This window comes from Thunnus maccoyii, chromosome 22, assembly GCF_910596095.1.
Source record: "Thunnus maccoyii chromosome 22, fThuMac1.1, whole genome shotgun sequence".
In the NCBI taxonomy this organism is placed as follows: Eukaryota; Metazoa; Chordata; class Actinopteri; order Scombriformes; family Scombridae; genus Thunnus; species Thunnus maccoyii.
The window spans coordinates 22614225-22758403 of record NC_056554.1 but is presented as its reverse complement, the minus strand read 5'-3'; the positions used below and the strand labels follow the sequence as shown (position 1 = coordinate 22758403).

The 144179-nt window shown below is 38.1% G+C and overlaps 7 protein-coding genes across 10 annotated transcripts in view; 6 read left to right on the top strand and 1 right to left on the bottom strand.

Annotated features, from left to right (window-relative positions):
* Positions 1–4377: 4377 nt before the first annotated feature.
* Positions 4378–17200, top strand: LOC121889684 (arfaptin-1-like). The gene is made up of 7 exons (XM_042401847.1): positions 4378–4442; positions 9839–9935; positions 11450–11568; positions 11681–11902; positions 12555–12712; positions 14392–14566; positions 15574–17200. Exons 1-7 carry the CDS (start codon positions 4389–4391, stop codon positions 15727–15729), a joined length of 981 nt encoding a protein of 326 aa, XP_042257781.1. The 5' UTR covers positions 4378–4388; the 3' UTR covers positions 15730–17200.
* An 8022-nt stretch (positions 17201–25222) lies between these two features.
* On the top strand, positions 25223–58127 carry LOC121889571 (FH2 domain-containing protein 1-like). Of its 2 annotated transcripts, none has more exons than XM_042401615.1 (14): positions 25223–25394; positions 41757–42244; positions 42329–42499; positions 42647–42708; positions 45606–45708; positions 45807–45892; positions 47548–47648; positions 48443–48513; positions 49494–49601; positions 50316–50386; positions 50603–50720; positions 51609–51773; positions 53380–53475; positions 53565–58127. In XM_042401615.1, the coding sequence occupies exons 2-14, from the start codon at positions 41867–41869 to the stop codon at positions 56097–56099; spliced, it is 4065 nt and encodes a 1354-aa protein (XP_042257549.1). In that variant the 5' UTR covers positions 25223–25394; positions 41757–41866; the 3' UTR covers positions 56100–58127. The 2 variants fall into 2 exon arrangements, with proteins under 2 accessions (XP_042257549.1, XP_042257550.1); XM_042401616.1 differs by lacking the exon at positions 25223–25394 and adding an exon at positions 40680–40741.
* Positions 58128–60049: 1922 nt separating this feature from the next.
* LOC121889983 (NACHT, LRR and PYD domains-containing protein 12-like) lies at positions 60050–77372 on the top strand. Its single transcript, XM_042402231.1, has 15 exons — positions 60050–60244; positions 60882–61023; positions 61999–62137; positions 62468–62747; positions 63966–65811; positions 67307–67480; positions 68368–68541; positions 69632–69805; positions 70486–70659; positions 72335–72508; positions 72933–73106; positions 74529–74705; positions 75319–75492; positions 76290–76463; positions 77186–77372. Exons 4-15 carry the CDS (start codon positions 62477–62479, stop codon positions 77370–77372), a joined length of 3873 nt encoding a protein of 1290 aa, XP_042258165.1. The 5' UTR covers positions 60050–60244; positions 60882–61023; positions 61999–62137; positions 62468–62476.
* Positions 77373–78010: 638 nt separating this feature from the next.
* LOC121889785 (ribonuclease inhibitor-like) lies at positions 78011–83191 on the top strand. Its single transcript, XM_042402025.1, has 5 exons — positions 78011–78176; positions 79009–79185; positions 79448–79621; positions 81261–81434; positions 82898–83191. Exons 2-5 carry the CDS (start codon positions 79064–79066, stop codon positions 82914–82916), a joined length of 489 nt encoding a protein of 162 aa, XP_042257959.1. The 5' UTR covers positions 78011–78176; positions 79009–79063; the 3' UTR covers positions 82917–83191.
* Positions 83192–85921: 2730 nt separating this feature from the next.
* LOC121889601 (F-box/WD repeat-containing protein 7-like) lies at positions 85922–125729 on the top strand. Of its 3 annotated transcripts, none has more exons than XM_042401682.1 (14): positions 85922–86147; positions 86842–87398; positions 107444–107526; positions 108139–108274; positions 109484–109618; positions 109742–109865; positions 113314–113450; positions 113577–113690; positions 117384–117565; positions 118233–118458; positions 118557–118623; positions 120298–120441; positions 121659–121808; positions 122900–125729. In XM_042401682.1, the coding sequence occupies exons 2-14, from the start codon at positions 86910–86912 to the stop codon at positions 123031–123033; spliced, it is 2121 nt and encodes a 706-aa protein (XP_042257616.1). In that variant the 5' UTR covers positions 85922–86147; positions 86842–86909; the 3' UTR covers positions 123034–125729. The 3 variants fall into 3 exon arrangements, with proteins under 3 accessions (XP_042257616.1, XP_042257618.1, XP_042257617.1); XM_042401684.1 differs by lacking the exon at positions 85922–86147 and adding an exon at positions 94129–94315 and having other exon boundaries at positions 87312–87398; XM_042401683.1 differs by lacking the exons at positions 85922–86147; positions 86842–87398 and adding an exon at positions 103496–103854.
* A 7099-nt stretch (positions 125730–132828) lies between these two features.
* anapc10 (anaphase promoting complex subunit 10) lies at positions 132829–137750 on the bottom strand. The gene is made up of 6 exons (XM_042402006.1): positions 137626–137750; positions 136401–136516; positions 136215–136305; positions 135626–135746; positions 135477–135530; positions 132829–134804 (listed from the first exon to the last, which is right to left on the bottom strand). The coding sequence occupies exons 2-6, from the start codon at positions 136513–136515 to the stop codon at positions 134625–134627; spliced, it is 561 nt and encodes a 186-aa protein (XP_042257940.1). The 5' UTR covers position 136516; positions 137626–137750; the 3' UTR covers positions 132829–134624.
* An 88-nt stretch (positions 137751–137838) lies between these two features.
* The window catches only part of abce1 (ATP-binding cassette, sub-family E (OABP), member 1), a 14797-nt gene continuing 8456 nt past the window's right edge, over positions 137839–144179 (top strand). Inside the window, exons 1-8 of the mRNA XM_042401709.1 lie at positions 137839–137964; positions 140087–140228; positions 140326–140411; positions 140589–140686; positions 141755–141872; positions 142855–142992; positions 143141–143210; positions 144126–144179. The exon at positions 144126–144179 is cut by the window's right edge and continues 43 nt beyond it. Of these exons, the coding sequence (XP_042257643.1) occupies positions 140126–140228; positions 140326–140411; positions 140589–140686; positions 141755–141872; positions 142855–142992; positions 143141–143210; positions 144126–144179 (667 nt within the window). The 5' untranslated portion in view covers positions 137839–137964; positions 140087–140125. The remainder of the gene's footprint in view (positions 137965–140086; positions 140229–140325; positions 140412–140588; positions 140687–141754; positions 141873–142854; positions 142993–143140; positions 143211–144125) is intronic.

Sequence of the window (144179 nt, the reverse complement as noted above, 5' to 3'; positions counted from 1 at the left end):
TAATAGACTGCACACTACCTGCTCAGCACCAAACAGCAGACCCAATTAGCGACAAGGTAGTGAAGAAAGTGACACATCTAGAAGCTGGAATCGGTGGAGACCAAAAACAAAGCTAAAAGACAGCAAATATTACATTCACCATGTGGGCACAAGTACAACTCTAATGGGATGATAATGTTGCTCCGTGTCTGCTGGATGGGTAAAAAGGCAACTGTTTCCTTACTTAATGTAGTGGCTGCAGCTGGTTCTGCTGCCCCCTTGTGGCCAAAAAAGTCAAACAATGTAGTTTTAAGTAACACAAATAAAGTCCATGGGTTGAGTTTTTAATATGAACCAAGATCTTGTCCTCGTTATTTCTGGTCAAAATGTTTCATGAGTTCAATGAATCCACTGATGTGCAGTTTACATTCAATAATCAACAGTTACACATTGAGTTTTTAAAGCAGAGCTGCAACAATTCAATTCAATTAATTGATTGGTTGCCTATTAAATTATTTGATAACTGATTGGTTTCTTTAGTCTTCTGTGAAAGTAAACTGCATATTTTTGGGTCAAGGACTGTTAGTTGGGTCAAAACAAGACATTTGAAGACGTTAGCTTGAGCTTTGGGAAACAGTGATTGACATTTTTCACTATTTTCTGACATTTTGTGGACCAGAATTTATGATTAATCAGGAAAATAATTGACAGATTAATTGATAATGAAAATAATCATTAGTTGCCACCGTATTTCAAAGCTCCTCAAAGGTCTTTGCTTTTTTTTTCGCAAGCAACTTTTCACACTACTCAAATACTTGGCACAAACGTATCTTTATACAACTTATAGACATATGAATATAAATAAGAAGTAAATGAAACAAGTAATACATTATAAATTCAACTATTTTTAGGCCAAGAAAAAAAATAGTGAAACATTCTGTGTTTCTTTTAGTTATTCTAGACAGAGGTGGTGGCACTCATGACCTCAGTATTTCTATTTTTTCATGAATCATAAAATGTTTTTAATGTTTTCGGAAATTCTGACCCTGCTGCGAACATATGACTTTGCTAATCTTTTATTTTTATTAGAATTTTTTTCTGTTTCTGTGTGAGTGAGCGAGCTTTTCAAAAATTCAGTTGACATTTTACTTTTTTGTGTGTTTTGAATTGTATTTTGTGATCCTAAATGCTGTTTTTTTAAAAAAAATATATATATATATTTACTGTACTTTTTGACCTGTAACCTTGACACTAAAATTAAGTTTGTTTTAAACTCCGACACAGCCCGTTTGTTCGGGGTCACTTTGGCTATCACCGCCCCTCCGGTAAACACTCTAACTTAAACCAAGCATCCGCTACAGAAGAAAAAGCTGTTAGAAAACAGTTCCGGGTGTCTTTGACTTTTACTCGCTTTAGCTTCTTAACTTTTGAATCAGAGTTAAGTTTTTCAGTTTGGAGCGTTTAAATGCGCGGAGTTAACGGAAGAACCGACAGACGGAAGAAACGCTGACGGTTAGAAGAAGAAGAGGACAAAAGAGGGGTTTGTTTTGAAAGCTGTGAAGGTAAAAACGTGTTTGAACTGTCACCTTTGGGCGCTGTTTTCTCTTTATGTTTGTTGTTATCCGGTTTAACCTCATTAATGTCACATTTATTCTGCCTTTAACGGACAGAAACTGCCAAAATTGATGCAGAAACAGCGTTTACTCGCTTCGTAATGTTTCTACTTCGAAATGTTTGTATACAGACATCACCTGGTTCGTAAGGGAACAAAATGTCTTCAGTACAGACCAAAAAAATCCTAAAACATGTTTAAACTCAGATAGTTTAATAAAAATAACACAACAGCCCTGCAATAAAACCTACGTTTCTTGCATGAAGGTTGTAACTCTAATTTTAGTGCAACTGAGTGTATTTTCGTAACGTGTGCTGGAAAATTCATAGTGGCCGAAACGTGTCTTTAATAAAGCAGAATTAGCTTCTAAACATCGCTTTTCTCCCCAGTTAGCCTGTAGAGTACTTATTTCTTTTGTAATATCGTATACATCTGATATATTTGTGTTATTTACAGAGTATTTGTTGGTTTTTAATTAAATTTTATTCTTATTAATATTATTATTAATATGAACGCCAATAATTGTACATTTTATAGCATTTACTATTATTTTTATTTCTGCATAATATTTTTAATTATTTTTATGTTTTATTCATTTTAGAGCTGCAGTCTTTAATTGATTAGGCAATCGACAGTAAATTCATCAAAATAAAACGATACTCGCTAAATAATCAAATAAGCAATTTTTAAAGCTAAAAATGAAAAATAAAATGGTTCTAGCTTCTCAAATGTGACTATTTTCTGGTTTCTGTAGTCTAACTAGTGCAGTGCCTGTCCAAAACGTGCCTTTCTCAATACCTAGAGAGGGTTGTACCCCTAAACGCCTCTCATGTAGACTATCGATAGACGCTGCAGGCTATTGGTAGACACTACAATTTACCTAATATCTGGAGACTACAATCTTGAGTTGAGCTGAAGTTGAACTTGAGGCCTTTTGAGGGTTCTGTGTCCATTTTGCCTCTTTGGTAATTCGGCCTTCAGTGCTCAGTTTTTGGATGGAGCTTTACTTTAGTACACTGTAGTGTTTACTGAGCTTGCTGTTGCAGAAGTGAAGTTAATCTTCCCTTTTATTAAGCAGAAGTAGAAGTTTTTTAATAATAAGTGGAAGAATTCTTACTCATTGCAACCCCTGTTGGGCTGCAACTAAAACAATTAGGCCTATCTCACTATTATTTTTTTTCAATTAACCGATTAATTGCAGTGTCCAAAAGTGGGGAAAAATTTCGAATTGCAACTTCCCAAAGCCAACGATTGACATCTTCAGCAGTGAAAACCCAAATATATTCAGTTCACAATAATATATGATGAAGAAAAGCAGTAAAATCCTCATGGAATCAGAGAAAATTTGGCATTTTTTACACTATTTTTGCTTTAACAATGACTGAATCGATGATCGTCAGTTGACTAATCGATTCATCAACTCATCTTTTCAGGTCTTCTTTTATATATTAATGATTGCCCACATTTTTGTATTCAGAAATCGAGAGTCCTCACTTTTTAAGGGTTATTTGAACCATTTTGTGTACGGAATTCACTAGAGCTGCAACAATTAACCAAATAGTCGATCGACAGAAAATTAACCAGCAGCCCATTTTGGTAATCCAATGATCATTTTCGTAAGTTTTTAAGCAAAAATTTTAAGGTTTCAGATTCTCAAATGTGGAGATTTCATGTTTTTCTTTGTCATACATGACAGTAAGCTGAATATCTTTGGGTTTTGGACTCTTTGACTCAGGCTTTTATTACTATTTACCGACATTTTGATAATCAACAAATAATTGATTAATTGAGAGAATAACTGGCAGATGAATCAAAATGAAAATAATTGTTAGTTGCACACACAAGATGACATTTATTTTATTGATTTTTAGATTGGATCTGTCAGGGCGTTTCTTGTATATGATTATATTAGCGGTTTCTGGCTTGTGATGTGACACACAAGAAGTCAAAGTTCACTTTTTATCCTGTGTTTCCAATCATACACTTAAGATGAGGTGGTTGTACTTTGTACTTACTGAAAATAAAGTTTTAGGGGAATTACTTTATTACTTATGACAGGAAAGTGGTGAAATTGCAGTAAACACTGCGTCACTGCTGCAGAGTTCTCAACATTAATCCATTTATAAACAAATTTCTACAGCAGTCATATGTTAATAATAACTGATAGTGTCTCTGTGATGTTTCCTTTGGATGTATTTTTATTTATTTCATATTGTGAAGCATAAATCTGCTGAATGAAAGCAACTGATGATGAAAGAAACCTCTGATGCAACATAACAACAAGGCTGGGACTTGTTGCTTTGGCTTCATAAAGTGCAAACATGTCCTGACTCGTAAATGATTCATCATGTTGCTGTTGGTTATGATTGTCAGTGTGTCTTACCTCCATCTTATATTTACCTCCATCTTAGCTTATTTAGTCGTTTTTGTTTCCTGCTGTATGAAATCAGACAGCGCTGCATGTGTGGACTGTAATTTTGATCCACTAGCAGTGTATGACCACTAGATGGCGATAGCAGACACTAATATGAGTGTGAGTGTTGTGTTTTGATGTAAGTGAGTAACAAAAAAAAGCCTCTGAGGTGTTTTCTGCTGCATGTGAGATCTGTTTGTAGATTTTAAAGTTCATATTTTCAGTCGGCAAAAGTTGGCATGAAATATCATATTTTCAGGACAATAATATAAAACTGACTAAACATAAAAGCAACCACAAGAAACATTGTAGATTGATGTTTTCTGTTTTGTCTAGAGGAGGGAGTCGAAGAGGAAGAAGAGGAGGAGGAGGAGGAGGAAGAGGATGGAGGGGGCGGAGCAAAAAGGAGGCATCCAGGAGGAGGAAGCTCCTTCCAGGGTGAGACAGCATGAAAACCGCTCGTTACTGACGTTTCTTCTGCTCTGTTTGACTCAATCAGAGTGTTGAAAACTGATTTTTAAAATAATTCTTACTGTCAAAACAGACTTTTAGTTTTTCACTCTCACATTGGAGCAGATCTCAAACACAGCTGGATGTGTTTTCCTCAAACATGAAGCAGCTATAATTGATATATTTTACAACAACAATGTATGAAATCATAGTGATGAATCTACAGAGAATTATCAGCAACTCTGCATCTCCCGTCGGCTTCACGGAGCTTTATAGCGAGTTTCAGATCGTTGTTTAGTCGTCTGGTACAGTTGGGCGATATATGGCCCTAAAGTAACATCACGATATTTCAGGGTATTTCTTCGATAATTATATTCTTGACGATATGACAAAATACTCCTTGTGGTGATCCGACCACAAGTGGGCAGCTCTAAGTACGTCAATTCACACCTGGCATTAAAATGCGTCTCTGAATTCATTTTGAGTGACCTCTTGTGATCAGATCCCACTTCCCCGCTCTATATGCAAATAAACATGTACATAATTTCTGTTTGCAAAGACCAAATGCGTTGTTGTTGTTTTTAACCGGCGGGAGGCAGCGGTACACATCCTGTGTCTGGTCTGCCAGAAATCAACAGAAGAAGAAGTTGCTAAGACCTTGACATGCAGGCAAAATCCAAATTATTCAGCCCAAATGGAAATCAGATAGCGTTTTACATTAATAATTTACTCTTATTGGGTGTTTACTTGCAGAGGTTTTATTGCACTTACAGTAAGGTAATGAGTGTCTGCTGCTTATTGTAGGTTCAAAGATTAAAGGTTGTCATTGTTCTGTTTTTGTGTTTTCAACGTTTACTCTGTTTTGGCCTCAGGGGGGCGCTGCAATATTTATTCAGTTGTCTACTCATCTTAACAGAAAGTTTAAAACCACAAACTGCTGTATATGTGAGATAGATGATGTGATGTGAATAAACCAAAATGCCTCCTGATGGTTGGATGCTTTTGGATAACTTTGTTTTTAATGAGTATTTTGATGATATCTAACAGGTGTGTGGTTTTGCATTATTTACATTTGCTCTCTGCTCTATAAAAACTTGGGCTTTTTGAATTGGATTGTTTCACTCTAACCGCAAAAAAAAGATAATAATAATTCTCACTTACTTCTCTTAGTATCTAGCCGTGCAGATAGTTTTTGTTTTGGAGATATCTCTCTCTGAGGTTTCTGCTTCTACTTTAGTGCAGTGGAGGTGAATTGAATTTAGTTTGTGCTGCTCAAGAACTGTGACATTATCATCTGATAATCTACAAACTTTGCTGTTGTTAACTTTTGAAGAAATAGTCCTTATAAGTGTCAGTTTTTGTTTATTTTTTCACATGAATAATAAGATACAAAAAACAAAATGCATTAAAGGAGTATAAAAGGATTGTGCTGGTGAGTTTAAAAACAAACAAACAAAAAGAGTTTATAAAAACATGAAATTAAAAAAGTACATTAGCATAACATTCAAAAAAGAAAAAATTACAAAAATAGAAAAAAAATTTAGGATAAATTATATGTCAACAATAAAATATACAACTGCTAGAAAAGATATTAGGACAAAGAAAGAAGGCCACAACATACAAAATGCAAGTATTTTGTCTCAACAAATGAGCTTTAAGCCTTAAATTAAAAGTTTGTGAGATCCTGCATATCTGAATTGAAAGAGAATTGTTCAAAATCTTGGAGAAAAAAAAGGAATTTACATGTCTGAAGTTATACGTATGAATCAATTTGTCTTAAATATTTACATTTTAACGCTATAAGTGTATATTTACACATCCTCACATCCTTGTATGTTCACATAATCGCAGGCTGCAGCTACATGAGCGACTGAGTGTGTTAACACTGTATTATACACGTGTAAAACAGACGTGATGGATTTATTTGTTCTTTGTAGATATTCCCAAACACACGTTATGTAACCTGTTAAATAAAAGAGTAAAACAACTCGCTAACAGCCTCTACAATGTTATCACCTGTTGTCACGACAACAAAAGCAAACTGTAGTGATAAATGGTGACAGTGTGGATGAAATGGATGGGAAAGTGTTTCTGTGTCTGATAAGACGGCCGTTGTTGTGGTTAACAGTTATCGTGTGACGGCAGGTAACGGGCGTGGTCCTGCTGCTGTGATGTCAGCAGGTGACTCACCTGTGTGCAGAGCAGTTAATACAAATAACAGCTGATGGAAAGTAGTTTGAGTCTTATTGTTTTATAAGTGTAGCTGCGTTATTTAAAAGCAGTTTGTTGGGTGTTTTTTTTTTTTTTAAAGCAAATGGATGTCAAGTGTTACTACTTAACGGCGCCTGATTGTATAAATGTCGCTTTAAAAAAGTGTTTTGTTTTACAGTTATAGCTTTAGATGTTGCTCTCAGGACCTCAGACTGTTGAGGTGAATGAGAAGCTGGATTTATGTGGCCAAGAAACGTTTGATAACGAACACAAAAATTCATTTTCTAACATAAAAACACAGAAACAACTATAGTTCAGTGCTATTATTTGCTCTGTTTATTTATTTTCTGAATATGAGAACCATGAGCTCAAAGTTATATAAAAAAGAAAAATACTGTACTTGAGTTACTCAACATTAGCACCAAATACAATCAGTCAATAATGCTATTAAAATCAATCCATTAACATAAAAATATAGTTTCATTTAGAAGGTGCACATTTCTATGTTTGAGGTAGATTACGTCTATCTTTGCTGTCTGAACAACGTCAACTTGTATTCTTCTGACTAACTGACTGCAAACCTCGTTTGGGAGCATTGTTTTGCTCGGTCTCTGGAATCGTTTTTGTTGGCAGGTGAGATTTGTCCGCCTAAGTCCTTGCTGATTGCACTGCGATGACGCAAGCGGTCTGTTCGTTTGGGAATGCGGAAAAGTTGCGGTAAATTTAGCAAAATTGCAAGCTTTCACAAATATTGCTGACATTTCTTGAATTAGAGTTAATTATTGCCATCACAAAATCACTGTTTCCTGGAGGGACTGGTCAGTCGTTCCTGGTCCAGTCCAGTGATCCAAACAGTCTTTTGGAGGGGGATTGTGTGAATGCTGCTTTAAAACAAGCTGTGATGTTGAAAGTGAGGATGTAAATGGAGCCACAAGTGCAAAAATAAATGTGTGTCTTTGAAGTGTTTTGGGTGGATTTTCCCTTTAAGAGCTTAATGTAGAAACCAGCAACCTTCCGGTCACACGACAACTTCTCTAACCTTTGGTAAAAGCAAAGGTGGATAAATTGTGTGTGTGTGTGTGTGTGTGTGTGTGTGTGTGTGTGTGTGTGTGTGTGTGTGTGTGGCTCGTTTTGCGTCACTACATGCCTCGCTGTCTCTTCAATGCGACACAACAACTTTGAGCCAAATTCCTCCGGCCCGGTGAGCCCTCCACAGGTGTGTGTGTGTGTGTGTGTGTGTGTGTGTGTGTGTGTGTGTGTGTGTGTGTGTGTGTGTGTGTGTGTGAAACAACATTAACTGGACAGCTGGACAACTGGACAGCAGTATAGCGTGTGTGTGTGTGTGTGTGTGTGTGTGTGTGTGTGTGTGTGTGTGTGCGCGTGTGTGCGCGTGTGTGTGTCGTTACCTCTCATCTGTGTCAGGTGACTATTTCCTGTCTTGAGTGCTCCACTAACCTCTGACCTGTTTGCCTGCCGCCAATCACAACAGGGAGCCATCATCTCCGTGGCAACCTCACAACCTTTTGATCTGGATTCTGATTGGCCCCTGTAAGCTCCAGTTCCCACGGTGATCCTTACCGTATTGTCACAGTGCACTGACATCTGACCTTTGACCTTTTTTTTTACTGTTGACTACTTCTGATGTTCGTGTTGTGTTCGAGGGCTGTAGGAAGTCCAGGAAAACTCTGCTGGTTTACTTGCTAAAGGGCTCAGAGGCAGCAGCTGATGAGAGAGGGAGATAGGGATTTGAACCTGCAACCTTTAACTCCACCTGCTACTGGTCTTCAGTCGTCCAAGATTTTGTACAAGATGAAAAAACAGACCAATAGAAAACCGACTGCAGTTTGACGTGCAAAAATGTATTTTCATATAGAGATTCCACATTGCATAAACTGTAAACAATATTTTGTACATTTCATTCTCTTCATTTTAAATCTGTTGCAGCTCTTTTCAGTTTACGATATATTCTAAATAGTTTTATTGTAAATTTCTATTTTATATTATTTCAAATGACTTAACTCTTGTTACTTGTATCTTCTCTTGTATCTTGTATTTTTTGATTGTTTACACCACAACACCGAGGCAAATTGATTGTATGTGTGAACCTACTCGGCAAATAACCTGATTCTGACTCTGATCCCAAAAGGGACCCGAGGACGTTCAAAACCGGTTCAAAACAGACAATTAACAAGCAGCCAGGGTTGAAAGAAGTTGTCTTTTTTTTTTTTTTTTTTGCACCATCATCCAAACCAAAAAGAAAACCTCATAGTTTTCTCCCGCATCATCTGATCAGAGCTGACAGAGAGTCTGTTCGGTTCAACTCGAGTATTTGACATATTTACAATGTGACAAAAAAACAGGACCAAATCCAGACCAAGTTGGACGTGGTCTGGGTCTGGGTCTGGGTTAGGGTTAGGGTTGGGTCTCAGTTACTAGAAAGCAAGAGGACACTATAAGACCTCTGGTCACAGGTCAGCCACAGTAAAACTTTCTGTCCAAAAAGTACTCAAAGTAGATACTACGTGTGGACTATTGTGTGGTCTTTGTAATCCCATGTGGGAAAACTAAATAAAACAGGTTTTTCAATGCTAAAAGTTAGAGGGTCACCAAAGGGATTTCATCATTTCAGAGTGAAATGAATGGGAATAGTTGTTTCAATATTTCTGTCCAGTGGTGACCAACCGATATTGCCATAACTAGATGAAAAATGCCTCTTCTACCTGGATGGCAATGTATGTGTTTTCTCAATATGTTTAATTTACCAATTAACCATGCTTGTTGTGGTTCTCCGTGATGCTCGTCTATACACGTCGTAATTAAATACAACAGCAGTAAAAATGTGAGGTTTTGTTTTTTCATTAATTTCCTCCCTCCTAGATGATCTGTTCTAGTTGCTTTGAGGGTCTGAACCAGAACCTCTCAGTCATATTTCTCCCCTCCAAGTGGCACCCTAAAACGTGCCGTCCTCCTTCAAGTCTGAATTTTCTTGATGTTGAACAGAAGTGTAGATTTTTCTTCTTTTCAGTCAGTTATGAAAACCAACTTGAGGAGGCTTGAAGCTGATTGGACGCCCTGTTTATTTGTGGACATACTTTGATGAAATACCCAGCACTATGTGTACCATTTACTTACTATGGTTTGTTTTGTTTTGTTGTTGTTGTTGTTTTTTATAGGAAGTGAACAGTAACAGCAACCACACTGACAACGATGTTACTTCCTGTCAAGCTGAGGACACACCAGAGATCACCATGGAAACGGAACAGAGCAAAGGCAAGTAGAGCAGAAGAAGAGTAAATGTGACTTGTGCTGGAAGAAGTATTCAGATCCTTTACTTAAGTAAAAGTACCAACACAGCAATGTAAAAATACTCCATTACAAGTGCATGCATGCATGAAAAATCCTACTTAAAGATCCCCTCCAGACATATATTTAGACATATAAGAATACTCTGCTTGGGACATAATGTGTGTCTGATTTGTTTTTTCCACAAAGAAAGTATCACCATGTTAAAATGGCATCTACTCCCTCTTCCTCATTAAAAATTCCAGAGTCTATGAATATGCAGACATATTTCATTTCATTTCAAAAGTTTAACTACTTCACAGAAGATGTCTCCTGCTTCACTGTTAAGTCAGTCCTCAGTGTTTGTGCACTGGAGGCTTCTAGTTTCCACATCACACTTGTGTAATAAGGGGAATATTGGACCAGGATTGGCTCCAAGCTATTTGTGATGTCACAAATCATGCTTGTAAATCCCCAAATTGGATTTTCAGTGAGCTCAGCGAGACTTGGCGAACTCTGCACATACATCATTCTGCAAAGTGAAGCTCAAACATCCAACTGAAGGAACAAGCAGCAAGGGGGACGTTTGTATTATGAGCTTAATGTAGTTAAAGTATTGCAGTAAAAGTACATAAGTATTATGAGCTTGATGTAGTTAAAGTATTGCAGTAAAAGTACATAAGTATTATGAGCTTGATGTAGTTAAAGTATTGCAGTAAAAGTACATAAGTATTATGAGCTTGATGTAGTTAAAGTATTGCAGTAAAAGTAGTGGTTTGGTCCCTCTGACTGATAATTATTATATATGACATCATTAGATTATTAATAGTGAAGCATCAGTGTTAGAGCAGCATGTTACTGTTGTAGCTGCTGGAGGTGGAGCTAGTTTACACTACTTTATATACAGTTAGCTAGTTTAGTCCACTGGTTCCCAACCTAGGGGTCGAGGCCCCTCCAAAGGGTCAGCAGATAAATCTGAGGGGTCGTGAGATGATTAATGGGAGAGGAAAGAAGAAAAAACAAAGTTCTGATATACACTATGGACTTTTTTCTCTAATATTTGATTTTTGGTGAAATATTGGATCATTTGAACATTTATTGAAATTAAAGCATGTTAGAAGTTTGGAAGGAAAAATCACTATTTGGTGGAGCTGTTAACAACTCATAGACATGTGAAATGTGACCCCGACTACACACTGCTTTTTGTAAGACGTCAAAAGTCAAAAAGGTTGGAAACCACTGGTTTCATCTTTAACAATGTGTTGTATTTTAAAAGCTTGTTATATTATCCATTGTGTCAAATCTTCATCTGAAAAGTAACTAAAGTTGTTAAATAAATGTAGTGGAGTAGAAAGTAGTAGTACTTAGTTACTTTCTTTACTGGCATGAATGTCACTTTAAAAAAAGATTATATAAACTAAATAATTTGTAAAAATATATTTTCAATATCAGACAATCTGTCTATTCAGCCAATTAAATAGACCTTTTGACCTAAACTACAGAGGTCCCAGAGACACCCCAGAAACAGGAGAGTGGACCTGTGGTTGTCCCAGGCAACAACAAGAGCCCGGCCAGCGAGAAGCTGCAGAGAGTCCGCAAGTGGAGCATCAACACCTATAAGGTGAGAGAAGTGAGAGATCTGTGTTTACAAAGCAGAAAATGAAACTGATATCTGGCGGAAGATGATCAATCAATCTTCAGATCAATAGTACCCTCCCTCTGTCTGTCTGCAGTGCACCCGGCAGGCTCTGTCAGAGAAGCTCGGTCGTGGATCTCGTACGGTGGATCTGGACTTGGAGCCTCGCCTGGAGTTGCTCAAAGACGACCGACAACGCTACGATCACATGACCAAGTTAGCTCAGACGCTGGCCAATCAGCTCTCTCAGTTCACAGTTACCCAGAAGACACTGGGGGATGCCTTCAACGAGCTCAGCCTCAAAACGCCAACACTGCATGTGAGTTTAAAAATATTGTCATCGCTATTACCCTTAAAACTATTAATGTACTACTGCTGCTAACGAGGATGCTCTGATGAGGTTTTTTATGGTTAATACATTTTATGTCCCCTTTTAAAAATAAAATGTCCATCATGAGTTCTAAAAGCACAAGGCGACGTCCTCAAATTGCTTGTTTTGTTTAACCAACAGAAAAAAACAACTAATCCTCAGATTTTAAGAGCTGGAACCTAACGCACTATTCGTTAAAACCAGGACACAACATCACTGTCAGTAATCAACAAAAATGTTGCCACTTACGACTTGTTGTTGTTTTTGTGGTTGCAAAACTTGTCAATATCTGAATTTGACACATTGGGCCTCAAGCAAGAAACACTCAGACAAAGTGATTCATTATTAAGTGGCACCTACAAGTGATATAAGACAATTTGTGGTATTTACCGTGTTCTTGTATGTGGAATTTTCTCTGAGGTACAAATTAAATTTACGAGATCTGTCGTACGATTAATTTCAGATGGTTCAGAGAGTTTGTTGAATCCGAACTCGTACAAACAAACAGAGAAAGAAGTTTAGGAGAAGAATACAAAAATTATTGGCTGACACTGAGGCCTTAACGAGGCTCTGATCATTGTAATACTATACTGGACATCAGGTGGAGTTTGGTGTGAATGCAGAAGCTCAGAAGTTTCTGTCTAAGAGCGGCGAGACTCTGACGGCGGCCATTAACTCCTTCACATCCGACATGAACACTTTGGTCAACAAAACCATCGAGGACACCATGATCAACGCCAAGCAGTACGAGACTGTCAGGTAGGTGGAAAACACACTTCCTGTTTCCTGTCAGCATCCAGACATGACAACAGTATGGATGTAGATGATGTCACAGCTGTCATATCCAGATATTTATGAGTTTAATAGCAAAAAATGTTTTGACATTCAACAGTCAAACAGAGAAATCCACCAAAAAAGAAAGAGAGAGACTAGTCTCTGCACGCACAGGAGATGAAAATAAACCAGAATGCAACGCAGTCACAAGGACGGGTTTTGGTAAGGGATGATAAAGAAAGGCATTCTGGGAAATGTAGGAAAACATGATAGAAGTAGAAATCACAAGATGACAGCACTTGAAGTCCAATGTGTTTAATGTCACAGACTAAACAAATTAAACTGGGGCTACAGCTAATGATTATTTTCATTATTGATTAATCTTAATTAATCTGCCAGTTATTTTCTCAATGAATCATCATTTTGTCTGAGCAGCAGTCAAAAATCCAAAGATATTCAGTTTACAATAGTATAAAACAGAAAAGCATTAAATAATCACATTTGAGAAACTGCAAATATAGGTATCTTTTCTTAAAAAATGACTGACAATTATTCAATCAATTATCAAAGTAGTTGCGGATAAATTTTCTGTCAGTCGACTAATCATTTAAACAACTAATTTTAATTAATCAAACAACTAATTGTTTGGTCCTTAAAACATCATAAAACTGGGAAAGGTGCCCATCACAATTACCTAGAGCCCAATGAACAACGCAAAAGATATCAAATTACTACTATAATGTTAGACAAGAAAAAAGCAGCAAATTTGAGAACCTAAAACCATCAAATATTTGGTATTTTTGCTTTAAAAAATGACATAAATCAAATCAAAATAGTTTCTTTCCATTGACTAAGTGACTAATTGAAAGGAATAAAGGAAGAAAATAATATTTATTTTGAAAAATGTAAACATCCAACAATGGCTCACTGACCAGAACTATTAGTGACACAGTCAGGGTCAGGACACCTGCTGACAGCTGTTTTATGATGATTTACATTCACTCAAAACTGGTTCTTACGACTCAAATGTGTTTGCAGTTGTTCTGAATACCTTCACTCAAAGGTAACCCTCACAGAGAGGCGAGGGGGACAAGGAGACATGGTATTGTTTCACAACAGGGCGTATTTTAATAATAATGATGGCAGTGACACTACATGAGCATAGGTAACCAGAGTAACTTGTCTAAGCCTACATCCATGAGTATGCTACTGGTATGCTACCGCTACTGTAGGTGATGCATTGCCAAAACATTCCGGGTGCAACTCAAGCCCTAGAATTATTGTTCCACACGTCAGAGTAAGTGGATTATTAAACTATTTTGACAGTAATTGTTTGGGTCAGGGAGCATACCAAACTGAGGGAGGTTGCATACCGAACAGTTGGGGATGAATTCACAAATGGTTACACCCCTAATTTGTGCAGTAGACAACGTCACAACTGCACATTTTTAGTTGTATACTATCAATAGCATGAACTCAGACATGTTTTTTCAGATATTATATTAGTAGAGTTGATATTTTACCTACCTAGAGCCTAACATCCATTCAGTGATATCCCACCCCAACAGGACCTCAGGACAATTATTTTAAAAAATGGTCTGTAGTGAGAAAAAATGTTGGAGACAGCCATTGTAGATGACCATGCAAATTTTTGTGACTTCCAGAATTGAGTACGATGCGTACCGAGTCGACCTGGAGGAGCTGAACCTGAAGCCCCGTGACGCCATCACCCTGCCGAAACTGGAGCAGGCCCAGAAAGACTTCCAGAGCCAGAGGGAGAAGTACCAGAAGGTCAAAGACGACCTGTCTGTCAAACTCAAGCTGCTAGAGGAGAATAAGGTGATACAGAATGAGAGACCACTCAGGGTCTTGGAAGACCAGGAAATGGTCATCTTTTGTGATGTGATTTATCTTTCCATTCGTTGCTGATGCTCCTGAACTGCCAGAAATAGATGCAGATGACAATACGATGTCAAGAATTACACCAACTTTTCTAAATCAGTCAAGTATAAATTTTTCTTTTTTTTGGCTTTTTTTTCTCCAGATTTCTGGCATTTACACTTGTGGGCAAATTGAAAGTTTGCATAAATCTCGTTAAGTAAGAAATAGATTCTCTGATAAATAACTTTTTGTTTAGAGGTAAGAAACAGTAGGAATAATATTACTTAAGTTGTGTATCGTTTTAAATGTTTCAGTGCCAAAACAATACCTGAACATCAGTACTAATAGCCAAACAACACTTTTGATAGCTTACTTTGAGAAATATAAACCTTTTTAACAAAGTTAAAAAATGTTAAATATTGTCAAGATACAAGCAGCCATACAACAACTTTACAAAACATTTCTAAAATAGGCAGTTTTAATTAAATCAGGAACTCTCTGATCAAAAACAGTAAACAAAGTTACAAATCTGTGCACACTTTCGATAGCATGCACAGATTTAGCTTTCTGTAACTCTGCAAAGGGTAGCTTTCTCTAATCTTTATATTTTTCAATACTCTGAACTATGGACACATTTCTGTTGATACCAAAAAAATATTTTATTTAGGGGTATCTAATATTAAGGGGTTGATATGCAGCCCTAAATATCTTAATTTACAATTCAGCAGACGCTCTAATGTAAAGTGACTTCCAGTTAGAGCCACAGTAATATAATGACTAGTAAGTGTGTGATTTTGGGGCAGTTAAATGCAGTCGCCACCCTGGTTTGACAAATAAGTGTTATTATGAAAATGCCAAAATTGATTCATAACTATTTATGAACAAATACACAAAAAAAGTAAAGAGTTTCACATTCTAGCGGGTTCAGACTTGACATATCCTTCATTTTTTCTCTCTGCCTCCAGGTCAAAGTCCTTCATAACCAGTTATGGCTTCTCCATAACGCTATAGCAGCTCACAGTTTATCGTGTCACAGCTTCCTGGAGCAAAACATCCAGCAGGCCGGCGAGCAACTCAACAACCCCAGCATGGATGCCCCCTCCTGGCTGGAGGACTGCTGACACAACAACAACAACAAAAATTCACCGTATGGCAGGTGGACAGATGTGGGTTTGGAAGACGTTCTGGGGTTCATGGACGCTGCTGTTAGAAAAGTTTGAGAGCAATAGTTAGTCACGTAGATAGGTAGCAATTTGATGTATACCTATTTATAATGGTGAATTTGAATTTTGGGATGAATTGAATTGGGATGGATTTCCAGCTTCTGGAAAACTCTTTATATATTGAGATTATTATGCCAGAGGGAAATTAATTGTTTTGGACATTGTATGGGGTTTCTGGGTCCTGGGGTTTCTCATACTGGTCTGGAAAGGCCTAGAAAATGTTGACTCTCCAGGTTTCAAAATGTTGTGGAACAGCATAAAAGTCAGTCAAGAAAGTTCTGAAAAGGATGTCCATCATTTTGAACTGTTGAGATTATATTTAGGACAAAAGAAATCTCTTTTTGTACCTCACATGCTCTCACAGACATACAGTACTTGTGACTTCTGACCTGTTTAACAGCGACACACACACACACATATATATATGTACCCCTCCTGGTTTTCTTTCCTCTGTCTCACTGTGTTTGGGAGTAAATCCATCTAATCCTCTGTGAGGCACTAAGCCTTTCTTTGAACTTTAAAAATCCTCAGCCACTGCAGTCAGAAACTTAGAGCCACTAAAAGTGCCTCAACACCACAGAAAACATTTTCACCAGCTAGGGTTAGGTTCTTATAGTGAGTTATATTTTGATAATATCTGGATTCACTGAGCTCTAAAGCTATCAAATCTATTTAATTTTTGTCTCATATTTTAAATAATATAGAAAACATACAGGTAACAGCTTGCCTTTTTAAGCTAGCTCTGACCGCCACTTTCGCCGGTTTTGATGTCAAACATTGCATCGGCAGCAGATTACGTCAGCTGTACCTAAATAATGTAGGGCAGCAACTATTATGCCCGTTGTAATTTCCTAGAGCCCAAGGTGACTTCTTGAAATGTATTGTTTTGTCTCATCAACAGTCAAAAATCCAAAGATATTCAGTTTACTATCATGTATGACACAGAAAAGCTTTGACAATTTGGGTTTGGATTTGAAAAAATTTTATCAAAACTCAACCCTCGCACCAGCTGATTACACATTGAGGAAAGACAGGACAGCTGATGGATGATCACTTGTTTACTTAACTTTCCAGCCACAGCTTTAGTTTCACTTGTTCTTGTCTGGTTGTCTGCTGGTCATTTCCTTCTCTGGTTTACAGATTTAAGAAGTTCAGAAACGTGTTGGGACCAAACATTTCCGCGAATCCAAAAAATGCTGCTGTATGCCGACGATGTTGTCTTGATTGTTGGTAAAGAAAGGTTGGTTATAACCAATCTTTCAGGCAATGTCTCATCAGTAGCCAAAGTGTTGGTGTTTATTTACTGTCTGTCTAATCAAATGCTATATCATCATCAGTCTGTAAGCTTATTAAAAGTGTTTAAACCTCAGCTGACTTCCTATACAGATATGATTAACCGGAACTTAAGTTGCGTCCACAACCTACAGTGGTTGTCACTTCTCAGTATACTCCAGTGTTGCACTCCAGTTACATTCCAGTTGATAGATGGCTCCATGTACACTGACTTAATATTCATTTAACTATTCTATCAGACAGCTACACAACATAAAACATCAAGAAATCAGTTGAGTTGCCTGTCTAGTGTGTTCAATCTCTACAATTTAAGAAATGTTGCCTATTGTTGTGCATGATTGTCTTTATTGTCAGTTAGGAAAGTTTGGCAGTCGCAAGCATTTTGGGCAACATATGATCCATGTTTGATCAAAAGACAACATAATAATTAGTTTCTTAGTCTTCATTAAAATTTAAAACCAAAATATTCCTTTTGCACACTTTGCAATTGTGCTGAAAAGACCAGTTTTCTGTTTTTACCCCCAAAATACTATGCTGGTAAAGATGTTCAGCTTAGTTGAAAATGCTGAGTAATTGTGCTGATTTTATATGTATTTTTCTGATCGAGATCAAAAATCCACCTGATCATCCTGATCCATTTGGTGGACAAAATAACAGAAACACCTAGACAGTTTGATGTTGTCCGATGCAACATCCTGAACATTGTGAAGCTCATACAGTTTATTTTTGTCGATCACCCTTCATTTTAGATTTTTAGGCAGTGTTGAATTAGATTGCATCATAATGTGAAACGTTCCTGTTTTTTTGTCCACCTACTGTATGTTCTTGCACTCTTTGCACTTAAAATGCCTTTCCAAAGCATTACCTGCCTTCAGTTTTTTCCATGATACTGTATGATGAAATGTTCAGTGAATTTACTCCTTTCAGACTGTTTTGTTAACATGTATGGAAGTGTTTTTGTTTGTCACTGTATCTCATAGCCTTGTTATAACTATGCAATGACTGTGGATGTTTTTGTGCAATAATAACCCCCAAAGTCCTTCTCACTTTAAAAAACTATATATACTGTACACCGCCAGTGAATTGTCTTGGCTTAGTCAGTGTGTGTTTTGAAAAACAGAACTGTCCCACCTGGATAAAATATCACCTTAAAGGGAAATCCCACTCAATTAAAAAATGTAAAACTGTAGTTCCTGTCATGTGATAAGAGGCCAAAAACAGCCACCAACCAAAGTCATAAACCACAGAATTCTTAGTTTTTGTCAAATAAGTTTGACAAAAAGAAACTGCAAACAATATGGATGTTTTGGGAGGCAAATTTTGTTTTTTAAGATTTTGTTTCCAGGTGATAATAAGACAGTAATTTTATTTTTTTCCATTGTTGTTTGTTTGTTTGTTTGTTTTTTAAACGATTATGGTGATTTTGAGTGAAAACGTATTATTTTGTCATTTAATTTTGTCAAACCAGTAGTTTGTTTAAAAAAAAAATCATAATAATAATCTTGGGGGATAAAATCTTACCTCAAGGTCCACCTACAAGCCTTTATTTTCCAGAGCTTGCACCAGCATCTCGTGGTCTTCCTCAGTGGATGCACTTTTTTCCTAGTAAAGCTCCTGAAAAAGCCAGCAAGGAAACTTTTTATTTTTTTACTCAAGGTCCAGTACTAAGTACACTGAGCAAAACTCCATTCACTGAGGATGACCATGAGATAAAAACCCTGGAAAAAAGCTAGTAAAAGGACCTTGAGTTAAGATTATTTCAAGATTATTTTTTCATGGTCATGACAAAACATGCTACCAAGACTCTTTACCTTGTGATGACAGATTATTATTCCCATTTGATCTTGTAATTATTATTTTTTGATCACTGGAAACGTGACACAATAATCATAAATAATTACCTGATAATCACTGGAAAGCAAAAACCTTTTTAGCTTGGTTTTACATTTGCCTCTTGGAAATTTCCACCTGTTATTATATATTCTACACTACAGGAAACATAATGATGAATTTTTAAATCGAGTGCCGTTTCTCTTAAATGTTTGTTTTTTCAACTCTTGAAAGACAAAATGTATAGGGAGGTTATTGGCCATCACACCTCCTGAGTAATTCATATTCTCCAATCTGATATGAGATTTACTCCAATCTCCCTTAATTATTTTCAGGGTTTTATGAAAACCAAAACGTAACTTAAATCATTTGTAACCTCTGTTCACAAACCAAGCATTCTGTGCAATTAACTATTGAGGAAAACTTTTGGATCTGCAGCAGGGGAATGAATGTTTTGGGTTTTTTCCAGCAGCAGCAGTAATAGTGCTGGTTGTCCCCTGGCTTTCTTCCAACAGACTGATCTCATAAACACAACACAGGTTTGTGAAAATCTTGAAAAATGGATCAATCTCAAATCAGCCTGCAATCCATTTGTACTAGTAAGACCACGGGTTAACAGGTAAAGTGGGATTTTCTTCTTCTTTTGCATTATAAATGACAAAATAGGACAAAATGTGCAGAAATATCAAATTGTTTTATTGTTGTTTGAAAACTGCCAAATAAAGCTATTGAAAGCAAAACAGTGACTGAACTTTTTTCTTCAAAAAAATGGTTCCTATGTAAATGTGAACCTATAAAAGGTATAACTATAACTGTCAAAGTCCTCACAGGATCAGATTATTATCATAAATAATGACTTGGATGATTACCGCACTAATTAATGGTTTCACCAGCCCTAGTTTGGTGCATCTTTCAGGTGCTTTCCACTGCCACAGTTTGAATTTCACCTTCCTCTCCATGGTGGTTTTTATTTTCTTTCACTCCAACAAGAGTCTTATTGGCAGTAATCTGAAAATATTTGAGCCATGTTTTAATGTTAAGAAGAAACATTTAAAAGAAAAAGAAATGAGGTTGTTAAGGTGATTTTTGTGATCATTTCTGAGGACGTTTCCTGGAAAGAACTGTGTAATTTGGTGCTAAATGTGGGTGAGATTGAGAAAGTGTTATATTGTTATACTTGCATTTAATTAAATGTAAACAAGTTGCTGGAGTAAACTACAGTCTTCAAGTCATCTGAAGATGCAACAATGTCATTTTTGTTTACAGACAAGAATACAATTATAAATGTATGAAACAAAGTTTTCAATAATAAATCAATAATGAATGAGTCTTTGATTGGACTTGGAATGATTGGTTGTGCTTATAAATTCAACACAACTAACTAAATTCAAATAACTTTATCTGTTATTACCACCACGTTATATAGCTCTTTCCAGGAAAGCAGAGACCCATAAAATAAATCATAACCGGATCTTTATAACAATAAAAAATGCTGCAATTATTGCTGGTAAAATATAGCAAATATTTACATTTTTCTTTGAAAATAAGATTGTGTTCATTGTAAAAATGTGTGCCGGAACATTTGAGTTTATTCAGATGTGTTTAATTTTCTTCTTTGTTGTTCAGGTCAAGCACTTTATTCTCAAATTTTAAAAAATACATTTCTGTTTGTAAATTATTTTTTTAAAAATAGTAAAAGTGCATGATTTTCTTAGTTCACCATTTGAGGTTAATCGTCTTGTCTTATCGCCTAATATCAGTATAGATTTTGATTAGAAAGCAGAAAGTTTTGAGATGAAAGATATACTTTTTCTCAATTACAGGGCATCTAATAGATGACAACATCCTTTAAGAGTAACATGATACTGCAACAAAAATCCCTGCATCTGTAAAACTCTCCTCTCTGTCATGTTTATGAAAAACTGGCTGAACCAGGATGTAAAAAAAATATAAAACATCAAGAAATGTGAACACAAAGACTCACAACACAGTTAGGATTAGTATGCAGTATGTGTGTGTTTCTGTCTAAGTGTGGGGGATTAGTGGAGTGATTTTACAATGAATCTCTGGTCTGTTTGTGGTTCTGTTGCTCTGACTGCTTTAAATAGAGGCAATTATTCACCAGGCAACATCAACACACAAACCTGAGTCCACTGTTTGTCTGTGTGACTGTTTCTTCCTTCATCCAGGCTCATTTTCACAAACATTTCAACAGCAGAACAGAGAGCAACAAGCTCTAAGTACTGTAACTAAGTACATTTACTCAGGTACTGTGCTTAAGTACAATTTTAAGGTACTTGTACTTCCCTTGAATATTTTCATTTTATGCTACTTGATACTATACAATACTCCACTACAATTATTTTACAGCCTTACTACTTTTATTTTTTTTTTTTTTTGGTCAATGTCTTTATTGAGCGTTCTGATATACAAACAACTACAAAACAGGCCAACGAGCCAAACAGTATCAAGGGGGAAGCCTGAAAGAAACAAAGGGTTAGTTTTGCACTTCCCTACATAAAGTACAGCATCAGAAACACTTTGACACAAACAAATACACAGACCAGTGTAAACAAATTCACAGATAAACCAACATATTAAACAGTAATAAAAACAGGGGGAAGGGGGAGGCCATGTCACACATCCAGAACAACCAATAAATCTTAAAATAAAATAATATAGATAGGTAAAGGGGGGGTCACCCCCATCAGAGACAACATCCAAGTCTTGCATTCTTGTACAGTACAGCGTTGTTAATTGCATATTGTAATCTGTACAATCCCATAGGAAATCAGTTGTCCATTAGTACATTGTGGGGTTTCCTATCTATGGTCCACCATACCCTTGAACACCATGTTTGCCAGTCCAGCACCAATATAGTCTAAGAATGGGGACCAAATATTTTAGAATGCCTTACCTTCCCAAACTTTTTGACTTTTGACATCTTACAAAAAATCAGTGTGTATTTGTGTCTCCTTTTCATGTTTCAGATATCTATGAGTTGTTTGCAGCTCCACTACAGAGAGAATGAGGTAAAACTCTCCAATATTTCACAAAAATGCAAATATGAAAGAAAGGTTCTGAAAAAATAACCCAAATTTACGTGGCAGAACTTTCCTACCCAACCTATCATCTGACAACCCGTCAGATTTATCTTACAAAGCAGTTCAAACTAGCTCCACCTCGAGCAGCTACAGCAATAAAATGCTGCTTACACACTGACTTATCAGTATGTACTTAGTTGAATTGAAATGTTTGTCTTAGGTAAATTTATTTATATAACAGTCACAGACTGAGTACTTTCACTTTAGTACTTAACTGGTAATACTTCTATACCTTTACTTAAGTAGGATTTTAAATGCAGGATTTTTATTTGTAATGAAGTATTTTTACATTGTGATATTGATACTTTTACTGGATCTGAGTACTTCTCCCACTGCTGGCAATAAGTTACTCAACAAAGACTCTCTCTCTTTCGAACCTCTCAACTTTTAAAAAAAAAAAGGTTCATTGTTGGACTGAAACTCAGTGAAGTTTTGAACTGTATTGAAGGTCAGAGGTCATGGAAAAAGCTGACAGGACTACAGTAGTTCACAGTTGTGGTTCTCAATCTGGAGTCAAAAGATAAAATTTAAGGGTTGTCAGATGATTACCATGAAAAGAGGAAAGCAAAAAATGTTATGCTACACACAGTTACGCTTTTTTAATCTTTGCTTTTATACATGCTAGCAGCGCAGGGATGTCGGTCAGTCCACTTTTGTCTGGACTAAAATAACACAACTATTGGATGGGTTGCGATTACATTTTGTACAAACGTCCATGGTTCCCAGAGGATGAATCCTGATGACTTTGGTGATCCCCTTAATGTCTCAACAACTGTGAAATTTGGTTCACATATTCATGTTCCCCTCAGGATAACTAACGACAGCTGTACTTTGTGTTTAGTTATGTAGCCTCAGCAGGAAGACAAAGAGACTGCACCTACTTTCACTGACAATTTACGGTCAACAGGCTATCACCAAAAATCAAAACCTGTTATCTGTGCTGTTAGCTGTGAGCCTTTCACTTAGACTCTGGCTCACTCTTGCTCCCCTAAGCAGGAAAAACATCAAACATTCACTTTTTATGCAAATCACAGGCATATTATCTGACACAAATCAATCACTGTTAGTCTGAGTGACTGACGGCTTCACAGCATCTAAGCTGACAAATTGTAACCCTGAAAGCAAATGGCCGCCCCTTCTGCTTGAGGTTTGAGGTTTCTTCCCATTAAAGGAGAGTTTTTCCTGTCATCAAGTGCTGCTCATGGAGGAATGTTGGGTCTCTGTAAATTAAAGAGTACAATCTAGACCTAATCTATGTAAAAAGTGCCCTGAGATAATTTCTGTTGTGATTTGGTGTTATATAAATAAAACTGAATTGACTTGACTTGAAAATAACTTCAACTGAACTTCATCTCTGAACACTTGTAACATAACAGTCAACATGTCATCCAGTCCATAATGTTAACATGCTAAACTAAGATGGAGAACACAAAAATTACACCTGCTAAACATCAGCATGTTAGTTTGATGACGTCAGCATTTAAAGCAACACAGTCACTAAATACAGTCTCACTGCATGGCTGTTGACGTTTGTTCAAGTATTGTTCGGTGTCTTTCTGAATCATTTGTGTTATTGTGACCTTTTATTATTGATATTTATTTGTTTATTGATCATATTTTTTTTTTAAAAAAGGAGGGAAACTGCTGATACATGATAACCGTGTATGTGTTTGTGTGTGAGGAGGAAGCCCTGATTGGATGTTGCCAAAGGCGGGGCGGCTGAAGGAGCTTATCTGGACTGCACACACACACACACACACACATACACACACACAAACACACAACTGGATGTCAGTTATTTTTTGAACAAGTGAAGTCTTTAATGTAAAATTCACTAACTCTGCGTCTGTGTTCCCTCAACCTTATTTACAACAGTCAAACTCAAAAAACTAACATATAAACAATTATGAAGAATAAAATAAAGTTTAAAAAAAAAACATTTGGTAAAGGGATTGTCCAAGAAGCTTTTTACATTCAATAAAAACAAAATAACACAGAGGAGGAAGAAAAAGCAATAAATAAATAATGATCAAGTAATAATCAAGTAACATTAGTCAATGATTCTATGTTTTAAATATTGTTTGGGTCTTTGTTGCTTTTTTATATTGCAACTTGACAAGAGAGTTGTAATAGAGCTCAATATCCATTAGAAATAAGGTAAAGTTCATTTTTTTATTGGTCCATTTCATTTTATGTATATGTTATCTGCCAAAAATTATAAATAGTTCAATTTAAAAAATTAACATTCTTGTTCATTGAGTTATTTTCAAAAGATACTTAAAATGTCACTATTATAAAGTGTGAACATGTGACCAGTTTTTCTAGATAGAAAGTTGTGCATATCAATCCAACATATTTTGGAATACATACAATGGAAAATAAGTGAAAATGTGTGTCTTTGTTTAGACCAAAGAAATCACAATAATAGTAAACATTCAGTTTAAACCTTTATAGCAGTGGTTCTCAGTTTCTCATCACATTTGAGAAGCTGAAAACAGCTACTTTTTTCCATTTTTGCTTAAAAAATGACTAAAATAATTATTCAATTATTAAAATAGTTGCTGTTTAATCTTCCATTGATTGACTAATCGATTAATCTTGCAGCTTTCGAAGAAATAAAGCAAAAAATAGAAGAAACCTTGACAAAAGATCACAATTTTGTGAGTCCATAATATGTTTGTTTGTTTGTTTTTTTCCTGTATTTGTTGGGGTCCCGACCCCAAAGTTGGGAAACAGTGAACCTAACAGGATATATTCAATGAAAAATTTTGAATTAGACCTGTTTCATTTTATTGTTAATATAATATTTGTCTGATATTCTTCATGCCTTTTCCATTTCAGGTCACCATAAATAGAAGAGCTGAACATTTGCACTGAGGGAATATTATTCTCAACAAGGATATTCCGAGTTGGTTAATTACCACATGTATTTAATTTAGGACATCTAAAGCACTAACGAAGCTATTCTTTCTCCAATCTGATGAGTGACTTGTGCGCAGGTGGGCGTGTACGAGAGAAAAACGCTTCCCCGTTCCACCTGAGTGATCACGCATGCGCTGGATGGCTGGGGTTCCCACCTCTCTCTCTCTCTCTCTCTCTCTCTCTCTCTCTCTCTCTCTCTCTCTCTCTCTCTCTCTCTCTCTCACTCACTCTCTCTCCCGCACCTCACGCACACACAGTGTCAGTGTGTCGGTCTGCTGCACAGCGCGCGCTGCCCTTTGGATGCCCACCGGAGTCAAACTGGATCAGTAAATCTTGTTTTGCCGTAAATTTTGCTCATTTTTTAAACGGGAGTTCTGCGGAGGATCGTCCCCGCCGCCGGAGACCTTTTCTCCGGTAAGTTTTGATGGAAAAATCAGCTCACACTTGTGTATCTTTGACTCCTGTTGGTTTCTCTGTGACAGTCTGTTCACTTCGGTGTTGATCAGATGAAGCGCAGTGAATTTACTCTGCAGGCTAACAGGCTCATTAACACAGCAACCAGACTGCATCCACATTCCAGCATTATCTTACAAAAAGCCTACAACCATCCTCTAAAACAGTCCTATGATAGTGGTTTATATTGTGGCGTTCAACCTCTACAATATATCGGCAATGTAGTAAGATCATACTGACTTTAAGGTGTGTATTCTTTTAAATTACGGTTAATAACGTCTCTATTTCCTCAATGTGAGTTTTTATTGGTCTCAGAACACGTGTGTTGCTGGTAAACTCTACTTAATAATTAATGTTTTTATTATATGGCTTTGTGATGCTTAGTTTCCTGGTGTATCACTCTTTGCTACCGTTTATGTCCCATAATATTCCTGTAGTGAGTTTCTTTGCAGCCCAACGACCATTGAAAGACATGAAATTTGTCTTTGTTGCTCTGGATGTTTTTTTGGTGTTTATCTCTATTATGTTCATAGTCATTTGCACTTTGTCCACGCTGAGTTTTTTCTGACTTTGTGGCACTTCATCTTCATTAATATTTCTATAATATTCTCACTATTTCAGGCACTTTTTATGTATTATTGTTGTAATCAGTATATTCATATGACTGAATGATATACTGATAGTGATATACTGTATAGTGGTGCCCAGTTGCTATTTATAGAAGGGCAGTGGCGTCATCTTATGTGCTAACTGTATAATATTCCAATATGTTATCTTCAGTATGTGGTGCTCAGTACAGCTTCAATAAAATGTCAGGAAATAGTGAAAAATGCCCATTTTAATCTCCCAGAGCCCAAATCAATGTATTCGAATAGCTTGTTTAGTCCGACCAACAGTCCAAAACACAAATATATATACTTTACCGTCCTGTATGTCAAAGAAAATGAACAAATCCGCACATTTGAGAAGCTGAGATAGGCATATTTCCTTAAAAATTAACAATTAATTTAGAGCTGCAACACCTTTTCCATTAACCAATTGGCAGAAAATGATCATTTTAGTCATTTTGAAGGAAGAATGTCAAACATTTACTAGTTGCAGCTTCTCAAATGTGGTGTTTTGAAGCTTTTCTGTGTCATAAATGATAATAAACTGAATATCTTTGGATTTTGGACTATTGATCAGACAAAACTGGACATTTGAAGACGTCACCATGGGTTCTAAGAAGTTATATCAGGCATTTTTGACAGTTTTCTGACAAATTAATGAATCAAGCAAATACTCTGTGTATAATGTAAATATTTGTTAGTTGCAGCCCTAAATTAACTGATCAAAATAGTTGCAGTATATGTTTCTGTTAATTTTTTAATCTTTTTAACTCCAATAACATCCTGATAGTGTGCTTATGGAGCTCCTCACTGACTCCTCCTAATGTCTGTTTTTTTTAAAGATTTTTTTTTTGTCCTATTTGGCTTTATTAGACAGATTTCAGTGGAGAGAACAACCCACTCTCCAGAAGAAAACAGCAATTAGGTTGGAAGGGAAATATGGAGAGAACGAGGGGGGGTATGAAATGCAACAGAGATCCCCTGTTGGAATTGAAGTTTTTGTGATGATTAATGATATTTTTCCACTGTGGAGCCACAATAATACGATAAGTTTAGTTTCTCATCTATCATGTCTCTCCAGTGAAATTGCCAAAACCCAAATAAACTTTATTATTTCTAATCAGCAGCCAACAAAACCAACAAAAACACCATATTCAGTTTATAATGAACAGAAAAGCTGCAAATGTTACAGTTAGGTTATTCATATTTTAATCAATTCATTTTCTATCAGTCTACTAATCTGCATTGTATTCCTCTGAGCTCTGTGGGTCAACTGTATATAAGCTCTTTTCCATTTGCTTATAAGTGCAGCAGAAGTATTTAAAACACAAACTGCTGTATATTTGCAGAGACGATTAGATATTAGTATTCAGCAGGTTTTCAGGCCTCGGGGCGTCGCAACGTTCACTGCACATGACACAAGTCAACACAGATTATAACTCAAACCACCAACGTGAGAAACTAAACTAAACTGCTGTAAACAGTCACAATTTTATGTTGAGCTTAATGTAATGAAAACTTTAATTTTATAGACTTGAACTTGATGCTTCTATCAAGGGTGTGTGTTGCTCAAAGGCACTTCAGCTGGGAAATTCAGCTGCTGAGGAATTACCTGCAACCTTCTGTTCAAACTGCTGCATCTCTAACACAAGACTCCATTCAAAAATCAGTTTAATCCACACTAACAACTTCAATAGCTCAACATCATGATCTAATGAATTCAGCAAACTTGAAATCCACAAAGCTGCACTTATTTTCATAAATTGTCAAGTTTTATAGCAGATATAAGTGCATCATGTGAAAAATCTGACATCCAGGATTTATACTGTATCTGCTAGTAAAGTTGCTTTACATGCTCTCTAATTAAGAAACCTGGACAAGAATCCATGAACCATCCTGCAGCTTAATAAATCAATACTTTAAACAAACTTTTTTTGGTGATGAACTGGTTAATTATGAACCTGTACTGAAAGTCTTTTCTATCATTTCAACAGAATTGAACTCAATCTTTCTCACTTTTAAGATGAATTACATAGATAGCTTAGAATGTAGGTAAAATATAACATAGAATAGAATAAAAAACTGAGTATAGAGACTAAAGATTGAACAATAACGTTAACTCTAATATTTATTGAATCATTGTGCAGGTCGTAGAGGGAGACCAAGGTAGACTTAATAAATAGATCAAATAGCTATTTGTATGAAAACTGAGGAGGGACAGATTCATAACAGGAGACATGACTAGAAACCCTATTTTGACACCAAATACGCATCATGAAAAGTTGAAATCAGAGGTTCTGGATTCATTTTCCAGACAGTTTTCCACTGGGAAGGAAGTTTATGATTGACTAAACAAGCATCAAAACATGAAACATGCTAATTCACTTCCTGCTGCACATTATTCCTGTCAAACAACAATTCATCTTGACTTTTGGACTTCATGCTAATGTCACAAAATCTTATGAGAAAGCCTTGTTTGACTGCTTTCTACTGGAATAATGGAAGATATAGAGCTATATCTCTTTTATTCCTGGATAGTGTGTGTCAAACAGGTGTGTGTGGTTGTGTCTCCTGCTGGTTCTCCCTCCAGGCCTCCCTGCAGACCGTGGCCAGGCCGTGGTGCTCCCTCAGCGGGTTGAGTGTTCTTCCCCGACCCCCCCTGACCCGCCTGGAGCTCGAGTGATGATGACATTTTAGATACAGGTCGCTGTTGGGGAACTGTCTGTCTCCGTCACCATGGTAACCCCAGAGTCGAGCGATGCGCAGCCAGCCATTTGCTTTGCCTGACTGTAAAACACAGCTGTAAACCTTAATCTCTCTCGCTTCCTTTGGTGAAGAAAGGACCCGTCAGTCGCTCAGTAGAGCCGTGAAAGAGATTTAAAGAGGATTTTTCTACTTTTTTAACACTTTTTTTTTGGTACAACAGAGCCAAAAACTCGGCCAAAACTGATGTTTTTTAATGCTAATGTTGTTTAAAAAGCAGCTTTTCTGAGCCACATCAATGTGGGGGGTCCTTGGTTTCTCCTCCATCACATCAACAACACACACACACATGTGTTTACTGTTGTTTGTCTGGTAAATAAGACAGAGGCCTTCTCCTCCTCGGGGAGTTTTACTGTGGTTTCCACGGTGACTGAAAGTGTGTGTGCGTCTAATCTGTTGTACCCAGCATCTGTGGGTCTGGATAGTTTCTGAAGAATTTGTGGATACACTCTGAGATAGTTTCTTTCACTGTTTCTTCAGTAATTGTTTTAGACATGAAAAAATTGATCTATTAGTTGATCATCAGAAAATTAATCAGCATTTTGATAATCGAAGAATTGTTTCAGTCATTTCTTCAGCAAAAATGCCAAAAGTTCACCGTCAACTGTGACTTTGCTCTGGAGAACATAGACACTGCTTTCTTTTTAAAGGCAGAACACCAGACTGGATTTCAGTGCAGGAGAAGTTTATAGTTGCAATGATTAGTTGATTAATCGAACAGTTGCCAACTATTTTAATAACTGATTGATCATTTTGAGTCATTTTTAAAGAAAAAAAAGTATATTCTCTGGTTCCAGCTTCTCAAATGTGAATTTTTTCTGGTTTCTTCAGTCTTCTGTGACAGTAAACTGAATATCTGTGGGTTGTTGGACGGGACAAAACATGACATTTGAGGACGTCACCTTGGGCTTTAGAAAACATTTTTTACCATTTTCTAACATTTATGGATCAAAGAACAAATCGATGAATTGAGAGAATATTTAATAGATTAATCGATAATGAAAATAATCATCAGTTGCAGCTCTAGAGAACTGCACCTGTTTCCTCTTGTGAAGTAAGAGTGGGTAGTTTCTGCAAAATTTAAAGTAGTTTCAAGGTTGTGCCCGTGATTTCTTTTGGGTGGTTTCTTGCATATTTTCTGGAGATGTTCTGAATTATGTCTGGGCTACATTTTTGTAGAACTTGTGCTTCATTTCTGGAATAGTTCCTGTGTCTTTTCTGGATACTTTTTTAATCATTGCTACATGATGTCAGGGTAGTTTCTGGACATGTATGCTGTTTTCAGTTTCTGGATATTCAGTCTTGGCAGTGTGGTCTGCTGACCCGCTGCTGTAATCCTCAAACTGAGGCGTTAGGAGATCTGTCACTGCTGGAGAAAGTGCAGGAGATAATCTGTCAGAATGCTGAGCAGCAACCAGCCAGCTTGTAAACCTAAAGAAATTATAAGAAAAGGGGGGGAAAGGCTTTAAACCCTGCTGTGACTCATGTGTTGCTGTTTGGAGCAGTTTCTTCTCTGTCTAATTTAGCCCTCGGAGCTCCAGCAACAGCTTCATTACGATACTGTCAGGTTGCTAATCAGACGTTTCTGTGCTCACAAGGTGTAAATGATGTTCTAGTAATAACTGCTCACAGTTGTATCTTCCTTTTCTTTATCTGCTGGCTGTAAGTGAGGCCATTCAATTAGCTGTTTTAAAGGGGACATATTATGCTTTTTGTGATTGTTTTTATACTGTTAAGTCAGATGTTAAACATGGTCAAAGTCCCAAAACTTGAGGTGAACGTATGTGTAAAAAATATGAAAAACTGCCTGCAAGTCAAAAGCCAGGGCTTCAACCTGCTCTTGACACTTCGTTTGCAAAGTTACCTCTACTTCCTCCTGATCAGGATGGGGGGCCTTAAAGAGAAGGAGCTGAAACAGCCTGTTTCAGAAAGAAGCTGAACTGAGGGGCTGCATAAAGAGCCAGTATAAGATAAATAAGGAGGTTTTTAAGCCCCAGAGACCCACAATATAAATATAGACCTGGAAATGTGCATAATATGTCCTCTTTAAGACTTTCCGTCTGTAAGCTCTTTCCTACTGTAAAGGATTTTATTTTTTTATTTTCTTTTAATAATCATGGCAGAACAGATATAGAAACCACCTGCAGAAACTCAAACTGCGTGGGTGGAAAACAGCCACAGCGATGGAGGATCTGTGCTGACGTTCGTCTCTGGCTGGAAACTATCTGAACTCAACCTCAGTGTCAACCACCGGGGATTAGAGACGAGGGTCTGGGTGTCTCGCTCGTCCAGCAAACTAGCACTTATTTTGTCCCGTCTCACCATGTTGGATCCAAAACTTTCCTTAATGTCACATTAAAATGCCAGAGATTTTCCGCCGAGTCACTGGAGAAACTCTAAAATTGATAGCTGCAGCATTTTGGAAAAAGCATTAACAGCATTAATGGTGCTGTCAGCAGTGGTGGCTTTTGTTTCTGTATTAGCATCTTTTCTACAGGTAAGGTATACAGGGACCCACCTCTGAGTCAACTTAATCCCTCTCTTGCAGGACATCGGTGTGATAATTTTATATTGAGGTGACTTCTCTGGTATATGTGGACTTGTAAAAGTGGTTTTGTCTGCATAAAGTCCTTCATCAGCCTCCTCACCCCGCTCACCTTCCTCTGTGTCCGAGACACACCTGCCGACTGCTGAGTCATTTGGAAACTTCTGCAGGTGGCAGAAGTTTCCCTACCCATCCCTACCCTGCCCCGAAGGGATGTTTAGCTGTTTGGTTGGTTGTCAGTTGGTGCCTGATGACGTTGATCTTTTAATACTGGTCACAAATATGTAGTTTCATTTTTAAAAAAGGCTCAGTAATTTCCTAAAACAGCTAGGTACTATAGTTTTTAAAAATTTGTTACTCAAACAAGAGTAAATTGTTCATCTGTTGGGCACTATTTTCAGCATTTTTGCTCTTTCTGGCAGCAGGATGATGTGTGTGGGATTGAGTCAAAATAAACTACAGTGTGTGTGTTCATGGTGGTGAAGGAACACAATTTTTCCGACTTGTAAGATATCTTTGTCATTCTCCTAATAGTGATTATGAATTTATAAGTTTTATATTTTACTAAAAGCTCTGGAATATCAGTGTGCAAACAAACATGTCTTTATATCAACCAAAGTTCATTTTAGGAGGTTAATTAAGTGCTGTTTTTGATCACGCACACTATTTTGTGTCCTCATAAACCAGCTCTGCCTTACCTTTAGCTCAAGGCTACACAACTTTTACAAGTTCATTTACTCAAGTACTGTACTTAAATACAGTTTTGAGATACTTGTACTTTACTTGAGTGTTTCCATGTGATGCTACTTTATACTTCCACTCCACTATATTTCAGAGGGAAATATTGCACTTTCTACTCCACTACATTTATTTGACAGCTTTAGTTACTTTTCAGATGAAGATTTGACACAATGGATAATATAACAAGCTTTTAAAATACAACACATTGTTAAAGATGAAACCAGTGGTTTCCAACCTTTTTGGCTTTTGACGTCTTACAAAAAGCAGTGTGTAGTCGGGGTCACATTTCACATGTCTATGAGTTGTTAACAGCTCCACCAAATAGTGATTTTTCCCTCTAAACTTCTCACATGCTTTCATTTCAATAAATGTTCAAATGATCCAATATTTCAGCAAAAATCAAAGATTAGAGAAAAAGTCCAAAAACTGAAAACAGATTTGTGTATCAGAACTTTGTTTTTTCTTCTTTCCTCTCCCATTAATCATCTCACGACCCCTCAGATTTATCTGCTGACCCTTTGGAGGGGCCCGACCCCTAGGTTGGGAACCACTGGACTAAACTAGCTAACTGTATATAAAGTAGTTGAAACTAGCTCCACCTCCAGCAGCTACAACAGTAACATGCTGCTCTAACACTGATGCTTCACTATTAATAATCTAATGATTTACTTTTTTCACAATTGCCTTAAAAGCTTTCATCTTCCATGAGATACATGTCAAGAAAGTTGGAAAACCTCTGGTTGTTCCAGATAATCTTTGTTTCATTAATCAGCTGTCATGTAATAATAACTTGTCACACAGCATGAGTCACTGCGGGTGGCAGAGCGTTAGTCATCATCATCAGCCTCATATAGGTGTGTTTGAGTGTGTATGTGTGTTTGAGTGTGTGTAAGCAGATGTTTGATTAGTAAAAGATTTGAATGCTGTGATATCTTTGTGTGTTGTGTGTGTGTGTGTTGTGTGTGTGTGTGTGTGTGTGTGTCCTCCCTTGAGAGGTCAAATTCATTTGTAGTGTAAATATTTGTCAGTGTATTATTTCTCAAACAGGTTTGTGGTGACTTTTTTGTGTGTGTGTACACTTTCACTGGCGGCCATATTAGCTTCGCAGTCCAGCTCTATGAATGTTGCTATAGCAACCAGTGATTCCCATAACCATATGCCACGGTTATATTGTACAAAAGTTACTATAATCCCAGTTTGCCGAGTCACACTTTGTGTTGTAAATGCATGGAACAAGCTTCCAGAGAATGTAGTTCAGCTCCTTTTAAAATAGACTGGATAAATTCTGGCCAACAAAGAATATTTTTTATAATTATAAAGTTTATTTGTGATTATTTGCAGAGTTATTGTTATTTTAAACAAGTACAGTGTTTCCTTTAGGTTGAGTGGTTTGGTCTGGTGGGGGGGTTGGTTAGGGGTGATTAGCAGCCGCACATTTCTCCGTTCTCTAGTTCTCTGTTTAACGTCGCAGGTTAGGCTAACCCATTGTTGCTAACTTTGGAGCTAACCCTTTCACTTTTCCAGCAGTTGGGGAAACAACAGACGTGACTTTTCATGGCCTTGACCATAGACTGTATATAAATGTATATACAGTCTATGGTCTTGACAATCTGCAGCATTTATTAACTGACACGCTGTAGTCTGTACTGTACATTTACTACCAGACTGACAACTTACTGCTAACCTTTTCCACTGCTCCGCTCGCATTCACTATCACTTTTCTGACGCTCGCTCTCTTGCTTAACCACTCACTCACTTATCACTGCCCTATTCCTTAAAAGGAGTTATGCTACCTGGAGTTTCCCAGGCAACAACACAGACATTGACTCACGTTTCCAAACAGCGCTGCTCAGAGGCTCCCAAAGGCTATTGATTTGCAAATGAATGGATGTTTGGCATTATTTTTGGCATTTAAAAAAATATTGTTTGGCCTTGCGGGGGTTCTCGTTGGCCTGGTGGCCCACCAGGCCTGTACTATTATAGAGGAAACACTGAAGTATATTGTGATGTTGTTTTGTTGTATGGTATTGGAGTATTGGAGTCTGGTGTGGAGGATTTGTATCTTGTTCCAGAACAGTTTCAATAAATTCCAATAAAATTTCAATAAATTACATAAGACATCTTTGTCAACATCCAAGTAGTAATTATGACCTTGAGATTTTTGTTTTACTGAAAGCTCTGACATGAAGCAAACAAATAATGACATATTATATCAGCCAAAGTTCATTGTTAAAAGTAACTAAACCCGAATTTAATGCTGTTTGATTTCTGTCCATAAAACCAGCTCTGCCAACTTTAGCTCAAGGCCACATAACTTTACATTTGTTAACAGGGGCAGGACATTGACTCTTAACAAATTTAAATTTCGCACTGAATAATAGTTAGTCAAAGACCTGCCCCTTCTCCTTGCTAGCCTCTGTTAGCTAGCCAACTAGCTAGCTAACCCAACCTTCTAACACAGTGAGTGTGTTTACATGCGCACTAGTATCCTGGATATTATCGGGTTTTTGGAGTAACCTGGTTATGTTTTGCAGCTGATTCATCACCAGCCAAGTTTGCAAGTAACTTTACAATGTTACACGTCACAGTTAATGTTTACCCACATTTGGGGGATTGTTGGGTATTAATTTCAACCCCTGTTCATGTTCCATGTAAACGCCATATCCCGAATATGATCAAAACAGGGATACTAGTTCGCATATAAACGCATTTACTGGGCATCAATGTGATGAAGTACTTTGATTTTGCAGGTACTTATTTTGCAGTTGGCCAGAAACAGAAATTAATCTCCTATTGATGTATCCATAAACAGTTTCTCAATTAATTTTCCAGATATCACAATCTATTGGCATCACTGTGTTAAATTACATGTACTGCCGATAGAGGATTTTATCCATATAGAGTTGCGAAATGTGAGGGGCCGCTAGTTCTGGAAGTGCTTTTCCCCATTCTGTATTCCCATTTCAAATATTTCTTTAAATGATTTCCTCGATGTTACTGCACATAGAAACTCAGGACTCTCCTGGATAATGTAACAATCCTATAGGATTATATTATGACCATCAGTTTCAGTTACTTCAACTTTGTTTCTGAGAAATTACATTTTGTCCTTGATTTTGGTGGACAGCTAAGAATACTACAATACCCCATGAGCCTCGGTGGCTGTTGCATTGGAGAAGAAGCAACGGGCGCTATCTTGCTGAAGTTGTAAACAAGTTGTAGCCATAGTTGTTTGAATTCACTCAAAAGTGACCCAGTAATTTAAACTGTATTGATTCACTCTGTAGACTGTTAAATCAGTTTTCTCAACACCGTAATCTTTAGCTTCTACCCACCGATAAAGGCACATGTGACCAAATTTTAAGCTTGGTGATTGGCTATTTCTTGCTGAAATGCACCTTGGGAGCCGTAGTTAACTTCTAGCCCAAAATGTTTAAGTACAGTCTTTTACCTTTTGACTTTTCACTAAAGAACCAGATATTGTTGTTCACCTTTTGTACTGATGATTTAAGCGGGAGAGTTTGATGCATATCAAAGCTGCAGAAATGCTAAAACTATGAGTCACATAACATTGTCTATGAGAATAATAAATGGAATTTTTACTTCCCGAAATATCTCCTCCCACTTTGTAACTCTATTGCCCACTCTTATTGTAATCCACTGTAACTTACTGAATTCCAGCTTTTACCAGCCACAAAAGGAGATTTTAGGACAACAGAGTATCACTTTTTACAGTGTAACCTGTAAAGTTCATTTTTACCTGCCTGCATGGTTTTAATGCCCAGCCATGCTGCAAACGTAGCTGAATTACATCCACGGACAAACCTCAACGACAATCCTGCTCGACCGGCTCTCTGCTTATTATCCTCTATCAGACTGTTCTCTAATGTTCCTTCATAATGGAAACACACAGATGACAGTGTTTCATACCATCGTCTAAACTCTGATGTGTGTAAAGCAGCCAGTTAGTTAGAAAAATCATTACAGGAGAAAACAGAGAGGGGAGGGATTTTTCATGGTGGATTTAAGTTTTGTCATGCACTGTCACTGTCAGTTACTCATTCACTCTTTGTCTATTTTTTCACCACCAGTCTTTCACGAGTCGTCACTTCATTTTTTTTCCCATCTCAGAGCCGTGGGCTGTCTCTTTCTCCCTACTCTCTCTCTCTCTGTATTGAGGTCAGAGCCGACGCTGTAGGAATGTGGAGCAAAGGCAAGAGATGGATGTATAAAGGGATCATAATTGGGTTGGCTGAGAAAAGATAACTAACAATTGCGCAGTCAGCTCACCAAACACACACACAAGCACAGCTCAGGCGAATTAGAAGTTTCTTTTTCTGAATGAGTAGACTTCAGTGTTGCAGCATGCGTTTGAAATGGAGCCTCTTCACCAGCCTTTGCCCTGCGTCAACCAATGGTGTTCAGAGTCACTTCCAATGGTGGATTCTAAACAAACTAACGTGACCAAGCTCTTCATGATGAAGGAACATGTCACCCAGTGCAGCAGTGTGGCTCACTAACATGTTTTTAATAGTTTTCGGAAAACAAGGGAGGTCTATGGCACAGAGGAATAAGATATATCAGGCTTTGGATACGCACACAATACTTGTTAGTAGATCAGTTCATTGTTGGTTTGCCTCTGTAAATGTGGTTTGTTAACAATAAGAAAAATACAGAAATCTCCAGACATAACCTTTAAGTAAAACAACTGAAACAAAGCATGATTTAGACCTTTTAGTTGTTACAACTGGTACCCTAAAAAAGACAACCAGATGGAAGTAACTCAAACTCCCTGAACAAAGGATGGTCTTAGTGAGCCTGAATAACCTCAACCTTCCTGAGAAAATGTTTATTATAGATGTCAGAGAGCTGAACCTGGCCCACTCCAGTAACTTTACTGGACACTTTCACAAGACAATTTAATCCATTTTTGTTGGACAGACTGAGGTTCACATACCACAGTACAGTGCAAAAAGAAAAATCTGATTCAATGAAAATGCGATAAAACAGAGTCATCATGGATCCACAAACAGCAGCAGTAGTGTTACCCATTGTATTAGTTGACAGTAGTGGTAGTAAAAGCACCAGCACTAGTAGTAGTATTATTGGCAGTAGTAGTAGTATACTGTAATTTAACAGTAGTAGTATTGGTGGTACTAACAGTATACTAGTAGTAGTAGTAGTATAAGTAGTAGTAATAGTATTAGTGGCAGTAGTAGTAGTATAAGTTAGCAGTAGTAGTAATATTTGTTGACAGTAGTAGTAACAAAGTTGTCAAACTGAGTTCACACATCACTGCGTCTTGTTCACTCTGACTCCTCATTAACCCTGTGACCCCGTTAGCCAATCAGGGCCCTTCGTGTGAACCGGGTCAGCGGTTTGGCCCCATCTATTTTTACATTTGGAGTCGCGTGATTGGATGATGTCATCTCGAGTTTAAATCGCAGCCCGTCACCTTTTGTTTACAGTAAGCCTTTGAACCTTTGAAGATGAAGGGATGATATTAATAATCTGACCCACTGGTTTACACACACACACACACACACATGCACACACACACACATGCACACGCACACACATGCACATGCACACGCACACAAAAAAACCCACTGCGACCCCGATTTTGTTGTCTGCCAAGTAAACAAACTGTCATTGTTTGTAACCAGGTCTGTTACCACAACAATCAGTAGCACTCTGACTGGTTGCCATGGTAGACATGGCAACCCCAGCCCTGGCATCTGAAACACACACACACACATGTCTTGTACTCTCTCCCTACAAGAGAGAGAACGACACACCAAACTCCATTGCAAATTCTGTTAATTTAGTTAACTTTTCCTTTTAGCAAATGCATCAAACCTATAAAATGAGTTCAGCTGTTTTCTGAAGTATGAACATGTGGTGGTAAATTCAGCTCAATGAAGTCACCAAGTAATAATTATTTTAATGGAAAGACAGTTTTATCGACATTATTTGCACAAGTTGCTACCATAATGGTTTTTCTAAACTGACACGAGCCAGAAATGGATATTAAAAAGAAAAAAATTAAACTAAAGCTACACTGCACTCTTGTAATGCTAAAAATATAAAAATCTTTAAATATGTGCATCTTGTTGTTTATTCACAGGATGAAACAACGATTTGTTTCCCTTGAATGCTCATTAAAAATTAATCTAAATATATATTTTTCAAAGAATTCAAAATGTTTGTATTCTTCCCCTGCTTCAAACAGATACATAATATATGTGACTGCGTTACCTTTTAGCTATAGCATGTCTGCCAATAATACAAAAACAAGTGGAACTTAATGAGTGAATAGGATGCTATTGAACTTACATGTTAATCTTGGCACATTTAAAGTGGAAAAGAATTTAAAAACTATATAAAAATAAAAACTAACAGTCATGAAACTTAACATTTTAGTTGTGTAACAGCTTGTCATGTCAAGTCATGTTCGACAAATCACATATTTTTGCCTATGAGCAAGGCAGCATTAAACTTCTTAGCTTTTAAATGGAGTTTGAATCTGCCATTCTTTCCCCAAATAAATAAATGGATCAGCAGTAATCAGGTCAGTACAGACCAGAACTTATTGCAGCAGTAACTCACCACTGCACACACACACACATACACACTCACTCACTGGGCAGGCCGGGTTGTTAGCACGATTAAGTGGCAAGTTTGATGGAAGAAATCGGGCAATCAAACAGAGATGTGAGATTAGGTTATGTAACACACTTACACACACATCTTTAATTCATCAGCAGGAAGTGTATATCTTTGTTGACATGTATCCAGAATTTCACACAGGGGACTCCGCCTGTGTGTGTGTGTGTGTGTGTGTGTGTGTGTGTGTGTGTTAAATAATTTAGCAGTGCAGGGATTTAGTCCGAATGCGATGTCAGCCATATACGGATTTCCTGGTACGATCCTCTTCCTGTGCAGAGTGGAGTAAACAAAGCAGAAGAGCAGTTATTACAGAGTGTTACAGTGAATGTTTTTGCTCATTATTGTGAGAAGAAAATACAAGTGTCACCATAATGAAGTGGCCTTATTCAGATATAAACATCTGTGGGTAGAAACAAAATGAGAAATGCTCATCAATGTGTTACTGAAACGAGTAACGGATCAACAAAAAATTTTGATAATTGAGAATGTGTCTGTTTTCAAGCAAAACTACCAACTTTCTCTGATATGAGGATTTGCGTCATGTCTCTGTGTTATGTCTTTGGTTTCACACAGTTGGTCTGCTAAAACAAGCAAAAATGAAGACATTTTTCACTATTTTCCCACATTTTATGGGAAAAGCTAATTAGTTGCTTGATAAGACTGATGATGTTTTGTATAAGCAAATATTTTGAATGTTTCTTTTCAACATTTTAGACACTAAATAATCAAATATAATATATAATATAAACATTATTTATACAGCAGTTTTTAAATCAAAGTTACAAAGTGCTTTACATGGTTAAAACATTTAAGTGCTACAATTATACTCGCAATGGTTTTGTTGCACACATTTTGTATACTGTCATTTTTCAAAAAGGCTCAGTAATTTCTTAAAACAGCTGGGCACTGTAGTTTTTAAACGTTACTCAAACAGGAGGAAATAGTGCTTTTATTAGGGACTATTTTCATTGGCGGAGTAATACACATTTGTTTGTTTACTTACTGAGTACTTTTGGCAGCAGGATGGTATGTGTGGGGTTGAGTCCAAATACAGTGTGTGTGTTGACGGTAATGAAGGAGCATGTCACCTCTGTCATTGACGTGTTTTTAATAGTTTTTGGACAAACAATGGAGGTCTACGGCACATATAATGTATCGGACTTTGGATATACACACAACACTTGTAAGTAGATCAGTTCATTGTTCGTTTTTGTCTTTTCATGGGATTTGTTGACAATAAGGAAAATATAGAATACAACCAGAGTTTTTCTTTTAAGGGCAACATACAACACACCTATTTCTCAGTGTCGACACACTTCAGCGCTTGAGAAAAGCAAAAGTTTTAACGCACTCAACTCAACTCAACTCAACTCGTAAATGACGCAATGTGACTTGGCAGGTGTGTCAATTTATCTAGAAAATACTAATCAAGATATACGTATGTTTGTATGTATGTTTATGGCTACACTGCAAACAGGAAGTGATAATAGCTAATTTGGCTTATTTTAATGGCGCCAATTTGCCAAAATGTAAACAAATATAGCCTGCAGCTATATCAAAGCACTATGGGAACTGAGAGCATGATTATCCCCCAAATCAAAGACAAGGCACAAATAATAATAATAGGAGTGACAAAATCCATTAATATTAACTTTTATCAATAGTTTTATGACATTACTAATGCTCAGAATTATATTTATTTATATTTACTCTCCTCTGTCCATTCATATATTTGTCCTGTGTTGAAAACCGATGGACATACAGATTAAAAAAATGGTTTAAGGTAATAAAGATAATTGACTGGTAGAAATGTCACCATCAGCAACACATTTATTAATACCAGTTGACTGATTGTATCCTTGTCTCTTTTATATACTGCAATAACAACAGATCAACTCTTGACTTTTAATGTTTTCTGAACTTTTCTACAGCTTTAATAGTTTGTTCAACAACTTGCCATCCAGCCACAATACAGACAGAAGGTGAGGCTGAAGGTGTGATAGATGTGTGTGTGTGTGTGTGTGTGTGTGTGTGTGTGTGTGTGTGTGTGAGGAGGACAATGATGAAGAAACTGCCAGCTGGAGTTGTTTGATCGTTCAGAGAAAACAAACAGGTTTCAATGGAGACAAGAGTCACTCACACACAAATATACGTGACACAAAAGGAAATGTTTAACATTACGTAATGTTATAAATGTTTAATTAACATTCATATAATTACAAGACATTTTTGAAAGCAACACACACACACTCACATTGGTCAATATGAATAAAACAGAAGAATGTCAGTGTGAGTCCAACATGGTCGCATGCCAAATGGATTTTTCCAAGTCATTCGTCTCTGTGCTGTGGTCTCAGTTTACATTTAGCTCTGCAGTACAGTTTCTTCTTCTGATATAATCAATCTAACCTACAATCAAAATTTAAAGAGGACCTATTATGCTCATTTCCAGCTCTATAATTTTATTCTGGGACTCCACTAGAGTAGCTTTGCATGACTCACAGTTCAAAAAACTCCTTATTTATCTTATACTGGCCTTTATGCAGCCCCTCCTGTCTCTGTAAGGCCCCCCTCCTGATGAGCCCTGTTCTGATTGGCCAGCTTTCTGGAAGTCCGCCAAGGGGCTGCAGTGTCAGAGTTGTGTTAAGTTACTGCCGATGCAAACCCAACATTTACTGCTTTACTGCTTCATATTAAAAGCTTTGAAATGACTAAATATAAGTGGATTCAGTGTTCATTTGGGGACCTGACTATTGTTTTAAGACACACTTTGTGAACCTGTCCTTTTAACTTAGCACTGAACATGAGCTGTGTCTTCCCCGGCTCAAGTCCGCTAGGGACCTTTATTGCATCATTTCCACTAATTTTCCTTTCATCTCTACTATAAACTCTGTAATAAATGTAGAAAACATGTCTAAGAAAAGACAGAGCTTCTTCAAAGCTTCTACAAAGTTTCTGGAGTTTTCCTCATTTAGATTTTTCTTAATTTCTCCGCAGTATCTGCTGACCTCTGGATTTGACCTTTGACCTTTTAATGACCTCTGATGTTCCTAACATGATGACGCATCTTCACTGTCATCACCACACTCAGCGTCCCTCCTCTCACTATGGTCGCCCATCAGCTCGGTGACCATCCAGTCTGTTGCTATACCCTCCGTCAACTGGCTGTGAGAATGCACGTGATGGGCAGCGTCTCCCCGGCCAACGAGAGGGAGAGTTTCTCTCTCCATGAGGAGGACGTTGCCGTGGCTGTGCCGACGTCTCCTCCTTCCCCTCCTCGTCCTCTATCGAGATTTTCTGATAACCAGACAAGAGGATCTCCGCCACCACCTCCACCTCCTCCTCCTCCTCCTCCTCCATGTCTGCCTCCTCCTCCTCCTCCTCCCCTGCCATCTCTGCTCCCTGGACTCGGAGACCCCACAGGAGGCCTGAGGAAGAAGAAGAGGGTGAGGAGTTTCTTCTGGAAAACAATACCAGCGGAGCAGGTAAAGTCTCTGAAAAACTGATTCACACATTTATTATATTCAAGCACATTGAACATCCATATATCCTCTGTTTGTGTGTCACAGGTGAAGGGGCGGGCCAACCTGTGGACTCAGGGTCTGGTGCAGCAGGAGTACCAGATTGATGTCCAGACCATCGAGGAGCTGTTTGGTCAGAACGACTCTCAGTCAAACGCCAAGACCACGCCCAAAAGAGGAGGGAAGGCCAGGAGCTCGTTCAGGGACATCAGAGAGGAGGTGTGTGTGCTGCTGTTTGTTGAAGGTGTGGAGGAGGTGAAGTGTGTGTGGACAGTTTCCACCTGGGCTGTGTGACCTCAAACTGCTCACCTTTACCTCTCTTTCTCTCTCTCTCCCTCTGTCTCTATATGTCTCTCTACCAACCAGGTCTCTATTCTTGACTCAAAGAGAGGGATGAACATTGGGATTTTCCTCAAACAGTTCAAGAGGTAAGCCTCACTTTGTGACTCTTACAACAAACACACACAGTCACACACACTTTTCACCTCCATTGAGATTTTCCACTGTAGCCTGAATATTTTCTAACATGAAAGGCAAATAAATTACTCCAGAATTCAATAAAACAAGAACCAAAATGGCTATTTACATTGAAATATCACACGCGTTAAAAAGCTTATCAGATGTCAAAATACTACCGAGCAGTTTATGGAACTATGAGACAGAATTTTACAATTCTGGAAAGTTATCACAACAATAATCACTTTACTATGCTCACGTTATCTTAGCCTAGCATAAAGAATGGAAACAGGGTGGAAACATTTAGCCTGAATCTGTCCCCATAAAATTTTTGTTTTTACACTTCAGTTTTTGTACAAATTAAACAGACACGATATGACGTGTAAATTAATGAGCTTTATAGGTGTTTGTTGGCGGATTTTGTTACCTTTGAACACAGTTTCCTTCTGTTTCCAGCCTTTATGTTAAGCAAAACTTACAGTAGCTTCATATTTACTGTACAGACTTGAGAGCAGTATCAATCTTCTCAGCTCACTCTCAGCAAGAAAGCATGTATTAAGTGTATTTCTCGAAATGTTCCTTTAATATCAAGCCTGGTTCAGCTTTTGTTGCCAGCAAACCTGTTTTCTGTATGAGCATCTTTTGCAGCATCCCTGACATGAATAAGAAGGTTTTGATAGAGCAAAATGCAAATGTAAACACTCTCTAAAAATCACATTTCAGCAGCTGTTTTTTGTAGTTAAAGAAATTTCAGATATTTTACGAGGGAGACAAACAGCAGACCTGGACTGATGGACACTGAATGGCTTTGATGAACACACTTGTCCAGTCAGGATGGGAGGTTTACATGTCGATAAGTTGAAGATGCTTTCAATAGATCTGCGTTTGAATAATGTCTCTTGTAGGACGCGCCCCGGGGTAACAATCTGACAGAAAGGGTGTTGGCGTGATGTGTCTTCTCGCCCTCATCACAAAGTGTTGTGGGTAAATAGATGTGGTTATGCTGGCATGTTGTGCAAGAATGTAGACAGACACGCTCCTGACATGTGACTAATTCCACGTTTGCATCACATCAGAGGACCGGGGTGATGTCACAGCACTACGAGTTAGAAGAATTGATTGAATATCTGTCATCCAAATTACTTCAAAGGACAGGTTCACAATTTTTCAAGTTTGTCTTAAAACAACAGTCAGGAGCCCAAATGACCACTGAAACAGGTTTTTCTTGCTGTAGTCATTCCTCTTGTTCATACTGGCCATTCTGTGCAAAACCTTATTTAAAAGTTTATCTGAAGTTAATATGAAGCTTCAGCACAGACTGGGAGGGAGCCAAATGGTGTCCATATACTGCAGCAGAGTGTTTCAGTGACATAAGGGGAGGGCAACGGGATCATTAAGTGTCCTGAATGTGTTTATGTTGTATTGACTGTGTCAATATGTTCAGACTGAGTGCTTACCAAACACACTGAGAGACATACAGGCATGAGGGAGCGAGAGCATGTATGACAGCCACAGTATGAACCAGAAACAAGCACATAAGCCACCAATAAATATAAGTATTATATAAGTATTATATAAGTATTGATATATATGATTTCCCATTCTCTCTAGAAACAGTTCAGTTACTGCACCTGAAAACACTTATAGATTGTAGTTGGACGTTAACAAGCAGCCTTCACTGCGATAATACCTCACTAATAAACCTGCACAATAACACTGTAATGTATGTATGAAAGGATTTCTCTTGTTAAGCACCTTTATAGAAACCTCATCTGTAGCTGACATTAACGGCTCATGAGCTGATGAGCTTGTGTGTTTGAGTTCTCCATCTATATATCCATTTTCCACCACTCCTCTGGGTTAGGGTGGCAGCAGGCTAAGCAAAGTACCCAGCCATAACCTCAAGCTCTTTCTGATGGGCTCCTGAAGGATTCCCCAACCAGACTTGATAAATAAATCCTTCTGGGGTCCGGCAGCCATCCTCAACTGTCTCCTTTGATACCAAAGACCGGCAGTTCTTCCCCGATCTCCTCGATGTTGGATCTTCTCTTTAAGTGTGAGCCCAGCCACCCTGCGAAGGAAATTCACTTCGGCCACTTGTACAGTATCCATGATCTCCATCTGGGTTCAGGCTGGCCTTTATTTTCCATCCATCAGTTTAACGAAAACATTCTGACGTCAGCCACGTAATGCAAGTTGAGCACAGAGCTGATACAATTCAGTAACTGGAAACTCAGCTTTTGGAGGGAAATGCTCTGAAATACAGTTGTCCATTTTAGGGCTGCAGCGAATGATTGTTTTCATAATTGATTAATCGCTTTGTTCATAAAGTGTCACAAAATAGTAAAAAAAAATGTCCATTATAATTTCTTACAGCCCAAGAGGACGTCTTCAAATGTCATGTTTTGTCTGACCAACCATCCAAAACCCAAAGATATTCAGTTTACTCTCATGTATGACATTTGAGAAGCTGCAACCAGCTAATGTTTGTTGTTACAGATTAATTTGCTGTGGAACAACTAATCGATTAATCAACTAATCGTAGCAGCTCTAGTCCATTTGTTCGTTTTTTTTGTCTGGAAAATATCAGAAAATAGTGAATAATGCTCTTCCCAATTTCCCAGAAGCCCAATACCGTCTCCAAATGTCTTGTTTTGTCAGACCAACCAAAGACATTTAGTTCACAATGATATAAAACAGAGAGAAGCAGCAAATCCTCACATTTGAGAAGCTAGAAACAGAGAATGTTTTGGATTTTTTTGCTTGACAAGTGACTGAAATGATTAATTTTCTGTTGGTAATGATTTCAGAACTATTTGGGAATAATTTCTTACTGTTAATTAAATGTGAAATCTTCTTTCTCCTCCAGGTCCAATCAGGTGATAGTAGACGATATTCGCCATGGAAACAGTGATCCGTACGGGGCGGAGCCTCTGAGGGAGCTGCTGAAACTGCTGCCAGATACTGAGGAGGTGACACACACACACACACACACACACACACACACACACACACACACATATTAATGTCATCGTGTCAGTTTGTGTCTCATCTGTTTTCTCTCCTGAAGGTGATGAAGCTGAAGGCGTACCAAGGCGACGTCTCTAAACTCTCATTGGCCGACTCGTTCGTGTACCTGCTGATTCAGCTCCCCAGGTGCGAGTTTAAAGACCAGAGTGGTATCTTGTTTTAGATTTTTGTCTAGGTGAAGTGACCTCTGACCTTATAATCGCATTACATTAATTTGTTTATAATGTTGGTGATCAAAGGGTTTATTTTGTTGTTGAAGAAGCGCAGTGTCTTTTCGTAGACATGTTAATCTATTAGAGAGTTTATAGAAGTTGATGGCAGGAAAATGAGTGGATATGATGCAATAAAGGTCCCCGCTGGACTGGAACCAAGAAAGAGACAGCTCATGTTTGGTGTCTTAAAACAACAATCAGGATCTCAAATGAATATTGAAACATGTTTTTCTTGCTGTAATCATTCCTCCTGTTCATACTGACCATTAGAAGATCCCTTCATAATGCACTTACAATGGAAGTGATGGGGGACAAAATCCACAGTCCTCCTTCTGTGCAAAAATGTATTTTAAAGTTTATCTGAAGCTAATATGAAGCTTCAGTGTCCAAATGAGTCAAATCAAGTAGATATATTTCAACGTTACAGTCTTTTTAGTGCCAAAGTCCCTCTTTTTGTTACTATACTTCCACCGCAGCTCAATAGGGAAACACTGTCCGAGGAAACACAAAGAGGGAATTTGATGCTAAAAAGACTGTAAATGTGTCAGATATCCACTTGATATGACTAACTCAGACTGCTGAAGACTCATATAAGCTTCACATCAACTTTTAAATGACTGTGTGGACACACTGTGGATTTTGGTCTCCATCACTTCCATTGAAAGCACATTTGAAGGATCTTTTAATATCCAGTATGAACAGGAGGAATGATTACAGCGAGGAAAACCTCTTTCACTGTTCATATGGACACCTGACTGTTGTTTTAAGACAGACTCAAAAAGTGTGAACTTATCCTTTAAACTGTGTGAGCCCTCCCTCCCTATTTTATTTTACAATTTTACATCAATCTGTAGACATTACCTTAAGTTCTGTAAGCACACAGGATCATCAGTGAGCAGTCTTTTGACGGTACATTTAGGTTGTTTTTGATGTAGAATTTAATTATCATTTCTGAAATCAGTTCCTAATTGTAATAGTTTCATTTATACAATGTGAACTGCTTTTTATTTTTATTTTTAGTATTACATTAGATATTGTAACATCTGTCCATAAAAAAATAGCCTCTTGGCCACACTTGCACATTTAAATCATTTTTATTAATGTGCGCTTCCTGTTAAATGAACCAATAAATAAGATAAATCGGCTCCCTTAAAGCTTACTGTAGCAGCCGCTGTGTGAAAGCTAAAGGGGATCCAAATGAAGTATAAAGACTTCATCCAGAGCAAATGGAGCTTAAAGCTTTCAGGGTTTCTGGTAACAGCAGATGGTGGAAAGAATGAAAAGACGACAAAATCTGATTCACTTGCGGGAGTCGGGGAATGTGATGCAGTGGGGGTTGGTGGGAAATGTAGTTTTAATTTGGTGAAACATAGTGACTCATAGAAAATTGTGTCCAACATACATTTTTGTTGATGACTATTATTATAAGATGGAATTATTGTGTATTTATGGTTTTATTTATCTTGTTTTTATCAACCTCTCAATCCACTATTGCTCCCCTTCTCTGTCTTTCAGGCTCGTATCTTTATAAGATTTAGGGTTTTCATTTATTTTTATCTCCATTTATAGTTACTCGGTCCGTATTGAGTCCATGCTGTTGAAGAGAGAGTTTCCCGGGGCGTGTGACGCCATGAAACATAACATTAAGATCCTTCGCTCTGCCACCAAAGGTAACGACCTCGCAGCATCATTAGTTCGTCAGTTTACTGCTCTCTGCATGGGGCCTCTGTCTTTAAGCTCTCACAGTTAACATCTGCATGTTGTTGGAAGCTTCAACAACTCTGTAAAGTCTCGTAAGGATAAAGCCAAAAAGGTTGGAAACCACTGGTTTCATCTTTAACAATGTGTTGTATTTTAAAAGCTTGTTATATTATCGATTGTGTCAAATCTTCACCTGAAAAGTAACTAAAGCTGTCAAATAAATGTAGTGGAGTAGAAAGTACAATATTTCCCTCTGAAATATAGTGGAGTGGAAGTATAAAGTAGCATCACATGGAAATACTAAGTAAAGTACAAGTACCTCACATTCATACAGTACTTGAGTAAATGTACTTAGTTACTACAGAGTTGGTTTCTCGTCTCCATCTTTGGTACAAATGATACAAACAGAGTGAGACATCACCGGTAAATTACTCTCCTCCCCAAAGACACACACATTCGACACAATAACACCTTTGCTATTTTTAGCAAGCGTGTGTGAACTTGATAACTGCATGAATGTTAACTAACCCTTCACACACTAACGCTGCCAGTGACAACACACACACTCTCTGGTGCACGCGGGGATTTTAGGATTATACACTCCTGGTAATCTTTTTTATTGTGTGTGTGTGTGAAGATGTTTTCCACATTATTTATTTATGCATTTATGTCTCTGCTTCCTGATTTGAAGCAGGTGATGTTTTTGGATTTGTCTGTCCTTTGTTGTGATGCAAATAAACAACTTGATCTTCTTCTCTTCCAGAGTTAATGTGCTGTGAGGAGCTCCATGCTGTTCTTCATCTGGTGCTGCAGGCTGGAAACATCCTCAATGCTGTGAGTGAGAGACTTAAAGACTGTATAAAGGAATAAAAACAGCAATAATGAATAATTAGAAAAGAAAAAGTAAATGCCATTACTGTGGAAGCAAGGTCAAACTGACCACATAAGGTTCACAAGGTAGTCGGTGTGAATATGGAGGTTATCCTGTCTCAAAACATAAATGTAAAGTTGATTAGGGCACAGATTTGGAGGGAAGTGACATTAAACATGCCGCTTTTGTCCGACCTCCACAGTATGGATGTAAAAGTGTTGCAATAAACAACAAATGTGCAATGCATAATTTATTGCCTTGAAATCAGATTAAATACATGTGACTGCATGTAATTTGTTAACTAAAAAGGTGTATTTAGTGTTAATGTACTCTTATTTATTTAATTTTCATCAGTTTTATATCAATATATTGATACCTTTCATGATAGGCAAAACAAAACAGTATGTTCCCAATAATAAACATCAGTGACTAAAATAAAAAATAGAAATTATAATGATAAAATGATAATAATAACAATGTGGGTCTAAAGGAAAAATACAAAAAATCAATATATATTCCAAAAAGATAGTTAGTTAAGTTAGTCTTTCTGATGTGAGGATTTGATTTTTAAAAAATGGATCAGAAGATTCTACTTTCTGTTCTAGTCCAAAGTTGAAGTTATTTTTATTGTTGGTTTTTGTCTAGCCGTCTTTTAAAACTCCCCTTCAGACATATTAGTTTTTAGACATATAAACAAAAAACACCCCAAAAAGGTTCAACTGCCTCATTAAATTTCTTCCTTCTCCCTCAATGCTCACCAGTGTTAAGATACTTTTATAGCCAGTTGTGGTTTCTGTTAGTGTTCATTGTCACTTAGCACAAAATCTACAGCAAACAGAAGCCGCTTCATGTGAAATGCAGAATCTTGTGCTGCAGCCTTTACATGTACAGAATTTTGTTTGTGTTTATTTGCTGTGTTGTTTTGTGTTTCTGTGTGTTGCAGGGAGGTTATGCAGGAAACGCAGTTGGTTTCAAGCTGTCATCCCTCCTGTCTCTGGCCGACACCAAGGCCAACAAGCCGGGCATGAACCTACTGCACTTTGTTGCTCTGGTCAGTAACAAAAAAATTGCTAATATTGGTAACACTTTAGTTTACAGGTCCCTTAATTTTATATTAACTTCCTGGAAATTTTCTGAGTAATTTGCAAGTATTTAACAGTTAATTTTTAGAACATTTTACAGAGAGGGTGGTGCAATTTGGTAAAAATTATAAGAAAAAACTGACAAAGTGTGAAGTTGGTTTAGTTGGTAAGTGCTGATTCATTGTATTTGGGTTCATACATAATGCAGATGTAAGTGTAAAAATTCTTAATGAATTAGACTCTTTAATAATTCTTTAACTGACAGAAATTACTCAGTTTTCAGTGTGTACAAAACTGCACACTGAAAACTGAGAATTTTCTGTCAGTTAAGTAATTGTTAAGAGTCTAATTTATTAAGATTTTTTTCAAAGTAACAACCCAAATATAAATGAGTGGGTACAACCAAACCAACTTAACACTTTTCTTTGATAATTTGTACCAAATTGCACCATCCTTTCTGTAAAATATTCAAAAAAATGAAACCCGCCAACTTATACTTAAAAAATATCTGCAATTATGTAAAATAAATTCATGGAAATTTGCATAAAATTAAGGGATCTGTAAAATAAAGCGTTGTCCTGATCTTAATATTGACCCCAATATAAATCATTTAGGAAAACAAGACCACAGAAAGCACTTAAATACAAACTCTAGAAATTAAATATTCCTTCTCTCTCCTTCAGGAAGCACAGAAAAAAGACGAGAAACTGTTGGAGTTTCCACTGAAGTTGATTCATGTTCAGACTGCAGCCAGGTAAGAACTCACTTTATCACTTCATCACCTCAAATCTCTGAAAACTTAAAAGTCATTTGCTCTGTAACAGCGCCCTCTGCTGGTAAAAAGCAGATTTCGTGCCAAATTTAAACCTGTAGATTGGTGTAAAATGCAGAAAGGGAGTAATGTATAGTTCAGTTTCAGAATATTTTCCATATTTATTGTTTTTAATGGTCTTTTTTTGTTTGTTTGTAGGATCTCCTTGGAAACGCTGGATGCTGACCTGCAGTGTCTGACGTCGCGCACACACTCAGTAGAGGAGAGCGTCCAGAGAGACACAGAACTGCTGCAACAACTGGACAGCTTCCTGCAGGTAACTATTTGTAACCTGACCAGCAAAACCAAGTCTTCACCCTCAAACAGCTCTTTGAGGCTGTGAGGAACGGCCCAAATGTCCTCACTAAGATGGTTTAAAATTAACATACTGTAGGTTGATTGTTCTGTTTTCTGTGAATTATACTTTTGAATTCAACACAGATGTACAAATAATGAAAATATCATGTGATTATACCAGAATGGGAACCCTTTTGGAAAGCAGAGAAACTTTTTTTTCTCTCTAATTTGTATATATATTTGTTCTTTGTACTATTATTTTCTTTCAAATGTCTAATTATGTCTTTGATATTATCCCTCATACTGGCTGTGAACACATTTGCTTCTTATTGTTGGAGGTTATTTGATAATATTAATAAAGATGTTGCTGGGAGTCAAAATTGAAATAGGCCCTCACAAAGATAGCCAGACAAGCCAACATATAGACACAAACTATAGCTAGTTAGTTGGGTAGTAAAACTTAAAATGGTCAAATAAAAAACCATTTACACCCACATATAAGGTCCATATACATTTATAAAATTAGACACCAATTAAAATCACTAAACACATAATTATGTCTCAAACTTTCAAGTATGTACCCACAAATAGTTTCTTAAATGTATGTATGGCAGTAATGTTTCTATTTTTGGCTGAATCTGTTGCAGTCTTTATTTTTATGGGTATATTTTATTATTTATACTGTGTATTTTATTTGTTTTATATCTTATCTTTTATGTCTTATATCTGATTATTGATTTTTGCTGTTCATTGTCATCAGTGCATTCCTGTGATCTCTGTGTTAACACCTGCCTACAAACTAAATTTCCTGCAGGATAATAATAAAGTTGAAGTTTCTCCTGTCTGCCTCTGTTTTTCTGTCTTTCAGTGTGCAACGTCATCTCTATGCTTGCTGCGTGGTAGCCGGCAGCAGCTGAAGAAGGAAGGCAGTGAGCTGATTGATTTCTTCTGTGAGGACAGAGACATGTTCAGACTGGATGACTGCTTCAGCATCTTCCACACCTTCTGCTCCAGGTTCACTGATGCTGTCAAGGTACACACAATTAAATATAAACAACAACATACACTAAAGCTGGCATATATCAGTATTGTGATATGTTTAGTAATGGTTATGAATTTTATGATATAGCTTTAATGTTGTAATCGACTGTGCTGCAGTACAGTTTAGAGCTGTAATGTGATTAATTTACTTATGAAATGAATGCTTCTACCACTGAATGTTCCTCTAAAAGCACCGAAACACAAACCATCAAAAATTTTTTACATGATCAGTGCCAGAATATTTGGTCAAAAACATTTTGAAAATTCATCTTGTCCACTTATTTAAACAAGCAAATGTTTCCTTCCACTTCTATTTCACGTTAGAAGCAGGGTTTTTGTCACAACTCATTGCTTGCAAAAATTTGAGGAGAGGTGGGGAATTTTTATGCCTTTTTATTGATGAATTAGTTTTAAAAGTAAAAGAGGAAGCAGTCTCAGTGAGCTGGTTAGATCTAAAGCTACATGCCACACATTATTGTGGTGAGTACAACACATTTTACTGTGGCATCCTGTCATGATGTAGGGAAGTGCTTGTGTGTCCATATCGCAGGCTGTAATCTGTGCCAAAGTTCACAGTGTGACATACTGCAACTCCATACTGTTTCTGAAAATATGACAGTTGCCCAATTGAGTTGCACCAGCAGTTCATAAATCCATCACTAAGTTTGCATAAAGTTGTCCCCAAGTTTTCAGTAACAACTAGTTAACTAACCTACCGCTAACTAGTTTCAAACTAGTGATTTAATAACTTGGGTTACACCATTAAAAGAAATGTGTTGTCTACACTTAAGTAATCTGTAAATATGTTGCAAGGAAACATCTGTAAGAAGCAACCAGCTATGTAAACAGGAAGTCACTGTAGCATCATGAGCTGTAACATAACTTCCAAAAATAACACCTTTACAGCAACTAGAGAGTTTTTGGCAATTTGGAAAATTGCTAAAACAATTGTTGAATGATCAAAATAGTTGCTGAATAATTTCATTTCAATCGATTAATCAACTAATTGTTGCTCTATACCGTTTTATTCATATCTTCATATCTGGAGAAAAATGTGTGTTTTAGAATTAGGAGTATTCACGCAGTTTACAGTGAGAGGGAAATATCTGATTATGCTAAGCTATGCTAAATAAACTTAGTTATTTGGTTATTTAGTCTAAAGTTATTGACATAAAGTTTTGTAATTTGAGATTTAGTGTGTTTTTCTGTGAAAATGAAAGTGTCAGGTCAGATATGTCAACCATATTCCATATTACCTCTTTTACTCTTCAATCCAAGTCAGATATTAGCAAGCTAATATTAGCTTCAGTTGGTTCATTTAGCAAGTTTACGCAACAGTTCTACCTGACAGTTAGTGGGTGTAAATAGTTAGCAACAACTAAACTCTATGTAAGAACTAGTTTGTGTGATATAACAGGGTTTAATTTACTGATGCTTAAATCTGCACTTAGTGAACACTTATATTATAATGAGGCTAAGTTTGAATATGCGAACAGCTGCTGCAACTGGCTCCTGGTATTCAAAGATAAAAAGGAGCAGTTAAGAAGTGAAAATGAAAGACTTGCATAAGACTCACTCCTGTCTGTCTGTCACTAAAGGAGAACATGGAGAGGGAGGCTAAAGAGATGGCCCGTCGCCGTCGATTGCAGGAGCTGGAGGAGCAGAAGAGGCACTCTTGGTCGGGGGGCGAGGAGGTAAGACAACACACAACCAAACGCTGGAATATAAATACACTCAATCTGCTTGACTAGTAATGAATTTAAACTATGTAATCCTGTTGTAGGTGGGAGGAGCCTTTGGGTTGCGCTGCAGCAGCGAGACAGACATGTCAGCTGCTATGTCACGCCACGACGAGGCCGGGCTGCTGATGGAGCTCCTGTCTCCTAGATTCAGCCCTCGTTCACCTCTAAACAACTCCCACTTTCCTCTGGGGCGCTCGGGGAGCCTACGGCGTTCCCGGAACTCTCCATCCAGCTCGCCATCCGTTGCTGCTGAGCGTGAATTGAGCATGCTCCTCGGAATGGCGACCCCTGACCACAAAGTCACCCAGCAGAGAGGAGAGGAAGAGGCAAGGACAGCTTTCCAATCAGCCTCACCTGAATCTGGGCTTAGAAGTCCAGGACTCTCCCCTCAGACTTGGCCTCGAAATCTGAGAGTGACAACATTCAGCTTCCCCCAAAACCAGCAGTCTCAGGCAGGCGAGATAGCATCGCAAACCCCCTCCTCACCTCCCAAGACCCCTAGGAGTCCAAAAAACTCAAACGCACACCGTACAACCACCACTTACCTCAACAATGATGCTACCCAGACTCAAGTTGACACCATCAATCCCACAAATAAAGTTACAGTCAAACCTACCTCTGATTTGAACCAGCAATCTGACCACAACAACAATGGCAAAGATCGACTCAGTCTGGGTTTTAGCAGCCAGGTAACAACTTCAGACCATCAAACGTACTTTGGTTTGAGGGGGGAAACATCTACAATGAATGACAATGCTGAAAAATCAAGAGCTGATCAGGATTTTAGTGGACAAATTGTCTCCTGTGATGAGAAACCCAAACCCAGTGCTGCAAACAGCAACATGTCAGTGGTTTTAGAAAAATGCACACTGGTTCCTGAGCTGAAAGTGTTCGACAAGAACACACACCACAGTCATCTCCAGGGATATCACCAGGACAATATGGTAATCACAGATATGGAAGAGAAGGGAGTGGACAAATCCAAAGTCCAGGAGGCACAGACTAACTCCCACATCGGGAATACAGAAAAATTTGGTGTTTTAATTTCTGACACAAGTTCTTCCTCATCACAGAGAGAGGAAGAGGAGGGCCGAGAGGACAAGGTGGTTGTATGGTGTGTGACTGGTGTGTGCGAGGCAGCTGGTGAGCACACACACACTGACAACACACTTGAACAAACCGAGAGGAATCAGTGTACAAGTGACAATCAAGGAGGAAATGAGAAAGCTTCCTCTGCCCCAGCCAATCGCACGCCTTCAGAACCTCAGCCAGCCAATGAGACGCCAGTGCCTGTACCCATCAGCAGCCAACCAGTGCCTGTCTCCCGCTGTGACGACTCACCACTTACCGTATCTTCCAAGAGGTGGCAACCAGCAGAGCCGGCATCTTCCAGTCTAACTATCACCGCAGATGCCTCTAAAGATGCTAAAGAACCAGTCAATAAAGGAGAAGAAGAAGAGGGCTCCACCAGTGAGGAGAGAAAATTGGAACCCCCCCCTGAGCAATCAACAGAGAGCAAAAACAAGACTGCTCATTCTCACATGACTAGTGAAAATACAGAAGCAGCTCCTTCCACCAATGGAAAGGCAGAAGCTGCTACATTGTCCAAACCATCCACCAAGAACCTCGCTACCTCTAAAACTCGACTGGCTGGGATTAAACACACAACCCCAAACACCAACAAATGCAAACCTGTCCGCACACTCACCAACTCAGAGAATCAAGGCATGAGGCGGGTTGTGCCCATTTCAAGGACCAGCCGAGGTCCTCCATCCCTGGGCAAACATCCTGAGAAGCCTCCTGGTCACCGAGGTTCTTCCAGCACTGCAGCGCCCTCCAGTTTGAACGTCGCCAACCTTAACAGCACCTCCCTCCGACAAGGAGGGAGGCCCTCGACTGCTCCACCATCCCAACGCTCCATTATCCACAAGGACCCTAAGGATCCAAAGGATCAGAAAGTTCCAGGCACTCAATCGTCTGCCAGAGAGCAGAACCAGGAAAGAAAGCCATCCACCCAAAGGCCCTTAATGAAACCCAAACCCCAGCCAGAGGAGAAGATGTGTCGCTCCACTCTGCGGGCACTCAATCAGGCTGTAGAAGGAAGTGGAGGAGGAGGCAGCCTCAGTGCCCCTGCCACCCCTTTGCATAAAGCCACTACCCCTTCATCATCACTGCTTCCAGGTTTTGCCCGAAGCACCGCCTCTTCTTCTTTCAGACGGACCCATACCACCCTTACTCCTCCTCATTCAGCCCACACTGGCTCAGACTCGTCCCCTAAATCCTCCCCCAAGACTTCCTCCTCCTCCGTCCCCCCAACCAGCACCTCCACGCCTTTCACCCGAACAGGCTCACTGAGAGTCTCCACCCCCTCCAAATCCTCAGATCTACACAACCTGCCCTCCTCGGCCTCCTCACCACTGAGGAGGACTCAGAGCATCAGGGCAGCTCCTCGCTCACCACTTCATGACTCACTGGCTCCCCCTAAAGGCCACCGGCGGAACAATAGCGGCAGCTTTTCTGACAAGTCCACTCACTCTCGGGACTCAGGCAAGGCCACCAGACCCAGCTGGAGATAACCAATGTGAGGCTGCTTTCCAATATGAAGTCTAGACAGTGCCTCCTACTCCTTCCTCCTTTTCTGGATTTGGAAAGAAAACCAGATGATACATTCCAGTAATGAAGTCATACAGAAAGGATGCATTCCCATATGAAAAACAGATGGTCTTCCAAAGCAAAGGTTTAGCTCATGAAAGAAGGAACGTTGCATTCCGATATGAAGACAGACAGACACTGCTTTCTAGTCTTTGAGTATGAAAGGCTGAATTCTAATATGAAAATATTTGATGTGGTGGTAAAAGGACACATTCCATTACGAAAGCACATTATATTTCATCATCATTTCTAAAGTGGCTGCATTCCAATATTAATAATAAATTCTGTCCAAGGTGTTCATTCAAACACTTTAGATGAGAATGCATTCCAATTTAATTCAGGTGTGTAAAGGCCAGATTCCAGCATAAATCCCACATTGAGATGGGGGGACCCATTCCAATATAAACATGCAAAGTGCCCTATACACAGCAGATATAGGCTACATTCCAATATGAAATACAATAACTGTTTCATGGACCCTCAGACAAAACAGTCATTCCAGCTTTCAATTAGGAATTGCCTTCTATTGCTGAAATATTTTCTGAATTTTGCAGTTTTTTTCTCTAGAAAGCATGGGCTCCATGTGTCCTTTGCGGAGCATTAGAGGACAAAATTGCAAAAGAAACCACACGCAAGCTTTTTATTGACATTAGAAGTAACATTCCAATATTTAGAGGCCAACAGTCTTTTAGTTTTTAAAAAATGCAATGAGAATAGTACGTACATATACAGGTTTCCTGTCTAAAGTCGAAGTGGTCTTCTTCCAATACGTAGCATGCACATGCTAATGACTTTATAGTTATATATAGTTATAAAGTTTAAAATGTTTGGTCCTCAGAGGATGAAGGGGAGCAGCATTTCAGCATGAAACATTCCCCCGTTTTAGTCCTTGAATGATCAATTGATTAAACCAATTAGTCGTTTGAAAATTGTTAGTTTCAGCGATAAACCATTTTACTTTAGTCGACAGAATTTTCAATCTAACATGCATAACCCCACAAATTCCTGCATCTAATTTTGAGTACCTGCCTTCTGCCTTCCCTTCGGTCCAAACAATATTCAATATACAATGTCAATAAAGTCATTAAATAAATGAAAAAAATGAAAAACAACAATTAATTAGACTAATCCTCCTTTTCTGGAGGTCAGAAACCATTTTCTCATCATCACAAAAAAACAATCATAAGAAAGTTTTCATGACCTAATTATTTTGTGTTTTGAAAAAACAAAACATGAAAAATAATTAGACCTGCAAACGGATACCCCAGGGTTCAAGCACAAATAATTACATACACACAGTCTTCTGAGAGCTCAGGTCCAACAAATCGGTCACATTAGTCAGTTTTAAACGGAAGATGAAGGAAGAAAATAAATGTCTACATCTACAAATATGTAATGAGATTTTTTAAAAATATACTGTCTTTTCTGCAATGTTTATGATAATTAATGGGACTGAATCCCAGCTGTTTGTTTCCTATCTCCTTCTGATTAAACAACTTCATGTCTGAAATGCCTTTTGTGATTTGCACCTTTAATTTCACTAACCAAGCTGAGGAATCTTTGTACATCTGGCCTGATTGGAATAGAAATTGTATTATGATAATTATCCTTGTATTTAAAAAATGAAACGCTAAATCACTGAGAATCATGTAATTTTAAAAAAGAGAGATTAGTTTAGACGAGGAGATATTTAAAGTGTCTCTGATTCAAACCAACAGTGACTGACATTGAGAAAAGTCTGCAGTACCAAGTTTGTTCATATGAGGATATTTGTATGTTTATGTACCTCTATTTATGTATGTATGTAGTTAATATTTGATATATATATGTCTATCTACTAATTAATAAAGTGTTATTCCTCCAACACTGCACTTTTCTGTTCACCAGAGCTCATTCAAAAACTGTCATTGTATTTCTTTTCTTTCTTCTGCAGCAGTTTTCTTTTGCCCATTTTGAATATTTGAATCAGTGGACTTCACCTGAAAATATATTTAGCACTAGGAAGAGTTCATTCAATCCAATAACAGCTGTCAAAAAAGCAACAATAATCTGATCCACAGAGAATGAATCCTACTGACTTTTCCTCTAGTGCCACCAGCATATCAGAGTTTTCATCTATCCAGTAAACTATCTCAGCATCTACTCAATGGATTGGTACAAGATTGTGTACAGATATTCATGGTTCCCAGATGATAATTCCTACTAACTTTGATGATCCTGACTTTTCTTCTAGTTACATGAAGTTGACATTTTTAGTTCAGAGTGAAATGTCTCAACAACTATTGGATGGATCACCATGAAATCAGGAACGTAACATCTAGTGCCATAATGAGGTCAAAAATGTATTTTGTCCAAAACTTTAGTTTATGACCAAATACTTGAAAAACTAATGACATTCCCACCAGCCTTAGCTGTACTTTGAGTTTAGTGCTAATTAGCATGCTAATACAAAGATGGTGAGTGTGGTCAAATCTGCTCCTGCTTAGCATCAGCATGTTAGCGTTGTCATTGTAAGCATGTAAGTATGTTGATGTTAGCATTTAACTCAAAGCTTTAAGGTTTTGAAGGTGCTGGAGCTCGATTAGATTCAGTGTTGAAGTAAAACAGCAAACCATCATCTGTGTTTTCTCTATATCCAGTGTTCTGTTTACTCAAGTACTATATTTTAGTACAATCATCAGGTACTTGCACATGAGTAAACGCATTTTAATGCTACTTTATACTTTTTACTCCACTACATTAATTTAACTTATTTTTACTTTGCAGATTTAGATCTTACAAATGGATGACTTTAACCTGTAATGGATTTTTTTCACTGTAGTATTGACACTTTAGAGTAAATGAACTGAATACTTCCTACACCTTTGTTTATTTCACAGAAAAAGCTCCATGTTTGAGTTGAGCTTTAAGATTTGATCAGTTCTGACTCCAATTCTGATTCTGGTTCTTATTAAATCCTGACTCTGATTCTTTTTTTATTATTTGAGTAAGAAAATTTGAGTCAGAATTCAACAACAAATTGATGAAAGCAGGGTTTGGAGCCAGACCGTTTTGCTTAGTGGATGTGGAATTTACCAAGAATGACCAGAAGCTGAATTATATGGGTAATATTGAAAAAACAAATTATATATTTTCACTCTGAATTACAAAAAAATCAGTTATAGTCTATATTTAGCTTAAATTTTTCCAACACTTCTCTAACAGGGTCAATTCAATGTGAAATCTTGAAGGATACTTCTATCACTTTATTATTAAAACAATAATTATTTAGATTACAACAAGCCTTTTTCCACTGTAAATTGCCCATTATTGAAGACCAGAAGAAGTTTGCTGCAGAGAGTGTAACACTGCAAATCATGTTTGAGGAAGTGTGACAGTTGTTGCTGGCAGAGGAGCATTGGTGACGCAGCGAGTGTTACAGTATTATGGTCATTTTTTCACTGTCAGAGGGCTTGGTGTAGTCTCCCTGTGGACTGTAGGCACGGATGTATCTGTTTGACTTCATCTGTTGACACAGAACACACGTTTACTGAAAAATAACTGTACAATAAGGAGGTCTTCGTTTTTGTGTTTGTACCAGACAGCGAGCGAACACACACACGCGAACACAAACATTACACTTGCTAAACATCACCATGTTAGTTTGATGATGTCAGCATTTAAAGCATGACAGTCACTATACAGTCTCACTGCATGGCTGTAGACGCTTGTTCAAGTATTGTTCGATGTCTGTATCGTTTGTGTTGATGTGACCTTTTTTTATTAATATTTCTTTGTTTGTTGATTATATTGTTTCAAAAAACAAGGAGGAAAACTGCTAATACATGAAATGGTTACCGTTTGTATGTGAGGAGGAAGCCCTGATTGGATGTTGCCAAAGGCGGGGCGGCTACTGGGGTTTATCTGTGTTGCACACACACACACACACACACACACACACGATTTCTACTGAAGAAGGGAGGGGAGGAGAAAACATGTAGGAAGTAAAGTTGAAAGTATTAGGTCTGTTCACAGACTACATTTTAAAGTCGACAGAGCAGAAGGAGGAAAACAGCAAGTCTGAGGCAGGGTGAGTGTTAATATTAGGACTGCAAATAATGAGCACTGTCATCTTTGATCAATCTGCTGATTATTTTTCTGATTAATTGTTCGGTTGATGTAATCACAGTCTTCAAACGTTGTTTCCTCTTTTCTTTTCCTGTTTGCTGCGTCCTCACAGCGATGTAACGTGGCTCGCTGGTTCGGTCAAAATAGAGAGAAGTCACAGTTAAGAACAAGACAGATGTTTATCTGAAGTCTGTTTGTTGGATTTAACCAGAGTTTATTTTTAAAGTGTATCTCTATTTTTGTGATGGCTAGAAAACACACATGGTTGTAGTTAAAGTAATATAAACTAATAGCTGCTAGCTTGAGAGGATTGATTGTATTTATTTATTGGGACAGTGCACAGTTTTTAACATAAATGATGCACTGCACCAGAGTTAGCTCAAAGCTAATTTACATCCACAGTCCCCCACAATCAAAACATACAACAGCATAACAACAGACAGTACAAAGCAAAAAACACACAGAACACACCATACAAAATACAAAGCTACACACAACAGCACATCACATACACCCACAATGTCAATTAGAAATTAATTATGTAAACTTGTCAAGGTATGACTGGGCTTATTATACTGTGTATGTGTGTGTGTCTCCAGTGTTACTGGTTTACCTCCCAGACTTGTCAGAAGAGGAGGACGGAGTAGAGTATCTAATAGCCAGCAGTCTGTTTATGAAGAGTGACCGGTCTAAAGATGATCCTCCAGACTTCAATAATGAACCCGGACCCTCAGACACAAAGTAAGTGACTGTTTCTACTGTAAACTGACTTGAAGATGATGACAGTGTTTTAATGTCATTTAAAAACACCACTGACTGACAACCCACACTCCACTACAGCCATTTCCACCAGTTATTAGTGAGTGCCAAGATCTTCTGCAGCAACCTTAGCCATCTAAATATTAAGTGGCACCTGATGTATTTAGCAAAGCTGTGCAGGTCATAAAACGTCTGTAAATGATACAGTCAAACTACATGCATGAATCAGACTCTACAAACTGAGTTTACATGAGATAAATGTTCAGGATATGTGTTATATTCACAATTTTTACACTTTTAGAGGCTCAGATCTGTTCACTACATACAAATACAAAAAGAACCACAGATGCCATATTCATAGTGTGTACATTGGTTGTTTTGTTATTTGGTATTCAAACACTTGTTTGTGAATATGGCATAAAAGTACAATATCACCTGGAATGATGAAGGCTTTAAGCTGGGTTCAGCATTACCAGTTAAAAACAAAAAGCCCAGTTCTGACACAAACACTTAAACCTTGTTTCTTATTTGCAGAACAGAAAAAGCTCCAAAAAGTGTTGAGTTCTGAAAATTCTTCATACAGTCATCAAAATCACAGACTTAACCTGCTGACTTTATTGATCTTCTCTGGTGTCACAAAGAGCTCAAAGAGAAATAACTTACTATCAGCATCATAAGTTAGGACTAGAATGTGATTTATCATAACTAGAGACAGACAGAAAGGATGAAACATGATGAAAAAGTGTGATATTATAGGAGGACAATCACCGTGTTTCACTTGTTTCACTCATTTTTTGGGGGGGGACTGCTGGCTTACAGATCATGTATAAGATCACTTCCTTAATGGTTTTGCATCCAGCAAATTGATTTAACAGTAGTTTAATTTTTAATTAATGACTAAATCACATGTGTACCTTACTATTAAAATCCTGTGGTTTGTTCCTTTTGCTTTCACAGAACAAAAAAAGACACAAGAATGCACTTTGAGACAAGACCATCATTTTCAGACACTCTCGGTTGACAGCTTTCACACCAGCGTTAACAAGCCAATAAAAACACATAAAGACACCAGAGTTCATTGAACCATAACAAACAGGTGAGTTGGGAAAGCAGAAGACTGACTGGACTTTGTGGTGAGATTACTTTGTCGACTAATGTTTAAAATTGAACTTTTATTCTCAACATTTAGGCCAGAAAAATGTGCATTTTAACAGGTAAATTTGGATGGAAAGCTCCAGAACAGCTACTGAGTAGACTTGCGGTGAGACATTTTGACAGAAGATCCTCTTGAGTTTCTCTGACACTTTAACGACTGTGGCCAAACTGGGCTTTTTGTCAAATCAGTCAGATACAGTAGAAACACAATGAGTTTCTATTGGCAGACAGACAGAACTGTTCTCTTATCAGTGTTCTCTTATTTTACCAGAGAGCCAAGATGATGAGGAGTGACCTCCTCAACATTCTGGATGATTTAAGAGACAATGAATTTGACAACTTCAAGTGGCACCTGAAGGATGAAAAGGTGGGTGACATCCCACCCATCAAAGAGAACCCGTTGTCGAAGGCAGAGAGGCGGGACACGGTGGATCTGATGGTGCAGAAATATGAATTTGCTGGAGCTGTGGAAGTGCTCAAAAGCATTTTAAAGAAGATCAGCAGGAATGATCTGGTGAGGAAGTTGCCAAACATCGGCTCAGGAGCAGAAGGTCAGTCACAGGAGAGACAAACATGACATTACATCCAGACAGCAGGTCTGTGAGGAGGAACACCCTGTATCTTTATGTATTTTTACTTTATATGTTTTTTAAGATAATTGTAGATACAGTCCAGACAGCAAGTATTTGGACAATCTTTTTTTGTTCTTCAGGCTCTTTGCTTCAGTGCATTTAATTTAAAATAAAATAATTGATACTACATTAAAATTGCAGCTTTAATTTGAGTAGGTTTATGTCAACATTGAAAGAACTGTGTGGAGGATATAGACCTTTTAACACATAGTGCCCAAATTACAGGAGTTCAAAAGTAATGGGACAGATACACATGAAGTCAGACAAAACAATCATATAACAACACAGATAAAACCATGCCCAAACCGTTGCCTACAGTAAATCTGTTAATAGCTCCTCCACTGACCAACAGACAGTTGGTCAGTGGAGGAGACAGGTGGCTCTGAGACATATAGTTCTTCCTGGAGGCTGGTTTCACACTGCAGGTAATTTGGGGGGTCGTCATTGGATTATTTAAAGATTGTGGGTGCAACTGTGGAAAACATGAATGAACTCTTGCCAGGTGGGCAGTGACATAATTCTGATAGGTAACTGTTATTGGTTACTGTAACGGGGATTGGGTATTGGAGAAACCTGATTTCCCCAAGTAGATTTTTCATGGAGAACATCAATTTCTATGCCATGTATGCACATTACATATACTGGACAAAAGACTTTAGATAGGGAAAGTGGAGCAGCTGAATGAAAGGAGAGATCATTGCACAGAACGATTCATCCTTGTATTTAAAGTCCAAGTAAAACTGAAACTAATACAATGTATCCTCTATAAGTCTAAATAAGTTGGTTTCCAACCCTTAACATTTTACTGTTTGTTGAATTCAGAGACATTCATGTTGTGAGGAAAAGCTCTGACTCAGACATACAGAGCAAAACACAACGAAAAATCAGGACTGATAAACATCTTCTATCACTAATGCTGATAAAATAAGAAAGGCATGCTTTAAGAATAAGATCAGTTAGAGGAGAAATCTGATCACTGATTTGTTGCTTGTATAACACAGTACAGTAATCAGTTCTGTGCATGTTAATACGTTCCCTGATTACCCACGTAACCTGGTTTCTCTCAGTAACCTGGTTACAGAAGCAAATGTAAACACATTGATGGGTGTTCAAATCAATATTTTTCTTTTCTTTCAGCAGAAAGTGGTCTGCAGGAGATTTTAGCTCTATATAAGCTCAGTCTGAGGATGAGATTACAAAATGTGTCTGAAGGAACTGATGAAGAAGGAAATGAAACCCTCCTCAACAGTATCTACACTGAGCTCTACATCACAGAGGGACAGTGTAAAGAGGTTAATACCCAGCATGAGGTGTGGCAGCTTGAGAAAGCTTCCAAGATGGTGACCCTCCGTGATACTCCAATCAATTGCCACGACATCTTTAAAGCCTTACCTGACCAACAGAAACGCATCATCAGAGTCGTTCTGACGAATGGTGTCGCTGGCATTGGAAAAACCTTCTCAGTGCAGAAGTTCACTCTGGACTGGGCAGAGGGCTCGGAAAACCAAGATGTCACTCTGGTGATTCTGCTTTCGTTCAGGGAGCTGAACTTTATCAAAGATGAGCAGTACAGTCTTCTCATGTTGATCCATGATTTCTATCCAACATTACAGAGGGTCACAGCTGAGAAGTTTGCTGACTGTAAAGTTTTGTTCATCTTTGACGGCCTTGATGAAAGCAGACTTTCATTAGATTTCAATAACAGGAATGTTGTGTCTGATGTCACACAGAAGACATCAGTCAACGTGCTGTTGACAAACCTCTTCAAGGGGAATCTGCTTCCTTTGGCTCTTGTCTGGATAACTTCTCGACCTGCAGCAGCCAATCAGATCCCTCTGACATGTGTTCAAAGGGTAACAGAAGTACGAGGCTTCACTGATGCCCAGAAGGAGGAGTATTTCAGGAGGCGATTAAGTGAGAAAGAGATGTCCAGCAGAATCATCTCACACATCAAGAAATCCAGGATTCTCTACATCATGTGTCACATCCCAGTCTTCTGCTGGATTACTGCTACAGTTCTGGAGCACATGTGGGCTACAGACCAGAAAGGGGAGCTGCCCAAGACTCTGACTGACATGTACTCACACTTCCTGCTGGTTCAGACAAAGAGGAAGAAGCACAAGTATGAAGAGGGACATGAGTCAAGTCCACAAGTTCAGACACAGAGTAAGAAGTATGAAGAGGGACATGAGACAAGTCCACAAGAGCTGACAGAGGCTGACAGGGAATTTCTTCTGAAGCTGGGTAGGCTGGCGTTTGAACATCTGGAGAAAGGAAACATCATGTTCTACCAAAAAGACCTGGAGCAGTGTGGTCTAGATGTCACAGAGGCCTCTGTGTTCTCAGGATTTTGTACAAAGATCCTCAAAAGAGAATATGGGATCTACCAGAAAACAGTCTACTGCTTTGTTCATCTGAGCGTTCAGGAGTTTCTCGCTGCAGTCTACATGTACCACTGTTACACCAACAGCAACACAGAGATACTGGAGCAGTTCCTGGGGACAAAATACAGTGACTTATCACCCAATGTGTTCCTGATGGGAGCCATGGAGAAATCTCTCAAAAGTAAAAATGGCCACCTGGACCTGTTTGTTCGCTTCCTCCATGGCCTCTCTCTTGAGTCCAACCAGAGTCTCTTAGGAGGCCTGCTGGGTCGGACAGAGAACAGTCCTGCAATCATCCAGAGAGCCATCAACAACCTGAAGAAGATCTATACTCATGATATCTCTCCTGACAGAAGTATCAACATCTTCCACTGTCTGATGGAGATGAACGACCACTCAGTACATAAGGAGATCCAAGAGTTCCTGAAGTCAGAGAACAGATCAGAGAAGGAACTCTCTGATATCCACTGCTCAGCTCTGGCCTACATGCTGCAGATGTCAGAGGAGGTTCTGGATGAATTGGACCTGAAGAAGTACAACACATCAGAGGAGGGACAACGGAGACTGATCCCAGCTGTGAGGAACTGCAGAAAGGCTCAGTAAGTCCAGATGTAATAAGCATTATCAATCAGTCTAGATTAGTAGTTTAGTTCTTCAAATATAAATAATATAAAATCTTTATTATTGTTAAAATAGTGCTCTACTTGTGTATAGCCAAAATAATATGTCAATTATATTTCGTCACAGATGTTCTTGAGGTGTTTCAAATATTGTGAGTGCAAATAATGTTGATTTTTCAGTTGGTTGAGTTTATAGCTGTCAAGTTAATGAACAGTTATTCTATTTATTTCTAGTAATTATTGGATTTCACAATTTTTTTCTTCTGTTTGTCCTCTTTTGGGTGACAGAGGTACTATTCAAACCTAGTAAAACAAATGACTTTAGAGGTTGTGGTTGAGGTGTTATTACAGCAGCATTGTATCAACATATATCAGTATTTTACAGTTATCCGTGAATGCAGTAAAGTTATTATTGCATAAATATGGCTCTGTAAATATTAGTTAATCACACACACTGTTTTTACCACTATGATTAAGAGTTTAAAATAAGATCTGTATCATTTTCCAAAGGTGATTTCTGAAGTCAGAGAGAATTGTTCCATCATCATTTTTTTCTGAATGGTTTCTGAGCTACTTCATAGTGAGCACAGGGTACAGCAAATTAGCAAACTGTTTCCATTAAGTCAGTTATACAACAATATTTAAAGTTTGCTAAAATTAACCAACATTAGCCTCCGTAAACTACTGGTCATATGAGACAAAACCCCTGATTGTGTTGAACCAGGTCTAATGTTGTCAAGCCATTTGTTTAATTTGTGTTTGTAAACAGTCACTAAATTTTCCTGCTTATGGATGTGAACCTGACAGCAACAGGTAGCAGGCAAAGAGAGATGATCTTTCTCAACTGTAACTGTTACTTAGTTGAACTGAGTAAAAATATCCTGGAATCAAATTAAAAATGGTGGGCAGTAAAAATGCTTTTTGTAATCAAGATAGCCTCATGCTAACGTAGTGGAGACAGACATGGGATCAGATCACACAGACAGACAGACTGTGCACATTATGGAAGCCTCAATGTAATTCCATTTTCTCTCCCTTCTTCTACAAGATTAAAGCAAAACAAAGATTAAAACTCTGCAGATATTGGAGTGATAAGAATTATTGTTTCATTTAAGCACAGTGAGATACAATTAGTTACTAATAGTACTCTAATAGTACTCTAGTAGGCTACTGGTAAAGAAGCATTCCATATTACTACAATGTCCACGGTTCAATTTCGGCAGCAGACATTTGTTGCATGTTATTCCCTGTCTCTTTCTCCTCTTGTTCCCTGATATCTCTTAACTGTCGCTTTTCATTGAAAGAATAAAACGCCCCAGATTTTTTTTTTTAAAGATTAGCTGAAACACTAATGTAAAAAAGAAATGCTAATCAAAATATGGAACGTCAAACTGTGTCGTCATCAATTGCATAAAGTAAATATAAAGTGTCCTCTTTCATGATAACATATGTTGTAATATATGTGTCATTACAGACTTTCTGACTGTGGACTCTCAAAGACTCACTGTGATGTTGTGGCCTCAGCTCTGAAGTCCAACCCCTCGCATCTGAGAGAGCTGCAGCTGGGTGGAAATGAGCTGCAGGATTCAGGAGTGAAGCTGCTGTCTGCTGGACTGGAGAGTCCAAACTGTAGACTGGCAGCTCTGGGGTCAGTTCACTGGCTGTCTGTCTGGCTGATTGTTCATCTTAATGTTCAGTAGCACTCTGACCAGTTGCCACAGGAGTGCCTGGCAAATTAGAAGTGTAATGAGAACAAAACATGATTTTTTCTCTTTTATTTGAATACAAAATGCAAATAATTTTGCTGCCTCAACTACTCTCAAATACAGATACAAATACAAATAGTGACCTCTCTGCACATCCCTGACAAGAAGGACACTGAGAAATCATTGCAGGTGTATAATCCATGATAACACGCTGACAAGTCACTCTACTCATGATGATGAGCACATAGTAATGTTGAACTGCACATATAAAACCTGAACACATCTGATTGGATTATGAATGGAATTGTAACTGCACAACAACAAACAAGAAACCTGGTTTCTGTAATCAGGGTCAGGGATTAGAGAAACCTGGTTTCCACAGGTAGATTTGCCCTGGAGAACTCTGATTTCTTTGTCATGTATTGGTTTTTTACATATGAGCATGTGCAGGATAAAAGACTGCAGACAGAGACACTTTCATGTTGTGAGGAAAGGCTCTGCTCTGTCTGTCATCTTCTCACTTTGCTATCAGTCTGCTTCAACACAAACACTCACACCAAAAACATCAAACAAAAGTCAATAAGCAGCGTCTTCTTTCAATAATACAGTTCAAATCAGTGCGCCTGGCTTCCAGAGTAAGGTCAGATTTATTGGGAGAAATCTGAGTACTGACTGGCTACATGTACACAAGGATTTACAGTAACCAGGTTACTACATAAAATGTAAACTGACACTGATTGATGAGGACATAGTAATGTTGAACTACACATTCATAACCTGAAAACATCTGATTGAATGGATTTATCTGCATCATTTATTCTTTATTCAGATTGGAAGACTGCAGTTTGTCAGAGATCAGCTGTTCTTCATTGGCCTCAGCTCTGAAGTCCAACCCTTCCCATCTAAGAGAACTGGAGCTGAGTGACAACAAGCTGCAGGATTCAGGAGTGAAACTGCTGTGTGATTTTCTGGAGAGACCACACTGTAAACTGGAGACTCTAAGGTCAGTTCTCTGTTACTATTGTTAATCTTAATGTTTAACCACTGAACCTAACTACACTGTACAGAGTTTAGTATGTTATTATGAGAGGTGACTGATTCTTAAAGAAACTAGAAAATGTCCACTGTTAGTTGCTAAAGTAAATTAATATTTATAATTGTTAGTCACATCTATATACTGAAGATCCTCTCAACTAATATCTGTTTTAAATTGATAAAGTTTTCTTGCTGTAGGAGAACTATTTCTTTAATATATTCTTTAATGTGTTTAATGAATAATGTCTGATCATTGATATTGATCCTTCAGAACACACACACACAGAGGGACACAGAGAGATCAATGCAGGTGTTTAAAGTATTTCTGATGAATCAGTGTTGACCTGAATAGGTGTCTGGATGTTTTGGTGACATTTGGATGATGTCAGTAGAAGGCTGACATGGTGTTTTACAATAACACAATGACAAAGTTACTCTTCTCATTTTAGAGAAAAGCTCATTGGACATAGTAATGTTGAACTACACATTTAAAACCTGAACACAACTGATTGGATTATAAATGTATTTTAATCCTCATCCTCATCCAACATATTTAACATACAGGGACTACTGACTGTGGTCTCCGTGGACCCCAAGAATCAACTATTGTAAGAAACAACCATCATAGCAGAATGTTGACTTATTTCTTCTCAAAACACTATTAGTTATGTAATTAATGTCACCTGAAAAAACAGATTATTATTATTATTGGAAAGTTACAGTTAATTTGCATGTTGTGTAAAAAAAAAATGCAGTTCGTGGAAAGAGCACATTTGGAAATCTGTGTCTGCTAGATCTGTCTTTCTCCTTCAAAATGACTGACAGAGTGCTTCTGGGGTCCTCTAGAACCCTAATGCATTGGTACTTTTAAAAAGCACTTATTAAAACAGAAACAATGATATGAAGACATTAGGAACAAATTAATTGACAAAGTCATGAAAGATGAGAATGTCAGAATAAAGCACCTGTGAAATATAACAAAAAGTATACCTCTACAGTCTGCAGGTACCCCAGTCAGTACGATTAGGGTTAATCTACATCATTTATTCTTTATTCAGATTGAGGGGCTGCAGTTTGTCAGAGATCAGTTTTGCTTCTCTGGCTTCAACTCTGAAGTCCAACCCCTCCCATCTGAGAGAACTGGATCTAAACTTCAACAAGCTTCAGGCTTCAGGAGTGAAGCTGCTGTGTGATTTTCTAGAGAGTCCACACTGTAGACTGGAGACTCTAAGGTCAGTTCACTGAGTCACTGTATTACTATTGTTGATCTTAATGTTTAACAACTGAACCTAATCTGTGTACATACACAACTTACATTCATTAAGTTATTTTCTGTTTTCCATATTTGATTTTTTTTATTGTACAAAGTTTAGTCTGTAGTTATAAAAGATGACTGATTCTTAAAGAACCTGTAGAAAATGTCCACTGTTATTTGGTAATTTGTTGTTTAAGTAAATTAATGTCAATCATTTTTTGAGTCAAATCTGTATACAGAAGATCCTCTCAAGTAATATTTGTTTTAAATTGATCATATGTACTTGCTGAAGCAGAAATATTTGTTTATTATATTCTTTTGTGTGTTTTAATGAATAATGTCTGATCATTGATATTGATCCCTCAGAACACACTTACACACAGAGGGGCACAGAGAGATCATTGCAGGTGTTTAAAGTATTTTTAGGAATCAGTGTTGACATGAATAGTTGAACGTTGTGGTGACATTTGGATGATGTCTATAGAATGCTGACACGATGATGATCCACAATAACACAATGAAAAAGTTACTCATCCCATCTTAGGAAAAAAGCTCATTGATGAGGACATGATATTGTTGAACTACACATTAAAAACCTGAACACATCTGATTGAATTATAAATGGATTTTTATTTACATCAATCATTCTTTTTCCAGATTGAGGGGCTGCAGTTTGTCAGAGATCAGCTGTGCGTCCCTGGCCTCAGCTCTGAAGTCCAACCCCTCCCATCTGAAAGAGCTGGATCTAAGCTGCAACGAACCGCAAGATTCAGGAGTTAAGCTGCTGTGTGATTTTCTGGAGATTCCACAATGTAGACTGGAGACTCTGAGGTCAGTTCACTGACTGTCTGTTACTATTGTTGATCTTAATGTTTAACAACTGAACCTGATTTGTGTGCATACATATCTTACATCCATGAAGTTATTTTTCTATTTTCTATATTTATTTTTTACTGTACAAAGTTTGGTCTTTAGTTATACAAGATGACTAATTCTTAAAGAGACAAGAAAATGTCCGTTATTAGTTGTTTAATTAAATTAATGTTTATCAATTTTGGTAAAGAGTCACATATATATACAAAAGATCCTCTCAAATAATATCTGTTTTAAATTGACCAGGTTCACTTTCTGAAGGAAAATTTTTTCTTTATCATATTTTAAATGTGTTTTAATGAATAAAGACTGATCATTTACATTGATCTTTCATAACACACACACACACATACACACACACACACACATACACACAAAGGGAAATCAAGATATCAATGCAGGTGTTGAGTATGAATACAATATTTTTTATGAATCAGTGTTGACATGAATAGGTGTCTGAATGTAGTGTTTACCTTTGGATGATGTCTGTGGAAGGCTGACATTATGATGACCCACAATAACACAATAACAAAGTCACTCTACATGAGGACATGGTAATGTTGAACTACACATTTAAAACCTGAACACATCTGTTTGGATAATAAATGGATTTTTACCTACATCATTTATTCTTTATTTAGACTTAGTTGCTGCAGTTTGTCAGAGATCAGCCGTGCTTCTCTGGTCACAGCTCTGAAGTCCAACTCCTCCCATGTGAGAGAGCTGGATTTGAGTGGAAACAAGCTGCAGGATTCAGGAGTGAAGCTGCTGTGTGGTTTTCTGGAGAGTCCACACTGTAGACTGGAGACTCTGAGGTCAGACACTATTTTTCACTTCTGTGCTGAGATTAATATGATGTGAAAGTTGTGGTGACACTAAACTGCAAATATAAAATTGTTATGCTGATCCATACTGAATATCTTAATGGTAGATTCTTTTTTCTTCTTCAGTGGTTTAGTCCATTGACCACATTTCAGAGCAATCTTGAGCTGCACATTTAAAACCTTCATATAACAAGAAAAATCTACACTGGGTAATTCACTCTGAACCTCTGAAACTTTTGATTTTTATATTAAATTTCACCTTCACTTTAAATTTTGTTCTTTAAACATTTAAACCAAAAAACTGCAGTGTTTATACTGACTGAATATTAACATGAGATGCTGTGATTTTTATGGTGACACCATTCCATTAAATGTAAATATACAAATGTATTGAACATCCCTTTCCTCCTATTTTCCCAAAATCCATCCTGACATATTTGGTATCTTTGTAAATGTTGGGATTTCAAGTAGAATATTAAATGACTTTCTGTGGGGGTTTTTTCATGTGTTGGCTGCACAATCTGATTTTGCATAGATGGGATCACTTGTGGAGCTGCAGAGTTTAAGAGGTGAAGTCACAACGTCTTTATTGAAGTAGCAGCATGTTGTCATTAATATTAATGAGAGCTCCTTTTCACTGTTTGTTTTTGACAGTTTTAACCTGCATCCTGTTGGGTTCAGGTGTTTGGAGTTTCAATTTTCTAAACTTCTGCATTCTGAATCTTCTTCACCTGAGCAGATTATGAAACACTGAATGATTTGAAGCATGATCTTTGTCTTCTAAAGTGACATATTTATTCTTTATCCAGACTGAATCTCTGCAGTTTGTCAGAGATCAGTTGTGCTTCTCTGGCCTCAGCTCTGAAGTCCAACCCCTCCCATCTGAGAGAACTGGAGTTGAGTGACAACAAGCTACATGATTCAGGAGTGAAGCTGCTGTGTGATTTTCTAGCGAGTCCACACTGTAGACTGGAGACGCTGAGGTCAGTTCACTGACTGTCTGTTACTATTGTTGATCGAGTGAACCTAATTATACTGTAAAAAGTTTAGTCTGTAGTTATAATAGATGACTGAGTCTTAAAGAGACTGTAGAAAATCTCCACTGTTAGTTGTTAAAGTAAATTAATGTTTATCATTTTTGGTAAAGAGTCACATCTGTAGGTGAAAGATCCTCTCAACTAATATCTGTTTTAGATGGGTCAAGTTTACTTGCTGAAAGATAAATATTTCCTTATTATATTTGTTAACATGCTTTAATGAGTAATGTCTGATCATTGATATTGATCCTTCAGAACACACACACACAGTGATGAGGACATAGTAATGTTGAACTACACATTTAGGACCTGAAAACATCTGATTGGATTATAAATGGATTTTTCTCTTCATTATTTATTCTTTATTCAGATTGAGGTTCTGCACATTGTCAGAGATCAGCTGTGTTTCTCTGGCCTCAGCTCTGAAGTCCAACCCCTCCCATCTCAGAGAGCTGGAGATGTGGATCAACACACTGCAGGATTCAGGAGTGAAACAGCTGTATGATCTTAAGGAGAGTCCACACTGTAGACTGGAGACTCTGAGGTCAGTAGAGAGTTTGAGTCAGTCTGTGCTGGGCTCAGCAGTATTGTATTAGAAACAGTATCAAAGCAAAGATCCAGTATTACCTGGTGAACCTCCAACCTTCTCAGTGGTTGCTTTCCTCATTGAAGCTGTGAGAGGAGAATGGTGACAGGTTTCAGTATTGGACAGAAAGACAGACAGAGAGAATAGTCAGCCAATCAGTTCAGTCAGAGGCTTGTTCTGATCATGTGTTTGGGTTGATGTGAAAATGACTCTTCTTGTTGCGTTCATGTCTGCAGAAAATAAAGCTGGATTATAGCTGACAACCTTACAAGATGTATAGAGACAGTGGTCCTCATCATCAAACTGTTGTACCATCAAAACTGATCTGAAAATGTTTGTTCTCTCATTTCATCACTAAATAATTTATCAGTTCATCCTTGTTAGAGCTCTAAAATCAGCCTGACTGAAGCCTGCAAATCACTGGCTCTTATTTCACAAAACCATCATTGCGTGTAGTAACTATGTGGTTCATATACAGATGAGAACCTCTACTGAAGTCCAGGAATCACAGCAGGTGTTAAGCTGAGAGCTGTGACCGATTGTCATGTGATGATTAAACAGCAGGAAAGATCTTCAAATTCCACAGAAACTCTGTAGCTTTGAAACTTTTATAACAGTTCACATGTATCAATAGTAACAGTGGAAAATATCCACTGTTTGTTGTAAAAGTGAATTAATGTTCATAATATTTGGTAAAGAGTCACATCTGTATACAGAAGATCCTCTCAACTAATATCTGTTTTACGTCAAGTTAATTTCATGAATATTAATATAGAAAATAAAGTTAAATATTATTTGGATTATGTTAGTTTTAATATGTTTTATTGAATAATGTCTGATCATTGATATTGATCCTTCAGAACACTTTCCTGGAGAACTCTGATTTCTGTCATGTATTAGCTTTTTACATGTTAGCATCTAAAGTCCAACTCTAACTGAAACTTACACAAAGCAGCCTGTAGAAGTCTAAATAAGTTGGTTTCCAGCTCTGAACATTTAAGTATTTGTTAAATTCAGACATTTCCATGTTGTGAGGAAAAGCTCTGCTCAGTCTGTCCTCTTCTCACTGTATTAATATCTGCTCTGATACAAACACTCACACCAAAAACACAAAACAAGAGGTCAGAAAACAGCGTCTTCTCCCTTATTACAGTTCAAATCAGTGAGCCATGCTTCCAGAATAAGGTCAGATTTAGGGGAGAAATCTGATTACTGATTTGCTGCATGTACACAAAGATTTACAGTAACCAGGTTACTACATAGAAAGTAAATACACTGATTGATGAGGACTTAATAATGTTGAACTACACATTTATAACCTGGACACATCTAATTTCATTATGAATTGATTTTTATATACATCATTTATTCTTTATTCAGATTGAGTCTCTGCATTTTGTCAGAGATCAGCTGTGCTTCTCTGGCCACAGTTCTGAAGTCTAACCCCTCCCTTTTGAAAAAGCTGCATGTGAGTGACAACAGTGAGCTGCATGATTCAAGAGTGAAGCTGCTGTGTGATTTTCTGGAGAGTCCACAATGTAGACTGGAGACCCTGAGGTCAGTTCACTGACTGTCTGTTACTATTGTTGATCTTAATGTTTAACAACTGAACCTAATTTGTGTACATACATAATTTACATCCATTAAGTTGTTGCTAGTTATGAAAGATGACTGATTCCTATGGAAACTGTAGAAAATGTCCACTTTTATAATTTACTTTAACAACAAATTAACAAATGTCTTTCATTTTTGGTAGAGTCACATCTGCATACAGAAGAACCTTTCAACTAATATATGTTTTAAATTGATCAAGTTTACTTGCTTAACGATCATTTTTTAAATTATGTTTTTTATTGTTTAATGCGTAATGTCTGATCATTGATATTGTTACTTCACAACACACACAGAAGGAAGGTGTTTTAAAGTATTTTTTTATGAATCAGTGGTGACATCAATAGCTGCCTGAATGTTGTGGTGACATTTGGATGATGTCTGTAGAAGGCTGACGTTATGATGATCCACAATAACACAATGACAAAATTATTCTACTCATTTTAGGGAAAGGCTCATTGATGAGGACATTGTAGTGTTGAACTACACATCGAAAACCTGAATACATCTGATTGGATTATGAATGTTTTTTTATCTACATCATTCATTCTTTCTTCAGATTCAGTGGCTGCAGTTTGTCAGAGATCAGCTGGGCTTCTTTGGCCTCAGCTCTGAAGTCCAATCCCTCCCATCTGAGAGAGCTGGATCTGAATGAAAACAAGCTTCAGAATTCAGGAGTGAAGCTGCTGTGTGATTTTCTGGAGAGTCCACACTGTAGATTGGAGACTCTGAGGTCAGTTCACTGACTGCAACTATTGTTGATCTTAGTGTTTAAAACTGAACTGTACTGTACAAAGTTTAGTCTGTGGTTATAAAAGATGACTGATTCTTAAAGGAACTGTAGAAAATATCCACTGTTAGTAAATTAATGTTCATAATTTTTGGTAAAGCATCACATCTGTATACAGAAGATCCTCTCAACTAATATCTGTTTTAAATTGATCAAATTTACTTGCTGAAGAAGAAATATGTCTTTATTATATTATTTAATGTGTTTAATGAATAAAGTCTGATCATTGATAAAGATCCATCGGAACACACACACACACACACACTCACACACACACACACACACACACACACACACACACACAGATCAATGCAGGTGCTTAAAGTGTTTTTTATGAATCAGTGTTGTCATGAATAGGTGTCTGGATGTTGTGGTGACATTTGGATGATGTCTGTAGGAGGCCAACATTATGATGAGCCACAATAACTGAATGACAAAGTTACTCTTCTCATTTTAGAGAAAAGTTCAGTGATGAGGACATACTAATGTTGAATTACACATTTAAAACCTGAACATGTGATTGGAATATAAATGTATTTTAATCTACATCATTTATTCAGATTGAGTTTCCATTGTATAAAGCTTAGTCTGTAGTTATAGAAGATGATTGATATTTAAAGAAAATTGTATTGATGCTGATTGATGACCACATGATTATATTGAACTACACATTTAAAACCAGAACATATCTAATTAGATTATAAATGGATTTTTATCCACATCATTTATTCTTTATTCAGATTGGAAGACTGCAGTTTGTCAGAGATCAGCTGTTCTTCTCTGGCCTCAGCTCTGAAGTCCAACCCCTCCCATCTGAGAGAGCTGGAGTTGAGTGACAACAAGCTTCAGGATTCAGGAGTGAAGCTGCTGTGTGATTTTCTGGAGAGTCCGCAATGTAGACTGCAGACTCTGGGGTTAGTTCACTGACTGTGTATTACTAGTGTTGATCTTAATGTTTCACAACTGAACCTAACTGTGCTGTACAAAGTTTAGTATGTATGTATAAAAGATGACTTATAATTTGTGTATACACATAACTTACATTCATTAAGTTATTTTTCTGTTTTAACTTTTTTTTTACTGTACAAAGTTTAGTCTGTGTTATAAAATATGACTGATTCTTAAAGAAACTATAGAAAATGTTCACTGTTAGCTGTTAGAGTAAATTAATGTTTATCATTTTTGGTAAAGAGTCACATCTGTATACAGAAGATCCTCCCAAATAGTATCTGTTTTAAATTGATCAAGTTTACTTGCTGAAGGAGAAATATTTCCTTATTATATTCTTTAATGTGTTAAATGAATAATGTTTGATCATTGATAATGATCCATCAGAACACACAAACACACACCCATACACATACAGACACACAGAGATCAATGCAGGTGTTTAAAGTGTTTTTTATGAATCAGTGTTGTCATGAATAGGTGTCTGAATGTTGTGGTGACATTTGGACGATGTCTGTAGAAGGCAGACATCATGACGATCCACAATAACACAATGACAAAGTTACTCTTCTCATTTTAGAGAAACATTCATTGATGAGGACATAGTAATGTTGAACTACACATCTAAAACCTTAACATGTGATTGGAATATAAATATTTTAATCTACATAATTTTTTCTTTATTCAGATTGAGTCACTGCAGTTTGTCGGAGATCAGCTGTGCTTCTCTGGCCTCAGCTCTGAAGTCCAATCCCTCCCATTTGAGAGAGCTGTGGTTGAGTGACAACATTCTGCAGGATTCAGGAGTGAAGCTGCTGTGTGGTTTTCTGGAGAGTCCACACTGTAGACTGCAGACTCTGGGGTTAGTTAACTGACTGTGTATTACTATTGTTGATCTTAATGTTTTACAACTGATCCTAACTGTACTGCACAAAATTTAGTCTGTACTTATAAACGATTACTTATAATTTGTGAACATACATAACTTACATCCATGAAGTTATTTTTTCTGTTTTCCATATTTTAATTTTTACTTTACAACATTTAGTCTGTAGTTATAAAAGATAACTGATTCTTAAAGAAAATGTAGAAAATGTTCACTGTTAGTTGTTAGGGCAAATTAATATTTGTCAATTTTGGTAAAGAGTCACATCTGTATATAGAAGATCCTCTCAAATAATATCTGTTTCAAATCAATCAAGTTTACTTGCTGAAGGAGAAATATTTATTTATTATATTCTTTAATGTGTTTAATGAATAAAATATGATTGATAAAATTGATAATGATCCATTAGCACACACACTCACACACACACACACACACACACACACATAGAGGGACACAAAGAGATCAATGCAGGTGTTTAAAGTGACAAAGTTACTCTTCTCATTTTAGAGAAAAATTCATTGATGAGGACATAGTAATGTTGAACTACATATTTAAAACCTTAAAACATGATTGGACTATAAATGTATTTAATCTATATAATTTATTCTTTATTCAGATTGAGTTCCTGCTGTTTGTCAGAGATCAGCTGTGCTTCTCTGGCCTCAGCTCTGAAGTCCAACCCCTCCCATCTGAGAAAGCTGTGGCTGAGTTTCAACGAGCTGCAGGATTCAGGAGTGAAGCTGCTGTGTGATTTTCTAGCGAGTCCACACTGTAGACTGGAGACACTGGGGTCAGTTCACTGACTGTGTGTTACTATTGTTGATCTTAATGTTTAACAATTAAACCTAATTTATGCACATACATAATTTACATCCATGAAGTTATTTTTTCCATATTTAAATTTTTTATTGTACAAAGTTTACTCTGCAGTTATAAAAGATGACTGATTCTTAAGGAAGCTGTAGAAAATGTCCACAGTTAGTTGTTAACGTAAATTAATATTGATACTTTTTGGTAAAGAGTCACATCTGTATACAGAAGATCCTCTCAACTAATGAGAGGAGATATGAGAAATATCTGTTTTAAATTGATCAAGTTTACATGGTGAAGGAGAAATATTTATTATTATATCTTAATGTGTTTTCATGAATAATGACTGATAATGGATATTGATCCTTCAGAACACACACATGCACACACTTGGAGGGACAAAGAGAGATCAATGCAGGTGTTTAAAGTATACTTCATAAATCAGTGCTGACATCAATATGTGTCTGAATATTGTGGTGACATTTGGATGATGTTTGTAGAGGGCTGATGTATTGATGAGGCTTACACACCCAGTAATCTAGTCAGTATAACTTTACTTGGCAGTTGCATCATTATACCACATCCGGTTATGAGGCTCTGGCCTGTTAGATTAGAAAGTATACAACAGTAAATATCAATACAGGTGACATTATGATGATCCACAATAACACAATAAAAAAGTTACTCAACCAATCTTAGGAAAAAAGCTCATTGATGAGGACATAGTGTTGTTGAACTACACTTTAAAAACCTGAACACATCTGATTTGATTATGAATGGATTTTTATCTACATCATTTATTCCTTATTCAGATTGTGTCTCTGCAGTTTGTCAGAGATCAGCTGTGCTACTCTGGCCTCAGCTCTGATGTCCAAGCCCTGCCATCTGAGAGAACTGGATCTGAGTGAAAACAATGACCTAGATGATTCAGGAATGAAACTGCTGTGTCATTTTCTGGAGAGTCCACACTGTAGAGTGGAGATTCTGAGGTCAGTTCACTGACTCTAACTATGTTGATCTTAATGTTTAACAAGTGAACCTAATTAACCGACATTTATAACTTACATCCATGAAGTTAATTTCCTTTTTTACATTTAATTTTTTTGTACGAAGCTTAGTCTGTAGTTGTATTGTATTGTATTGATGCTTATTGATGAGCACATAATAATGGTGATCTACACATTTAGAACCTGAACATATCTAATTGGATTACAAATGGATTTTTATCTACATCATTTATTCTTTATTCAGATTGAATGACTGCAGTTTGTCAGAGATCAGCTGTGCTTCTCTGGCCTCAGCTCTGAAGTCCAACTCCTCCCATTTGAGAGAACTGTGGCTGAGTATCAACAAACTTCAGGATTCAGGAGTGAGGCTGCTGTGTGATTTTCTGGGGAGCCCACACTGTAGACTGGAGATTCTGAGGTCAGACTCCATTTTTTTACTTCTGTGCTGAGATTAATGTGATGTGAAAGTTGTGATAACACTAAACTGCAGACATAAAGCCAATATCATGCTGATCCACATTGACCATCTTAATGGTAAAGTGTATTTTCTTCTTCAGTGCTTTAGTCCATTGACTGTGTCAGAACAATGATGAGCTGCACATTTAAAACTTTCGTATAACAAGAAAAATCCCACACTGGATAACTCACTCTAAACCTCTGCAACTCCTGATTTTCACATTCAAATTCACCTTCACTTTAAATTTCTTTCGTTAAATTTAAACCAAAAAACTCAATCAGACAGCCAATATAATATCCAGTATTTACTTGTTCCAACACTTCTGTGAAGCTATGCAGTGTTTATACTGGCTGAAATATTTAATGCAAGATGCTGTGATTTCTTTATGGTGACACCATTCCATTAAATGTAAATATTGTAGATATACTGAACATACTGTTTCTCCTATTTTCCCCAAATCCATCTTGACATATTTAGTATCTTTGTAAACGTTTAGATGTTGAGTAGAATCTGAAATAAATTTCTCCTGGCTTTTTAATTGTGTTTGGCTGCACAACATGAATGTGTATAGATGGAGTCACTGATGTAGCTGCAGAGTTTAAGAGGTGAAGTCACTATGTCTTTATTGATGTGGGAGCATGTTGTTATTAATATTATGTCATGATTCCTTCTTACACCCTGTTTGTGATTCCCTTGCCCTCTCTGTCTCTGTCTAGTCTTTGCCATTTCTCCAGCTGTCCACTAGACTCCCCCAGACTTTTCTTACTGTTTACCATACCCACCTGCTCACCTCTTGCCACTCAGTAATTGTCTGCACCTGCTGCCCATTCTCTCATCAGCTCCTTAGTACAAATACTGGTCTCTATCATCCATTCCCTGCCAGTTCATCTTAGTTTCTTCCATGGACTCTGAAGTTTTCACCAACCTGATCCTGCTCCTGATTCTGCCTGTTCCTGTTCCTGACTGATCCTGTGGTTTAGACCCTCGGCCTGCCTGCCAGCTTTTTCCATTTTGTCTGCCTGATTCAGACGGATTCCCTGTTAGGACCTTCCTGTCTGCTCTGGCTCCCCTCCGTGTCTCCTGTTCCCTGCAGTCCCATCTGCTCCGGCTCCTGTCCCTGTCTCCTGTCCCTCATCTTGTCAGTCCTGCTTCCCTGCCTTGGACCCCAGCTCCTACCCAGCTTTCACAGCTTTCACTCCATACCTGCTCCCCTTGCCCCACTCTGCCTCAGCTCCTGGTTCCCAGCTTCCAGCCCAAGCCCCAGTCCCAGGTTCCCAGCTACCAGTACTAGTTTCCTCTGGCCTGCTTTAATAAATACCTTGCCCTTCCGTGCCCGTCTCCTTGCCTCTGTGTATCTGCACTTGGGTTCACCTGCTCTGCCCCCACATATATTAATATTAATGAAAACTCTTTTTCACTGTTTGTATTTTAACTGTTGACAGATTTTTAACCTGCATCCTGTTTGATTCAGGTGTTTGAAATTCCCATTTTCTAAACTTCTACATTCTAAACCTTCTTTAGTTCTGAACAGATTATGAAACACAGTTCAAGCAGGAACTTTGTCTTCTAAAATGACATTATTTATTCTTTATGATTGCAGATTGAGTTGGTGCAGTTTGTCAGAGATCGGCTGTGCTTCTCTGGCTACAGCTCTGAAGTCCAACCCTTCCCATCTGAAAGAGCTGGATCTGAGAGGAAACATGTTGCAAGATTCAGATGTGAAGTTGCTGTGTGATCTTAAGGAGAGTCCAAACTGTAGCTTGGAGATTCTGAGGTCAGTAGAGAGTTGGAGTCAGTCCAAGCTGGTTCCAGCAGTATTGTATTAAACACAGTTAGTATCAAAGCAAAGATCCAGTCTTTCCTGGTGAACCTCCATTGGCTGCTTTCCCCAGAGAGGGTGTGAGAGGAGAATAATCTGAATTGATCAGAATCAGAATCAGCTTCAATTGCCAAGTAGGTAATCAGATTACATAAAATTTTAGTTGGTGTTGTTATGGTGCATAGTGGTCAAAAATATACAAAAGATATACACAAAATTAAGGGGTCCTAAATAATTTAAAAAGAAGAAATTACAATAGAAGAAAAATGTAAGATATGAATATAAAATAAATAAATAAAACAGGAAATATATTTTGATGAGAGGAGCAGCTATAGATTAAAATTGGAAGTTATTATTTTTATTAAACCTTTATTTAACCAGGTGAGTCCCGTTAAGATTACAAGATCTCTTTTTTGAGGGAGCCCTGGCCAAGATAGCAGCAATACAGTGTTTCAAAGGACATACAAGAAAACATTAAAAACACATAAAACAAAACATACCGTAGCAACTCACAGAATCATATGCCTAAAAAGACAGACAGGAGGTGACGCATCTAGCTAAGGAAGCAATTACAAATTCAAATTGAATTTGCGTCCAAACCCTTCCCTAAATTTTTAAATGCCCTCATTGAGATCAGCTCATCTAGATGCAAATCTGTCTGCAAGCGGTTCCAGGCTGCAGGGGCAGAGAACATGAAAGCCTGTTTGCTAAATTCAGTGTGAACCTTAGGGACAGTAGGAGGGTGTCATATGAGTGTAAACAATTACTAGTTTTGAGTGAGATATACTCACAAAGGTAAGAGGGGACCGGACCAAGGATGGACTTATAAATAAATATGTACCAGTGAGTGAGTCTGCGCAAGGCCAATGATGGCCACTGAACTGTGGCATGTAAGGTGCAATGATGAATGAGAGCTTTGCAGCCTGTGACAAACCTCAGAGTGCCATCGTACACAGTATACAGCTAATGCAAGTATTGGGCAGAGGCATGCATGTACAACAGAACACCATAGTCAAGCACCATAGTTGATATTAAACAGAAGAGAATGCAATGAATGTACAGGGTATTGACCAGGAGTAAACAGTGTATGCAGTGTGCATAATTTATAATAAGTAATACAGTTGCGTTCATGTAATGGCCATGTAGGTGCAGTGATGATTTGTTCATGACTATCAGCAGTTTATTTCCTCTGTGTACTTCAGTAAAATCTGCAGAGTAAACAGACTTTTGACATGTTAATATGAGAGCTGAAAAGGAGCTGGCTATGCTTCACAGCTGTTCCACTTCTGGTCTGAACAGGATCTGAAGTCCTTGATGGTCTTTATACTGGATGTGCTGCATCACTGACTGACAGCTGATGAAGTGAGTCTCACTAAACACTGATTTATTACCTCTGTTGTTTCTTCTTCTCTCATCAGCTGGACGGGGTGGTCTTAGTGTGAGTGAGTGTGTTGAGAGAGGATCAGCTGTATCCTGATGATCCATCTGGACTGGAGTCTCAATCTGGATTTTGTCATCTTCACTTAAAGTGGCTGTTTCCTTCTCTTCTGCGGAACCATATGGCATTAAGTAGTAACCGCAGGTGTGTTTTTGGACCTCACTTCCAGAGATCAAACAGTGTGTCTGTTAGGGATGTACAGAGAGCCCAGTATTTGTATTTGTATCTGTATTTGTTGAGCCAGCAAAATTATTTGTGCTTGAATAAAAGTGGAAATAGGCATAGCAATCCTGTTTTTGTTTTTATTACACTTCAAATTGTAGGATATTAAAGTGTTAAAAATAGGTGTTCTTCAATAAACTATTACGCAAAGTGGGGTTACCAATCCAGGTCTCAAACTCCAATCTTTCAGACCACGGACAACTTGTGCTGACCACTCAACAAAAGCTTAACTCTGCCACACAGACCTGCAGCTATTTATACATTCATGACACAGAGATAGATGGAGTGGAGCAGAGGAGAGAGATGGAGACAGCGATGTAACCTCACTATGGCTCCACCCCTAATTGCTGTGTGACATCATGCTAGCACAAGCAAACAGTGAATCAGTTGTGTGAACAGTGAGTCTGTTGTGTTAGGTCCACCTTCCATCTCTTGCGGCTCAACCACTGGGTGATGGAAAATACATCACTAACTGTGCCACTTGAGATTTGAATGTATGGAAAGTTGTCTTTGACACCTGGTTCGTAATAATCATAATACTGTAAATGCAAGAGCTGTCATTAGTGGGCCATAGGCTCAATCAGCATTGTGTTACCTAATTTGGCAATAGATAGTGACTTAATAGACATTTGTTTAAATGAAAATCTACAAGATTATAACTTTAAGTACAGCCTGCAGACACCCACATTAGAGGACATAATGATGTCTTATGTTGGTGAATGCTCTGTTTTGGTGCTGCTGGATCTTGGTGCAGTTTTTGATAATGTAGACCACAGCATCCTGACTGAAAGGCTCAGGGAGTGGGTCAGTGTCTCTGGGAGTGCCTTGGACTGGTGATATTCAGCTATATGTCTCTTTTAAGCCTGGTACCATCTTATCATTTTTACATTGGCTTCCCATCAATTTTAGGATTTATTTTTAAGGTTCTTGTTGTTACATATAGAGCCCTGCATGGTCAGGCACCTGTGTACATCTGTGACCTGCTCCATCCTGATATCACCAGTAGGTCACTTAGGTCTTCTAACTGGGCTTACTGGTTGTCCCTCGCTCTTGACTAAAAACAAAAGGTGATCATGCCTTTGAAGTTGTGGCTCTGACATTGTGGAACGCTCTTCCACTAGATGTATGATCTGCGGTCTCTGTTGATGCCTTTAAAAAGCAGCTGAAGACTCATTTATTCAAACTGGCCTTTGTCTCTCCTTGTGTGGTCTAGTGTTTGTAATTTTGTGTTTTTAATGTCTTTCTGTTGCTTATATTCTATTTTTTTCTTTCTTTACTGCTTTTTATAGTCTTATTTTTTAATAATTTTACTCTTGGGAAGCACTTAGTGACTTTGTTCTGTAAAAGGTGCTATACTAAATAAACTTTACTTAGTCACACATGTCTTTTGTCTTGTTTCCATATAATGCAGAGAGAATATAACCTGTATCACAGGTTTCCTTTGATAGTTTCTTATATTGTTTTATGTGTCCAATAGTATTTTGTATGATATATGTGGAGAGGAGTGTTGGTATGTATCTGCTGTGTCTGGAGGCTTTGGATTGAATTTAGACATCCTCTCTTCATTTCTTACACAGGGATACTGAAGTTCAGCTGCAGTTGTCAACCAAAAAAGCTCTTTACAGTTATGGTTAACCTGAGAAATGACTAAATGAAAAACTATTGAGAGTTGGTTTCTGTTTAAACATTGGACAGTAAATCTGGAAAACATCTGTATAAAACTACATTTAGGGTTATTTCAAGTTGAACTCAGGGAAGTTGCACAAGTGTGACAGTATGGACGTTTTGCCCTTAGTAATACATACTCAAGAAGTTTACAAGCAGGAAAACCATTAAAAAAAAACACTTTTGCCATCCATGTTATCAAAAATATAAATTTTTCACCTGCATTAATTCAAACCTTTTCTTGAGATGTCAGTAATCAATTAGGACAATAGAGTGGAGTCGTCGTTGTCATCGTCCCCCCCCCCCAGCCAGATTTGTACTCTTATATGTGGACAAAGCTTTGTTTTTACATTTGCCCTTAAACTGATTATATATAATATTCAGTTAATGATCAGCTACACCATGATTTTCATACATTTTTATTACATGTTTCATAATAATTGTATTACTATTTTGATATGAGTTTATAATAATTGAATATCAATGACTTTATATCCTGTCCTGCCACTAATAAAACTACTCTACTTGCTAAAAGTGTATTTTAAACTGAGTTTTATCGCAAAAGCCTGCTTAACCTGGAATTTAGATATTTATTTATTTTCAGATTTTTACTCTTATTTGTGGACAGAGTACTGATTTTGCATTTGCCCTTTCGGGTCTCAGTTCATTTTAAAAAATTGATTGATATAATAATTGTTCTGCTCTATACAAAACATATTTTTTAAAGTTGTCTCTTATATTTTTATTCATCAAACGGATGAAATGAGAAGAGTCAACCCTGATGTGGTGGTATGTGATTTTCACAAGTATGCTAATGTTTTTTAAAATATTGAAATTATTTATTTCTTTTTCTTGTCTGAATGTTCCTTGTTTTGTAGCGTTTCACAGAAATTCAGAAAACAATATTTGTATATTTGTAACCAATTCCACATACAGTTTTTAAGCTTATAAGCTAATGATCAGCTACACCATGATGTCCATATATAACATGTTTTATAATAGTTTCATCGGTATTTTTTTGAGTTAATAATAATAAAATATTGATAACTTAATATGCTACGGTGCCATCATTACCCGCGTAAATAAAGCGAGTGACGTCATCAAAATGCGCCAAACAAAGCTCCATGTGCAGGAGGAGGAAAAATACACCCAAAATGAACCGAAGAAAGTTTTAGTCTGTTTTTAACTTGTGATGATTTTTTTTTTTTTAACCAAGTTGTTGAAGTTGAATATAAAGCCGTCTAGTTGTATTTCGAGCTGAAGTACCGAAGCGGCTGTGAAAGAAATAAAGAAAAAGAAGAAATCCCGGCGTTTAAAGTTTAAAGACCAGAGGAGGTTTAAAGGTCAGTCCGGTTTAATTTACAACTTTTGTCTTTTTTTTAAGAATGCATAAATTGCTATTTATATTTTAGAAACGTTTTACTACAGTAGATGTTACATTACTTCAGTTAGATACTGGGACATCACTACAAGCTAACAACCGTTGACTTTAGACAATAAACTTCTAACATTACAAAGCAACATCTAGTATCGTAAGCGTTCATCTTAATAAACACTATATGAGTTTCTGTAGTTGTATCGGTCAGCCAACTTAATTATGTCATTTATTCGTTGATTTAACCTTTGTTTACACTTCGAAGAACACAAAGAGGAATAGTATTTTACCAGCGTGTCAGGCAGTGGTGGAAGGAGTATTCAGATTCTTTACTTAAGTAAAAGTATCAATAAAAACAATGTAAAATTACTCCATTACAAGTAAAAGTCATGCGTGAAAAATCCCACTTAAGTAAAAGTACATAAATATTATGAGCTTGATGTAGTTAAAGTATTGCAGTAAAAGTAGTGGTTTGGTCCCACTGACTGCTTGTTTTTTCATCTCGTAAAATAACGGATACATGAATTATCATCTGCTGACATTTTATCTACCAAACATCTAATCGATTAATCAAGAAAATAATCAACAGATGAATCAATATTGAAAATAATTATTAGTTGCAGCTCTTTCTCATCATTATTATTCATGTTGTGTCTTCTCAGGATGCTTCTTTGCTTCTCTCTCTCTGCTGTGTGAGGAACTAAAGAGGAAACGGAGGACTGAGGAAAAGATGGAGGGTGAACTTCGAGCAAGGAGAGAAGAGGAGGAGGATGAGGAGGAGAGAGAAATGATGAAGGTAAGCAGCAAAGACTCAGCTAGAAGAGATCTGATTGATGGACACACCCCGATCTCCGCCTCCTCCTCCTTCGACTCCTCTCCTTACCTCTCTACCTCCATCCGCCAAGGAAGAGGAGGAGGAGGCGAGGAGGACGGAGAGGAAGATGAGGTCAGAGTCGCCATAGTCACTATCGAGGATGATTCTTGCCTGTCGGAGCCTTTCGGCACTGCACACCTTGAAACGGCCAGTCAGATCACAAGGGTGGAGGATGGAGGAGGCAGAACGGAGGAAAAGGGAAGAGAGGAAGGAAAGAGGCAGGGAGCAGAGGAGGAAAAGGAAGAGGAGGATGAAGAGAGTGATGAAAGAGAGGAGGAGGAGGAGAATGAGGAGGAGGAGGAGGACCTAGAGGTGACGTCGCCATTTCATCACCTGCTGAGCCAGGTAGGACCGCTCCCTCTATTTTTTGTCCAGACTTTTTCAAGTCTTAAAACAAAACGTACATACCCATATGAACATTGAAATCATTCCTCCTGTTCATACTGACGATTAGAAGATCCCTTCATAATGCACTTACACTTACAAAATCCACAGTCCTCCTGTGCAAAAATGTCTTTAAAAGTTTATCTGAAGTTTTTTTTGTAAGTTTTTTATTGTGAATAACGATGGGTACAAAACAGGTGAGGTCACAGTAAGTACAGGAACACATAAACAACCAAGAAAGATAACAGATGGTAAGACAACAAAGTGGGATAAGACAAAGAAAGGAATATAAGATCTCTGATGAGAGCAAGTAGATGGATGTGTGTTGCGTTGACCAGGGATGGGAGTTGGGTTTTTGAGGGTTAAATGAACAAAGATAGTAACATTCATGCACAAATACATGCGGACATACTGGATACACAAACATATACACATAGTGCATGCATGCATACATTCCTCCTCCCTAATATGTGGGGTAAAAATAAATAAAGTAAAGCACTAATAAGCAATTAAATCAGTCAATTGATTCAACTGATCTCGTACGAGTGAGTGAGTGTGAATCGGATATTAGCTTCAGTTTATCAAAGGTCCAACGTATGTATGCAAAAATGCTCCCCGCAAGTCAAAATCCAGGGCTTCAACCTTCTCTGAAAACTCTGTTTGTAAAGTTACCTCTACTTCCTCCTCGCGATGACATCAGATTGTTCGCACATGCCCACAAATGGCCGTCCATTGGTTGTCTTTGCTACTGAGGTTGTTGACGTTGTCCTACTCACATATTTCAGATCAGATTCTGGCTCGAACACGTACAGATATATTTGAGAAGTTGATATTTTGAGTAAAGTAGTCGATTAATTGATTAGCTGCCAATATTAATATAATTGCCAACTATTTTGATAATTGTTTAATCGCTTGGAGTCATTTTTTAAGAAAAACAGTCCAAATTCTGTCATTCAGCCTCTCAAATGTGAATATTTTCTGGTTTCTTTAGTCTTCAATGACAGTAAAGTGAATATCTTTGGGTTGTGGACAAAATAAGGACGTCATCTTGGGCTTTGGGAAACAGTGATCGACATTTTCACCATTTTCTGACGTTTTATAAACCAAACAACTAATTGATACAATTGATAGATTAGTCGATAATGAAAATAATCTGTAGTTGCAGCCCTCTGGAGTCGGAGGAAGGGCCAGTATAAGATAAATAAGGAGTTTTTAACTGGAAATCATACAAAGATATTCCAGTAGAGCCCCAGAATATAAATACACACCAGGAAATTTGCATGATATGTCCCCTGTGAATAAAGGGGAATAATTAGAGAATGTATGTGAGTATTGTATTCAGACAGTGAAAGTGGAAGAAGTTCACACCAAACTATCACTGATTCCCTGAACATGACTGGAGGCAGAAATATGAAGAATTTGTCCCCGTTTACTCTCATCTGCTGACAGGATGATCTTTGTTTTTGAACTGTCTGACAGCAGCCAGCAGGTGGCGTCAGTCCACACTTTATCTCCTCACTGTGAACGAGAAACAAAACACACACACACACACTCACACGGAGGCTGAAACAAGCACAACAGCTGGCTCAGAAATGCTTTGTGTGGTCTTGTGTGTTTTGTGTTTGTGGTGTTCAGGTACCAGCCGACGACGTCAGCGTCTGTGTGTGTGGCATTCAGGTGCCATTGTGTCTCCTGTTTTGTTGTCTTTATAAACAAGCTGAACACCAACTGCTGCGACTGTGTGTGTGTGTGTGTGTGTGTGTGTGTGTAAGAATACTGCAGCAATATAGAGTCATTTAAGTGTTTCTTTTCCTGCAGTAATGAATCACTTTAAACTGTAAATATGTTTTTGAGTATTCATTTCAAAAATGCGTTTTTAAAAAACTAAACGCACAAGAATTTGTTAATTAAAAGTATGACTGTAAATACAGTTGTTTTGGCTCGTTTGTAGATAAAAAAATAATTATAATCATTGTTATTTTAAAGGATAGACTCACAATTTGTCACATCTGTCTTAAAACAGCAGTCAGGTGTCCATATGAACAGTGAAAGAGGTTTTCCTCGCTGTAATCATTCCTCCTGTTCATACTGGATATTAAAAGATCCTTCAAATGTGTTTTCAATGGAAGTGATGGAGGCCAAAATCCACAGTCATTTAAAAGTCTCTGTGAAGCTTATATTCAGCTTCAGCAGTCTGAGTTAGTCATATCAAGTGGATATTTGACACATTTACAGTCTTTTTAGCATCAAATTCCCTCTTTGTGTTTCCTCGGACAGTGTTTCTCTGTTGAGCTGCAGTGGAAGTATAGTAACAAAAAGAGGAACTTTGGCACTAAAAAAACTGTAACGTTGAAAGATATCTACTTGATTTGACTCATTTGGACGCTGAAGCTTCATATTAGCTTCAGACAAACTTTGAAATACATTTTTACTCAGAAGGAGGACTGTGGATTTTGTCCTCCATCACTTCCTTTGTAAGGTCATTATGAAGGGATCTTCTAATGATCAGTATGAACAGGAGGAATGATTACAGCAGGAAAAACAGGTTTCACTGTTCATTTGGGCTCCTGACTGTTGTTTTAAGACAAACTTGTGTAAAAACTGTGAACTTATCCTTTTAAAATCACCCACCTCCCTTAGAGACAGAGATATTCACTAAATGTAAAAATTGCAGTGACACAAAATTTTGCATCCCTGCCCGTAATTTTGTGACAGGCTTAGTAAATATCCGCCACTGTCACACACACACACACACACACACACACACACACACACACACACACACACACAGAGACAGTAGATTTATACAGGAATGTGCAGCAGTGAACATTCCTCAGATTCCTCCCATAACTCATAGCTCCATCAGGATCATGGGATATGAAGTCTGCTCCCATGGGAACTGTTAGATTAACACACACACACACACACACACACACACACACACACACACACACACACATCACATACATACATACACACACACGGTGTCATAGCATGATGGGACACCTGCTGATTGATTTAGGTCCAGTTCTGCACTTCTTTTTACGACCACTAGAGGCAGTGTGGTGGTTTTGATTCAATTGCAGCACATGAAAGTAGATTTTTGAAGATCAGATTTGTTGATGTGTTTGTTCGTGTGTGTGTGTGTGTGTGTGTGTGTGTGTGTCAGTCAGTGAGACAGAAAAACTAGGGCACTAATCTGGTGAGAACAGTCTTTAATCTAAGAGCTTTTTTCTAGATTACCACACATATAGGAGATTATACACACACACACATACAGAGGAATTAATGATAATAATAATAATAATAATAATAATACTACAGTGTCTCAGTCTGTTTGATAATTCCCTTATATGTTACAGTCTCTCCATCTTTCTGTCTTTAACTGAAACACATGACCTCTGCGTGTTGTTAACACACACACACACACACACACACTGATCATGCTAGGGTCAGATGACTGGTGTGAATAGAAGCACATTAGAGCTGCAGCGGTATGTCTGGTATGTGGACACACATTTCATTTAATTTCAGTTTCTCTCTCTCTCTCTTGTGTTGTGTCCTAAATGAGGTGTTTCGTCTGAACTCTGTTAGTTTCTGGGAATCAGGAAGGAAATGATGAACCTGAACATGTCACGGCTTGTTTCCTGTCAGAGGAGGTCAAGTCCAGGAAGTGAACGCCACATGACACGCTTTGGCCCGTGAAGATTTATCTCCATAGACATAAAATCCTGAGCGTGTCGGCTAATTTTTATGTAATTCATGTGTCCGGAGAGTTTTCTGATCCAGCCAGAGAAGAACATGTGTGAATGTGGAAAAAAAAAATGTGGAAGCCTCAAGTTATGTGTTGTTGTTGTCCGACCACATTGGAAATCAATCGTAGGCCTAAACGAGAATTCAAACAAATATTATCCAGGAAGTTCAGTTTAGCTTCTTTTCTACTACGGAAACCTAACGATCCGTAATCCAGTATGTTTTTGAGACTAGAACGTTTCAGATATACGCTAGTAGGCAACTCCGTATGTCCATCATCACTTAATCTGTTTGGTTGGTGAGTGTGGCGAGAACAATACAGTCATACCGCTAATGTAGAGTTTCTTTTACATAAAGATAATTTGATTTTTTTGTCGTAGTTTTTGGTCACGATTGGCTACTTGTTATGTTAGAAATGTTACATGATTTTGAACGTGGGGACACTACCGGAACGTTACTGGGAATCGTAATTAAGGACGTACTCCCCAACAACGCACGCAATCCACAGGTTACCTTGAGAAATGCAGAACACATGTTAGACGTTCCCGATCAGAACATGTTTTGTGTAATGAAACTAGAGCTGCAGCAATTATTCTATCAGTTAATCAACAATTATTTTGATAATCATTTCATTGTTTTGAGTCATTTTTAAGAAAAAAATGCTGAAATTCTTTCATTCCAGTCTCTGAAATGTGAATATTTTCTGGTCTCTTTAGTCCGCTATGACATTAAACTGAATATCTTTGAGTTGTGGGCTGTTGGTCGGGACAAACAAGACATTTGAGGACGTCATCTGGGACTTTGGGAAAACAGTGATTGACATTTTTCACCATTTTCTGACATTTTATAAACCAAACAACTAATCGATAAATCAAGAAAATTCTCAACAGATGAATGGATAATGAAAATAATCGTTGGTTGAAGCCCAAACGTCCAATCTAAACGTATCCAAGCACATGCTTCACATAGACGGTATAAAAATATGGACGTAGTTACCGTGACGTCACCTGTTGGTTTCTGAAGAGCGGTTCAGATGCTCAAAGCGAGCCGCTCCGGCTGTCGCCATCTTGGCGGTGCGTGACGCTGCATAACTCCCAGCCAATCAAAAATGGGCAAAGAGGCGGGCCGAATGGCTGAAACAAGCCACCTAGCGGCTGGCGGACCTGTCACTCAAAGCAGCCATGTCCTTCATTATGCATAACTTTACGGCTTAAAAAAACTTAAACAGGTGAGTTATAAAAAAATTCACCCCCGTACAGTTGTCATGAAACAGGAAATTAACTTTAGAAACCTAAAGCGTTTTTTGTACCAGGCTGTAAACATGTTTACTTCTGTTGTAAAGTTGGACATTTTAACATGGGGGTCTATGGGGATTGACTCGCTTTTGAAGCCTCAAGTGGTCATTCAAGGAACTGCAGTTTTTGGCACTTCTGCATTGGCTTCGTTTTACAGCCCCGGAGGTTTCCGCTTGGTCCTGCATTACTAATCACAGTGTTTGCCATGTTGCGAACCAGCTGTTGCATTCCTTTCCCCCTTATGAGTACCTGGAACTTAGATTTAGTGCCACCTCCCTGAGCAGCGCCAAAATTTAGTTTCAGGAACTCACATCCACCCGAAAACAGTGGAACAGTGTGTTCAAAGGCTCATCAGACGCCAAAACAGCAGTTCGTAACAAACAAGGTTTTACTTTCCTCTTTGCTGGTTTTCTGTGGCTGACTTGCTCTTCTGCACTTTTTCACGCAGAGCTGATGTCTGTCTGAACACTTCCCAAAGTTTATTTCCATTATTAATCAGTCTGCTGACTATTTTCCGATTGAATCGTTTCCTATTATTTTACAGCAAGTGTCATTTTACTTTGCAACAAAATCTGTGGATGAAATAAGCAGACAGTGAATTAAAAGTAGCTGCAACTAGCATTTATTGTCATTATTGGCCGTCACACCCGAGGAGATATACTCAAATCACTTTCTCTGTTTCCTTACTGTCTCTTGTTTTTAATCCACACATACCTGAACACACCCTCGTACCCTCTATGTGTGTGTGTGTGTGTGTATGTGCGCGAGGTCACATTCCAGCCAGTCAAGTCCGCCACACTGATCTCGCCGAGTCAGCACACACACATTCCTGTAGCTGCGGCAGCATTCCTGGAGTCTTCTGCTCGTCAGCAGGACGGAGGTTTGAACCTGCGACCTTCTGGTTTCAGCGTCGTCTCTTTGGGTCTGAAGTGTAATTAACAACCAGCTCGATGGAGACGAATAATTAAGCCTTCAGTCTTTAACCTGCTTCACTTGTTACGTTTTCATCTACATTTAGCTTCAACTGAACATGAGCCTGACGTTACATATTTAAAACATTTAGTATCTCTTCTGTAAAGCTCAAACATAAAACTGAAACTTGCTGCGTCGGTGATGCTGCGTCAACTTTTTTGGCCTTTGACCCCTTAAAATAAAGCAAAGTCCACCTGGGACCCCTCGTCACATGTTGCATCGTCTATCAATTAAATGGAAGAGGACTTTTTTTGTTTTATTTGGACAACTTTTAGAGGTTTGAGGAGATAAAATAAAGTAATTCACAACTGTTTTGCATGCTGGAAATATGTTTTATTCCGTATCCTGTCCTGTCAATCCGGTTCTTCTCCAGTTGGAGAAATATTAATAGAGAACCGAAGTGAAACCAGAACATCCGAGTTCTGTTCCTGAAGTGAGAAAACCTCACTGACATTCATAACTCTGCTATTAACTACAAATCCAGTCTTGAACAGAACCTTTCTCAACAGTATGTCGTGTGTCTCGCTTCATATGTTTAGAGTTTTCTGATTTTAATAGAATAAATAGGGCGCCTGTGCTCGAATGTGATTGGCCGACGCAGCGTCTTACTGGATGATGTCACGTTGCAGCAAAAGTTGAGCCACATTCAACTTTCTTTTTTTTTTTGCCAGACGACAGGCTGCTGAAAGATAGAAAGCAGGTCAGACAGACAGGTGTGCTCAAACTTATCAGCCTAACCACTCTGTCAGCATCATCACCGTGGCAACCGGACAGCACCGGGTTCCTATTGGTGGGTTGCAAGAAGCGGCAGCAGGCGGCTCTGTTCCACTGACCTGCAGAGGACACAATGAGGAACAGGTGCTCTGCTGTCCTGTCTACACACACACACACACACACACACACACACACACACACACACACACACACACACACACACACACACACAGTGTTTTACAGTGTGTAATGCGACACTTGAAGAATGCCAGTAAAAACCTTCAGTTTCCAGTCGTTCTCGCGCTCCCCCGCTCTGTTTTTCTTTCTCTTTAGTTCCCAGCTGCAACTACAGCTGCTACAATAAGTCAATTAATCAATTAGCTGATTGACAGAAAATTAATCTGCAACTATTTTGATAATCAATTGATCATTTGAGTCATTTTTTTAAGCAAAAACAACTTCTGGCAGCTCTGGAGGGTATGTAAACAAACAGTAGCAGCAGGATTTCACTTCTTTTTCTCATTATTTACTTGAAATGTCAACTTATCAAATACATCCGTTCATGTTCGAACCCAAATCTGATCTGAAATATGAGCGTGAACAACATATTGAACAACCGTAGCAACACAGACTACACTACTAGTCGTTCTTGCGCTACCCTGCGTTGTTTTTCTTTCTCTGAGTTCCCGTCTGTAGAGCTGCAACAATTAGTTGATTATTTGATTTGAGTGAATAAATCTGCAGCTATTCTGATAATAGAACAACAGTTTTAGTCATTTTTTTAAAGCAAAAAAGCTAAAATTGTCTCCGTTCCAGCTTCTCGAATGTGATGATTTGAAGCTTTTCTTTGTCATACATGATAATAAACTGAATATGATTAGATTTCAGACTGTTGATCAGGTAAAACATGACATTTGAAGATGTTATAACTGACATTTTTCACTGTTTTCTGACATTTTATACACATAAACTTGATTGATCGAGAAAATAATCGGTGGATTTAAAAGTGAAGGATATCCATCAAAATTTCTGGAGCCCAAAGTGACGTGTTCACATTGCTTGTTTTCTCCAATGAAAACCTAAAGATATTGAGTTTAATATCAGAAGAAAAGCTGCAAATCCTCTGGAATAAACACTGGAACAAAGAAATATTTGGCATTTTCGCCATCTTCTGCTTGAAAAATGGCTGAATTGACAAACTTCGTCCTCACATACAGTATTTATTTCACTATTTCTTTCCTGTCTTTATTTCGTGCATTTTCTTTTTTCTATGAATCTTCATTTTTCGTTCCTTGTATTCTTTCTTCCTTTCTTATGAATCCTGATTGCAAACACTGACTCTCGATTTCTCCCCTGAGAACGATTGCAGCTCAGACACACACATACAGCTGCTCATTAAAATATACATGAGCACTAAGTCCCTTACATCCCTGCAACACTCCCTGCATTCATTATTGATCAACACACGCTCCGCTCTGCAGCCGTTGTGTTTATTTGCTTTTTAAAGCACCTGTTGTTTGCTGCATTGCACCGCTGTAATCTGTCCCACCGGACACACGTCCTGTCGACTCAGTCGTTAGTCTGAGGGCACGTCGCCTCTAAACTGTCAAACCATGTTGAGTTCATGGATGAAGTGTTGCTGCAGGTCTGTGTGTCGGTATGTCTGAAACTTAAAGAGAAAAACTGAGTTAATTCTCCAGTCTGTTTGGACTGGGTTGGACTGTTCTCGTGTGTTTATTTTAGGTCAGATCAGGTTTGAAACTTTGCACCCATGAAGACCTCTAATAAACAGCAAGATGTCTCGATATAAGATCATGTCCACACTAAGCTGGCTAAGTTCGTAAATATGTATCTCTTTTTCTCTCTGTTTTGGCCGTCCATCCAGACAAAAATTACACTTTTCTCCCCCGAAAATAGAGTATGTAAATCTGAAAACGCCGTCAGATCGGTGACAAAACAGATGGTGGCATTAGCGCGGCGTTTCATTGGAAGAGGAAGAAGAGGAAACACGACAATGGCGGACGGCTTCATGCGAGTGTTGTTCTCTTTATTGTCTACTTTGATAGCTAGCTTAGAGTTATACGTAGCTATCTAAACTATTGTAATCCACTCGCAATAAACTAAATGTCAGGAAGCCGCTGGTTTTCGCTGGTTTTCTGTGGCTGAACTGCTCGTCTGTCCTCCACACATGCCCAGAAGGAGGAGAGTTCCTCTTTTTGGGAGTTTTAATGTGGACGACTTAATGTAAACAGAGTCAAAGAAAACGTGTTCAGTTAACGTCACCATTAAAACCATTAACTCGGCTTTATTCACCAAACGTTTTGGGCTATCTCGCCTTCATCAGGGTGGTGTCTGAGGCCGCTTCCATTTCCCTTTACATACATACAATCATGATAAATACCATCAAATATCATAATCAATACTTTCTTCAAAGGCAGAAAAAGGTTTTAAGAAAAATTAGGTTGCAGCCTCATCATTCAAAGTAGCATTCTGAAGAAATTAATCCCTCTATGGTTGACCTTAAGGCTGTTTTTTTGATTGATTGATTAGTTGTTTGGTTTATAAAATGTCAAAGATGAAAATGTCGATCACTAAAGCCCAAGATGACGTCATCAACTGTCTTGTTTTGTCCACAACCCAAAGATATTCAGTTTACTGTCAGAGGACTAAAGAAACCAGAAAACATTCACAATTAAGAAGCTGGAACTGGAGAATTTCAGTATTTTTTCTTTAAGAAATGACTCAAAACAATTAATCAGTTATCAAAATAGTTGGCGATTACTTTCTGTCGATCGACTAATTGATGAATGCTTGCAGCCGAGCCAAGTTTGAACGCCAAGAGAAACACCGACAAAGAGAGTGAACATTATCATGCTGTCTTAGAAGCTGGTAACTAGGGCTGCAGTCAACCAAAGAAAATCTTGGTCAACGAAAATCGTACATAATCTTCAACTAATCGATTATACGTTCAGTAAACGTTGAGTACAGTTAGACCCGGCAGTCTCCGTCAGGTTGGGCGAGTTCAAAGTTGTGAAAACAACGGGGGTGTTTTGAATACACCCCCGTTGTTTTCACAGGTAATTTGTTAGTCTGTCCCTCCCGCCGCAGGAAATAATGGATTAATCCTGGAAAGCTGTTGATGTAGCACTTTTCTCCTTATGAAAATAACACGGAGATTATTCGACCAATGAGAATTTAGTCGGACGAGAGCATATCGACCAACTAATCGACCAGCAGACTACAGCCCTACTGGTGACCTGTAATTATTGCTGTTGGTTGTTTATGTGTCCGATGTGGACAATTAAAAGTATAAGAGTCGGTTTCTACTCTACTCAGCACATTCAGTCATATACACAGACAGACAGAGAGATGAAACATCATCTGCTGAAAATCAATCTTTCACACATTCCTCTGATCCTCACTCGCTCTCTCTCTGTGTATTGATTCTTCACACACTTGTAGGCTAATCCAGCTAGCGCACACACACACACACACACACACACACACACACACACACACACAAAGGCCACATCTGCCTCGGTCTTTGAAGTGGTTTTCTCTGTTTCCAGTGCCTGACAGTAGTTAGCTGCGAGGATAAAAACAAACACAAGTGTACGTATATATTTCCTCCATATGCACTGAAGCGGTTGTCACTTTCAAACATGTTTCTTTATCCTCACACTCTCTCTGATGGGGAATACACACACACACACACACACATGCACACAGTATGTCCTCAAGTGTGGGAAAGAGTCAGCTGTTTTAATGCACAACACACACACGAGTTTCAGGTTTTACAAGGCCATCAGAGGGAAAGACTCAGTGGGTTTGCATACCAGAGAGAGTTTTAAAAGATGAATGGGACGGAGTGAAAACAGATCAAAAAGAGACGGAGGTTCAGAGTTACAAAGAAACATGTGAGTGAGTAGAGAAAGAAAGCCTTTATGCAGTCTCTTTTTTTTTTTTTTTACTATTTAATTATAACAGTTGTGTGGAAGCCTCGAGCAGCCATGATTGTAAGGCTGCAACTAACAATTATTGTCATTATTGATTAATGTGCCTGTCTATAAAACATCAGAAAACAGTGAAAAAGAGTAAGTAGTAAAGTAATATGATTATTTTTTTAAAGGAATAATATGCAAATGTATAAATATTTGCTTTTTTCACACTTTTAACCAGTTAGATAATGATGGGATATTTCTGGCGATTTTCTATATTTTTCTTGTTGTCAACAAATCCCATAAAAACACTAAATAGATCTACATTGATCGACTAACACGTATTGTGTGTGTATCCAAAGCCTGATATATCTTATTCCTCTGTGCCGTAAACCTCTGTTATTTTCCAAAAACACACGTCAGTGAGCCACACGGCTGCACTGGATGACATTTTCCTTCATTACCATGATGACACACTCGTTTATTTTGACTCACACACCGTCCTGCTGCCAGAGATACACACTAGAGCACCAAATGTGGATTCATCCGCCGCTGAAAATAGTCCCAAACAAATGCACTATTTCCTCCTGTTTGTTTGATTAAAAACGACTTTTTAACTGTTCCTAAATTGTACGGAAGTCAAGAGCTTGCATTTTTTAACATTATTTTTCATCGTTATCTTGATACAATGAGCTAAACCTTGGTGTTATTCTGTATTTTTTCTTATTGTCAACAAATCCCATGAAAAGACCAAAACAAGCATTAAGTCAGTCTGTGTCTGTGGCATAAATCTTTACAAAAGGGTGACAAAAACATACCTTCATTTAAGAACAATAGTGATTTCCATAATCATTAAGTTTATTTTTATGTATGAAAAGAAAACGTCTGCTTTTGACTTCCATACATTTTAGATTTCTTTTAAAAATACTCCCCAGATCTCAAATGTCCTGTTATTCTATTATATTATTTTTATAAATATAGTGAAAAACTAAACAAACTTTTACTTTCTGTTAATATTTGAAAATTCTAAAATCATATTTCCCTACCTAGTTTGGCATCTATATCATCAGATGGATTTGACTTCATTCTTTATGCTAAATGTCTTTTTTTTGTAACATAAAAATTTGTTTTGCAAATACAGGATGTTTGAAGTAAATTGGGAGGAACGACCAGAGGGTTGGAAGGATGAAAAAACATAAAAAAGATGTAAATTAGAAGCAGAAAGAGGGAGATGTTAAATTCAGATTTATGACAATATGGACTGAGTGGGATGAAGGAGGAGAAAGAAAAGAGGTAGGAATTAGTACCAGACGTAAAGAAAAGAAAAGAGGAATGGAGAAAGTGTTGCAACAGAAAGGAACGATGACGAAGAGAAGAAGAAGAAGAAGAAGAAGAAGAAGAGAATCAGAAACAGAAAAAGGGGAGATGGAAGGGAAGTCTGAGGCATTATGGGATTGATCAGTGATAGAAGCTGACACACAGAGAGAAATTTTCAGATTAACAGGCTTAAAGGTTAAAGGTCATCTGGGCCCTGATTGGACGGGGTGGGGATGGAAAAAGCCAGGGGGCGGGGTCAAAGCAGGTCAGGTGAATGACAGCTGGTGAAGCTGACGAAAGGTGTGTTTGTAGGATAAACATGTACACAATGTAAAAAATGAATACTCTTTTCATTATGGATTTTATTTCTTATTTAATATTTTATGAATCTTAGTTTTCAGCAGTTTAATGTTGCTTTCACACCGGCAGTTTACTTCTAATCTGGGAGAAATTCAGCCTAAATTAAATTTAATTGAACTGTATCCAAGTCAACCTGAACATAAGTCTGGTGATTTTCTATATTGTTCTTGTTCTTCTCATTATTACTTGTAGATACAGACTTTGTTCATCACATGAGCTCTTCTGGTAATTTTCCTCTAGTGTGAGTCCAGCTTACATCTTTGGATCGGAATGCATTATTTATACTGAAAGGTGTTTCCAATATGCAGTTTTTCATACATTGAGGTACAAAATATTAGAAACACCTGTCAAAATGATACAATCCTGTGCAACCACCGTCACAAACACCTCTCCGACTCTGTGTCAACAGAAACTGAACGTTTGACGCTTCACGCAGAGACGGTTTTGATGGCTACGGGGCTGTTGCGTCGGATTACATTATCTCCACAGGTGTTTGTGTTTTTCTGGACGCTAAGTTTATATCGCAGCTTCTCTCTCACGCACTCGTCTGAACATGTGAAGGAAAATCTGCTCGAGGTTTCTGTTTGATGTGTTGGATCCTGATTTCTCATTGAAATGACTTGAGCAGAATGTGCGTCGGTGGGTTTTCTGTCGTCGCTGTGTTGACAACTTGAGGCCTGTGGGTAAAGACAGAAAAAGGGAAAACAGGTAGAGGCAGGAGAGAAACAAACAAGAGGGAGGGGGTTGAACAGGTGAGAGAGGTGGGGGTGTTGTATGTTTTGTCTCTCCAGGCTCTTGGGTGAAGGTTTGACCTCCCAAATTATCCCCCGCCACCTCCCAACACTACCTAATGTACAGAGAGCCTGTGGGAGTTTCAGTGTGACGACCTCAAAGGTCAATCAGCTGTGAGAAAGCGGCGACCTCTAACAACCCCCCTACTGGGTGTCTGTGTGAGTGTGTTTGTGTGTGAGACTATGTGTGTGTGTGTACATGCAAGCACTGTATGGGCGCATGTTGTATTTATTTGTTGTTGTGACAATTTTAAATTAGACCCTTTTACTCGTCTGTCTTAATTAGGGCGATATTAGCTTATCACATATATATATATCAGTAGCCAAGTTTCCAATCAAATGTAACACTAATTTTAAAATTAGCAAAATGCTAATTAATGCTTGTTTCTATCCACTACTGTTGAATGTGAATATCAGGACATAAACAGTTGGTGGCACTAATTCTCCCGTCGGTGTCATTAATTTCTCAATACACCAACTTTTCTACCTCAGCCAAGATTACAAAATGTTCTTTAAAGAAATCACAAAGTGAAATACCACAAATATCTCAATATATATATTTTTTGATTTTCAGCGTTTTCACTTGCGTCGTTTTTTTATGCTCAAAATGAAAATACGAATAAAAACAAGTGGATGGAAACACTTCATATTGACGTATGTGTCTGCAGATAAGTAACAAGGAGTTGCAACACAGAAATACCAAAGATATGTTTGGTAATTTATAAACGGTGTCACTGTTGCATAGTTTCCCACCAAGGAGTACTGACAGGTTTATTTTTTTTTTAAAGATGTGTTTTTTGGGTATTTTTTCCCTTTAATGCAGAGCTGATAGTGGAGGTGCAGACAGGAAACAAGGATTTGAACCCAGGGGTGTTGTGGTCAATTCTTTGATAACCAAATTTAAAGGATTCTTATTCAGTTCAATTCAATTCACTTTAGTTCAATACTTTATCACCATCGCAACAAATTGATTGGAATTTGGTGCAGCACAGTCCATACACATATAATTCCTTTGAAACTCAATAATGATAAAAAATACACAAATAAAAGGTAAAAACACTGCATTAAAATGTTTTTTTATGTGTTTTTGTAAAAGAAAATTATAATAATAAGAATTGATGTCAGATTTTTAAAACTCCAAACACTGAATACTGAAATTGGTATCAGCCTCTAAAGATCTGTATTGATCGGACTACCTTCTTGTTAAGGCTCTGATCCCCCGGGGTTGCAGTCTTGTTAACAGCTGCTGTTTGAGTTGCTCAATTAGCTATTGATTGGAGCTCACTGATCAGTGCTGATAGTGGAGATTTCTGACTGTCTGGCTGCTGTGTTCGAGGTTTCTCATCAGACTTGAGGCAGCTCTGACGGTGATAATGATCCTGCTTTTCAGGTTCAACGATACGTAAGAAAAATCAACCTAATACACCAGAATATTTATGTTGACATCACATCCAGATGTTTCCAGCTGTGTAAATCTGTGCTACAGTTTTCTTCAACAATCACCAACATATACACCAATATCAATATACCAGGATATTGTTGTTGTAAACATGTTAAACCACAAACACTTGTTAATTAACTGATTTATTTAACCGCTTTGGGGCTCTGGCAAACGTGTAGCAAACTGTTTTTATTTACACATCCACCAACATCATTTAAACCAGTGTTCATGTAAAAATATTGATCAGTACAGCTTTAAATATAAGCCAAACTTCTCAAATGTGTTAGTGGTTTAATGTATTTACAGTAAAAACAAGCCAAAATAGAAATATCAGAATCAGAAACAGGTTTATTGCAAGGTAGGTTTACATTTGCCTTTGTGTTGTGGTGCATAACACTCAAAAAATAGAAGGTAGCCATTGAGAACCAACCGGGATTTCAATGTTGATTTCTAGTTGAAAACTGGGTGATGTTTGGACTGAATGTCTAAGACCTCTTTTTGCCCTCTGCTAAAATGCGGTTACAACATCGTCGTGTCACAAAACACTAATTTGTTTAATCATTTTGATAATTTGTTTAGTTGTAGCTGGAAAGAGAGATGATATTGATCAATGTGAAGGTATTTCTTCATATTGCACTGGTAGGTTAAATGTGGTCTACACAAAGACGTAATTTCAATGCATTTAATGTTTCATATAAATGTCATAAATACGGAAATATATAGCAGGGGTGCAACCGAATCCGAATACAGTATTCGGAAAAGCACAAATAGTGGGTATTTATGAATATTTTTTGCGTACAAATATTTCAAAAAATATTTGTTTTCGGGAAGTGGTCAGCGCAGTCGTCTGTGGTCTAAGAGACCGGGGTTCGAGACCTGGTGTGGGAACCCTCCTTCGCTAGACCATATTTCATCGGGATTTGCAATAGTGAAAACTTTCATCCTCTACAATGTGCAAATGATAGCCTGTCGTCATTGTGGAGCTTAACTACGAACTGCATCCAAATTTCTCAGTTGAAAGCCAGTATTGCAAATCCTGGTGTAAAATACAGTGTAAATGTGAACGTTTAATCAGCGTCTTAAAATAGTCGGTGAAAAAAAACTTTCAGCCGTTTTTTAAAACGTTTTTTCAACAGGAAAATGCTTACTGGGTAAGAGAAAACAAAAGTACCTGTACAAAGTAAGAGAGAAATACCACTACACGAACGATAGGTGATATAACTACGAATAAAAATTTACAATTAGAATGTAAAAAATATCGTAAATATAGTGAAAATAAATTGGAAGTGAAAAGAGCTATGTATATATACTCAGTTGTACTTCAAGCCAATTAAGTGACTTTTGACACCTTTGTGCTCCCATATAAACTCCAACGTTTAATTGGATATGTTTTCCACATAACTGTGAACTTTAATCAGAATCTGCTGCTTCCTGTTCGCGCCGCGCTCACGCCCCTCTCCACCCGGCTCCACCCCTCTCTCTCTGTCCGCATTCCTCCCTCTCTCCCCCGGCAGAGAGAGTGAGGCATGTCCCTGCGTGTTCCTGCTGGAGGTCGAGTCACACCGAGGCAGAGAGAGAGAGAGGAGAGAGAGTGTCAGTCTCCTCCTGAAGCACGGATCGATTTATGCTCCTCATCGATTCACTGATTGACTGGATGGATCATCGACGTCACGCTCACTATTAGTGATATCCCTCTTCTGGAGTTGTTGACATTCCCGTCATAAATTTTGCTTTTAGTTGTAATATCTTCACGTTTCTCGGACTACCGGGAGGGTTTCTACCTACCGGGGTGCAGCCATGGGTTTCTACGGCACCTTGAAGCTCATCTTCTACAAAGTGAGTATTGATTATAGGAGTGTTGATCGATAGGCTGACGTCAACAGCTGCGGTTTGAAATCCGTTTTGAGTTTTTGTTGAATGCTGTCGTGCAGGAATTGAAGGTTGTCAGGCTCGTACACCGGGATGACAAGGCGTTTCTCTCTCTTACATGCCTCGGTAGTGTGTGTGTGTATATATATATATATGTGTGTGTGTGTGCGCGCGCGTGTGCGTGCGTGCGTGTGTGTGGACCACTGCGGAACCGGGAGACTCATTTCATGTCCATCCTCTGTCTTCCTCTCCTTCCTTTATCTTCCTCTCTCTCTCTGATATGATTATTGATTATAGATCAGCCTCAGTAGTGTGTAGTGTTGTGTAGGCAGGGCTAGTAAAGGTTTGAATCACTGCTCAACTGCTGTAAACTGCATAATTTTGGGTCAGATGTGCTTTGTACATGTGAATAAAACAGCAGAAATTAATTAAAATCTCACAAAACATTAGTATCTAATGCTTGATCATCTTCATAGCTTTAGGGAAATTACATTATTGTGTCCCTACAGTGTAAAAACACAAATAAACGAGGGATAATATACAGCCAAGCTGCTGTAAACTGCATTTTTGGGAACATATATGGTGAATTAAGTAGCAAACATCAATGGCAGGTAATAATAATCTGGAAGAAGCCCTGCTATCCACTGCTTGATAATCCTAATAGTTTCAAGAAATTGACATTTTTGCTTCTCTACACTGTGTAAATGCTGTAAACTGCATTACTGGAGTCAAATATGGTATATAAAACTGCAAAAATCAATATATATCAATTAAAATCAGACAAAACTTTAGTATCCAGTGCTTGTTCATCTGTGTTTGCCTCCCTACACTGTGAAAACACAAAAGAAGGGATACTACAAAGGAACAGCTGCTGTCTTTGGGGTCAAACATGGTGTATAAAAGCAAAAATCCTTGAAAATTAATTGACATCAAGCAAAACTTCGGTATCTAACACTTGTTCATCTTTACAGCTACAAACCTCAAGATCAAAGAAATTGTCATTTCTGCTTTCTTACACAGGAAAACACAGATTATGGATTACAGATTATTACACAAAGGTCACTGTAAAGTCACAGTATATTCACTACAGATTATAAGAAACACACCATAAGTCATTATAGCATTATTACTTAGATGCTACGGCTTCAAAATGTAAAAAGATACAGTGAGATCACTGCATATCATTCTGTTTATACTTACTGGCAGTTTAAGGGTTTGAATCTGTGTTGAACCTGCTGTAAACTGCATGTTTTTGGTCAAATATGGTTTATTACAGGCAAATAAAGCAGCAAAAATCTATAAAAATGATTTAGAAATGTACATTTTCTGCTTCCCTGCACTATTAAAAACAGATTAAAGTGGGACATTATTGCCTGCGAGTCACCATAAGGTCACCATATGTCCACTCCAGATTATCATAGACACACCATGAGTCACTTAAGTCATATTTTAGAGATGTTACAGCTACAAAATGTTAAAAAAAAGGTACAATGAGGTCACTGTAAATGACCTATTACATATCATAGACTCACTGTAAGTCATTAAAGTAGAAATCAATCAAAAAGTATCATTATTAACTTATTTTACAGATCAAACATTCATATACAGATGTGTTTTTTCTTGTGAGATGTCTTGTGTTGTGAAAAATTCTGGTTTAAACCAGTAAACACGGCTTTTTTTTTTTTTTTTTTTTTTGGTTGCTCTTCACCCCCGAGTGAAGTTTTTCTTTTTCGGCTTTAATGAGTTCCACACAGACGCGACATCTGTTATTAAAAGCCAGTGACATTAAAAAAAAAAAAAAAAAAGTCAGAAAATGAAAAGCAGATTATGAGTTTAGGCTAAAGCTCAGAGCTGAAAATCACAGCCGTATGTTGTGATTTTTTTTTTTTTTTTTTTTCTGTGAGTAGAAAGATTGCAGGCTTGTGGGTTAAATTCCGTCTTTACTGACGATCTTCTGGCGTTTTTTTTAATTTTTTTTATTATCCTGTATAGTGACACAGATTTGTAACACTGCAGCCAGATAAAGCTGTGATTCATAGAAAGATGCCAAGAGGAGGAAGGACACACACACATGCTGTCCAGTACATCTCCAGCCTCCAGTGTGTGTGTGTGTGTGTGTGTGTGTGTGTGTGTGTGTGCAGCAGCCTGTTAGCGCGTGCTGCTCTATTTTAGACCAGTGCTGCACCGGCGACATTCCTCCGATTTTCTGCATTCCTGCGTTCATTCACTGAGAGACACAGAGAGAGGAAAGAGATAGAAGGCTGATTCAGACCTCTGAGTTGTTGCGTTCGTGTTACTTCACAGCGTAGGTGTTTTCAGTGTCGCTGTAGTTTAGATAAAGGGCCGCAGCTTATCTGTATATCTATATAAATGTTATCAATTACACATGGGGTTTTATTTTTTTGTTTTTTTGTTTGTGACCACAGTTCATGTGCCTCATATCAACATAAAATCCAGCTGTAAAACACATTCACGTTGGCTATTTTCTCTTTTGTTAGTCGACACAATAGCTAGAAGTAGTTAAACCCGCAATGACTGAATTTTTTTTTTCGGCCACTAGTTTTCAGCACAAACAAGTAGTGAACACAACACTGACACATCATCGGCTTTTAAGCTGATATGTTGAACTTGTTAGCAAACAAGTTGCTTATTTTCCACATCAAGCAACATTATCGTTCACGTGGAGTCGTGTTTCTGTCCACCTGGTGAATGTAAGTCCAATATTCACTCTCTTTTAGCTCTGTTTTAGTTCTCTACCAACTCCTGAGGGAAATATCTGGCTCTTTAGCTGCTAAATGCTCCACTATGTTCACCAGCTAGTCTACAGCTAACTGTGTCTGTTTGGTGCTGAGCAGGTAGTGTACAGTGGCTTTTTTAGACCTTTTTGTCTGAAAACAGCTGCCTGCTGCGGCCAACAACAAGGCTATAAGAGCTTTGTGAGTGAACCAGAACAGTAAAAGTTGCAGCCGGACAGATAAATAACGAGCTGAAACTCGCTATGAAGCTCCGTAAGGCCGAGAGGAGCTGCAGAGTCGCTGATAATTCTCTGTAGGCTCATCACTACGAGCCACAACCAACACATTACACACTGACAGATCAGACGTTATTATTATGAAAAGAATCAGTTACAGCTACTTAAACATTTGTTATTTTGATAGACGCTGATGTGTAAGTCTGCTTCCAACGACCTGTACACATGTGCGTCGATCAACATCCACATGTTGCCATTTTTCCATCACTACATATCTGAGTCTAAACAGATTCTGTTATTAATCCTGCCAACAAAACTCCCAACTGGTTCGGTTGTTTGTACAACTGGGAAACAGCCGTCAACGAGCACGACACCAGACCTTTTTGAATCTCTGACAAACGAGACTCTGGTGGTAATGCACATAAAGTTAACAAAAACGTAACAGGAAGTTAAATCAAAACACAATGAAGCTACTCGGCTGAATAATATAAATGCGTTATAGAAGTAGCAGTCTGACACATTATCGTCTCTCACTGTGTCTGTTTCTTCTTTCTGTGTCTCTTGTCAACGTCTCTCGAACACCAGATGAAGAGGAAGTTGGATCACGGTCCAGACGGCCGGCCGTTCCCTTCGGGGAAGAAACACTGCAAAGGCAACGGATACCTCAGGTCAGTCACGCGTTTCAACACGAGTCTCAGAAACATGATTGTCACTCTGAGTTGACAGAAAAAGAATGTAAGTTACAAGTTAACAGTTGTAGAAATTTGAGTAAATAATTGAAATAGTTCAATGTTTCTTTCAGCTGAACTTAATCTGAATGTTTACGCTTTACGACAGTTAATAACAGAAGTCTGTGTTATTCACCTAAACTACATTTAGTTTAATGAAATAAACTACATTAACTAACATTATCCTCTTTAATATTCATTTTTGGATATTAGTTGTTAGCCAACAGCTAACTAGAACAACTTAACTTCTAAACAGCGAAGGAACATAACTACATTTTAAACTAATGCTGTGAAAAACAACAATGTACAACACAGTCAAGAGGAGACGTGAAAGAAGTCACGTATCACCACGACTGTAGTCTGTGCTCCCTGATAATTAGCATTCTGTTCACAAAATCTGATAGAAAAACTAAAAACAAATGTTTAAATGTGGTAAAACTGATTCTTCTGGATGTCTTTCTGATATATTATATAATATACATTTTTTATTAGTTATTTTGGACTACAAAAGAAGTTTTGATGATGCTAACTATGCTTTCTTTCTCTCTTCAGTCCTTCCAGTCTGGTTCAGGCCACGCCCACCACGTTCGGCGACCTGCGGCTGGCCAATGGGCATTCGTCTCAGCGGCGGCGCGTCACCTCCGGCCCGCCTCCTTCTGGTCTGCAGGACTGGCTTCACGTCTTCCAGGTCAGCACACGATAACACAAGTTTTCTTCCTTATACTAGAAGACTAAAGCTAACGAACTCCACGCTGAAACACACCAACGATGCTGCTTCTTTATTTAAATGTCGTCTACATGATACGTTAGCTTCAGTTTTTTAGGAGGATATGTATGTAGCCATCATGTGGATATTTAAGATGTCGTTTACAGGGTTCCTGTTTTAAAACGAGTAAGCTGGAAACTAGAGCTGCAAAGATCAACAGAAAATTAATCGCCAACTATTATGATAATCCAAAAAATTCAAAAAAAAAAATGCTAAAATTCTCTGGTTCCAGCATCTTAATTATGAATATTTTCTGGTTCCTTTTAGTCCTTAATGATAATAAACTGAATATCTTTGGGTTTTGGACTGTTAGTTGGGAAAAAATAAGATATTTTAGGTTGCATCTTCGCTATAATCATGAAAATAATCATTAGTTGCAGCCTCAGTTAGCTAGCTACAGCTGAAAAAATTGACAGTCGCTGCATCTTTTTACTTCTGTGTAAAATCGAATTGTTTAAAAAAAAATCCCCAAAAATTTCAAGTTGTATATCTGCAACAGTCATCGTAAACTGCATATCTGTACAGGAACAGAAAGTTTGACAGGCATAGCAACAGTAACTAAGGAGAGTTACACTGTATTTTCTGTTAATTAACTGCTAATTATCCCACATTATATAACATGTTTCATAGCAGATATTTGTAGTGGTTAGTGAGTCCAAACTACAACCAGTTAAGATTTCTTACCAAGACAACAATAATACACACACACACACACACACACACACACACATACTACTGTCCTGCAGCACGGTAAAATGCAGCCGCGTTGCATTTTGGGTAATCTGTGTGTGTGTGTGTGTGTGTGTGTGTGTTTTCCGCTTGCTGCACGTAAACACAGAGCTGGTAGAGGAGCGCTGCCTCCAAGCTGTTCTTATGTAACTAATAAAAAACATACAAGTAAAAGTAAACACACACACACACACACACACACAGATTCAGATGAAAAACACGGACGTCTCTTGTTGCCCGAGGAGGAAGTTAAAACTATTTCAGAAATACCTTGAAACACCCAAATGGAAAAACACACAAACACACACCTACAAAGTCAGACACAAACAGGAAAACACACTCAAACAGAGATGTTAAGTTTCTCTCTTCCTCTTCTTCTTCCTCCCTTTCCCTCCTCTGCAGACGTGGAGCGGTCCCGAGAGGCTATTGGCTCTGGATGAGTTGATTGACAGGTGTGAAACCAGTCAGGTGAAGCACATGATGCAGGTCATCGAGCCCCAGTTCCAGAGAGACTTCATATCCTTGCTGCCCAAAGAGGTACAAAAAAAAACCAACACACATAAAACAAACATTTTCATGCTTAAAACTCTTTCAAGTCCAAAATCTGCCCTGAAATGTTGACAGAACAGATAAATATATTGAACATGTGTGTGTTTGCAGCTGGCTCTGTACGTGTTGACCTTCCTGGCTCCCGGCGACCTGCTTCAGGCCGCTCAGACCTGCAGGTACTGGAGGATCCTGGCTGAGGACAACCTGCTGTGGAGGGAGAAGTGCCGCGAGGAAGGTAAAGAAACATACAAATACGCTAAATACACAGTCTACAAGGTACTGGTTTTACTGGTGTCTTATCTGGTTTTTTGTCTCCTTTTTTAATTTCTCTTCTTTTTGGGCTTCTTTTATCTGTCTCTGTTTAATTAATATAGTAATTGAATATAGTGAGATAAGTCTGGTGTTCAACAAATCCCATAAAAAGACAAAATCCAACAATGTGTTTATTCCGTCTCTCAGTACTTTGGTTCTAACTGACGCAGATCTTTCTGGGTCACAAACAGGTCTGTAGTTACAACCGAGGTCAAGTCTTCAGTAATGTGTCTGTGAATTGAACGATTAAACACACAACATACTGTATGTTGATTCTGATATTTTTAAGACTAAATATCTTGAAATGTGACTGTTATTACACAAAAACAAACAACTCAAAAGAAATTTAGTTTTCTTCATCGCCGTGAGTCACCTGACAGCGTAGAGAAGGATGTGAAAGAACATTTGATTTAGGGAGATACAATTGAAATGGTAAGTAAAGTAAGTTAAGTAAGTAAGTAAGGTAAGTAAAGTAACTAAGTAAGTAAAGTAAGTAAGTAAAATAAGTAAAGTAAGTAAAGTAAGGTAAGTAAAGTAAGTAAGTAAAATAAGTTAAGTAAGTAAAGTAAGTAAGTAAGTAAGTAAGGTAAGTAAAGTAACTAAGTAAAGTAAGTTAAGTAAGTAAGTAAGGTAAGTAAAGTAACTAAGTAAGTAAAGTAAGTAAGTAAAATAAGTAAAGTAAGTAAAGTAAGGTAAGTAAAGTAACTAAGTAAAATAAGTTAAGTAAGTAAAGTAAGTTAAGTAAGTAAGTAAAGTAACTAAGTAAGTAAAGTAACTAAGTAAAATAAGTTAAGTAAGTAAAGTAAGTTAAGTAAGTAAGTAAAGTAACTAAGTAAGTAAAGTAACTAAGTAAAATAAGTTAAGTAAGTAAAGTAACTAAGTAAAATAAGTTAAGTAAGTAAAGTAACTAAGTAAGTAAAGTAAGTAAGTAAAACTTTATTTATATAGCACCTTTTTTAACACAGGTTACAAAGTACTTCACAGTGACGTTGGGACACAAAGAAAATAGGACACAAAAACCATGAAAGACACATTCAAGAACACATACAGTCATCACCAGAGCACACACTTGAATTGATGAAATGTTATGAGAAAGCCGTTCTAAAAAAAGTAGGTTTTCTTAGGTGTTTAGGTGAAACAGTCAACAGATTCAGCTGATCTGATGGAAGTCTGGTTGTCAGGGCAGCAAAAACACCTTTGGTTTTTAGTTTGGCACGTGGTACGGCCAACAGGTTTTGGTTGGAAGACCTAAGTGAGTAGATAAGATTTATTAATAAAAAGGTTTGATTCTGTGTTTGTTTTCTAAATTAGCAAAAGGAAAAAATGCAGAATTTGGTTAGTTTCAAGTCAAAAATGTCTCGGGTGAAAATGTGTTGGAGGTTTGAACTCATGATGTCAGTGTTTGAGACATCATGAGTCTCAAGAAACAAAAAAAAAAAGAGTTTTTTTTGCATTTTGATGATTTGAATTGCAAATAGTAAGTAAATAATTTCCATCTGGTCACTTTAGTTTTTACAAACGTTACTAAAACAGCAGTAAATAGTGCATTTGTTGCCAGCTGGGTTTTGGGTATTTTCATTGGGTTTATTTAATATTATATATTTGTTATACATCACCAGATTTATCCTTTAATTGTGGAAGCCAGAATTATAATAATGTATCATTAACTGTGCAGATCTGCCTCCTTCCTTTTCCTCCTCTTCATTCTCCTTTGGGTCTCTCTTTTGGTCTCTCTTTTGTTTTTTGGCAAATGGTGATGAATCCTCTCCTTAATCCTTCAAAACGAGGAAAAGCTGTTGTATCCTCTGTTCTGACTGAGAGAGTTCATCATGTGGTGCCTGAGCAGAGACTCTCTGTTGGTGTGGTTTCCAGTGTTTTCACAGGGGGAAATGTGAAAAACAGGATACAAATAGAGACAGGAGCTTACTGGATGTATAGTGCTTTCTAAACCGAGTGTAACATGCAAATACAGCTACACAGTCAGTCACTCCTCCTTCATTCAGCGCAATGCAGTGGCTGTGTGTGTGTGTGTGTGTGTGTGTGTGTGTGTTTCTCTCTGGGCTTTCTGCCAGTCAGCCGAGAATCACTGCCAGCACTCGGCAGCCATACCAATGAGACTACCTAGCGTTAGCGCCACACCACAGCCATACTAATGAAGCCAGCGTTAACTGCAGCTCACCGGCTTCACAAATGAGGCTAATTTGTATTTGTGCTACACTTCTGTCATACCAATGGGAACAGTGTTGACATTAGCCAGAACTCAGTGAGAATATGAATGCAGTTAGCCTGCATTAGCCGCACGCCAGCTCCATATTAATGAAAGGAGCGATGATGTCAGTAACAGTGAGGTCATACCAGTAAAACCACAGTAGATGCGATTCAACTACACCACAGTCACACCAGTAACAGTGACAGTAGCCATGGTGGGCTTGTTTTATGATGGTAAAACTAAACTTATGTTAGCTAGTTACCAGTGAAACTAAAGCAGCTAATGTTAGCGTTTATGCCTCATACTATTAGTTGTCAACTAATAAATTAATCACCAACTATTTGATGATTGATTAGTCGTCATTCTTTAAGAAAAAATGTCCAAACAGACTGAAATAGTTCAATATTTCTTTCAGCTGAACTCTTAATAGGAGTTTTTAACATAAGTCAAAAGTCAAAAACGTCCAAATTCTCTGATTCCAACCTCTTAAATGTGAATATTTTCTGGTTTCTTTAGTCTTTTTATGACAGTAAACTGAATATCTTTGTGTTGTCGACTGTTGGTCGGGACAAAAAAATACATTTTAGGTTGCGTCTTGGACATGTTTCACCATTTTCTGACAGTTTATGGACCAAACAACTAATAGATTGGACTTAGTAGCTAATGTTATTGTAAACTGTGGTTGATTAAACAGCTGTTGTAGTCATAAGAATATCTGACAGTGATTTCTATGAAGCTACACCAGCTAATGTTAGCTTAAACCACGTTAATTAAACTGTTCACTGCTTTTAAATGACAACAAATGCACTGAGAATGAAATTACTGTGATTGATATTGATATCTATGTTATCTATGTTCTTGCAAGTCAAAAGTCAAGGCTTCAATCTGTTCTGGATGCTTTGTGTGTGACCGGTTTTCCTACCAATGAGCTGATATCAGGAGCTAAAACTGCCTGTTTCAGACGGAGGCTGAACCGAGCGGCTGCATGAGGAGCCAGTAGAAGATAAACAAGGAGTTTTTAACTATAAATCATGCAAATATATTCCAGTAGAGCCCCAGAATATAAATATAAAGCTGGAAATATGCAGAATATGTGTCCTCTCTAATTGGGGTCTTGAGAAGCTCTTTGATTAGATTTCTCTCTCTCTCATCCTCTCTTCAGGTATATCAGAGTGTTCGTCATCTCGTCGCAGCAAGTGTGTGCGGCCAGGCGCGGCGGTCAGTCCGTGGAAGTCGGCCTACATTAGACAACACCGCATAGAAAACAACTGGAGGAAGGGGGACACCCGGGAGCCCATGGTACATTTACACACACACACACACACACACACACACACACACACACACCGACTCAGCTGACCGGCGTGTGTTTGATGAGTCTGAGTGACGTTAAATCGCCGTTAAAATCTGTTTCCGTCTCCGTAGGTGTTGAAAGGTCACGACGATCATGTGATCACGTGTCTCCAGTTCAGTGGCGACCTGATCGTCAGCGGCTCCGACGACAACACGCTCAAAGTCTGGTCAGCCATCACCGGCAAGGTGGGACGCTGTGTGTGTGTGTGTGTGTGTGTGTGTGTGTGTGTGTGTGTGTGTGTGTGTGTGTGTGGGTAGACAGATGTATTGATTATGTAGATGAATGTTTTCTGCTGCTTCAGCTGTAAACACACGTTTGTGTAAATTAGAGGGACAGACGGGGGATTATGTCTACGTGTTTGATCAAACACTGATCATATTTTATTTCTACAAGCAGTTATTTTATTTATAGCAGCAATGATGTCAAATATTGATCCTGTTTCTACTTTTTTTGGCTCTGAAATGAGTTAAAGCCAAAAACTATCAAGTATTGAAAGTTAACGTTAAATGTTTGTCAGATTTTTAGTCGTTTTAATCCTAATTTTGTGTTTAAACAACGTTAAACATTTGGCTTCTTTGTTTAAGTAATTAAATTCTACTTAAGTACCAACATTCAGGTGTCACACCAGACTTAGTGTGGACACAACTAGAGCTGCAACGATTAATGAATGCATCACCAACTATTATGATAATCGATTTTTCTGACGGTTTTGAGTCATTTTTTATGGAAAAATTCTAAACTTCTCTTCTTAAAGCTTCTTAAATGTGAATATTTTCTGGTTTCTTCAGTTTTCTGTGACAGTAAACTAAATATTTTTGGGTTGTCGACTGTTGTTGTCGACAAAAAAAGACAACTGATTGACTAATCATGAAATTAATCATTAGTTGCAGCCATGGAAACGTGGATTTTTCCTTCTTTATTTATATAATTTAAAAGACTTTAAGAGGTTAGAAGAGAAGACAGGATCCTGTATTTCACAATAAAAAATAACAAGCAAAAATTTGAGTAAAGTAATAATTTCACACAGCAGGAACCACTTTAATAGTTATATTAGTTATATTCCTGATTATACAAACAATGTTTTTGTCCTTTATTATGTCATAAAACAGCGACAGACGTCCGTTAAAGCCTCCCAGAGCCCGACGTGACGTCTTCAGACGTCTTATTTCATCTGATCATCAGTTAAAAAACAAAACAAAAGCTGTTCAGTTCACGATAATAAAAAACAGAGAAAAGCTGGAACCGACTACTTCCTCTAGAAGGAGGATTGAAATTATTAACTGATTTACTGAATCTCCTCTCAGCCTCTTTTTATTGACAGAGAGACGCTTTCTGTCGAGGCCCACGTGTCCTTCGTAAGATCAACTATGAAGCCCATATGGACCAGAACAATAGAATATAATAGAATATAATAGAATATAATAGAATACAATAGAGTAGAAGCAGGCGGACCAGTTGTGTTAGTCGGGGTGTGTTGTTGTTTAAACAAACATTCACTAAAACACACATTGACGCAGCCTGAGGCAACCACATCCACAACCTGTGTTTCTCATAAGACTCTTTGTTTACAGCAGGGTCCTAAAGTCCGAGACCACGTTCCCAAGTGGTCTCAGACTTTAGGACCCTGCTGTACGTGTATTTCAGAGGTCACACACACATACTTCCTGTCTTTACTCTCATCTTGTATCGAACATCATCAGGCTGTTAAAGAAAACACCCACACACACACACCGCCGAGCGTGTCTGTCGGGTTTCGGTTGAAACATTCTTCTAGTAGACACACCTGCTCTCTCCTCCGCCTGGACCTGCCCAGTAATGTGTGTGTGTGTGTGTGTGTGTGTGTGTGTGTGTGTGTGTGTGTGTGTGTGTGTGTGTGTGTGCTGCCTGCAGAAAGAAAAACACACACATCTTGTTGCCTGAAGGGATGACTGACTGTAAAATTCAACACAATTTAATTTAGTTTATCTTTATTGGCGGTAAGTGATGACAGGTTCACTACACACACACACACACACACACACACACACACACACACACACACACTCACACATACACACACACACATACACAAAGAGAGAGAGAGACACACACACATACAGAGAGACACACACACAGAGACACACACACACACACACAGAGACACACACACACACACACAGAGACACACACACACACACACACACACACAGACACACACACAGACACACAGTTTGTATGCTGCTGCTGATAATCGTGCAGTAACTGTCTGATAGCTGCAGTATCTCCTCTGTTGTCTCTGCAACAGTTGCCAAGGCAAAGTTTCCCTCTGTTGCCACGGCAACCACCACTACAACACCTTCAAGGTGAAACTGCTCTCTCTCTCTCTCTCCGTGTGTGTGTGTGTGTGTCCTTCAAGGTTCAGCTGTGAAAGTGGAACAAATATTGACACACACTTTTAAACACACACTCTGACAAAAGAGAGAGAAAGATGGAAAACAGTGTTTTTCCCAGAAGACTCTCGAGTTTGATGTGCGTGAATAAAACAGACTTTGACGATGCTCCGGCTCGTATTTCCTGTTCGCTGTGTTTCTAACATTAAAGTCGGTTGTAGTTAGCGGCTCAAGGCTACATGAATTTCCAAAATGTGAAGGTGTGTGCGCAGACTGTAACACACACTGAGCTGCTTCTGTTTCAACTGGTTCTGATGTTATTTCTTATAAAAAAGTCCAACAAAACTGCAACATACAGACGACTGTTCGATGAGTAAAACCCAAAATAAAACTATATTTCAACACTAATAGCAGGATGATTATCATGATACTGTGATATTTTTACCTTTGATAGTCGTGGTGAGTGATGTAGGTGCCAGATTAAAAAATATTTCTTTCCACATATGCAAAAATAAACTCACAAGTCTTTAAATGCTTCACTCATTGAGGACAATCAGCCAGCTTTCGTTGTTAAAACTGAGTGGAAACAATTAGAGTTTTAAAAAAATCTGCATTGCAGATCATGCAATCTAAAGTATTTACGGCGGCCCTTCATATTGTAGCAGTGACACACAGTTCACTATGGAGGAGACGGAGCATCATTTCTGCTGACGTCTGTCCTTGACAAAGTATAAGAGACGTAGGTTTGTTAGCAGCCGTTCATTTATAAATCCTCAGACTTCAGTCGGCCGAGACAAATGCAAAAGATACAAACTGATTCACACAGAAAAATGATGGAGAGAAAAAAACCAGACTTTAATGCAGAACTCACTCAGTTAGAAAAGGAGAAAAAATATTAAAAGGAAAGAGAGAAAAACTAAAATATGAGATTACACACAATAGCAGACGACCATATACACAAAGTAATTAAAATAAAATTAAAATGACTAGTTACTGGTGGGCAGTTTACAAAGATAATCTATAATGAGATTCAGAGAGAGAAACAAACTTTTTACAGAGACGACAGTTTGTTCAACTGAAACTGTAAATTAAATTAAACTAAAGGCTTCAGTTTATAATTATTATCAGTAGAATAATTGTGTTTTTTTAAACTGTCCGTTGTTGGTTCAACAATGTTTTTAGGATGTTAAATCACTATTAATGTATTACTGATAATACAACAGTTATATAATATCTAATCAATAATAATTAATACAGTTTACTTGATACTACTTACTACAGTATACTTGTTTTCCTGCAGTAATACTTTGAATACATGATTTATACTCTTAACGAGGTGTTTTTACAGTGTTGTCACTTCTTCTACTGCTGGTTTTAACAATAACCGCCATCCTGTGGTTGTCAGCTGTGGCGACGGTGACCTCTGACCTGTAAACGTTACACCGAGTCTTTAGATCATTTAATTAATCGAGTAATTGTTCATTAACGTTTGTCTTTTCTGTCTCTCAGTGTCTGCGGACGTTGACGGGTCACACCGGCGGGGTGTGGTGCAGTCAGATGGCGGTCGCCACGGTGATCAGCGGCTCCACCGACCGGACGCTTCGGGTGTGGGACGCCGAGAGCGGAGAGTGTGTCCACACGCTGTACGGACACACGTCCACCGTGCGCTGCATGCATCTCCACGGCAACCGGTAAAACTCTCCCTCTCTCTCTCACTTTAGGAACACCTAACATTTTGCTGCATTGATTTCCATGACGACCAGGACACACACACACACACACACACACACACACACACACACACACACACACACACAAAGATTCATATACTTTAATGGCACACACACTGCTTACTGCTCATCTCCACGGTAACAAGCATAATATTAATGTAGTGCATTAATTATATATGAACATCCATGAATACACACACACACACACACACACATAAACACACCTGTAGCACAAACACATAAAAATACACACACACACTAATTACACACGCATACATTAATAAATATACATAAATTAACACTAACACAATAAATACAGACAACACATAAACACAAATACACAATAATAAATACACACTTATCTGCACAGTACACAAACACCAACACACACACATTTACATTGCAAATAGACATTAATGCAAATACACACTAAAAATACACACCTGAAGTACAGAAATGATGAAACTGGGTCACCACAGCAACACACACACACACACACACACACACACACACACACACACAACCTTGTATTCAACTTTCATGCTAATGAAACACAGAATCGAACTGATTTGATTGGATGACGCTGCAGTGATGTAACACCCCTCTTCTTCTTCTTCGTCTTCTTCAGGGTGGTGTCGGGCTCCCGGGACACCACGCTGCGTGTGTGGGACGTGTCGACGGGCCGCTGCGAGCACGTGCTGATGGGCCACGTGGCGGCGGTGCGCTGCGTTCAGTACGACGGCCGGCGCGTGGTGTCGGGCGGCTACGACTACATGGTGAAGGTGTGGGACCCCGAGACGGAGGCGTGTCTGCACACCTTGCAGGGACACACCAACCGAGTGTACTCGCTGCAGGTACACACACACACACAAAACACACTAACCGACTGTCACACAGCTGCGTGTCGTTGATATTTCAGTAAATTAAACGACTTCTTCTTCTTCTTCTGCAGTTTGATGGCGTGTTTGTGGTGAGCGGCTCGCTGGACACTTCAATCAGAGTCTGGGACGCAGAAACAGGTACTGATCTCTCTGTTCAGCCCAGACATGAGTAGAATAAATACCGTATTGGCCAGAATATAAGCCCCCCTCTTTTTGAAGATACAACACACTTCAAACTGGTATTTCTGGGAAACTTTCCCTGAGATACAATTAATCCCAGGAGAAGAAGAGTTCTCATGCCTGAAGCCTTTTCTCTCATAAAAGAGAAATAAAACCATTAAAGGACGGGTTTATAATTTCATAGGTGTGTCTTAAATCATCAGTCAGGAAACCAAATGAACATCGAAACAGGTTTTTCTCGCTGTAATGGTTCCTCATGTTCATACTGGTTCATTGGCTAAATCCTTAATTACAAACCAGTTTGTCGTCTCTTTTCTGTGGATCTGAAACGCTGCATCTCTGTTCTCCAAACGCCTGCTCACCAAAACTTTGCTCTGCGCTCCATAAGAGGAGTTAACGTTACGGATATGATTGAATTGTGATATTAAAGATAAAATAAGCCGTTGCTTGAATAGAGGAGACATTGCTATTAAATAAAATGTTCACTGTTTGTAAATGTTTATTCATGTAACTTCAACAGTAGTGCTTTCATAAAACCATATTAAAGGTTAGATTATTGTCTAATTTAAAGTCTTTTTAGCATCAGTGTTTCCCTGTTGAGCTGCAGGTGGAAGTATAGTAACAAAAAGAGGAACTTTGACACTAAAAAGACTGTAACGTTGAAAGATATCTACTTGATTTGACTCATTTGGACGCTGAAGCTTCATATTAGCTTGTAAGGTCATTATGAAGGGATCTTCTAATGGTCAGTATGAACAGGAGGAATGATTAAATCCAACATTGTGTAGCTTGTTGAAATGGAAACTTAATGTTATTCTGCCTTTAATACCCAAAAGCACATCATAAGATTTTCTGCTTCTCGTGTGAAAACGTTCCCACCAGGTGTGATCAAAGGTGAGCTGCGGGACTCGGTCGCCGTAACTGTAACTTCTCATTAGACGGAGGCAGAGAGAGGAAAGCTTTCAGGGAGGAAACGCAGATAAGAATTCAGCTCTCAGCTCTTTAATTCCCAGAAGACTGAAAAAAAACTCCCCAGAGATAAATATGACAAAAATGTTAAATTAATCAGAAGAAACCTATTAGACTGACGCGCGCAGCAACACTGAACTTTATACAGATCCACATATGCAAATGTGAACTCTGTTTATTGTAATAAAACTCAGAAAGACAAATTGTTCTCTGTGAATTCATCTTTAAACTTGACATTCGTCCATCAATCACAGTCTCTCCCGTCAGCCTGTTTAGAAGCATCGGGGTGATTTTCTCTGACAGTTAGCGTTTCTCAGACTGAACGTGTGCGTCAGTTCGAGCTCCTCATCGTCTCTGACGGCGGTAATTATTGGCTGTTTGACAGACGATTCATTTTCACTCGTCATTTATTCATTTCTTCAGTCTTCAGAAACTCCTGGAGCTTAAACTGAACTATGAAAACACTTTGAAAGCTGACTAACTGCTATAAACAGTCAAAAACAACATCTGATCTCCTGATTGTCTCGTCCTCTAAGATCAGACGACTCCTTCTTTTCATAACATCAACATCTTTTTATCAAGATTTTCCTTTTTTTTTTCTAACAAAGAATCACAACATCACATCATAGTACATGTGTGTGTGTGTGTGTGTGTCGTCTCCAGGTGGGTGTGTCCACACGCTGACCGGCCACCAGTCGCTGACCAGCGGCATGGAGCTGCGCGACAACGTCCTGGTGTCCGGGAACGCCGACTCCACGGTCCGAGTGTGGGACGTGAGGACGGGACAGTGTCTGCACACGCTGCAAGGTGAGACGGAGAAACAATAACATTCCTCCGAGGTTACGTGTCAAGAGAAAACAATGAGAGCAGCTTGAGGGTTGAGAGTTACTGTGTGTGTGTGTGTGTGTGTGTGTGATCCATCTCGTCGCTGACTCAGCACTAAAACACACCGACACCAAAAGTCTGCAGTCCGCCAGGAGAAAGACAGGAAGCAGAGGGATGAGGGGAAAACAAGAGAAGAGAAACAAGTGTGTTGTTCTCTATAAAATGTCAGAAATTAGTGAAGAATATCTGTTAAAAAGTGACATCCTCAAGTGTTTAAAACCCAAAGACGATCAGTTTACTGTCATAAATGACAAACAGATGAAACCATCTAATGTGTTTTTTTCATTTTTGCTTAAAAGAAGTTGAATTAATCGTTGCAGCTCTATATATTAATATTTATAGCAGGCTGTTTTTGCAGTTAGTATATAAGAAATTAACATATTTAAAAGCATTTTATACTAACAGGAAGTGACACAATGTTTACTGTTGGACATCAGTCAAAACTGCGGCTTTTAAATTATTAAATTAAACTTCACAAAGAGAAAACCAGTTTGACTCCAGAGGGTTGATAACTCTACTGGATGCTTACTGGTGCATAATAACTTGATAAGCACAATAATATCTCTAATCTGAGAGAACGTTTTGTTGTCTTTCTGCCCTCTAGTGGTCGTCATGCACCACCAGCACAAACCTTGAAATTAAAGCTTAATTGACAATTATATTTATAAACAATTAATTATTAAAGCAGTTTTTCTGGCAAAACTGCCAAATATTCTCTGGTTAGAGCTTCTCAAGTGTGAGAATTTTCTGCTTTTTTGTTTTATATCATTGTAAATTGAATATATTTTGGGTGTTTGACTGGACATTTACAGAACGTTATCGTCACGTCATGAGTCGACTTATTAGCAGAGACTCGATGGTCACAAAATCGTCAATAACTGGCAACACGGTGGCGCTGTTGGTGCCATTTTATAACGACCATGTTTACCAAATTTAATGTTTTTAGCATTTATAGTTGAGATATTTGGTGAGAAAGATTAGAATAAATCATGAAAAATAAAATAAACACAGAGCTGAACGTTGCTGCTGTAGAAGAAGCTGCTCCAGTGGTGATGAGTTTGTGAGACCAGTGGTTGCCGTGGTGAGGAGATCAGAGGTCAGAGGTCAGAGGTCACAGTGTGATGATGTGTCTCCTTCAGGTCCCAACAAGCACCAGTCGGCGGTGACGTGTCTGCAGTTCTGCAGAGGTCTGGTTCTGTCCAGCTCTGACGACGGGACGGTCAAACTGTGGGACCTGCGGACCGGAGCCTGGCTGCGGGACGTGGTGGCGCTGCAGAGCCGAGGATCAGGTAACGACATCATCAGTACATCACAGCTGTATAAGTGTTAGTGTAAACCAGGGGTGGAAAGTAACTAAGTACTATACTTAAGTATAATTTTGAGGTACTTGTACTTTACTTGAGTATTTCCATGTGATGCTACTTTCTACTCCACTACATTTATTTGTCAGCTTTAGTTACTTTTCAGATGAAGATTTGACACAATGGATAATATAACAAGCTTTTAAAATACAACACATTGTTAAAGATGAAACCAGTGGTTTCCAACCTTTTTGGCTTTTGACGTCTTACAAAAAGCAGTGTGTAGTCGGGGTCACATTTCACATGTCTATGAGTTGTTAACAGCTCCACCAAATAGTGATTTTTCCCTCTAAACTTCTCACATGCTTTCATTTCAATAAATGTTCAAATGATCCAATATTTCAGCAAAAATCAAAGATTAGAGAAAAAGTCCAAAAACTGAAAACAGATTTGTGTATCAGAACTTTGTTTTTTCTTCTTTCCTCTCCCATTAATCATCTCACGACCCCTCAGATTTATCTGCTGACCCTTTGGAGGGGCCCGACCCCTAGGTTGGGAACCACTGGACTAAACTAGCTAACTGTATATAAAGTAGTGTAAACTAGCTCCACCTCCAGCAGCTACAACAGTAACATGCTGCTCTAACACTGATGCTTCACTATTAATAATCTAATGATGTCATATATAATAATATATCAGTCAGAGGGACCAAACCACTACTTTTACTGCAATACTTTAACTACATCAAGCTCATAATACTTATGTACTTTTACTGCAATACTTTAACTACATCAAGCTCAGAATACTTATGTACTTTTACTGCAATACTTTAACTACATCAAGCTCAGAATACTTATGTACTTTTACTGCAATACTTTAACTACATCAAGCTCAGAATACTTGTGTACTTTTACTGCAATACTTTAACTACATCAAGCTCATAATACTTATGTACTTTTACTGCAATACTTTAACTACATCAAGCTCATAATACTTATGTACTTTTACTTGTAATGGAGTATTTTTACATTGCTGTGTTGGTACTTTTACTTCAATCACGCGTCGTCTTTTCTCGACAGGCGGTGTGGTTTGGCGGATCAGGGCGTCAGACACTCGGCTTGTGTGCGCCGCCGGCAGCAGGAACGGCACGGAGGAAACCAAACTGCTGGTGCTGGACTTCGACCTGGACGACAGGAAGAAAGAGACGGACTGAGAAGGAGGAGGGAGTGATGTCATCAAACAGAGCTAAAGGAACGGCGATGACGACGACGAGGAAAAAGGATTTTATTTTCTAAAGAAAAGGAAACAAACACTGACTTCTTTGACCAAAGTCACGACTGGATCCAGTTTGTCCAACAACAGTCAAGACAGGTATGAATGTTACATCCTGATTGGCTGTTTTAATTCAACAAAAAGCCTCCAAAAACCCTGGAAACACAATTCATGAAGAAACGATTCACAAAAAACAGCCAAAATGATGGAAGATAAACGTGCAACGAAACACGGCTGCACTGATTCTGCCAAATTAAAAAAAAAACTGTTTGCCGCAGTCGGGACGGACTAAAACGACCATCAGCCCGGAGCTGTGGCGCCAAACGACAGACTGAAACATGGATGTAAATGGTTTCTATGACAACAAGTGAATGTTTAACAGACATGGATGGATATACGGAACGGCTCGAAGAAGAAGAAGAAGAAGACGGATTTTTTATAGAAAACGACGGATTTATAAACAGTCAAGATGATGGTTGAATGTAACCAATGGGAGACGAGGAGGGCATTGACTTTTATTGCTGCTAACCAATGAGGAAGGTCAACAACGCTGTTTTAAACCAACCAATCCAAATGTACCAAATCATGAAGGCCACCAGAGACACTTTTAGAGGCAACAGAGATGAAAAACGTCGCTAAAAGAACCTCATATTCAGTCAGTATTGTTTTCATACCAGCAGCCGTTTTATCAGAGTGGATGTTTGTTGGTTTTTTTTCCCGCTATAATCGTCTCCGTTGCCTTTAAATGTACGTTTTTGTGTTTCGGCCCTGCAGTACTGTAACATATGTCGGTTTTTTTGTGGGAAACTTGAACAAACTGCTGGACGCCATTTCAGCCGGTGAAACCCTGAACGTCACCGGTGGATTCTGGGAATTAAAAGTAGTTTCCCTCAACTTGTATAAAATCAGCCACAACCAGAGCCTTACATCTGCACGATCCAAAACATTTAAAACCCTCACTAGTGTTCAAGCTTTACAGTCGTCTTTTTAAACGTTATTTTGTTTTTTGAAGGCAGGAGGAGGATTAATGTAATTACTCCAAGCTGCTTGTCACCTCTATAAACCTTAACAGGTTTACTGCACATTAAAATCACTCAGACTCGTGTGTTTCAGTGATTTATGGCGCAATTTTAACGTAATGTAGGTCCTCGTGCTACTTATTATCCCGCCAGAAGTGAAATTAAATGTAGAAAACGGTGCTGAGTGCTCAGTTGGCCGCCGTTTTCTTTGCTGTAGGTCAAATTTTAGGTCACTCCGTCTTTCTTGGACTCATACAAAACTCACAAGGACACTACTAAGAGTCACGTTTAACCTTAAATGGATCAAACAATCAATAATATTTAGATTATCTGTCAGCAGACGATTTAGCAGCTGTTCTCAACCTGGAACATGAAAAAAAACATTTAATTACACAAAGTTGTTTCTCTTGTGATTAATTTAACCTCTTCAGACCCAATTCATAACTTTTTGGCCATTTACCATAGAAATATTACTTCTTTTTAAGGGTTTGGAAAAATGCCGAAACAGTCGAATTCATTCAATTTATTACGCTCAGAAAATTAACTGACATTTATTAAAATAAATAAATCAAATATTTCCTGTTTCTAGATTCTCAGATGTTGAGATTTGCAGTTTTCTCTTTTTTATATTGTTGGAAATTCAATATCTTTGGATTTTGGACAAAAGAAACTACTTTAAAATGTCACTTTGAGGCATTTTATAGACGATATGTTAAACTGACTGATTGAAAAAGTAACTTGATAATGAAAATCATCCCAGTTGGGAACCTCTGGTTTAAACAATGTTTGCTTGTTAGCATCTAAAATAAGCTCCTGATAGTTTAGTCTTCTGTCAGAATTCACTATTTAAAAGAAAGAAACTGAGAAAAGCAGCTGTGACTTTTAAAAATAACTAATTTACACTTTATACACGAGAAAAACTAAACTGAGCGACCTGAAACACGGCGCTCAGCTCCGCCACGGACAGGAAAACAATCACCAAACCTGTTTACTGAACACTAAATCACTTGTTGTGTTGTTTTTCTTTTTGTTTGTTTGTTGTTTGTTTTCCACTGTATCGTCCAAAAACCAAAGAGATTCAGTTTTAAATGATATAAAAAGGGAGAAAAGCAGCAAATCCTCACAGTGGAGACGTTGCAACCATCAGTTTATAGTAATTAACAGATTAATTGTTGCAGCTTCTGTTTTGTCTTTTCTTTGCTTCCATATAACAACAGCTGAATTTAAAATAATCCTTTAAACAGTCACCTCACATGTTTCCTGAGCTTATGAAATATTAAAAAAAAAAAAGAAAAAGATAAATAATTTAAAACATCTCCCCTTACCAGATAGATATTAGTCTAATAAGCTGTGGTTGCCAGGCAACACCTCCAGCCAATAAGCAGAGATTCGGGTGATATTTCCCCTAGCAACAAGTGGTATTTCAGGCTGGAAGTTGACCTTTTTGCAGGTGTGAGGCTCCGGAGAGGCGACGCTGTCCTGATGATGTAATCATGTAAAATAGTGTAAATACACAGAGGATGTAAATATTCAGCTTTTTATAAAGAAGAAACAAAAATATTGTCCGGGTGGAACGAGGATGGAGGGATGAAAAAGGATCAATAAAGATGAGTTTTATAAAGCGCTGAGTGGTTTTACTGGTTGATTCCCACTAACTCACACAGATTTTAATGTCTTGATGCTCTTTTATGAATAATAATTTAACATGATGGACGTTTTCTGCTCATTTTACATCTTTGTCCTTCTGTTTACAAGTGAAGAGAAGCTAATGTTTCCTGTTTGTTCTGGTTTTTAAAGCATTTACAGTCTTTTTAGCATCAAATTCCCTCTTTGTGTTTCCTTGTTGAGCTGCAGGTGGAAGTATAGTAACAAAAAGAGGAACTTTGGCACTAAAAAGACTGTAACGTTGAAAGATATCTACTTGATTTGACTCATTTGGACGCTGAAGCTTCATATTAGCTTCAGATAAACTTTTAAATACATTTTTGCACAGAAGGAGGACTGTGGATTTTGTTCCCCATCACTTCCATTGTAAGTGCATTATGAAGGGATCTTCTAATGGTCAGTATGAACAGGAGGAATAATTACAGAAAGAAAAACAGGTTTCACTGTTCATTTGGGCTCCTGAGTGTTGTTTAAAGATGAACTTTTATGAACATTTAACAAATTCAGTTGAGCTGCACAGAAAAGACAAACGTGACACATTTACGGCAAGGAAACTCATAATTTGATGGCTTTTATCATTAATTTGACGTCTCATTTAGAAGTTTAAAAGTTAGAAGTAAACATTTAAAAGTTAATTTAATCTGGAAGATGCACAGAATTAAAATTGTAAGGAGGAAGAACATTTATTTTAACCCAGCAGGTCTGCTGAATGAGCAAAAAACATGCAAAAAAGTGATATTTGCCTATAAAATCATTTAGTTTATAAAGAATAAAGTCGACATGAACAAACTAATAATGAATATTTAACCTTATATATTTTGAACCTTTCTTTCTCTCAAGAAAATATTGATTTTCACATCATTAGTTCTAGTTTACAAAGGAAACGTCACAGGAAGGAGTTTGAGGTTCGAGTCCAGCAAGAAATCTTTGTAACTAACGATAATAACTCATCGGTCAGATTCACAAACACCACCGAGGAGCCTTCGAGCAAGGCAGCGAACCCCTGCGGCTCCGCAGAGAACCGCTCGCTGCATCTGTGTGAATGTAAATCAGACCGAAGTTCCCCCGAGGAATACAAGTTAAAAGAGAATTTATTAAAAGAAGAAAAAAAAAAAGACTCACTGCAGTCGCACATCCTGTGTGTTTCCAGCCCGTTTGGCCCAGAAACTGATGTGGAGGTTGCCACGGTAACGGTGCCGGAGGGCAGCGGGCTGTGTCCTCATCAGGAGCAGGAAGCTTCAGGGAGAGAAAGAAGAAAGATTATTAAGATGTTTGTGTTTCTCTGAATCACAACGCTGACAGATCATCGATGTGTCGACTAAACGATTTAATTTGTTTTATTTGTGTTTATTAACGAGGTAAAACCAGATGTTTAGAAGGTTTTAAAGGTGCTGACAGGTGGAGTTTGTTACCTTTGGACAGAGGCAGGCTAGCAGTTTCCCCCCGTTTACAGTCTTTATGCTAAGCTAAGCTAACTGCCTCCTGACTGTAGCTTCATATTCAGACATACATGTATTTACAAAACTGTTCCTTTAATTATATCAGAATTACACATTTTGAGATTGTTATTGTCAGTTTGGATGTTTCTTCAGTGGTTTTAGCTTCTGTTGGACAATTTAAATGTTTTACAGATGAAAGACAAGCTAATAAATGTCAACAGTAAAACAATAAGAGACAAACGCAATAAATAAAACGATTAAAGATTTAAAACAAAATAAAAGTGTTAAAAGATGACAAATAAAACAGATGAGAGAGAAACTGTTAAAAAGCTGTTAAAGTTATTTATCTGAGTTTGAGCTCGATTTGTTTTGCCAACAGTTTGTTTTGGTCGCATGTGAACATTTAGCACATCTGGATTGTTTTCTTCCTGCTTCCTGAAACCACATGAAAGCAAACGGAGCGATTTTATGAGTTTTATACGTTTATGACCCGAAGGAAACAAAATGTGAAGAGTTTGATACGCAGCGAACGAGCAGACGGCTGAAAAACCCCGAGAAGAGTTTCTGTTCCTGGACAACAGAGTAGGAAAGGAAACGAGAGGAAAGGAAAGGAAGGAAATGAGAGAAAGGGGAGGATGTGAAAGGAAAGCAAAGGAGGGAAAGAAGAGGAGAGGAAGGAACACAAAATGTGTGTGTGCAGTTAACAGCTGAAAAGCATCTCAACTATTACCCATGAGGCTTTGCAGCTTGTTGACAGCACAATAGTGAATCCCCTCAGGGCGAGCTGTAGTCATCGAGTACACACACACACACACACACACACACACACACACACAGGTAGCTGCTGTGTGTTAAAGAGTCTTTTCAGACATTTTGCAGTTTGACTTTCTTCTGTCACCTGAAGGTTAAAACACCTTAAAAAAAAAAACAGCCAAATAAACACAAACGCAGCTCCGAGGACGCTGTGTGTGTGTGTGTGTGTGTGTGTGTGTGTGTGTGCGTGTGTGTGTGTGTGTGTGTGTGTTAGTGAGTGTGTGTGTGTGTTAGTGAGTGTGTGTGTGTGTTAGTGAGTGTGTGTGTGTGTGTGTGTTAGTGAGTGTGTGTGTGTGTGTGTGTGTGTTTCTGTGTGTGTGTGTTTCTTACATGTTTCTGACAACCTTGAAAGTGACGACAACTTTGTGACATCAGGACGTTTTTTGAAGGTCAAGATATTTCTGGAAAACGAGGCCGTTTATACAAAGTGAAGAGATTTTTGTAAATGAAGACTTTTTTTTTTAAATTAGGACATTTTTAAAAAGGTAAAAGACATTTGTACAGATTGAAAACTTTTTTTTGAAAATCAGAATTTTTGTATGAAATGATGTTTGTTGCATGAGGACAGTTTTGGGATAAAAGGACATTTTTGTAGACTGACGACCTTTAAGAGAACATTTCTTTAACGTGAGCGTGAGGACATCGCTAACATTTATAAAGGACATAAGGACATTTTGTAAAGTGTTGACATTTTTTGCTGCTTTGAAAATAAGGGCATTTCTGAGAAAATGAATTTTTGAGGGACATTTTTTTGAAGGTGGAGACGTTATAATAACTTGAGGACATTGTGTCTGGTCGTCGCTTCTGTTTGAGGCGTCAGACTTAGTTTAGAGGTGAAGGTCAGACTGAGATTCAGGTTTCTGAGTGAAGGATCTCACAAGTACAGAAACACCTCAGTGTGTGTGTGTGTGTGCGTGCGTGTGTGTGAGAGCTATTAATGTAATTGCTGTGGGCATCAAATAAAAAGCAGAGGACTATCAGGCTGATTTAATCTCACTAAAAGCACAAACACACTCCTCTCGCTCTCTGTACACACACAGGGTGTGGACAAAATAACAGAAACACCTCAGTTCAGTACAACAGCACAAACATCTGACAATAAAACCCCAAACAGTAGAACTCTGTGTTCTTTCTACAGGCGTGTGTTGCTCTCTCTCTCTCTGTGTGTGTGTGTGTGTGTGTGTGTGTGTGAGATCATGGCTCAGAGCGGCGAGGAAGGAGATGAAACGAGTCTTCTGTGCTTCCTGACAACACACACAGTGCTACAGGCTGAACATACATAATCAATCAACCCCTCAGTGTGGACTAGAAAAATAAAATATAGGTTACACACACACACACACACACACACACACACACACACACACACACAGGAGCAGCGTTGGATATCTGTGCTGCAGCAGGCTGCTGTGTGTGATTAAAGCAGCTAATAAAGTTTTAAAAAAGCACTCGGCTTAAATAGCAGACAGTAAAACACAACATCAAAACATCCGTCTGGGACTCGTTAACGCGAGACAACGACCGACCGTCACAGTGTGTGTTTGTTTTTAGTGTGTGTGTGTGTGTGTGTGTGTGTGTGTGAGTATAAATCCGTGTGTGTCTGTGTTTGTTGCCAAATTAAATGTTCAAACTGAAAAGAGTGTAATCCAGATTAAATGTGTTTACTGTGTGAGGCAGAGACACACACACACACACACACACACACACACACACACACACACACACACACACAAATCAGATCAATGTAATTCAACTAAGAGCGATACTTATTGGCTGAAGTAGTTTCAGTTACTACGGCAACCAGGGAGGATTTCCCATCAGACCCTCCCATCTCACACACACACACACACACACACACACACACACACACACACACACACGCTCTTTGCTCTGTGCTTCAATTAGAGCTACATCGATATTTTCAGTATCGATTAATCTGCTGATTAATTTCTCGATTAGTTGTTTGGTCCATAAAATATCGATCGCTGTTTCCAAGACGACGTCATCAAATGTCTGTTTTTGTTCAGATCAGCAGTCGGAATAAAGATTCAGTGTGAAAATGACTCAAAATTATTTATCAAAAGAGTGGAAACTAATTGATTGATAATGTAAATTAAAATAAAAAATGTTCTTTAGGTGCACAGAGAATAAAAAGTCAATAATAAGTTGCTTAAAATTCAATTGCTGTGTATCTGCTAGATTAAATTTACTGTCTTAAATGTTTTTCAGAGTAAAAGTAATAAGATAAATGATCTTTACTGTTTCTCAGAGGCTTGATGACGTCGTCTAACTGCTTGTTTTGTGTGACTGACAGTTCAAAATGTTCAGATGTTCAATTAACTCATTTATGAAAAGGAAAAACAGTAAATCTTCACATTTTATAAGCTGGAACCATCATAATATTTGGCATTTTTGCTAAAAAAAAAATGACTGAAGTGATTCATTGATTATCAAAATAGGTTATAGATTAATCTTCTGTTGATCGTGTTGCTGTTCATTTCAGTTCAAATGAGCTTTTTAATCTTAAACCAGAGATTCATTCTGTTTTGTTTATATTTTAATTGTCTTTATTTTACTGCCTCATCATCAGATCATTTACTAAAGTAAAAGTAGCAACACAGCAATTAAATTACTTCATTACAAGTAAAAGTCCTGCATGAAAAGTCCTACTTTAGTAAAAGTACATAAGTATTATGAGCTTGATGTAGTTAAAGTATTGCAGTAAAAGTACATAAGTATTATGAGCTTGATGTAGTTAAAGTATTGCAGTAAAAGTACATAAGTATTATGAGCTTGATGTAGTTAAAGTATTGCAGTAAAAGTACATAAGTATTATGAGCTTGATGTAGTTAAAGTATTGCAGTAAAAGTAGTGGTTTGGTCCCTCTGACTGATATATTATTATATATGACATCATTAGATTATTAATAGTGAAGCATCAGTGTTAGAGCAGCATGTTACTGTTGTAGCTGCTGGAGGTGGAGCTAGTTTACACTATTTTATATACAGTTAGCTAGTTTAGTCCAGTGGTTCCCAACCTAGGGGTTGGGGCCCCTCCAAAGGGTCAGCAGATAAATCTGAGGGGTCGTGAGATGATTAATGGGAGAGGAAAGAAGAAAAAACAAAGTTCTGATACACAAATCTGTTCTCAGTTTTTGGACTTTTTCTCTAATCTTTGATTTTTGCTGAAATATTGGATCATTTGAACATTTATTGAAATGAAAGCATGTGAGAAGTTTAGAGGGAAAAATCACTATTTGGTGGAGCTGTTAACAACTCATAGACATGTGAAATGTGACCCCGACTACACACTGCTTTTTGTAAGACGTCAAAAGCCAAAAAGGTTGGAAACCACTGGTTTCATCTTTAACAATGTGTTGTATTTTAAAAGCTTGTTATATTATCCATTGTGTCAAATCTTCATCTGAAAAGTAACTAAAGCTGTCAAATAAATGTAGTGGAGTAGAAAGTATAATATTTCCCTCTGAAATGTAGTGGAGTGGAAGTATAAAGTAGCATCACATGGAAATACTCAAAGTACAAGTACCTCAAAATTATACTTAAATACAGTACTTGAGTAAATGTACTTAGTTACTTTCCACCACTGCTAATTGTAGCACTTAAATGTTTTAACCATGTAAATCACTTTGTAAGTTTGTTTTGAAAAGTGCTGTATAAATAAAGTTTATCATCATTTGTATCTATGTGTCTCCCTCTAGTGGTTAAACTGTTGAACTGCAGTTAATGTGACTTTATTCTCTTCTGCACTTTGCTGCAGCTGACGTCCCACCGCATTGAAAGTAAAATAATTAAAAAGGCTGATTTTAAATATTATTTTCTGCCTGTAACTCTCCACTTCATGTATTATTTTCTCATTTTCATACACAACCTCCTTGGTTGGTCTTTAGATATTTGTAGGTTTGGGTACGAGTTGTGTATATTTGTATTTTGTGTCAGATAATCAATCACATAATTCACACCCGTTAAATGTCTAAATAAGGCATGTGAGCAAGTTTCATTCACAGAAATGTTTCCAGAGTAAAAACAGTGACAGTAAATCAGTAACAGAGCTTCTGTGACGGAAATAAAGAGGAAATGTTTTGACATGACGTTAGATGCTAAAAAACATCTCTTTAAAGCAAAACACTCCATGACTAATATGAGAGGTGGTCTAAACATTTCTCTAAGACCTCTGGATGCTGCTAAAAATCTCTTAAAGGACGATTCACAACCTTCAACATCTGTCTTAAACCAGCAGTCAGGTGTCCACATGAACAGTGACAGAGGTTTTCCTCGCTGTAATCATTCCTCCTGTTCATAGTGGATATTAAAAGATCCTTCAAATGTGCTTTCAATGTAAGTGATGGAGGCCAAAATCCACAGCCTTTAAGACAGACTTCTGAACCGTCTTTTAACTTTTAAAAACCCACAGAGGCTCTTGAACATCTCTCAGAACCAAGGAAGTCTAAAAATATCTCAAAAGACCCCTGAAGTTCACTGAACTTACCTGTAGGAGCCTTGACAGTATCTCAAAGCACCTGGACGTCCCCAGAGCCTTGGCACACCACCTTGATCTCGGAGGTTTCTGGGAGTATGAAAGTCTGTGGAGCTCTTCAAGGATCTCTGGAATTCAGAAAACCTAAAAGTCTCCATGAAAACTACTGGGAATAACCTGCAAACCAACTCATTTTGGCTTCTTTTTAGTGATTTTCCAACAACTGTAAGTTTAGATAATAATAGAATTGGACTGACTCTCTCTCTCTTTCTTTCACTCATTAACTCAGTCACATTTGCAGCCGTGTCGCTTTGAAACTTGTTTAATTCAGCGTTTGGTAACAAATCCACAACAGAGACGGTCTGTAGGCACGGAGCAGTTTGGGTTTTCAACTGTGAGTTTATGATACTTATGAACAAGAAGTCTAAACTGACCAAAAAACCTCAACATTTTGGCTTCTTAATTCACTCCGTCACAGCAAAATGTTGATCATGAAGTATGAATAAAACATGTCGCTCAGAATTCCTGAAAATATTTCGTCCTTCCTGAAATTCAGTGAATATTTTTAGACCCAAACATCAAAAACAGGATTAAATTTAGTCATAATCTACTGTATGATGTGCTTTACTTGCATAAAAACCATATTGTTCAAGTTACAGTTTGTTTTTTTCTTTCAAGTGCTGCTAAATTTCTTCAAAACGTCACAAACAAACAAACATGTGAGTTTAATATCTTTACGTTCTCTTGCCAAAGATAAATGTCAGTATTCAGTGTTTCTTCTTATCATGAAGGAAAAGCCTCTGAAACAAATGTTCAGACCATCAAGAGTCCGAGGTACACTGACTGACTGGTTTCCGGAGCTTTAAACCAAATCTCATGGTCTTCTCACAGACTGAATTGTGTAATCGTGATGGTCTACGTGGAGGCTAATGTCAGATATTAATGTCCTCGATCTTTCTCAAGTCAGAAAAATAATCAACAACCAGTTTGATAATCGTTTAAAACAAAGATACCAAACATTTCCTGCAACTAACGATTATTTTCACCATCAGTCAATCCCCAGTATCTTTTCAGTTAATTGTTTTGCTCTAAAAAAATCTAAACAGTGAAAAAAAACAATCCACCCAAAGATATCACATCGTCTGTGATGTGAGACAAGAAAAGCAGCAAATACTCAAATTTGAGCATCTGAAACCTTCATATTTTGGGCATTTTTGCTTAAAAATTATGAATCGATTATCTGAATTGTAAACGATGGACCATCAACAAGCAGAGAGTCGATTTACTGTCAAAGAGACTTTGTTTCTTGAACTGGAAACCATCAGGACAGCATACTGGTGTTGGACTCATGGACTTAGAGGTCAAAGGTGACACGGACCTGAACTATGGACCTTGTTTTGTTGTTGATTGTTGTTCTGTGTTGTTGTCTTCATGTGTGTTTCTTACTCTTTATGTGTTTATATGTTTAGAACTGCAGTGATTAGTTTTTTTGAGGAATCGTTTTGAAGAGTTGAGAAGAAACAAAAACGCTGAAAACGTGAATATTTTCTGGTTTCTTTCGTCCTTTAAGACAATAAACTGAATATCTTCATTTTAGACCAAAATCTAATCGATTAATGGTGAAAATAATTGTTAGTTGCAGCCTGACAGTGCTTTTTACATAATATTTGAAAAATTAATAAAACTGTTTGGGGGAAAGAACATTTATAAACACATTTTATTCATCAGATGTTGTCTAGTTGGTGTCATCGTCCTCTGATATGATTGTTAATTAACACAAGTAGAGAAATATTAAGATTTATTTGCTGCCGACCTTTAAGCGTGATCAGCTTTATCGTCCTGTGGTCGTATAACGAGGCTTTTCCATCCTGAGAAGACAAACGCTGGACGTTTGTTACAGTCACGTTTAAATACGTTAAATATTGGCAGCTTCACGTTAAAACATCAGAACTTTCACAAAGACCGATCGACTCCGTAATCAATACGGAATCAATCGAGGATGCACCAGATTAGATTTTTTTCCACAGCAGTGGCTCCAGATATCAGTGTTCGTTTCGTGCGGTTCCCGAACTCTCCGGGGGGTCACGGAGGGCGAGTCCAGATCACCTGATAGTGCGGTACATCATGAAGTCGACCGTGGTGCATCGTGGGAACTTTCCGATGGAGCTCTCCTCCACTGGCGTGTAGACTTTGATCTGCCGCATGTGCGTGTCTCTGCCGTTCTGGTGGTTGGCCAGAACCGCGATCTGGATCATGAAGGTGCTGATCGGCTCATTCGTCCGCTGAGACACAAAAACACACGAGAGTCACGCAAAGACTTCACACATGAATCTTACTTGTGGTTTTTATTCATGTCCATGTGTTTTTTACTTTTCCATTTTTTGTTAGGATGTGTGTGTTGATATTTATTTGTTTGTTCTTGTTCAGATTGTTCTGTGAAGAATAATTTTAAATTAAATATTTACATTGTTCGAGAATATAATCAGCAGATAAATCGATAATAAAAATCATCATAATTAGTTGCTGCTGTATACTAAAGTTATGAACCTCATCACAATATAACAGAACTTTATCTGTAAAATGACTGAAATCCATCAGACAAACTAATATTTACCTCCAACTGTTGAGAGAAACCTGAGGACAAACACTCACATCAGCTGACAACAAATAAACTTTCTCAGTATCTTGTTTCTTTATGCGGCTCATTTAACCTCCAGTTTGTTTTCCACAGGAAGAGACGTCTGCTGCTGTAGTCAAAGCTATAAACACACTGAGCTTGTAAATGTGCAAAAAGGAGATTCAGTAAACAAAAAGGTGTTTAAAGCTGTGAAATGTTGTTTGTTACTGTTCAGTTTGTCTTGATGCAGATTTCTGTGTTTAAACAGCTCATCTTGAAGGGAATAAAGTTCACACACAGTAAAGTGAAAGTAAAGTGATCTGTTTTTTTGTTTTACCTGATTCATCAGAGAGATGTGGATCCAGCCGCTGGGCTCCACCATCTCCAACTGCTGCAGAGAGGAAGAGGAAGAGGAAGAATTTGAGTGATTATGAAACTTGACCTTTTAAATCCAGGACAGACAATCATCTAATAAATATTTGTTACCCTGATTTCTTGAAGGTTGTGGAAGTTGTTGCCCACTCTGACAGAGATCTTACTGGGCGTGTAGCTCTCGTCAGATTTATAATCGGCGTAAATACACAACATCTTCACCGTCGTCCTCCTCCTGAACACAACCAATAAAAACCATCAGCGAGAGAGAACAAATACAGACACACAGTTACAGATCATCATGATGAAGTTTACTATCATATTTGCACAGAAAAGCTTCACATCTTCACACTTGAGAAGCTGCAACTGGAAAAATTTGTGTTTTTGCTTAAAAAAAATGACTAAAACAATGATTCTATTATCAAAATAATTGCCAATTTATTTTCTGTTGATAAATCGACTAAACGTTGCAGCTCTACAGACGATTAACAAGCAGAAATACAAAGATATCTTCACTTCCTCCTTGAAACAACAAACAGAAATCAATAATTAAATAAAAAGAGAGGAATCAAATGATAAGGAATAAAAACAACCAGGTCTTCATACAAGATCCTGACGTAAAAGGTGGAAAACACATTCTAATAAACTCCTGGTGATACAATCCCTGAGATACACAGAAAGAAAGGAAATAACTCCACGTTACCTGAACTGTATGTTGACTAGGTGCGGTTGGGATCCGTCTGACTGCCAGTAGGTCTCCAGGTTGTCGTCCCTCAGCTGATCTACACCGAAACCTGGACATGAGTTCAAATAACATCAGACTAGATTCATCACTCTGTTTACACACAAACACACATCAGACTGTACATCGAAGGGTTTTGGCACTGACCGGGTTTACAGGAGGAGAGGGACCACACCGCTTGGGAGCCGATCTCTCGGACAGTCCCGGTCCGCTCCAGCTGCTTCGGGTCGGCTCCAGGCGGGGTCTTGCTCGGAGTGGCCATCCTATAAACACCAGGAGAGACAAAAACACAAGTTTAGCGAACGCTACTTCACTTCTAATCGCTCTTAGATGCAGAAATATTTGTCTGAAGTCTCAAAGCAAACGTCAATTTATTCATCACAAAAATGTCACGAATCACATTAAACCAGTCTGGTTTAAGTCTGGGTGGTTTTTACTAGCAACAAGGAGGATCTGGTGGCCCCAAACACAACACCTGAAAACTAATTCAATTTTGATTTTTTAAATCTTTTCCCTACCGTCTCAGACTACCGTCCAGAAACAGGAAATCTTCAGCATTCCCAAAACACATGATAGTGAATCTCAACCCCACAGGCTCTCCAACATGTTGTCTGATCATATTTTTCCATCCAAACTCTCTCCAAGACAACAACATCATTAAGTTTCCCCCCCTTTCCCACATTATATATAGTTCTGACACCTGGATCAGCTCTTAATTTGCCAGAACTGCATCCTGATTTGTCTCCTCCTTATTAAGCATTCAAAATCTAACATTTTTTAAGCTCTTTTGTATATTTAAATTTGTATATAAATGACAGTACAGGAGGTGACCATCATATTAACACGAGGAGAGATAAAAACACAAGTTTGGTGAAAGCTACGTGGTCTTTTAGCCTCGTTTATTTCCATTTTTATTCAGAAATTAGTAAGATAACACCAAACTCCCTTTAAAAATTTCACATTTTTAAGTTTTCTTGTCAATTTCAAGATATATATAAATGACAGCATCTGATTTAAGAGTTTATCATAATTATTTGGTCCTTAAATAAAATTCGGCATTGAAGTGACGCAACTAACTGAAGATTATTTACACAATAAGACACATTTTTAAACACTATGATAACTCCACTCTGCATGTTTAAGGAGGGAAACTCGGGAAATATGAAACATGTTCATTATTTAAAAGGAATTTAAAAAGGGGGAAGATGTCGTTTGACTGATAAGTCGTAAGTTATTTTCTGAAATAAAAGCAAACTCGACATGTAAATAAAGTTTTAGCGGAGCTAGCTGCTAGCAGCTAACATTTCTTCGCTGTTTACAGTCTCACAGCCAATAAAACTTACTTCATGACATAAATACAAGTCAAACTTACAAGACGAATTAGTGCAAGTCTCCACTGAGTCGTCTTAATACATCAGACGCCCGACAGTTTAATAAAATTCAGTTTAAATCCGTTTTTGTTTGTGACTGCTTATTTTAGGTCCTTCGAATCTCCCACTTTTGTAGTTTCTATGTCGCTTTTGTGAGTGACGTCACCTAAGACCGTGTCGCACGCTTTGTGCGTATCTCCCGCCATCTTTCCAGCCGGCGTCCAGGAGGAGAAGAACACGTTGCTGGAAAAAAAGAGAACTTTCACTCCTAATTATTTGTTACTAAACCTCATTTATTATCTTTTTTTCCTCCAAAGCCGGTTAACGGGGGCCGAAGAGGGGTGAGTTATTCACGTACTACTCCGGATTTTGTTTTTATTGCCATAGAAACGAGCGTTGATCTCTAACGGAGCAGCTGTCAAAGTGCTGGGCCTGCGCTGAAGCTAACCGTTAGCAACCTCTAATAACCGAACCTAACGGTTCATTAAAGCTTCAGTTGTTGTCATTTAAACCTCTGAATGAAACAATTGAAGCTCACAAGGAGTCAAAGTTTATTTATATGTTGACAGTAATTAACAGAGCTGTTGTTAAATGGCAAAAGGGCCCCAGAAAAGATGACGTTTTCTTTTTGCGCTCCAAACCCCCTTCAAAAAATAACAACAATTAAACTTCCCCCGCTCGCTGACAAATATACACAACTGTCAGCTCACGATTGAAAACGTTTAATTAATCTTTAGGTTGTGTGAAAGTATTCGGCATATGGATGACTCAAATATCAGCGGGTAAAACAAGGACAAACCTTAATTTGCTGCTGCTCGCCACCGCCCGTCACGTTGCGTTTCGGGGAAGGAATAACGTTAATGTTACCGTTAAGATCAACAGATTAGCAGATTATTTCTAGATATATTCAATTTTTATGTATGAAATATACGCCGAATTGAAAAGTCGGACACCAATTACTAGTTAAAGGCCTTAAATGACGTCGCAGCAGGCTCATACATTCAGAGGTGAGGTAACAATTAAATACAAGGTTTTTTTGAATGGACTCCGGTGTGACTCACTCTCCCTTTAAAAAAAGACTGAAGCGCTGACTGAGCTGCTACATTTTCATCTCTCTCTTGAGGCCTGAGATGGAAATATCCAATCAAACCAAGGATCCTGATTAATAAATGTGGGTGCAGTCAGGTTCAGGTAGAGGCTGGTTTTGGGGTTGTGGTATTAGATGTATGGCAGCCCTTTTGTTACATAGAAAGGCTGAGCGGTTTTTTTTTTGTTCATAATTGAATGTGTTGCTTCAGCAGAGTGAACAGAGTGGACACAGGATTGAGCCTCACAACTGTCCTCTTCAGATGAGGTTAATGTCAGTCTGGTGGCACTTTGGTGGATATTACTGAGTTCCCTCAACAGTCAGGTGTCCACATGAGCAGTGAAAGAGGTTTTCCTCCTCTTCATACTGGTTATTAAAGGATCCCCTTCAAATGAGCTTTCAATTAGGGACCGACGCTATGATTATCGTAGGTAAAAATATCACAAATGGTGTTATTATGGTGCTATTAGTGCCAGAATACAGTTAAATTACTTCACAACATGATCGCCTTGGATTTTAGTGGTTGATAGCCGTCTGAATGTTGCAGCTATAATATAATAACATCCAAAACAGTTTAAACTCTGTAAACAAAAGCAGGTCGTTCAAAGTTTTAAGACGGATCCATGAGTTTTTGATTGATTTCTGGAGTGCGAGTGTGTTGAGTATTAACAGTTAAAGAGAAACACACACAGTTTAATAAAAGTTACACCGAGCTCTTAATCACAGTAATGACAGTAATAGAAATGTTTGGCAGTATTGATACTGTCACAATGTTTCACCACCTTCTTATATAGTAGAAACAGTGTACCGGTACATCTCTACTGACAGTATAAGTCCACACAGTCATTTAAAAGTAGATGTGAAGCTTCAGCAGTCTGAGTTAGTCATATCAAGTGGATATCTGACACATTTACAGTCTTTTTAGCAACAAATTCCCTCTTTGTGTTTCCTCGGACAGTGTTTCCCTGTTGAGCTGCGGTGGTAGTAACAAAAAGAGGGACTTTGGCACTAAAAAGACTGTAACGTTGAAAGATATCTACTTGATTTGACTCATTTGGACGCTGAAGCTTCATATTAACTTCAGATAAACTTTGAAATACATTTTTGCACAGAAGGAGGACTGTGGATTTTGTCCTCCATCACTTCCATTGTAAGGTCATTATGAAGGGATCTTCTAATGGTCAGTATGAACAGGATGAATGATTACAGCAAGAAAAACATGTTTCAACGTTCATTTGGGCTCCTGACATTTGAAAAATTATGAACGTGTCCTTTAAGTTTGTGTCTGTCGGCTGGAAACGCTTCACTAACTTCAACTCTTCTTGAAATCAACGTCTCTCATGATGAACCTCGTTAACAACTCGTGTCTTTTGCAGCTCCGCAGGTCCTAGCGTCCGTCATTCCAGCCCTCCATCATGGCGGATAAAAACACGAGGATCGCCATCGTCAACCACGACAAATGCAAACCCAAGAAATGCCGTCAGGAGTGCAAGAAGAGCTGCCCGGTGGTCCGCATGGGTCAGTGTGGAGAAGACGTCGTTGTTGTGTTATTTCTCATCTCCAGAGCTTTGCCGTCCCCAGAAACTAACTTGTGTTCATGTTTGTGTGTCTGCAGGTAAACTGTGTATCGAGGTGACACCACAGAGTAAGATTGCCTGGATCTCAGAGTCTCTGTGTATAGGCTGCGGCATCTGCGTCAAGGTAAAAACACCTGAACGTCTCCTGTCTTGTGGAGAAAATATCGCTTATAACATGCTTCATGTTGCCGTTTCACTTCAACAGTCAGAAATCCCAGAATATCGTCGTTGTTCCTCAAACAACGAGGATGATTTGCAGCTTCGTTTTTAGTTGTTCTGATGATGTTTCTTGTCGTTGTAGAAATGTCCGTTCGGAGCTTTGTCGATTGTCAACCTGCCCAGCAACCTGGAGAAGGAAACCACACACAGATACTGCGCCAACTCCTTCAAACTGCACCGGTACGCTGATAAACTCACCGTTCATCTGAACGTTCTGACTGAAACGTCAATATAAACTATGGAAACTATGGAAGCAGTAATGTTACTGGATATACAAGGAAGTAACCAGACTTAGACAATTTAAAACAGTTCAGTTTAGCCAGTATTGAAGGCTGATTACTCTTTTATTTATATTATAGCTTCATTTAAGTTAGGGTTAGTCCATGTTTTGCTTTCAGCTCCTTTAAATCAACCTGAAACAAAAGAATTTGTGTTTAATTTGAGATTTCAGCGTCTAATAAGTTGATGTTCAGAGGTCGTATTATCTCACCACTAAGAGTCCTCAGAAGTGCTGCTGAAAGTTTCCTCTTGAGATTAATTCACTGGATTGTTTGTGTTTGTTTGTGATCTGATTGGTTTCTTATTAACTCGAGCGTCATCTAGATATGTTTTTAACTTTGTGTTGATGAGACACTGATGCAACGAGGCTCGTTACAGCTGACTGACTGTGAGTCTTTAGTGACTCAGAAGCTAAAATGTTTAGTGAAAAACTCCTCAGATGATAAACTTTCGAGTCCTACATTTAAGGTTTATTTTTAGGAATTTTGAGCTACTTTTAGACCAGAAATTTGCAGCTTCCACCGTCAGTCGGCGACTGAACTGCTGCAGGGTTTTCCTTCAACAGTCAGCAAACTATTTCAGGCTAAAAGTTTTCAATGTCAAAGGAAAAAAATGTTTAATTATGTTTTAGGAGGTTTTCTAAAGGAGGGAAGTTACTGTTTTCCTCAGAGACCGCTGTCGTTGTTAAAGGTCATACAAATTGTTGTGTGAAGGCGTTCTGGTCCGTCGTGATTCACATCAATGTTTCTGAACAATCATTTAAATAGAAGATTAAACATCTGAGAACAGACGACTAAACCACCTGAGTCCTGAACGATGAGCCGATATGTTTATTAGCTGGATACTTGGTGTTAAATGTGGTGTAATACTGAGATGTGTGTGTGTGTGTGTGTGTGTGTGTGTGTGTGTGTGTGTGTGTGTGTGTGTGTGTGTGTGTGTGTGTGTGTGCGCGCGTGTGCGCGTGTGCAGGCTGCCGATCCCCAGGCCGGGGGAGGTTCTGGGGCTGGTGGGGACCAACGGTATCGGCAAGTCCACAGCTCTGAAGATCCTGGCTGGAAAACAGAAACCCAACCTGGGCAAGTTCGATGTGAGTGTTCAAACATCACAGATACACCACCGACCGAAACCCTGAAACCAGGTCTCAACCCTCAAAATATAGACACGTCTTCACTATGGTCAAAGATACAAACACAGTCCCAGTCATACAAACACTGGGACTGGGACTGCTGGGGTTCTGACAGTCATGTGACGGTCAGCTGTTGTGGATTTACTGGTGTTTACATTCTGTGTCGATGTGGTTTAATAATCCGTCACACTGAGGCTGAAACAAACGATCAGGACTGATTCACCTGCAGATTATTTTTTTAAACATCAAACGCAGCTTCTCAGAGCCCAACATGTCCTTCAATTACTAAACCAAAAATGTTTCAACGATATCTGATAAAATCCTGAAATCTGAGAAGCTGCAACCAGCAAATATTTAGCACTCGTAAAATAACTGAAATGATTAATTGATTATCAGAATAATTGGCAACAAATTTTCCTTCAATCGGTTAATTAATCAACTAATCGTCTGCTGCTTCACGCTGTGTTTGCCGTCTGAAACACGACGGTGAAATCTCTGGTTGTAAATCCATAACGTTGGTGTCACTTTGCTGGATTTGCTGTTAGACGGATGATTGTTTATTATTGATGACTGTTGACGTCATAGCGCTACGATTCACTGCACAACCTGACGGCTTCAGACTGATCTCGTACTTCCACCATCGTTCATGTCACTCAGTCTGAAGGTGATAGAGATTTATATTTAATAATCTTCACTGATCTGAGGTGAAAAAGGTAGTTTTCTCATGTTTATGGAGTCAGATTTATATCAGGATCCTTTTATTTCAGTCTGTTGTTAATCAGGATCAGTCACTCAGGGAGGAAACGCTTCCACTCGATGACGTCTTACAGACTGAATGAGAGAATAAATTTGGTTAAAACACAAACTTGTTACACTCAGAGTGAAATAACTCGATACTATCACAGCTGTTACATGTCGTTATACTGGTCTGTCTCCGTCCCAGAATCCTCCAGACTGGCAGGAGATCTTGACCTACTTTAGAGGCTCCGAGCTGCAGAACTACTTCACCAAAATCCTGGAGGACGACCTGCGGGCCATCGTCAAGCCGCAGTACGTCGACCAGATCCCAAAGACTGTCAAGGTGAACACACACACACACACACACACACACACACACACACACACACACACACGACAGCACCAGCTTGTGTTTGTGGTTTTTTTTTAATGGTTTGAATGTTGCAGCAGTGAGTCAGGATTTGGTTGTAATTGCGGGTCTCTGCCTGCAGGGGTCAGTAGGGGCCATCCTGAGCAGGAAAGACGACACAGAAACACAGGACCTGGTCTGTCAACAGCTCGGTAAGACACACACACACACACACGGATACAACACACATTCACACACACACACAGTCTGAGAGACGTTTAATAAATAACAACAAACAAACAAAGAACAACGTCAGACGTCTGCTGTTGATAAAAGAGTCTGAACATGTGATCACACACTCAATATACACATTTAGAATTAGTACGAAAGCAATTAGCAGGTTAAATGATGAGATGAGCAACAGGAAATGAATCACAACAATTATTGATTAATCTTTTAAAGCTACATGTGGAGTTTCTGAGCCCTAACAGCGTCGTAGATCCGTTTTTTCCACTTTGTTTGTCTCATGTTGAGTCCTGCTGATGGTTTCATGTGGCAGTAAAACGCCAACAAAGGCAGAGAAGAAGAAGACTGTACACTTGTAAACATGGATGTAATTAACGCAGGATTTAAAATACAACAGTGAGACTTTAGTTAATAAACAAGAAAACTCAACAAGACGCCGTTAATTAATATCTGAAGCTTCTTAACTGTGAAGATTTGCTGCTTTTCTTTAGTTTTTTATCTTTATAAGTTTGACAAAGAGACATTTAAAGGTTTCACTCTAATAGTAACTGAAGATAAAACGATTAATCTAAACAAACTGGCAGATTAATTGATGATTAACTGATCATGAGTTATTTTAAATATTTCATTTTCTATGTTAAGAGATTTTACATTTACTTTTATTATTCAAGTTTATGACTCATACAAACATCTTGAAGATCGTTTCCAGTTGTTTTACAGCAACTTTGTGTTAAAACTCGTTTATAACGTTTATCAAACTATCGTCTAAAAACAAGCAGCTGATCAAACTGATTGATTTCTATCAGGAAACAGTTTGATCAAACAATCAGTGAAGAAGATATTTCTGTGTTGTGATTGGTTGTTTTTGTGCGTTTGGGCAGATCTGAGTCACCTGCGGGAGAGGAACGTGGAGGATCTGTCCGGAGGGGAGCTGC

What these genes read in the sequence shown, in the direction of transcription:
- LOC121889684 (XM_042401847.1), top strand. Translation starts at nt 4,389, where the DNA reads ATGGAGGGGGCGGAGCAAAAAGGAGGCATCCAGGAGGAGGAAGCTCCT. An exon ending in GGAGCATCAACACCTATAAG is followed by an intron (nt 11,569 to 11,680) that starts GTGAGAGAAGTG and finishes GTCTGTCTGCAG; the next exon opens with TGCACCCGGCAGGCTCTGTC. An exon ending in AGCTGCTAGAGGAGAATAAG is followed by an intron (nt 14,567 to 15,573) that starts GTGATACAGAAT and finishes CTCTGCCTCCAG; the next exon opens with GTCAAAGTCCTTCATAACCA.
- LOC121889571 (XM_042401615.1), top strand. Translation starts at nt 41,867, where the DNA reads ATGGTCGCCCATCAGCTCGGTGACCATCCAGTCTGTTGCTATACCCTC. An exon ending in AACTGGACAGCTTCCTGCAG is followed by an intron (nt 50,721 to 51,608) that starts GTAACTATTTGT and finishes TCTGTCTTTCAG; the next exon opens with TGTGCAACGTCATCTCTATG. An exon ending in GGTTCACTGATGCTGTCAAG is followed by an intron (nt 51,774 to 53,379) that starts GTACACACAATT and finishes CTGTCACTAAAG; the next exon opens with GAGAACATGGAGAGGGAGGC.
- LOC121889983 (XM_042402231.1), top strand. Translation starts at nt 62,477, where the DNA reads ATGATGAGGAGTGACCTCCTCAACATTCTGGATGATTTAAGAGACAAT. An exon ending in TGTAAACTGGAGACTCTAAG is followed by an intron (nt 68,542 to 69,631) that starts GTCAGTTCTCTG and finishes TTCTTTATTCAG; the next exon opens with ATTGAGGGGCTGCAGTTTGT. An exon ending in TGTAGACTGGAGACTCTGAG is followed by an intron (nt 73,107 to 74,528) that starts GTCAGTAGAGAG and finishes TTCTTTATTCAG; the next exon opens with ATTGAGTCTCTGCATTTTGT.
- LOC121889785 (XM_042402025.1), top strand. Translation starts at nt 79,064, where the DNA reads ATGTCCAAGCCCTGCCATCTGAGAGAACTGGATCTGAGTGAAAACAAT. An exon ending in TGTAGAGTGGAGATTCTGAG is followed by an intron (nt 79,186 to 79,447) that starts GTCAGTTCACTG and finishes TTCTTTATTCAG; the next exon opens with ATTGAATGACTGCAGTTTGT. An exon ending in TGTAGACTGGAGATTCTGAG is followed by an intron (nt 79,622 to 81,260) that starts GTCAGACTCCAT and finishes TTATGATTGCAG; the next exon opens with ATTGAGTTGGTGCAGTTTGT.
- LOC121889601 (XM_042401682.1), top strand. Translation starts at nt 86,910, where the DNA reads ATGGAGGGTGAACTTCGAGCAAGGAGAGAAGAGGAGGAGGATGAGGAG. An exon ending in AAAGGCAACGGATACCTCAG is followed by an intron (nt 107,527 to 108,138) that starts GTCAGTCACGCG and finishes TTCTCTCTTCAG; the next exon opens with TCCTTCCAGTCTGGTTCAGG. An exon ending in GGAGAAGTGCCGCGAGGAAG is followed by an intron (nt 109,866 to 113,313) that starts GTAAAGAAACAT and finishes TCCTCTCTTCAG; the next exon opens with GTATATCAGAGTGTTCGTCA.
- anapc10 (XM_042402006.1), bottom strand. Translation starts at nt 136,515, where the DNA reads ATGGCCACTCCGAGCAAGACCCCGCCTGGAGCCGACCCGAAGCAGCTG. An exon ending in CCTCTCCTCCTGTAAACCCG is followed by an intron (nt 136,306 to 136,400) that starts GTCAGTGCCAAA and finishes ACTCATGTCCAG; the next exon opens with GTTTCGGTGTAGATCAGCTG. An exon ending in CTAGTCAACATACAGTTCAG is followed by an intron (nt 135,747 to 136,214) that starts GTAACGTGGAGT and finishes GGTTGTGTTCAG; the next exon opens with GAGGAGGACGACGGTGAAGA.